Source organism: Hermetia illucens, chromosome 1 (assembly GCF_905115235.1).
Source record: "Hermetia illucens chromosome 1, iHerIll2.2.curated.20191125, whole genome shotgun sequence".
NCBI lineage: Eukaryota > Metazoa > Arthropoda > Insecta > Diptera > Stratiomyidae > Hermetia > Hermetia illucens.
In genome coordinates, this window is record NC_051849.1 from 127,994,781 (window position 1) to 128,138,959 (window position 144,179).

Sequence of the window (144,179 nt, forward strand, 5' to 3'; positions counted from 1 at the left end):
TGCAAAACTGCGTAATTCTCGAACGAACTCAAGGTCATAGGAGCATTATAATGATTTTTTCAGATTTTTCCGATGGGTAGTTTTTGAGAATCTTATCCCAAAAAAATTATTCTGCCTCTTTTACATGGGCCTACGGCAGACTAACAGGCAGGCAAACTGGTTATACGTGCAATTCAAAAACGTGCGGCGAAAACTGCAAGTGACTGTCACGGAAACCAAAACTTAATATTCCAAGCCAACCTTACTACTTGAAGTTCATATAAAATGGCAGTGTGGATAACATGGGGTATGTTTTTACTGTATGTTTTAAAGAAGGGGTATCCCCTCAGAGATTCTTATTCCAATGTCAGGCAAGCCACTGGGATACCCTTCCTCATCTGTATATCTGGTTAACAAAGTTAGCTTATTTGAGCGAATTATTATCGGTAAACGTTCTAATAGACTACTCTCAATCGCAGAAAAGAAAGAAGGCTTTTCTGAAAAGTAGTTCATCCTCCACTTCTACAAGGATTGCTGTCATATAAGGCAATTCTACCTGTCACGGCAACTGAAGTGGAGCAATCAACTGAATGAAATCGGGGAAAGCAATAGGACCTGGCAGGAACACTGTTTTAGCATCCCGTTACAATATGGGAAAAGAATGGTAGTCTAGCAAAATCCGGCTGCTGTCCTATACCATACAAATTTTTGGACCCAATCTTGACAACAGTAACGGCAAAATCGTTGAAATAATCGTGAATCAAGCCGGGTTTTTCAAGAAGTGCCGAACTACTGACGCAATACACATGGAGAAACACCATGAGAAGCATCACCATCTTCGCATTATATTTCTAGATCTCGAGGAGACGTTTGACCGCATGCCATACGAACTCATCTAGTATCTTCTACAACAACACCTGGTGTGGTCGTGCGCTAGTTTAAATTGCTCCACTACAAAGTTAGGTTCAAAGAATGGCGGGTATATTAAAGCCGTTACGCTTTTTGGTCGAAGTTCATGAAGGAAACTCATCCTTGTTATGGACACTGTCACATGGGAAATCTAATATCCAGCGCCCAATACACAGCTTTAGGCAGATGATGTTTTCCTAGCGTCTAATAGCAAAAAAGATCTTGAACAATTTGTCCAAAAATGGAATAATCGCCTCATACAACACGGTCTCAGACTGAATCTAAATAAAATTGAATTTTTGCCCACCATTCCACATAAATGAATGTGTCCTTTCCAATGCGTGGATCCGTACGGGATCCTAAGAAATAAACAAACAGAAGGATTGGAGCGAACTCATCGACATATCACCACGCGGGTTGAACCTAGAACTTAATTTAAAAAAAATAAGGGCTCAATCACGTGAGTAACAGATGGTCCTGCCACCCGTAGCAGTCGATTACCTGGCGACCCAATTAAAACAAATGATGCAGTAGCATATGTAGAAATTAGAATGCAATTAACGGCATTCCCTCTTTCTTAATAATAATACCCAGTTCAGGGTCAGAAAGTATTGCATCAGCATTATTAACAGGGGCAAAGAAAGAGAAAATAGCAGGTAAGAATTGTTGTTAAGCTAAACTAGATTTATTATGTACATTTAACTAATAAATCTTAAATTCCAACAAAAGTTGAGGTGTTCTTTCCTTTTCTTCCATCCGCGAACAAATATATTATTTGCGCATGGAATCTTAAAACTCCGGACCCAAGTGCCGCGATCGAAAGGGAGTATCCATGAAGAATTCCATCTTCGATCAATGTTCCTCCTGCCTCAGATGAGAGCGTGATCCAGGAGATTCCAACTTTCTCTTGGTATCCTGAGGCCATTCTAGTGGAGGATGTTTGCCTGCCCCCTTTATTGAAGTAGTTTCCAGGGGCCAAAAAAAAAAGAAGGCCAAGAAAGAAAAAAAGCAACAACTGACTCCGTCGCCAGAGACACGTCTGTCCAAAAACAAGGCGGCTGCCAACCAAAACCCAGGAGCAGAAAAGATGAGGAAGCGAAGAAGGACTAGACCGTCGGCTCTGCTTATTAAGCCGACGGAAAGCAAAACATTTGCGGAAGTCCTTAGTGAAATCCACTACAGGATGAAACCCGAAGACAACGGAGTAGAGGTGTTTTCCATACGGAAAATGGGGAGTGGCGGAGTACGTGCTGCGAGGCGGTCAAGGAGCTATTGGGGGAGAAGGTTGCTGTTTCCAGCCTAGAGCCCATGTGCTCTCTAGAAATATGGGATTTTGCCTGCTTCACAGAAAAGCTCGAAGTAGAGGAGGCGCTAATGCGTGAATGTCCAGAGATAACCAATGCCGATGTAGGTATCACCTCTGTAAATGCTCGAAGCCAAAAGCTCGCCGCGGTGGAAGTCCCCGAGCAATATGTGAGGAAACTCCTTAGCAGCGGAAGAAGCAATATAAGATGGGTAGTAGTAAGCATCCGCAGCTTGCAAGGAACAGGACAGGAGGACAGCATGTCGGGGATGGGGCCAAGTGGGTTCTCTGCAGGGATCGTGGCGCATCTGATGAGAGCGTCGCACACGCTGGGGGCTCGGGACGATATCCGATCTTTAAGGCGTAATTGGAGAGGGCTAGGGTGCGGACGGCATGATTCGCATTTTGCAAATTAACATGCACCGGAGTGCAACCGCTCACCAGTTGCTAGCACAGTTCGCTGCGGAAGTAAACGCTGATCTAGTCCAGCAAGCAATACCGAAATAAGGACCCGTCCTGATGGCATCTTGACTTATCGGGCGCCGCTGCCATCTGGGTTCGGGACAACGTGCGACTTCGTGTTCTTGCCGAAGGCCGGGGAACGGGTTTGCCTGGATCCGGTGTTTAGGGATAACGTTTTTTAACGTTTACCTGACGCCGAACGAGAGGATGTTGCACTTTCGGCGCCGGCTTAAAGCTCTGGAGGACGCCGTTTCGAGCACGGAGGGACGAATCCTGGTAGGCGATCATTTTAATGCTAGGGCTATTGAATGGGGCATGCCTCAGTCAGACTCCAGAGGGAAACGGGTTCTGGAAATGACGGCAAGAACCGGGATTTAAACACCGGATCCACGCCAACGTTTCGGCGCCCATTCTGTGAAGGAAGCATTCTTGACATCACTTTTACGTCGAAATCTCTGGCATCATCGGTGGAAGAGTGGCGAGTCCCAGAAGACTTCTCGGCAAGTAATTACCAGTACTTGACGCGACTTGCCGGCGAGCACCAAAGCGATGCTCCCCCTGCCTATGGAATGTCGCGAGGGTGAAAATAACTCCTCCTGAAGTATATCTCGGGAAATCGCCAACAATGGCGAATAGGCGTAGTTGACGTCGTAAATGGCAACCATATATATAGACAAAACCTAAGAATCCCCATGCAGCACAATCGGACCGAATGACGATCTAAGTATAGACTGAATCCAAATACCCGCACCAGAGCGATCATGGGTTTCAACGCAAAATGTGTGGGACCATGCCAAAAGTGTTGCTGCATCTTCAATGGCGGGGCGATCTAATTGGATCAGGAACTTGAATGAAACAAATTGCTCCATTCAAGACCATAACGGTACACTACAATATACTGTAAGAGGGTTACGATCAAATAGAATTTGTGATGGTCAAAATATCATCCTCAGTGGTCGGAGACAACCAAGAGGGATGAACTAACTTAAAAACCAAAAGAGATGGCGAAATCGACCAGTAAGTTCAGCCCGTAAACAGCCCTCTTAAGGCTCCAACTCTAAGATACACACATGTACATGCATATCAAATACATAAATACTGCGTTCATTCTGCCTATTACCGCTTGACGATAAATATATATATACGTGCGCATCTAAATTGATCTAACGCAATCTTGACGCATTTCCAATTTAATCCGTGCGCAAAAGCACACGTAACTTAAAAACCGCTGGTAACAAGCTACATACATGTTTATTCTATAGGTTACTACCGGCAAGCTTTATTAGCATATACATATACATACATATGTCTACCTCGAGTAATTGACCCTGATATGATAAAAAAGCCAAAAACGGAAAGCATGCCCCCATCTACCCCGCCATTCGTATTAGTTCACTTTATATGATGATGACGCTATACACGCCTTAGAGTGCAAAAAATGTGCCTGAAATGCGAAACTTCGACCTCTACAGCTTTCTTACTAATAGTTAGATTGCCTTTCAGAATTGTGCCCTACGTCATCGCCTATACTGAAACCAAATTTTGTACTTTCAGGATGAACTTAAGGGGAATTTTCCGGTAAATATCTAAGGCATGGTAGTATACTATTATTGGCCTTAAATTGTGCAGATATCGGAACGAGATTTTGATTAAAGCCTAAATTTCATATAGATACATCACTCTAATTTTTCCAGATTTTTTGCTTGGATAAATTTTGCGAACGAGAAGTTTTTCACTTTATGGTGCACATATTTCGAATCTTCACTTCAATATGTTTCACCCAGTATCAGAAGTAACATCGGCTTCGAAAAGTACTAATCAAGCCTCTTCATTTGATAGCCCATATAAATTATACAACCCCCTTTCACATGTATGGGGACCTCCCGTTTAAACTCAACGTCAAATGATAATTAGTTCGGTTTCCGAGTAAATCGGGTATGACAGACTGACGGACAGGCGGACAGACAGATATAAAATTGATTTTAAGGGTATCATCCCGTGTATCAGATCCGAGGAATCGATTTGTTTTTGCATCAATAGTATCTAGATATAACGTAGAATATATGGGCAAAGTGATATTTGGAGTCGTTCGGAAATTATAGTGTTAAATACGTCACATGCCAGATTTAGATCCATCGCCGTAATAAAGTGCGTATTTATCGGTCAGCATGACGTTCGAATGACTTCGCTAAAAGAACAAAAATTGAAGCCATGCTGGACATGTGTTTCTTGAAGAAACCTAAGGTTTATGGATTAGGTATAATAGATTAATGATCAGTTAAAATTTTGTGGATAAAAATCACATTCTACTTCTCAAATGCGTTTTTCTCGAAACTGCATATTGAAAATCGGCTGAGTTTGTGAGAGTTTGTGTTATTGTGAATGTGTGTTATTGGAAAACAAGTCGGAATAACGGAAGCTCGCGCTTCGGATATAAAGGTTTTATGTTCACTTTTTATGAGAAACTTCTACGCACACTTTTCCATCCGTATATAAAAATCCAACATATTTCTTCATATGTTTCCAAACTACGAGATATACGTACATATTACAGACATAGATGTTATTCTCACCCTAAACAAATAAACTGCCTATAATGGAATACTATACTATATATATACATGAACTGCTCGTCATCCAACATAGCAGATTTTAGACAGACTGTACTAGTTATCTTCGTTCTCCGAAAGTTTCTCTTCGAGCTTTTCCAATAAATGCTCTATTGGATTAAGGTCCGGTGATTGTGGGGGATCTAGTTTTTTTGGGGTATGATAGCAGCCATTCTTTAACTATTTTTGCTATATGCTTGGGATCATTATCCTGCTGGAAAGTCCAGAACCGGCATAATCCCATTTTCTCTACACTCCCGGGTAAATTTTCTTTTGAAACGTTGGTGGCGCATCCTGTTGTGTTCATTCTGCTTTCAATAAACATTAATTTGCCGAATCTACTGGCTGCCATTCACCCCCACACTATCGCTGAACCTCCACCGTGCTTCAGTGTAGGTCCTATGTTTTTGTTGTGTAAAGCAAGAACGCAATTTTCTCGAACATAGTTATCATCATGATTGATACCAAATTTGGTTCAAAGGTGGGAACTGTGAACGCCCACGCATACAGGGAGTTACATCCTTTTACGTCGAATTTAAGGTGGGGCCCATACATGCAAAAGGGAGGTGTACATTTTTTATCACCAAATATAGTCATGTGGAATATCAAATGAAAGGTCTTAATAAGTACTTTCCGTGGACGGTCTTCGTTTTGATATTTGTTGGAAAGATGGGGAGTGCGGCGGTCGAAAATGATTATTACTTCAACGGAACCATTCTCAGAAACTACCCAACCGAAATATCTGAAAAAAATCAGGAGGCTGTCACCAAGGCTCCGAAATACCCTGCATACCGATATCTGTTCTAATAAAGTTAACAATAGTATGTTAGTACCAGTTTTAGAAATTGATTGGAAACCCCCCTTAAGTTCATCCTAGTACCTAGGCTATAATATAGAGCATGATCCTACCAAGTTCGGTGGAAATCGCACTATTACTAACAAAGTTATAAGAGGTCAAAGTTGTCGCTTCTTCGACTATGAATGTCAATATCACCCGAAAGTGGATACTCTCACATAGTTCGCTTAGGCGTTTTTTCCACATTTAATTTACACTTTTTCACCAAATTTTGATCAATGATCATAATGGAAAATATTTTTCTTCTAAACGACCATCATTCAGTCTCTGTAATAAGTGCACATTTTATTTTGACGCCATGAATATGCAGATTTTGTTCCTTCTTAATATTTAAAGGCATAAATATTGTTTTACAAAAATTGATAATATTTCCAGAAATGCTTGTGTAAAGTTTTGAAATGAAACAAGCAAATGTTGAAAGTGTACACTTTATTTTGATGTTCACAGTATATAAATCAATCGTACTCATATTTCCTTTTTACTTCGTACACAGAAGCAGAGATATGTACATATCAAGAAGACTATACAATGCCTAGGCAAGCGTTGGAATTTTGCGAGCAAAAAATATAGCGTCCGGTGGGCCATGCTTTTCAGTCAGGATCCCAGTTGTATTTTGTGAATAATTATTTACATTGGTTTCCATTTGTGTGATGGTGTTAGTGCATCTGGGCGCGTTTGATATACAGGGTGCGGCAGCATAACTTCCTTTTTTCAAAACTCGATAAAAACTATTGTATGCATCGGAAAATATTTATTTATTTTTTATAATGTAGATACATGTCTAAAGTTTTTATTTACATTATTTTGAAGATCAAATCTGTTAGGTGACGTCCCCCATTGTCCATACATTGCGTCAACAGATTTCTGGCGTTTGTCATAACTCTTGTTAGCATAGCAGGTGTTATGTTGGCAATTTCTTCTTGGATGTTGGTCTTCAAATCTTGTAGGGTTCTTGGACAGTTCACATAAACACGGGATTTCAAAAAACCCCTTAGAAAAAAAATCACAAGGGGACAGATCTGGAGAGCGTGCCGGCCATTCCAAATCGCCTCTAATTGAGATAAGGCGCTTACCGGTCCGAATTCACTGTCACTGTAACCTCATTTTCCTCAAAAAACCAGGGACCAATAATTCCAGCTGAGGAAATTGCTCACCACACTGTGACTTTGGGTGAATGCAAAGGCTTTTGATGCAATTCTTGAGGGTTGTTGTCAGCCCAGTGGCGCATGTTTTGTTTGTTAACCGACCCACACAAATGGAAATGGGCTTCATCGCTAAAAAAACAATAGCACCCTCGGGAACGACATCAAGAAGAAGCTCACACGCGTTCATCCGAGAATTGAAGTCACGTTCTGAAAGTTCCTACACTATCGCCATCCTATAGGGATGAAAATGAAGATCATCACGAAGAATTTTTCTCACAGAACGATCGGATAGTCCAAGGGCATATGCGTGTTTGTGCGCAGAACGCCGTGGCGATCGCAACATTGACGCTCACTGCTTCAATGTTCTCAGGTGATCTAACGGGCCGAGGGACTCCAGTTCTTCCTTTTGTCGCACTTGCAGTTTGCCTGAAAGTAGTGACCCATGTAACAATTGATTTGCGGTCTGGGACGGGAGCCAACGGGGCTAAATTAAAGCGATTCCGAAATGCACGCTGTGTTGCAATAACCGAACATCCGCTTGAAAAGTAAACCTCAACGGCAAAGGCACGCTCGTCACTATTCCAACGCATGATGGCGACTGAACCATCTCCGGACAAAACTTTACAGTATCCCCTCTTGAACGAGACCACTAGCGCTCCGCTATGACATCAACTAACTGAGTGGTGCGCATTTTAAAAAAGGAAGTTATGCTGCCGCACCCTGTATAAATTTTTCAGCTTGGTGTCGAAATTAATCGGCGGCAACCCGAATAATATTGCAATCACTCTTTATCAATTGAGATTTCTAGTTACAGGGTCGGAGAGCTGCTTTCCTTCGTGAATGCTACGGGCTGGCTCTGAGGATCCGAGCCAGCTGGACTCCGCTTCCCTGTTCCTATAACAACAGTCACGGTCTTAGGAGTTTGTGGCATCAAAACGGCGCACCAAAGCGCTAATTGGGCTCCTCGGAGCGGCCACTGATACCTACCTACCTACCTTATCAATTTCTTATTGTATTTATGTATGTTCGTGTTTGTTGTTTATAGCTGGTTGCTTAGTTACAGGGATTGGCACACACAGAAGTGCTATAGCAACACGAAACACAATACATTAACATTTGCGCAGAATGCACTACGATCTTGACTCGGCCTCAAACCGGATGATTAATTTTGTATCCTACTTTTTTTGTAAAACAAAACCTTATTACAAGTGGTTTAGACTGACAGACATGTCTGTCCGTCACACGCATGTTTCTCGGAGACTGTAGCAGCGATTGACACCAAATTTGATGTAAAGGTGGGAACTGTGAACGATCACGCATACAAGTTACATCCTGTTACGTCGAATTTAAGGGGAGATCCCCATACATGCAAAGGGGAGTGTAAAGTTTTTTGTCATCAAATATAGTCCTCTGGGATATCAAACGAAAGGCCTCCATTAGCACTTTCCGAAGGTGGTCTTAGTTTTGTTGGAAAGGTGGGGAGTTCGAGGGGTGGAAAGTGATCATTTATTTTCCGGGGCCATTCCCAGAAACTGTCCAATCGAAAAATCTGGAAAAAATCAAGAGGCTGCGATCATATGATGGCTAGGCTCCGAAATACCTTCCATAAAGTTAATAATAGTTAATAACTACAATTTTCAGTAATTGGTTGCAGAACCCCTGTTAATTTCATCCTAGCACCACGAGGCGATAATATAACAGCTTGGTCCTACTATGTTGTCAAATTTGTCACTTCTTTGGAAATTCAAGTTTTTGAATGTCAATATCACCCGAAAGTGGATATTCTCACATAATATATGCATATATTACGTGTTATGTACTAATGGGACACATTCACACTCAAATGTGGTTATAAAGGAAACACGCAAAACCTTTTATACCTGAAGCGTCCAGCTTGCAGCAGTGTAGGGTTTTCACCCACTAAACCAACCTCAAATTCTCCCTCCATATCCACGCGCAACCACCGTTTAACCTCCCTCTTTATTTCGCGGAGGTCGGACAGTGGAACATAATATGCTCCGGGTCCTCGGGTGTAGGGGCACATTCGTCTGGAGACTCACACAATCCGAAGCGATGCAAGCACTTCTTGTATCCATCGTGTCTCATGGTCTTGGTGGTTAAAGGGTAGTATAGGTCCCAGGGCGAAACGTGGATTGGTACCCACGATGGAGCATAAAACCTGGGAAATGCCTGCTGAATCAACACCAACAGCTCTACTACCAAACCCTGTCTCCACCTCCACGTGGTGACCGCTGGGAGCTCTTTCTTAACGAAAAGCTGCAGACGGAGGAGGATGAAAGCGAGCCTCCCACGCCTAAAAACGGGACAAATTGTACCAACTGGTCCTCCAGGTTGGGGATTGGGTAGGGCTGACAACCCTACACGGGAAACAACTTGCTACGAAGCCACAACAGAAGCCTCGGACAGGACGGACTTTAAAACGACGGACCCGACAACGACAACGGATCAACGATTTGCGAATTTTCTCATGGAACGTGCGCTCCCTGTACAGAGATGAAGCTGATAAGCAGCTAGCCGATACCCTGTCCCAATATAGGGCTGATATAACAGCGTTGCAAGAGATGCGATGGACAGGGACCGGTTTCCTGGAGAAGAGCCACTACACCATATATTATAGCGGTCATCCAGTAAACCATGTGCTCGGAAGTCAGCCAAAAAATTTAACCAGCTGTCATCGGCTCTGAAAACATAAGCGAACGGCTATGCACGCTGCGCTTGTGAGGCAAGTTTAGAAATATAAGCCTCATAAACGTTCACGCCCCTACAGAGGAGACTGCAGAGTCGGAGAAGGATACCTTCTACGAAGCAGTAGAACGAACCCTCGAAGCCTGCACAGATATAATATCAAAATCATACTTGGGAATTTTAACAGCCAAGTAGGGGAGGAGCCCGTATTCAGGCGATACGTCGGCTCCCATAGCTTACACGAAAAAACAAATGATAACGGACTGCGGACTATTCAATTAGCAGGGTCACACGAAATGGTTGTTGGAAGTACCTGGTTTGCGCGGAAAGTGGTCCACAAACATACGTGGACCTCTCCAGATGGGGCCACTTTCAACCAAATTGACCACGTGTTGATCGAACGCCGCCACCTCTCAGCCTTAATGAATGTCAGAACATATAGGGGGGCCAATATCGACTCGGATCACTATCTCGTTGGCATGGTGCTCCGAGCTCAAATAACAATACCACCTAGAATCCCCTCTGACAATCAGGTGAGAGTGAACACTGAAGTCATCCGCAACACAACCCTCCGCGACACCTATAAAAGGGGAAATGGATGTCGCAATAACCGCAGTCAACAGAGGTCCTGGAGATGAAGCATCAACAAATGATCTTCACAATCACCTGAAGAACGTTATGATGGATACGGCCACAAACATACTTGGCCCCAGTCACAAAAGGAGTCGGAACGACTGGTTTGACGATGAATGTAAGCTAGCAATGGAACGGAAGAATACCGCATACCGAGTAATGTTGCATTCTCAAAGAACGCGGGCACGCGCAGAGACTTATCACGAACTCCGTGGAGCGGAGAAGCGACTTCACAGACGGAAAAAGGAAGCCTGGGAGAACCAACAAGTCTGTGAACTAGAAAAGTACAGGGAGCAACCGCACGAGGCACAGAAGGCGGAAGTTTTACCAACAAGTCAGCAGGATGAAGCCTTATACAACTCAATGCTCATCCTGCCGAGACAAAGAGGGAAATCTGATTTCCGACAGAATGGGCATATTGGAGCGATGGGTTGAGTACTTTGATGAGCTACCGAACAACCAGAACATCGGTGAGTTGGAGGTCCCGCCAACTGAAGACGACGGACAAATACTGCCACCACCAAGTTTAGGAGAAACAGTCCGTGCAATTCATCGGCTAAAAAATTATAAGTCGCCAGGAGCCGATGGAATTACAGCCGAAGTGGTTAAATATGGAGGCGACCAGTTACACCAAGTGGTTCATCAACTTGTGCTCAAGGTATGGGATAGCGAATCAATGCCTGACGATTGGCAACGAGGCATTATCTGTCTCATACATAAAAAGGGAGATATCACACAGTGCAGCAGTTATAGAGGTATCACGTTGCTGACTACCATCTATAAGATATTCTCCACTATCTTGCTAGGCCGGATTGCCCCATACGCCCACAACATCATTGGCCCATACCAAAGAGGCTGCACTCCAGGCAAATCAGCAACAGATCAGATTTTCTCTCTGCGGCAAGCGGTGGAAAAACTGTTGTATGGACAACAGTTGCACCATCTGTTCATCGACTTTAAAGCCGGCTATGATAGGATAGGCAGAGTAAAACTGTACACGGCCATGAGAGAATTCGGTATCCCGACGAAATTGATAAGACTGACTAGGCTGACCCTGATCAATGTGCGAGGCCAGATAAAAGCAGCAGGATCACTCTCAAGACCATTCGACATCAACAACGGTCTACGACAAGGGGATGCGCTATCATGCGTCCTCTTTAACCTGGCCCTCGAGAAAGTGATCCGTGATGCTGAGGTGAATGCAAGAGGTATGATCCTCTTCAAGTCCACCCAACTACTGGCCTATGCTGACGATATCGACATCATGGGAAGAACCACCCAAAACGTACAAAGTGCCTTTATCCAGATCGAGCAGGCGGCGCGAGATCTTGGACTACACACCAATGAAGGCAAGACAAAATATGTGGTGGCAACGTCAGCACCGAAGACGAATCAACCGACAACATCAAACCGCACTGGTCAAACACGAAGAAGAATAAGGATAGGAGAATACAACTTTAAGACCGTTGACAATTTCTCCTATCTAGGGTCGAAAATCGTAACCGATAACAGCTACGATGATGAAATCCGCGCACGGTTGTCAGCCAACAGAGCCTATTTCAGCTTGCAAAGACTGTTCCGCTCGAAACGTCTCACCATAGGGTCAAAGCTCTTACTGTACAAGACTATGATCTTGCCAGTCTTCATGTATTCCTTGGAAACTTGGGTTTTTAGCAAGAAAAATTGCGAACTCTTGACCGCGTTCGAGAGAAGAATCCTCCGAAGAATTTTTGGCCCCCTACATGAGGGTGGACGATTCCGTAGCCTACACAATGACGAAATCTATGAGCGATACCATGACCGTCCGGTTGTGGATAAAATCCGGCTCAATAGGTTACGGTGGGCGGGTCACTTAATCCGTATGGATGAAGATGATCCCACCCGGAAAGTCTATAAGGGCAATATCTATGGTAGGAAAAGAAGACAAGGCAGACTCTGCCTAAGATGGAGCGATGGCGTAGGTCAGGTAGGCCAGACAGCTGTTAAGGATATCGAATTGGTGGACCTCGGCGCAAAACCGGGATGTCTGGAGTTGCTTATTAAGGTAGGCCTAGACCGGATACCGGTTGTTGCGCCGTTGATGATGATCCTGTCTCGTAAGGAACTGCGTTAAGTGGTAATTCAGTTCTCCATATTTGCGCTCGGTCCATCTCTCAATACACGGAATCAGTGTACGGGTGCAGTGGCCTTTTTCGAAATTATCCCACCGTTAGTGTCATCTCCTGTACAGCTGCTTCCTTGCGGCCTTTCGGAAGCCCGCAGCCACTTCGATCGGATTCACCCTCCTTCTTCGGTAGAGACAGTGTGTTAGCAAGCCCAGACAGAAGCCGCGTATTGCAGGATGGATTTCGCCACCCCTGCGATAAGCAGCCGGCGACTAAATGTTATCCCTCAAATATTAGGCATCATCATTGGTAGAGATGAGCCAGCCTTTGCTACCTTTTCGAGAGCATAGTCCAGGTGCCTTTTGGAGCTCATCCTGGCATTGATTGTTATCCCCAGGTATCTAACGATCGATTATGAAACGACATCATGATTACCAACCAGCATTTTGACAGTGTTGTTTTTCCCGCGATTGGTAAGGACCTTCTCCATCTCTTTTCCGCCGGATCCAATTTCGCCAACTTTGAACCATACGTTGATTGCATGAATAGTTTAACTTGCGTATAGTTCCACGTTCTGGTGGTGTTTCGCAACTACTACCACTGCCAGGTCGTCTGCAAAACCAATCAATGTCGCCTCCTTTGACACGCGAAGGCCGAGCACTGCGTTAAACATTATATTCTACAGCAGGGGTCCCCCAGTATGGAGTCGTGGGGAACACCCGCTTTCACAACATATTCCTCCGGCCCTTCCCCTCCTTCGCGGCTCGTATCAAAAAAGTCTGTCCGAAAGGTAACTCTCGGTTTACCGAGCTAAGTAACCAGGGACATACAGTTTATCCAGGGTGCCCTTAATTCAACCACCGTTGGCCGTGTTAAAGGCATTCCTGACATCCAGCGTCACCACTGTGCAGCACTTACCAGCTCCAGGTCTATGACCATTGCAATGGCATCGACCGTCGACCGCGCTCTGGAAAACCTATACTTCCGTTCCAATAGACCACCCGCCAGCTCGACGAACGGAAGCAGCCTGTTGTATAGCACCCTCTCCAACATCTTCCCTATAGGGTCTAAAAGGTAGATACGGCAGACGATCTGAATAGGGTGCACCAGGTGGTTTGCGATTATTTTGAACAAGGGTCGCGAGAACGTCCCTTGGGGTGATTTTTGTCCACGAATCTTGTTCATTAAAACCTTGTAAGCAGCGCGCCACTGTTTTGTATTTGCCGAAATTCAGAACTGCTTCCAGAAATTCCGCCTACTTTCCCGTATAGCCTTCTTAAGGCTACTTCCAAACTCGCGGTATTCCTTCTTCAACTGCCGATGCTCTGGCTTCCCTCTGGTCCTTTGGCCAAGCCTCCTCACTCGCGACAGGATGCTCTCAACAGCGTGATTTGTTGGTTCCACCAGTAGTTTGGTTTCCTACTGTCATAGAACCTGCGTCAAGGCATTGTAGAGTCGCATGCCTCAGTTATCCGTTGACATAACTGGCTCACTTTTTCCAACGCCGTTCCCTTCGCATCGTAACCTTCTTCTAAAGCCACCAGGAATGTCTTGGTTTTTCCGCTTCTGTTGCTCAGTCGACCTTCGTCTCCTCCGTTCCTGATGCTCACTGTGGGTGTTCACTCACCCGCCACACCATCCCTCTCGCCAATGAAGTACTGAGGTAAACCAGATCGACGGTTGAGCCTAATGTTTTCTTTTGGGGTAGGGTAGATGAATGCATTTACGCACACAGTGTTAGACTCCAGGTTCGGTACGTTGTCGGAATACCAACCAAACATCTCCCCATCGTCAGAGAGCTAGCCTGGAACCGTTTGTCACATCACTTCGGGCTAGCCCCCGGACTCTCCAGCTTTGCGGAGTCTTCCAATCAGGGAATTCTTTTCACCAACGGGAGGGGAGAGGAGGTGGGAACTGTCAGTTCAAGGAACCCCCTGCCATCCGGCTCCTCCACCGGTCGAGCTTTATCTTCTCAGCAAGGGAAGGGCCCGAACGTAATGGGCAACACGGCTCGACCTGTCAGCACTCCTCAACCTCTCTTCGACAATATTGTCTGGAGAGAGATCCCCTGTCTTTAAATGGAGCTGCTGACGAACCCCATCCCACCTTCCGCAGGAAAAAAAATGGGGTGGGCGTCGTTCACAACTTGCAAAACACAGATTGCAAAACACACACTCCGGAGATCGCGCCTTTCCAATCTTATGCAGGTACGACTGAATACTTCCATGCCCACTTTAAAATTGGGTAAAGATATAGTAGTGTCCGGATAGCTGAGTGGTTAGAGCACAAGGCTGTCGTGCGGAAGGTCGCGGTTCAAATCTCACTGGTGACAGTGGAATTTGTATCGTGATTGGACGTCGGATACCAGTCGACTCAGCTGTGAATGAGTACCTGAGTCAAATCAGGGTAATAATCTCGGGCGAGCGCAATGCTGACCACATTGCCTCCTACAGTATACTGTAGTGTACCGTTACGGTCTTGAATGAAGTGCTCTAACACACTTCAAGGCCTAGATCCAATATGGATTGTTGCGCCAACGATTATTATTATTAAAGATATAGTCAGTCCCACCATGCTTCCGATTCCGCCACGCACCTAAGTTGCCGATGAGCCGGGCAGTCCATCTGCCTCTAGTTTTATTTTGCCAAGAGAGCTGCCACATCACCTAGAGTGCGTTACCGGAACACCTCCCTTGCCTCATCCCCCTTCCGCTAGTATATGGATTGACGCTTTTTAGCAAGAAGGGTAACGGGTATCACTATCGCAATCACCATCATGGCCGGTTCAGAGACTTGCGGTACGCAAACGCCACCCGCAAAGCTCCCGGTCTCCTGTACCTGCGCGAGACGTTTACGAAATACCTCCCTGTTAAGTGCGTCAGCCCATACCTCTGCGACGTAGAGTAGGACGGACTGCGTTGACCTCATCAGGAGACGTCGCCTGCTAGGCGTAGAACCGCCAACGTTTGCCATTAGCCTACTTAACGCCGAAACTCCAGCTGCAACCTTGTTCGCTGCTGCTTTGATTTGCTCAAAAAAGCTCATCTTTGAGTCAAGAGCCAAACTGAGGTATTTTGTTGCTGGGTTTAACTCGATTATTGACTCGCCGAAAGATATGGGACGCAGGATCGGAATTCTTTCTTTAGTCACCATGACTACTTCGATTTTTTCCAGTGCATGGTTGAAACCATGAGTGGTCATCCATCCGCTTACCCCTCGCATCAATATGCCGAGTCTGCTTTGCGCCTGTTCGACAGCGCGTCCAACAACAAGTGCCGCGACATCATCTGCATAGCCGACCAGGTGCGACTCTTCTGGCATATCGAGTTTAAGTAGACTATCATAGGTAGCCTTCCAAAGCTCCGGCACTAGGATGGATCCTGGCGCTACCCCCGACGTGACCTTCCTTGACTCTCTAGTGTTTCACAGAGCAGGGAAGGGTTCCTCAGATAGTCCCTTAATATCTAGTGTGCCCAGATTGTTTTTCCTTCTTCCGGAATTAAAGGCTTTTCTGACATCAGGCGTTCCGAGGAGCACCCTTTGAGTTCGGCGGCTATGTGCATCTGCTCGTCGAACGGCGTCCACGACTTGCATGACAGCATCAACTGTGGATCTCCCTGCTCTAAAACCAAACTGCCAGGGAGATAAATCTCCGGCAGCGCGTATGACTTCAGCGAGTCTACTTCTGATGAGCTGATCGAGCACTTTCCCAGCAATGTTAAGCATACATAGTGGGCGGTATGACGACGGCAACTCGGGGTCGCCTTTCCCTTTATGGATCAGTGCAAGCCTCGCCACTTTCCAACGAATAGGGAAAGTGCGCTCTTTCAGGCAAGTGTTGAATGCGCCGAGCAGTAGGTCTGGCTGGTGTTGCAATACCAGTTTGTATACCGCTGCTGGAATACCATCTGGTGCTGGCCCCTTCTTACGTTTCGTGGAGAGCACTGCCTGTTCTAACTCTTGTATAGAGAAAAGTGGACAGTTCTAGGCGGTTTCCCCGCAGACGTCTTTTTGGCTGATTTGTACTCTGTCATTATGGTACACGCCTCCTCCCGATCGCTCCGCAGGCTGTCGTTACTAGGTTCATAACTGAATTTACGAGAGTGTCAACTGCACCGCCACTGCCCCTAAGGGTACCCTCCAGCGCGGCCCCACCTGTTCCAACAGTTTCGACAAACCTCCCGGTGTTGACTTTCGCGATGTTCCATGCACAGAAAGATCGCACGGGTGGCGTTCACCGAGAGCTTGTGTCTACTTCTTCCAGAACTCGCCACCCGTCCACCAGCAACACTAGTGATTCCGACGGGAAGGTTATGTCTGGAGTGCTTCCCTCGCAGCCAGGGCGTCGGAACGTTGCGATGGATCTAGTGTTTAGAACTAGCAGTCCTGTTCTCACCGCCTGATATGTCAGTGTGCCATGAAACTAGGTCCTTGTTTTGGTACTGTTCACTGATCAGTACTACATCAGCCTTGGTCTCCGCAACGAACTGCGCTAGCAACTCGTGAGCGGTTGCACTCCGGTGCATTATAATTTGTAGGATGCGAATCATGTTGACCGCGTCGTAGCTCTTTCCAATTCTGCTCTGAAAACTGGACACCGCCTCGCGCCAGCAGGGTGTGCAATGTTCTCATCAGTCGTGCCACGGTCCCTACATAGGACGCAGTTTTCCTTTTCATTGCAGGTGTTCGCTTTATGGCCTGCCTGACCGTATTTACGGCACGTTACCCTTCTGTCAGGTCCCCGACCGTTTGCAGATGTATGCCCATAATCTGTAACATTGCCTTCCAGAGCCTCCAAGTCTGGGAGTTCCTTCCTTCCTTACAATGGGAGGGGAGTGGCGAAAGGGAACTGTCAACTGGAGGAACCTCCTGCCGCCCGGCCTCTCCGCTGGTCGACCTCAACCTTCTCTGCAATGAGAAGGAACACGGCTCCATCTGCTAGCGCTTCTCACCATCTCCTCGAAAATGTTGTCTGGGGAGAGATTCCCTGTGTTTAAACAGAGCTGCTGACGAATCCCACCTCACCTTCGATAAGAAAAAAAGGTGTGCTGGGTGTCGTCTACAACTCCATTGCCAAACACGCAATCCGAAGATCGTGCCTTTCCTTTTTGCAGGTAATACTGAAAACCTCCTTGTCCACTTAAAAACTGGGTAAGGAATAGTCAGTCTCACGACGGTTCCGATTCAGCCGCGCACCTAACTTGCAAATGAGTTGTGCAGTCCATCTGCCTTTAACATTATTTTACCAAGATAGTTGCCACTCATCTAGGGTGCGTTGCCGTTCTTGACGAGCAACCACCTCCCTTGCGCTTGTATACGGCTTGAGGTTCCTTAGTAAGAAGGGCAACGGTATCACTCCCACGATCGCCATCACGGCCGGTTCAGAGACAGCGCAGTATGCAGACGATACGCGCAAAGCCCCCGTCTGTAAACTTGCGCGAGACGCTCACGATTGACTTTCTGGCCAAGAGCGCCCTCCCATACCTCCGCGACGTATATTAGGACAGACTGCGTTGAACTCGTCAGGAGACTCCGCCTGCTAGACGTAGGACCCTCAATATTTGCCATCAGCCTACTTAACGTCAAAACTCCAGCTGCAGCCTTGTTCGCTGCTGCTTTGATTTGTTCAAAAAAGCTCATCTTTGAGACAAAATCAGCCCAAGGTACTTTACCGCTGGTTTTGACTCGATTATTGCCGAACGATATGGGACGCAGGGTCGGAATTCGCTTTCCATCTTACGGAATTAAAGGCGTTTTTGATGTTAAGCGTTACGAGGAATACCATCCGCCGAGTTTGGCGGCTATGTGCCTCCATTTGACGAGTCTACTTCTGATGAGCTTTTCGAGCACTTTTCCAGCTATGTCAAGCATGCAAAATGGGCAGTATGAAGACGGACATTCAGGGTCGTGCAGATCTGGCCGATGTTGGAATACCAGTTTGTTTACCTCTGCTGGAATACCATCGGGTCCTGGCGCCTGCTTGCTTTTCATAGAGAGGACTGTCTGTTCCCACTCTTTCATATCCGCGCTGACGCCATAATATCGTACAGTGTGCGCAGGGAATAGTGCCTGTACAATGCGGTCCATCTGCTCGGCCTTCAATGAACAGGGTTTCCGCAGAGCCCCGATTTGTCGGATAACCAGATTGTAACCAAGTCTCCACGAGCTTTACTCCTGTTTATTGAGCTGCGGAGTCTCTTTTTGGCTGACTTGTGCTCTGTCATTATAGTACATGCCTCTCCGATCCGGTGTTTAAAACTACCAGCCCTGTTCTCGCCGCCATTTCCAGAATTCGTTCCCTCTGGAGTCTGTGTGAGGCATGCCCCATTCAGGTGCCCTAGCATTGAAGCGTCCACGACCAGGATCCACCCTCTTTGTCCAAGATAGCTTCCTCCACAGCATCAAACTTGCGCCAAAAATTCGGCATCGTCTCATTCGGCGTAAGATAGGCTCTAAAAAACGTTATCCCTAAACCCCGAATCCAAAGAAAGCCATCCCCTCGTCCTTGGGTAAGAACCCTAAGGTGCCCAACCCAAATGGCAGCGATACCTGATATGTCAGCATGCCATGAAGCTGGGTCCTTGTTGCAGTACTGCTCACTGATGAGTACTAAATCAACTGTAAACTGCCATAATAGCCCGTGAGTGGTTGTATTCCGGTGTATATCGATTTGTAGGATGCGAATCATGTCGACCGCGTCCTAGCTCTTTCCAATTCTGCCCTGAAGACTGGACACCGCCCCGAGCCAACAGTGTGCGCAACGTTCTCATCAAACTCGCCACGGTCCCTGCATAGGAAGCAGCTTTCTTTTTCGTTGCAGGCGTTCGCTGTATGGCCTGCCTGACCGCATTTGCAACATGTTGTCCTCCTGTCAGGTCCCTGACAGGTTGCATACGTGTGTCCATAATCCAATGCGCTGTCTGCGATCCGTTCGGTGCTCGCAGTGTTCTCATCGGGAGGCGCAGTTGTTTCTGCTTCCCGCGAATTTTCTACTCTCCATGTCCGCCTATAATACGAAATTCTGTCCAGGAGTTCCTCCAGCTCCGTTAACCCGTTTTTCACCCCTTTGCTGAAGTTTTTTCGGAGGAACGTCGAGGATCGCATGCGTTTCTCAACTGTAAAGTATTTCTTTAATAAACCTTTCATCTTCAGCTTTCGCCAGAGTAGTTGACAGTACTCCCAATCCCAATCCTACCCGAAACCATCAGGTTAGATTCACCAGTTTCCGCCGTGCCTCTTTCCACAACTATAACACAGCGTGGTACAGTCTGGGTTGCCGTCTTCGTTCTAGGTGCCGCATCACTTTGCAAGTCTTCTTCTCTGTTTTCGCATCTCGATGTCTCGTTGGGTATTTCACCCCTTGCTGCATCCTGCATCCATGCGCTAGGACGAGCGACGCATTTCTGTGCTGCCTATAAACGCAACCAGCTCACTCTCCATTTCCACTATATCCTCGTTTGTTTTGTTTTTGTTCGCCATTTAAGTTGAACACTGAACAATAACTAACTGTAAAGAAGTGACCAACTGAACAACTTAGCACTGAAAAATCTAAAGACCAACTGGCCGAATTACAACTATATGGATTAAGGACCAAAAGTCCTGTCTGGGACTCTTGATATACTCTTGCTGGATTCTGTTTTTTAATTTCTTATCAGTTTATTCTCACGATCGGAAGATCTTAATTGAATTTGAGCGGATGCGATTTAGATAATGAAATGTAAACAAATGCAGATGCGAATTAAGCTTTGGTTGCAATTTATAATAAGGTTTTTAATTAAAAATATGAAATTGATACAATGTTGCAAGTTATTAGGAAATAGTTTGTTCTTGGAATAAAGGGGTGATGTTGGTATCCATGGATAGGTGAGGAGTGGTTGAAGTATGAGGGTGGCTGATGCGTAACTTGCGGGTGGAGCCGTAAAACTGCGCCGTTTATAATGGTTTATCGGGTTTGAAGCATCCTGAGTTCAAATAAAGAATGTTTCTGTCTCGTAAAATAGTAGTTAAGCACGTTGGATGCTTCGATATCAATGTTTGTGTTTTTAGCTAATTTATTTACCCTACATATTGACCCGGAATGTGGAAGTATGAAATGACGGAGAATCACATTATTTCAAGGGGAGAAATGTCAAGAAGGACAATGAAGTATTGTTCCGTTTCTTGCTGGATAAATAACCCCACAAAAATGCCGCTTAAAAGCCGAAATCCGGTTTCTTTGCCTGCAGGAGGTCCATTTCCACTGAAACTCAAATCTTAATGAACGATATGTGATTGTGTTTGAATTTTGTGTCACTGTTATTTGTTTTTCATGTTTCAGCAGAAGACCTGCAGCTGCCAAATTGCAAAATTTTTGACAAGCATTTTATGGGTGAAAAACGAGCCTAAATAAATAATATCGCAAAACATTCAACCGGCTCAAGGTTCGAATCCCGCTCAGTGCGAATTCATCTTTTTTTGGCGAAATGCGTATCTTCCAAAATGGTACGATTTACCCCACACACAACCATGCAAACATTGTTCTTGCGCATTAACTGCACTCTCCCCACTGCATTGTCTCCACAGCTTTTACGCTTGGACCTGTAAATCAATTATATTGTAATATGTTGAAGATTTGCATTAATTTAATTTGTAAAATAAACCATATGCTTCCTCGTAGTTAAGATTCAAACTACTCACCCGGAGACGTTGCATGAAGTGCCTGCCAATCACCGCATTTTCTTTCCCGCTTTGTAAGAATTCCTTTATGCATTTCCATTTTTAAACCAACACAACTAACAAAAGAACCCTCCGAATCGATTACTTTCTTTAATTGTGAAACGATCATTTCGGTGCAAAAAACATAGATTTGTTTTCTAATGCGGAGAGATTTGTGGAGTTTATACCCATAGAACGCAAGTAAACCAAGACAATGTTCATTTACAGCCTATCATTTGGAACGATTAACTATGGCAACTAAAGCAACGGTGCTTGAAAGTGGGGGCCCAAAAAGATCTAGTAAGGTGGATTCAAGCAGAGCCTACACAAAGGGTCATCTAATCAGCCGGGCAACAACAAGTTTTTTATATGTTCTATGTGAATGGGTCTTTCTTTCCAGATATCGATCTTTTGTTGGATTGAAGCGACCCCATTCCCATTCGACATGGGATCCCATTCTCTGCTTTTCAAGTTCCGTACTATCTGCCACGACGCTAGCCTGATGTAATTGGCTACACTATCCCTTCAAATCGCGTAGGCATGTTGTCAATTTTGATCCCATTGTGGCTATATCTTTCATTCAGTGTATTTTCCCCGAACAATTGTTTTCATGCAGGCATTTCATAGAGCCAAATGGCGAAATCGATCACGACTAGCCGACCCCGGGACAAAGGCTGAAGAGAAAAAGAAGTATTGTTTTATGCAGCATTTCTCAAAATACAACGACATGCCGATATCCCAAGTGATCTGGATGATGATGTCCAGCAAGGAGCGAATATTTGTACGTATATTATATGCATTTGCCAAGCATTGCAGGACTGCTGACGTGATACACGCTGCACGATTACTTATGTAAAAACACTGTGAGAAGCATAATAAACACCACTTAGACTACAATTAATTTTATTTATGTGTAAATACACGCATTCCGGGAGGGACTTGTTCCCGTCTTCGATCAACTGCTGCTGACTTCTCAGGCCGTGAACAGTGTCACTCTCTCTGCGTTGACCCGATGCGACACCAACGCATCTAGTATCTATTACAGCAACAAAGCAATTCGTGCGTTGGTCTACGCGATCCGAAGAGAAAAATTCTAAGTGTGGCACTCCGTACCTCTGTCGATATTCATCAAGCAAGGGCTCTTCTATGCTCTTCTTTTTTGTTATGGACATTGTCATTGCGACATCCAGCGTCCTATACACTATTCTATGCATTCGTGTTCCACAATGTCAATGATCTCGAGCAGCTAGTCCTAAAGATCGCGAGAACTGAGCGTTGAAGTATCCCCCCTCAATGTTATCAGCCAACAGTGGACTACATTATAAAAGTGCTTCACGCATTAGTCCAACTTGCATGAGGTGCTACTTCACAGGTGGTGCTTTTTATGATCTCCACGCATCAACCAACGTTTCAAACCGTTGTCTCTAGGGTCCAGAGTGCTGACCGACTGCCAAAGACAATGAACGATGCCTCATCGCGATAAAGACGAAGATGTTTCATTGGGTTAGTGGATTAACATGCTGTGATTACATCCGATAGATATGGGCTTGCACCGTTGCTGGAAAAATTGCGAGAGGCGCCTTCGATGACACGATCATGTAATTTGGATTGATGACAACTTATTAGCTGAAACTGACCTGAACATCCACCCGGATCAAGCTCACAACCGAGAGTAGTGGCGAATTCGATCAAGACGAACTGATCCCACTACTAAACGGAACAAAGACTGATGAAGTAGTAATCGAGTTTTTTCATTTCACTTTTCCTAATTGTGCTGTTGGGCTGGGATTGAAATGTTGTGACCAATACCGTCTAACAGTTTTACCCCAATAGCATTTCATCCAGGGTCAGGTTAATTGCTTTCAATAATAATCATGGTTTACTTATTTCGCTCCTCGGGTTATCAGTTTGATTAATCAGTGCCTAAAGTAAGTAGAAAATATTTTAGACCGAGTATTTCCAAGTAACAAATATTTCATTGTGGTAATTACCATCAATGATTTCTCATCATTTGTATAATTATTTTTTCGGCAAAAACAATTTCCATCGTGGCGTTCTATTTATAATTCCATGCTAAACTGTCTTGCGGTGTCTACGTGCTCCAATTGGCATGTGTTCCCACAGAATGCACTCATTTATAGTCGAATTAACGCCGTTACGGTGAATGTGAAAATGATCCACAAGTAAAGTCGGTAAAACCGACAGGAAATTACATTTCAGTCGCGTCGAGTTCATGCGTGCACACTTATGTAGATTTTGGGGGTGAAGGGGTCAGGAAATGGTATGCATAACTCGTACTACAAACATCCATATATATGTACAGTATGCAAAATTCGTATTCGTACACCCATTTTTTTACCTATTATTTGTTATTTTTAAGTCAAATATAACATTAAGAGATAAATAAATTGTATATTATTATAGCAAATGAAGAGGTTAATTCATGTACATAATAACAAGTATAAAATATATTTTAAACTTAATAATAAAAACAGTAATTCATATAAAACTCAAAACAAAATTCGTATTCGTACACCTACAGACTTCAAAAATGTGCTAGAAATATAGTTTTAGTACTTCGTGGGAAATCCTTTTTGTTTTATTATTGCTCTAGGCCTATTTGGCATTGATTGAACTAATTTTTGGGTTAAGTTCGGTGAAATATTTTGCCATTCGGTCTGCAAGGCAGTTTTCAGGTCTTCTTTATTCCTAATACTGTAATTTTTTAGATTCTTCTTGAAAATAGACCATAAATTTTCTATTGGGTTAACGTCAGGACTCTGTGGAGGCGTGTTTAAACACTTTCGACAATTGTAGAGTAGCCAAAGCCGCGTGTGAAGTGCCGTATGCTTCGGATCATTGTCCTGTTGAAATATATACTTACTACGAATTCCTAAAGTTTGTGCACTCTGATGTAAATTAGTTTTAAGAATTTGCACATATTGCTTCGCGTTCATTATTCCATCAATAAAATGCAAGTTTCCAACACCAGAAGCTGCAAAACATCCCCAAATCATCAACGAACCACCTCCATGCTTAAATGTAGGAAGCATGTTTTTTGGATATAGCCTCGTATTTTTTTCTCGCCATATACGAACCCGTCCGTCCGACAACTTTAGATTAATTTTGCACTCGTCTGAAAAAATTACTCGTTTCCAATAACGAAAATCCTTGTGTAGATATCTTTTTGCAAAGTTTAACCGTTTTCTTCTATTGACATTATTGATAAATGGCTTAGAAGCGGGAGTCCGGCTCTGTATACCGAATCTACGCAAATAATTCCGAACACTTTGGGGTGTAATTTTAATTTGGAACTGGTTTTGCAAAAGTCCTGCTAATTTCACTGCACTTATCGTGTTATCCTGTCGAACAACACGCCGAACAAAGGATTGGTGTTTCCTTGACAAAATTAATCTGTTTCCATTTCTTTTTTTCTTCTCGATTCTACCAGACGAATTGTAAATCTTTACTACAGATTGAATTGTCTGAATTTGTCTCAAGGATTTACCATCCTTGTATAGCTGTATCACTATCTTACGATCACTGTTCGAAAATTCACTACCTTTTCGACTCATTTGGAAACTTTGTTAAAGAATTAACTCTTTATTTGTAATTCCCAAAAACCTTTAGCTCGAACTGTCAACCACACTTTTTCAAGAATTTACCGTTAGAATTTTACAGTGCAAAATGATTAATATCGTACAGGGATTGAGTTCAAGCCGCTAGTCGGGGTGTACGAATACGAATTTTGCTTCGATTGAATTTGGAAATTGTTCTCTTGAACAAACGGATGTAAATAAAATTTAAGATTAATGTTCTATAACAACTACATACATATTTATGTAAAAAATTGTTATATAAGATTGAACGAATTTTCTATCATTTCTCAGAAATAACCCAAAAACCCGCAAAATATAGGGTGTACGAATACGAATTTTGCATACTGTATGTGCAGCCACGCAATCGAAACCACAGCAAATACCGTGACCCCACCGCCAGTCGAAAAATGAATTCAGTGCCCTGCGTATATCCTTTATGGCTACGTTCACAGATGTTATTCATTCAGTTCTCATAGGATATAAAGCGAACAATTATTCCACATTGTTCGGGCAGGAAAAGTGAATTTTCTTCAGCTTTATTCGACTCTCATAATAACCTAAATTATGTGTAAAACTTACATACTTACCTACTCCAAAACAAAACGAGTAATGAAGAACGGGAGCCTTTAAGTCCGATATCAGTTAACGGTATTAAATCAAAATTTACAAATTTACAAATTCTTTTATATATATACTTATGGATGTGTATGTACCAAACCTTACGTCATTCTACTTGTATAATAAATAATCCTTAGACCGAAAAGTAATGCACTTTCAATATATTCCAGGACGACTAACTTCCCTCCGGGTAGGCATTACATTTTTCCAAACCTTGTGTGAAGTAAAGCAGCATTCCTAAGTGCATTTGAACCTTGCTTCCCCGTTCCCCGGGTGAATACCAATTTCTACATACATATATATCTACGTTAAGGCATTACGGACTGACATAAGTGCTAACTTTGAGTATGTAATATCAAAATATCTTTTTCCCCGAAAAATTCGCATTGGCTGCCGGTGTTTCTCCTTATTGTAGGGTTTCTTTCGTGGGTTCACTGTAGAAGCTGTTTGGGTCGATATAAGCCATGAGGGGAGCCGTAATTAATTTTACCTTGATACATCTTAACATAACTCCATAAACACAGCACGAACATAAAAATGCTGATGATAAATTTCCTCGGGAAAAAGGTTGATAGAAAACATCATTCTCACCTACAGAGGGGACGTACAGACAACATCCATTTGAAGAGCCTGTCTGGCTTTCCGTTCTTAAATTCTGTTTTGCTGGACTAGAAGAAAAGGAGGTTCTGCTAAGGATAGGGCTATCGGCAATTTCTCACAAAGGAGTTTTAGAAACTCTGATCATTATTTGAAGTAAAATTCACCTGTCTCGCCCTTCTACTATTTAAGCGACGTATCTAATCATTTGGCTCTGTATGCAAGCACAAAGGAATTTGAATTTGTTCGGGACCAATTGTGGCAATTATTTTCAATTTCCAGTTGCCGATATTGAGTCACGATTTTCTCTAGGTATCGGAAATTCGATAGCAATGGTTACATCCTTCCATTCCGCAAGAATACTCGTATATTACAGAAGAGGGGTTGAGTTCCAAATGTAACCAAAAATGAGAAAAGGGAGACGCTACGTGCACGCTGTAAATGAGTTAATCATTTTGGCATCAGCAAACGACACGTGCTTTGAACCCTCAGGCAAATTCAGTTGCATCTTTGGAAAGTGAATGTTCAATCAACTGAAACAATCTGTTAAGTTGAAAAAGCGAAAACAGCCACAATAAACGCAGATGTCTACCCAAAGTAAAAATGAAAATCTTCCTGATGAAAAATGTTGACATTACTGAAGATGTTCGGATCGATTGGTAAATTCTTCCATAAACTATTGAACGTTTGCTTGGTTCTAACTATAATGGAGTGGAGTGGAGTAAGAAGACTAAAAGGATTGAAATTTATAGCACCAGGTTTGAGAATTTTACTTGGAGTTTTTAATGAAACGTTCTGATCTGGTTTGCTGCATATAAGGTGACAAACAGATTGTCGAAGTGTGAACACAACGATACCACCGGCCCTCAAAATATCCCAAATTGTTTTGCTATTTCGGGTGTAGGTGGGGGTTCAGTTCAAGTTTTCCATGAAACACGTGATATAAAGCCCAGGAGGCGTAACAAAAACAGTAACATTTTACTGTTTGGGTCTCTGAAAATTTTATTATTTTTTCAACCTTTACCTGGTGTCGATATTTATAACTATGTAATTGGTGTCGTGAGTCCAAAATGACCTCAATTGGAAAAAGCAATTAATATTAGGTATAAAAATTATGGGAAAAATCTGCATATTTTGAAAAAATAACTCTTTTCAAGGTTTAAGTTCATCCCACAAAAATTTGGCATCAGCATAGGCAATCAAATGCGTCCGGATAGCTAAGGGGTTAGAGCACAAGGCTGTCGTACGGAAGGTTGCGGTTCAAATCTCGCTGGTGGCAGTGAAATTTGAATTGTGATTTGACGTTCGATACAGTCGACTCAGCTGTGAAAGTTATCATCATCATCATCAACGGCGCAATAACCGGTATCCGGTCTAGACCTGCCTTAGTAAGGAACTCCAGACATCCCGGTTTTGCGCCTGGGTCCACCAATACGATATCGCTAAAAGCTATCTGACGTTATGACCTGCGCCATCGTTTCATCTGAGGCAGGGTCAGTCACGTCTTCTTTTCCTACCATAGGTATTGCTCTTATAGATTTTCCGGGCGGGATCATCCTCATTCATTCGGATAAGGTAACTCGCCCACCGCAACCCATTCAGCCGGATTTTATCTACAAGGGATAGATCGCGAGAACACTTCGAGCAGATTTCAACTGAAGAATTTTCTCATCCTCCATTTCCACAATCGTTCCCGACATTTGGAGCAGTTCCACCTGTCAGCGCAACTCAGTTAATCGGTTGGGGAGTTCCGTCCCCACGTACTCGAGGAGGGCGATCAGACCCGAGTCTGCAAGGGACTCATCTGAAGTGGCTCTGCCACGAAGCCTCACCGGAGGTTATCTGGTACCATGGGAACAGGGATGGCCCTCTGAGAGCATATGCTCCAGGAGAATTCCTGGAGGATGTATTCTCGGCCCGGTTATTTACGGTTGACTCCCTAGTGGGAGTTTCATTGTGGTTGTGGTTATGCCTACATCGCGGGCAGAGCTCCTCGGAGCTCGAGCGTGAAGCTGCGCTGTACAACTCGGGTGCCGTACTCCTTAGCTGCGGCAGAGGTGTTAGATAGGCCTCGCATCCACTGTTATAAATGCTGAGCCTGCACTCAGTATAAACCAGGACCGCTGTGCTTGCATGGCGAAGTTCTGATTGTGGTCCCAAAATCAATCCGTGTCCGAAGAGGACCGTGGGATTGTACCTTCACGGCAGGTACTCATGTTAAACGCCCAGGACTTTCATGACAGCGCAACTGAAGTCGAGGAGGCAACAAAATTAATGAAATCGGGAAAAACCTGACCTGACGACATCGCATCTGAACGTTGGAAAGCGAAGAGCTGGGACACAACACTGTGGCTCAGTGGATTCTTTAATCGGATTATTCAGGAAGGAAGAACACCATCTGACTGGCAAGAAAGTACCACTGTTCCAATATGGAAAAAGAAAGGTCGATGAGGCAATAAAACGAATGAATGATTGAAATTGGGGAAAGCCGCAGGACCTGACGCCATCGCATCTGAGCTCTGCAAAGCGAGGAGCTGGAACCCAACACTGTGGCTCAGTGAATTCGTTAATTGGGTTATTGGGGAAGCTAGAACACCATCTGACTGGCAAGAAAGTATTACAGTTATAATATGGAAAAAGAAAGGTAGTCCAGCAGAATGTTCAAATTACCGTCCGATCCGGTTACTTTCCCATACCATGAACATTTTTAAATGCATTCTTGATAACCGTATTCGCGAAATTGTTGAAATAACCGTGAATCAAGCAGGATTGGTCAAAAACTGCGGAACTACTGACGCAATACACGTTGCGCGGTCACTCATGGAGAAACACTGTGAGAAGCAGCGGCCTCTTTACATTCCATTTCTGGATCTAGAGAAAGCGTTTGACCACACGAACTCATCTGGTAATCTTCACGGCAACACTTATTGCTTTACCACGTTAAGAAAAGTAAAGCCCGAAGTGTAGCAGGGGTATCAAAACCGCTTCGTGTCTCTGTTGGTGTTCATCAAGGAAGCGCCCTCTCACCACTCCTCGTCGTTCTTGTTATGGACACCGTCACACGGAACATCCAACGTCCAGCGTCCTATACACTGCTTTATGCAGATGATGTTTTCCTAGTATCTAGAAGTAAAAATCATCTCAAACAACTTGTCCAAAAATGGAATGATCGCCTCGTCCAACACGGTTTCAGATTGAATCTGAATAGAACTGAATTTTTGACGACCGATCCTCATGAAGCAGGCATAATCATTGTCAGCGGCAGTGACCTGGCCAGAACTGAGCGATTTAAATACCTCGGATCAATGCTATCAGCGAATGGAGAACTGCGTTATGAAATTGCTTCACGCATTAACGCAACCTGGATGAAGTGGCATTCCACATGTTCCACATGTTCTTTGTGATCGTCGTATCAGCGAACGTCTAAAATCGAAAATTTACCGCAATATCGCGTGTCTACCCCTCTCTATAGTTCTGAGTGTTGGCCAAATATAAAAGAGAATGAACGGCGTCTTGCGGTAATGGAGATGAAGGTGTTGTATTGCACTTGTGGCGCGACACGTTTTGATCACATCCGAAATGAGGATATCCGGGATCCATATGGGGTTGAACCGATCGTGGGAAAACTGCCAGTGAGGCGTTTTCAATGGTGTGGTCACGTAATTCGCGCTAACGAGAATTAATTTGCCAATATTGGTCTGAACATTGAAGTTAATGGTAAACGACTAAAAGGCCGTCCGAAACAATGCCGGCTTGATACGCTGGATGAGGATTTAAAAGCCTGGCGATTACATCCAGATCAGAAGAATTTAACCTACAACAGATACAAAAAGGGATGGAGAGAAGTAGATTCTTCATGAATGGAATTTTAATATTTCACTCGAATGTGAATTATTCCCGTTAATTATGACGTCAGCCATCCAAATAAGATGGATGGCTTTGGAAGCAGTAAATTCGCGTGAAATTGCTAACTTTGAACTGATATTACTTCGGCGTTAATAGCCAGATTGCCATAAAATTTGCCATATGGATGCAAAATATGGTCCTTTATGCTGCTCTACTACAATAAATATAGGGGGGTTTTTCAGTAAATTTATAAAAGTTGGTAATACACTATTAGTAAGTTTATTTGAACAGACATCGGAATGGGGCATATTTGGAGGCCGAGATTTCAACTAAACACACTTTCCTGATTTTTTTTCGGATTTTTGGGTTAGTTAGTTTCCGATAATGAGTTCTCTCCCACTTTAGGTGCGTTCATTTTGACTCCTTACTCAAGCACTTTGCAATTCACGCCAAAACTAATATCAGTTTCGGAAAGTACTCATGCCTTTCATTTGATATCCTACATAACTATATCCTGTGACTTTTTTTTAAATCTCCCTTTTCATGTATGCGGAGCCCCCTTTAAACTCCACCTAAATTTATGTCACTCTCTGTATGCATGGGAATTCATAGTTCCCATCTGTCCACCAAATTCCGTTCTGATCAGTATAGCTGTTTTGGAGAAAAGTGGGTGTGACCGACAGACAGACTGACAGTAAATTGATTTTAATAAGGTTTTCCTTTACACAAAACCTTAAAAAGAAATATATTCTAATGTGTTGTTTTTTAATTTGTTACAAAATGCCACCTTAGGCATAGAACAATCATTTGCCTCCGAGTAGGACAATAACTCCAAGTACACTTCCTTCCTTGTGAGTAGAGCTTGGTTATGCTATCGTAAGCAGCCTTGAAGTCCAACAGTTTTTCCATCGCTTGCCAGAGAGACAAAATCTGATTTGCTTGGAGTGAAGCCTCTTTGGTTTAGGTCAATGTTGTTCTGGGCATACGGGGCTATCCGATCTAGCAAGGTAACGGAGGATCCTATAGATGGTACCCAGCAACGTGATCCTCTATAACTATTGTATCACGTGATAACTCCTTTTTATGTATGTGACAGATAATGCCGTTGCCAATCGTCAGGCAGTGATTCGCTGTCCCACCTCCTGAGTTTAAGTTGATGAACCGCTTGATGTAGTCGGTCGCCTCCATATTTAACCATCTGCTCTATCTGCTCTTTGCAACTTATGATTTCCAAGCCGATGAATGCGCGGACTGCTTCTTCTATAGTTGGTGGTGGCAGTATTCGTCCGTCGTCTTCAGTTGGCGGGACCTTGAAATCGTAGATATTCTGGTCGTTGACCAGTTCATCAAAATACTCAACCCATCGCTCCAATATGCGCATTCTGTCGGAAATCAGATTTCCCTTCTTTTCTTGGGAGGATGAACATCGGGGTATATAACGCTTCATACTTCTTGCTAGTTGGTAAAACTTCCGAGGCTGACTCGGTTGCTCCCTGTACTTTTCGAGTTCATAGACCTGTTGGTTCTTGCAGGCTTCCTTTTTCCATCTGTGAAGTCGCTTTCCCGCCTGAAGGAGTTCATAATAAGTCTCGCAGGCTTCCTTTTTCCGTCTGTGAAGTCGCTTCTCCACTCGGTGGAGTTTGTGATAAGCCTCCGGCGTGCCCGCGCGTTATTTCAGAATGCAACAGTACTCAGTATGCAGCATTCTTCCGTTCCGTTGCTAGCTTACCCTCAACGTCAAACCATTCTGAATTTTTTGCGACCGGGGCCAAGTATGTTTGTAGCCATATAAATGATAACGTCCTTCAGGTTGTAGTGAAGATTATTTGCCGAAGTTTCATCTCTAAGACCCCTGTTGACTGCGGTTATTGCCCATTTCCCCCTTGTAGGTGTTACGGAAGGCATCATTGGTATCCTTATGTAAGCTCTGGGAATTAACGCAACGCAATATGCCTGAATATGGACTCCGTCCCTACTTGGCTGTTAAAATTTTCAAGTATAATTTTGATATGATGCCTGGGACAGTCCTTTTTTGGGGGGTAGGATAGGTGAATACATTTACGCACAGAGTTTGGACTCCCGGTTTGGTACGTTGTTGGACTACCAACTAAACATCTCCCCATCGTCAAAGAGCTAGCCTGGAAACAGTCATATTACTTCGGGGCAGTTCCCGAACTCTCCCGGCTTCGGAGTCTTCAAATCAGGGAATCCTTTTCGCCAACGGGAGGAGTGAGGAGAATGGGAACTGTCACTTCAAAGAACCCCCTGCCATCCGGCTCCTCCACCGGTCGAGCTCTATCTTCTTAGCAACGAGTAGGACCCCCGCCAGCAGGGTGCGCAACGTTCTCATAAGTCAGACCGCGGTCCCTGCATAGCTTTCCTTTTCATTGCAGGTGTTTGCTGTGTGGCCTGCCTGACCACAGTTACGACATGTTGCCATGCTATCAGGTCCCCGACAGGTTGCAGATGTGTGCCCATAATCGAAACCTTTGTAACATTTGTTTGGGGCGGCTCGGATTCGTATCCCGCTGTTTAGAAGCTTCCTCGAGTATTGCTCCGCAACTTCCACTACAACGAGTTTTTGACCTCGGGAGATCGCAACCAATCCGGGCATCGGTTACTTCCGGACATTCGCGTTTGATGGCCTCTTCTACCTTGTTCTTTTCTGTGAGGCAGTCAAGGTCTCGGATTTCCAGGGAACACGTGGGTTCCAGGTTAGAAACAAAAACTTTTTCTCCCAGAAGTCCCTTGACTGCTTCACAGAGCGTAACTTTATTTATTGTCGTCAGGCCTAGTTCGACTAGGATTCCACCACCCTTCGTTTTACGAATGGAAGACACTTCTACTCCGTTATCTTCGGGTTTGATTTTGTAACGGATTTCATTGAGGACTTGCGTAAAAGTTTTGCCTTCCATTGCCTTAATAAGTACAGCTGGCGGTCTAATCCTCCTTCGTCTCGCCACTCCGTTTTTCGTGTCCACCTTAATTTCAGGCAGACGCAACGTATTGTTGTCCCTTGTTCCTCCTCGCCTTCTTCTTTGAACCCTTGAGAGTACCTGAGTGAAGTCTTCTTCAGATGTCCCTTCTTTCTTGCGTGTTTTCCCAGTTCGCTCTGCGATGGGCTATCTGCGAACCGTTTGGTCCTCGTAGTGTTCTCGTGGGGAGGCGCGGTTGTTTCTGCATCCCACGGATTTTCTTTTACTCTCCATGTCCGCCTATAATATGAAATCCTGTCCAGGAGCTCCTCCAGTTCCATTAGTATGTTTTTCACCTGTTTGCTAACGCATCTCTCCTCTTCAGCTTTCGTCAGAGTAGTCGTCAGCTATCCCGCTCGGTTTATATTTGAAACCATTTGGTGAATTTCGGCAGTTTCCATTATGCCTCATTCCGCAATTATAGCACTGCGTGTCTGCGTTCTTGTCTCCGTTGCAGGTGCCGCATTATTTTGCGAGTCCTTCTCTTCGTCGGCGTGTCCCGATGTGTCGTCGGGTATTCTAGCCCTTGTTGCCACCTTCGCTGGGCGCTGAGACGAGCGGCGCATTTTCGTGCTGCGTATAAACGCAGCCAGCTCATTCTCCATTTCCACTATCTCTTCGTTTGTTTTGTTTTTGTTCGCCATTTAAGGGGGTCACCCAGTGTCTCGGATCCGCGGAATCGATTTTTTGTTGGCGTCAATTGTATCTAGATGCAGTGCAGAATATATGGGTAAAGTGTTTTTTTATATTCGAGTCACGTGCCAGATTTATGTCGATCGCCGTAATAAAGCTCGTATTTATTGGTCCGAATGACGTTCGAACGACTTTGCTAAAAGGGCAAGAATTGAAACCAAGGGTGTACATGTGTTTCTTGAAGAAACCTAAAGGTTATGGATTAGGTATAGCAGATTAATGGTCAGATACGATTTTATCGCTACAAATCACATTCTACTTTTAAATGCGTTTTTCTCGAAACTGCATGTTGAAAATCGGCTGCCCAATATCTATCCAACGAAATTCTTTGAAATTTTTATGACCTAGTCAGGACAAACTTCTCTTCTCGCAAACTAGGATAATTGCGATTCATTCGGTAGTTTTTTTTTATTCATTGAAAAAGCCGTGAAAAAACACAATAATTCACAAAAAAAGTTTAATACGGCACCAAAAATTAAGCTTTTAATATTTTTTAATAACCCTAGTTAGCGGACTATAGTTAAGTCTGCACATTAAAATGCCGTTTACTTTTTTTTCTTTAAGTCGATCACAGCGCCCTCTAGGGTGGCAGCAGTAAATCACCTTTTTTTGGAGATGGATATATAAATTGCTTTCAATAACGAACTATGCGGTCGGGCTGCAAAAATTATTGGGCATGCCCATGATATTAGTAAACATATGGCGGAAAATTCGTATTTGTATCTTTATCCAGTTCTTCACAAAAAATTTAAAAAAAAGCCAAAAAAAAACGGCATTTACACGGGATGATCCCCTTAAGTTGTTTACCAGTCCATCGTGTGCAAGGGGGCGGACCACAATAGTCAAGAACGGGTATAGCCTCGGGGACAAAGCCCCAACCCCAGTTCCCTGAGCATTAACCAATGATTAGCTGATCCCGGGACTCACGGACAGATCAGCACTCGCTCGGGACACCGCGGTCTACTAATATCCGAAGGGGCTGGCTCCTGGCGCTACTAGGCTCACATCACCCCATCGACGACAACAAGGAGTTGGACGGCTCCGGGGCTCCCAGTGTGTCTCGGCGTGTATCGGTCATTAGCAGTTCGCTCTTCACCGAGAAACTCTCTCGAGGCTACTACCCAGACGCAGGTATTATGCCAGCTAGGGGATCAGAACTACTTGCTCGGGCATCTCGAGGACGTCACTCCCCGTATCATAAGCTACCCGTTAAGGATCGTTTACGCCCCTTAGTAAGGTTTCGTTCCACCGTTAGCTTACCCTCATCGTCAAACCGTTTTTGTGACCGGGGCCAAATAGGTGTGTGTCCGTTTTCATTGATAACATCGTTCAGGTTGTATGAAAGATCATTTGTCGAAGCTTCATCTTCAGGGTCCCTGTTGACTGCGGTTATCGCTGAATCCATTTGCCCTTTTAGGTGTTACAAAAGGCATCATTGGTATCCTTACGTGAGATGGGAACCAACGCAACGCATTACGCCTGAATAGGGGCTCCGTTCCAACTTCATCATCATCATCATCAACGGCGCAACAACCGGTATCCGGTCTAGGCCTGCCTTAATAAGGAACTCCAGACATCTCGTTTTTGCGCCGAGGTCCACCAATTCGATATCCCTAAAAGTTGTATGGCGTCCTGACCTACGCCATCGCTCCATCTTAGGCAGGGTCTGCCTCGTCTTCTTTTTCTACCATAGATATTGCCCTTATTGACTTTCCGGGTGGGATCATCCTCATCCATACGGATTAAGTGACCCGCCCACCGTAACCTATTGAGCCGGACGGTCATGGTATCGCTCATAGATTTCGTCATTGTGTAGGCTACGGAATCGTCCATCCTCATCTAGGGGGCCAAAAATTCTTCGGAGGATTCGAACGCGGCCAAGAGTTCGCAATTTTTCTTGCTAAGAACCCAAGTTTCCGAGGAACACATAGTTTTGTACAGTAAGAGCTTTAATCCTATGGTGAGACATTTCGAGCGGAACAGTCTTTGTAAGCTGAAATAGGCTCTGTTGGCTGACAACAACCGTGCGCGGATTTCATCATCGTAGCTACTATCGGTTGTGATTTTCGACCCTAGATAGGAGAAATTGTCAACGGTCTCAAAGTTGTATTCTCCTATCCTTATTCTTCTTCGTGTTTGACCAGTGCGGTTTGATGTTGTTGGTTGATATATTTTGTCTTGCCCTCATTGATGTGCAGCCCAAGATCTCGCCCCGCCTGCTTGATCTGGATGAAGGCAGTTAGGCCAGTAGTTGGGTGGACTTGAAGAAGATCGTATCTCTTGCATTGACCTCAGCATCACGGATCACTTTCTCGAGGACCAGGTTAAAGAGGACGCATGATAGGGCATCCCCTTGTCGTAGACCGTTGTTGATGTCGAATGGTCTTGAGAGTGATCCTGCTGCTTTTATCTGGCCTTGCACATTGGTCAGGATCAGCCTAGTCAGTCTTATTAATTTCGTCGGGATACCGAATTCTCTCATGGCCGTGTACAGTTTTACCCTGGCTATGCTATCATAGGCAGCTTTAAAGTCGATGAACAGATGGTGCAACTGTTATTCATATTCCAACAGTTTTTCCATCGCTTGCCGCAGAGAGAAACTTGGCTGTTAAAATCTCCAAGTATAATTTTGATATCATGCTTAAGACAGCCTTCGAGAGTTCCACTGTTTCGTAGAAGGGGCGTGAAAGTTAATGAGGCTTATATTTGTAAGTTTACCTCACAAGCAAAGTGCATAGCCTTTCACTTATGTTTTGAATGCTGAGAACGGCAAGTTTCATTTTTTGGCTAACTAAGAAACCTACTCCGAGCGCATGGTTTATTATATAGCAACTATAATATATTTTGTAGTGGCGCTTCTCCATGCAACCATCCTTATGCAGTGCATCTCTTTTAACGCGGTTACATCAGCGGGGTCAGCGTATCGGCTGGTTTCTGAGCAGGATTCAATCTATACATGGAGCGCACGTTCCACGAGAAAATGCGCCAATCGTTTGTCCGTTTTCGTTGCCGGATTCGTCGTTGTAACATGTATCCAGTCCGAGACTCCTTTTTTGGCTTCGTAATATGTTGTTGTTTTCCATGCAGGGTTATCGGTCCTGCCCAACCCCTATCCTGGAAGACAAGTTAGTAGAATTTTTCCCGTTTTCAGGGGCGGGAGACTCGCCTTCAACCTTCTCCGCCAGCAGCTCTTCGTTAAGAAAGAACTCCCAGCGATCACCACGTGAAGGTGGGGATGGGGTCTGGTAGTAGAATTGTTGGCGTTGGTTCAGCAGGCGTTTCCAAGGTTTTATTCTCCACCGTGAATACGAATCCACGTTTCGTCCTGGGACTTATACTACCTTTTGACTAACAGATCTTAACCGCTTTGATTTTAAATGACATATACAATATGCTTTCCATTCGACGAATTCAGCCGTGCAAAGTGGATAATCCACATGAAAGTACATGTACGTCAATATCTCTTTTAATGTTCAAATTGTTAAATTCTCTCGGAGTATCCCTGCAAATGTAGCAAACGTAGCATAGTTTGTGTAGCGACATCACACGTTTTACGTGATTATAAACATCATTGTATGCTTTAAGAAAGTATTTTGTAAAGTTCTGTTGACATTTGACACATACGCTGTTTCTTCTTGGGTTATATCCATAGTTTCTTTTCAGAAACCTGATTCGAATAGGTCGACAATATCGTAGTGATGATGGGGTTGAATTTTCCCGTAGCATTTTTCGTTTTTTTGAAAGTTTTGTGGACCTTGGCTATACTACCAAATATGTTGCTCGGGCACCTCGAGGACGTCACTCCCCGTATCTGGAGAGTCTTCAGAAGCAAGCGATCGGGGTAGGTGACCGATGACCTGGAGGCAATCAAACGTTGGCGTTGTCACATTAACTATCGATTTGGCAACATACCTGTGCACATGTACGGGGCAAAGTCGAGGAAAGACATCTCGGATGATACACCGGGTGGAAAACATACCGAGGTCCCCAAAGAAATTTCGGAAGCCATAGAGGCGGAGAGGACTGGATTAGTCAGAGAAGTTCTGCCCAATGAAGAGCAAACGCTAGACGACCTAGACCTAGATTTCCGGCGGCGCAGAGTGGAATGCGACGCGCAAGAAAGCCTCAAGTCGGAGGAAGATGGTGATACCCCGACAGTGGCGAAGATCTCCGAACAATAACGGAACCAATGGCCAGCGCTAAGATAGCCCAGATAAACCTCCACCATGTAAAAGCTGCTTCTGCGGTAATTGAGAGCAAGTTCCAAGAACATTGGAAAAGCGTTGGGTCAGGAGCCCTGGGTGTAGCGGGGGTAAATTCACGGTCTGCAAGGAGGTAGTTTGAAACTCTTCTTGTGAAAAACCAAGAGTCTGCATAATTCTTAAATATAAATGTCTTTCACAGTTACTGATCGGGAATCTTGTGGCTATCCATGTCTCACTGGGAGCCGGAGGGAGCACTCGAGAGGCATTCGCCGCATTAGGCTACTTCCTAGGAGACGACATCCGGATTCCACCGGAGCTAGTCTCCAAACTGGTGAAGTACTGTGAGAAGAGGACGTTAGCACTTCTCCTCGGCTGCGATGTCAACATCCATCCATCCATCCATCCAAGTCTGGGAAGCAGCGACACCAATCGAAGTGGTGAGTACCTTCTTGAATTTACTTTTAGCAACCTGATCTCAGCATTTTATTTTTGTTTCACTGAGGATAGTACGTACGTACGTACGTTACCTCAAACCCTTCTCCTTTATTTGGACTTGGAACCAGCATATTATCTTAATAACAATGCGGAATTTGGTAATGTAATAGAATGATTTATGGTGTAGGATGTGTTTCTCCAATTGGTAACGAGTGTAGTAATTGGTAATTCTCTGATGAAAAGTAACAATTTGATGTACTATAACTTTTTTTGACATTTGGGTTGGATAGGTTCTGAGAATCAGACTTGTTTCATTTTTTGGGCTACATATTTTGGGTACTCACCCCACTGAGCTTCACACAATGTCAGAAAAAAGATCATGTTCAAAGTACTGATTGAGCCCTTTCATTTAATACCGCACACGTCCATAATCTGTGCAAAAAAATTTGCACCCCTTTCACTTTTGCGTGATATTGACATTCAAAGTCAGGAATTTGCACGGAAACCAGAAATTTGACCTATTATAACTTTATTAATAATAGTGCGATTTCCACCAAACTAGAAGTAGAGTTATGCTCTTTGTTATAGCATACACTGTTCCGATTTTGTGATTCTAGGATGAGCTTACTGGGGGGTTTCGCAGTTAATTACTAAAAATTATGGTAATATACTATTATTAACGTTATTTAAATAGATATCTGTCTAGAGGGTATTTTGGAGCCTAAGCAGCATATAGTGACATCCTCTTGACTTTTTTCAGATTTTTCGGTTGGGTAGTTTCTGAGAATGGGTCCGTTAAAGAAATTATCACTTTCGACACCTTGCATTCCCCAGCTTTCCAGCAAATGTCAAAACTAAGACTGTCTTCGGAAAGTATTAACCGAGACTTTTCGTTTGATACCCCATACGACTATATTTAGTGGAAAAAATATACACACGCCCTCCCCCTTTAATAAATGACGTAACTCCCTGTATGTATGAGCGTTCACAGTTCTCACATTTCTACCAAATTTGGTGGCAATTGCTATAACCGTTTCCGACGAAAATACGTGTGACAGATAGACAGGCAGACAGACTGAGAGACGGACAGACAATAAACCAAGACAGACGGACAGAGAGACAGACAGACAGTAGACCAATTTTAACAACACCAATCAATATGTTACTTGATTGCTGAGAAATCATAATTTTAAAAGCACTCTACAAATTGCGCTCTGAGTGTGAAGAGTGCTTTTTAAATAAAACTCATATGAAAGGAAGTGATAATTAATATTGTTTCGTTTGAAGGGTTCTTACTACTAAACAAAAGCTTTACGCAAACCACATACAGTAGAATCCCGATAATTCGTATGGTCAAGGTACTGATGATTTGGTAGGAAATACCAGGAGTGCAAAAAAAGAATATTAATTCTAGGGACCGACAAATTTGTACGAGTTACCCGGAAATACGAATTATTGATGTATGAATTATCCATTGTATAAGCATTTCTGTGGCTACATATGTTGTAGATTAAAATTTATCTCTATCATGAATCCTTTACAGAATATGCTTAGTGAAGGAAATGTTAGTTTTGATCTCTCTGAAAATTGCAAAATGGACCTCATCTATGAAATCATTTTCATATGGCATACTTACCCATGAGAGTGGCGGAATAGCTGGATTTACGAACTCTAGCCTGGAAGGGTCACCAGCAACTTAATAATTCAATTTTACGTTTTCCGCTTCTTTACACTGTTTAGTTCCAATTTGTTATGTTTGCCAGTTTTAATAGAATTTTTAATACGCTTTTTGATTGATACACTGAAACCTTCAGGACGTATGTGCATGTATCATCCAATTTCTGCATGAGTGGCTGTCCAGCGACGGTGATTTAATCATGTTAGCTGATATTACAAAGTTAATCGATACGAGTGTATTGACAAGATTTTTTCAATTCGTAGAAGCTTGTAGAACTATTAGCAGGAGTTCCATCAAGAATTTATGAGAACATTTTTGCTAGTCCCCATGCTTTTTGTAGGGGTTCGCATGTACCCTTAATCGTAAACGGATACATCTTACCGGAGAAATATTTCCGAATATTCTTTTACCACCCTACGTCAGTCCTTTGCAAATTATTAATTATTTTCTCACCTTGTGATTTGTGTTAATAACTGATGTGGTGGTCAAAGGTAGTATAGGTCCTAGGGCGAAACGTGGATTGGTACCCTCGATGGAGCATAAAATGCCTGCTGAACCAACACCAACAGCTCTACTACCAAACCCTATCTCTACCTCCTCGTGGTGACCGCTGGCAGCTCTTTCTTAACGAAAACCTGCAGACGGAGAAGGATGAAGGTGAGTCTTCCGCGCCTGAAAACGGGACAAATTGTACCAACTGGTCCTGCAGGTTGGGGGTTGGGTAGGGCTGACAACCCTACACGGAAAACAACTTGTTACGAAGCCACAACAGGAGCCTCGGACTGGACAGATTATACAACGAAGGACCCGGCAACGACACCGGAATAACGATTTGGGCATTTTCTCATGGAACGTGCGCTCCCTGTACAGAGATGAAGCTGATAAGCAGCTAGCCGATACCCTGTCCCAATATAGGGCTGATGTGACAGCGTTACAGGAGATGCGTTGGACAGGGACCGGTTTCCTTGAGAAGAACCGCTATACCATATATTATAGCGGTCATCCAGTAAACCATGTGCTCGGAATAGGTTTAGGTTTTTAGGTAAACCAGCTGATAACAGTTTTGAAAACATAAGCGAACGGCTATGCACTCTGCGCTTGCGAGGCAAGTTTAGAAATATAAGCCTCATAAACGTTCATGCCCCTACAGAGGAGACTGCAGAGTCGGAGAAGGATACCTTCTACGAAGCAGTAGAACGAACCCTCGAAGCCTGCCCAGATATGATATCAAAATCATACTTGGGAATTTTGACAGCCAAGTAGGGAAGGAGCCCGTATTCAGGCGATACGTTGGCTTGCTCCCACAGCTTACACGAAAATACAAATGATAACGGACTGCGGATTATTCAATTAGCAGGGTAACACGAAATGGTTGTTGGAAGTACCTGGTTTGCGCGCACAGCGGTCCACAAACATACATGGGCCTCTCCAGATGGGGCCACTTTTAACCAAATTGACCACAGGTTGATCGAACGCCGCCACCTCACAACCTTGATGAATGTCAGAACATATAGGGGGGCCAATATAGACTCGGATCACTATCTCGTTGGCGTGGTGCTCCTAACAACACCACCCAGAAACCCCTCTGACAATCAGGAGGGAGTTAACACTGAAGCCATCTATAACACAGCCCTCCGCGACACCTATAAAAGGGAAATGGATGTCGTAATAACCGCAGTCAACAGAGGACCTAGAGATGAAGCATCAACCAATGATCTTCACGACCATCTGAAGAACATTATCATGGATGCGGCCACAAAGATACGTGGCCTCAGCCGCAAAAGGATTCGGAACGGCTGGTTTGACGATGAATGTAAGCTAGCAACGGAACGGAAGAATGCCGCATACCGAGTAATGTTGCATTCTCAAAGGACGCGGGCACGCGCAGAGACTCATCACGAACTCGGTCGAGCGGAGAAGCGACTTCACGGACGAAAAAGGAAGCTTGGGAGAACCAATAAGTCTGTGAACTAGAAAAGTACAGGGAGCAATCGCACCAGGCACGGAAGTTTTACTGACAAGTTAGCAGGATGAAGCCTTATACATCTCGAGGAGTATAGGAGAAACAGTCCGTGTAATTCATCGACAAAAAATTGATAAGTCGCCAGGAGCCGATGGAATTACAGCCGAATTGGTTAAATATGGAGGCGACCAGTTATGTATGGGACAGCGAATCAATGCCTGGCGATTGGTAACGAGGCGTTATCTGTCTCATACATAAAAAGGGAGATGTCACGCAGTGCAGCAATTATAGAGGTATCACGTTGCTGAGTACCATCTAAAAGATATTCTCCGCTATCTTGCTAGGCCGGATAGCTCCATGCGCCCAGAACATCATTGGCCCATACCAAAGAGGCTTCACTCCAGGCAAATCAGCAACAGATTAGATTTTCTCTGTGCGGCAAGCGATGGAAAAACTGTTGGAATATGGACAGCAGTTGCACCATCTATTCATCGACTTTGAAGCCGCCTATGATAGTATAGCCAGGGTAACACTGTACACGACCATGAGAGAATTCGGTATCCCGACGAAATTAATAAGACTGACTAGGCTGACCCTGACCAATGTGGGAGGCCAGATAAAAGCAGCAGGGTCACTCTCAAGACCATTCGACACCAACAACGGTCTACGACAAGGGGATGCCCTATCATGCATCCTCTTTAACCTGCCTCTCGAGGAAGTGATCCGTGATGCTGAGGTAAACGCGAAAGGTACGATCCTCTTTAGGTCCACCCAACTACTGGCCTATGCTGACGGTATCGACATTGTGGGAAGAACGGATCGAGACGTACAAACTGCCTTCATCCAGATTAAGCAGGCGGGGCGAGATCTTGGGCTGCACATCAATGAAGGCAAGACAAAATATATGGTCGCAACGTCAGCACCGAAAACCAACCAACCAGCAACATCAAACCGCACTGGTGGAATGCGAAGAATAAAGATAGGAGACTATAACTTTGGGACGGTTGATATTTTCTCCTATCTAGGGTCGAAAATCACAACCGATAACAACTACGACGATGAAATTCGCGCGCGGTTGTTGGCAGCCAACAGAACCTATTTCCACTTACAAAAACTGTTCCGCTCGAATCGTCTCACCATAGGGTCAAAGCTCTTACTGTACAAAAGTATGATCTTGCCAGTCCTCATATATTCTTCGGAAATTTGGGTTCTTAGCAAGAAGAATTTCGAACTCTTGGCCGCGTTCGAGAGAAGAATCCTGCGAAGGATTTTGGGGCGCCTACATGAGGATGGACGATTCCGTAGCCTACACAATGACGAAATCTATGAGCGATACCATGACTGTCCGGTTGTGGATAAAATCCGGCTCAATAGGTTGCGGTGGGCGGGTCACTTAATCCGTATGGATGAGGATGATTCCACCCGGAAAGTCTATAAGGGCAATATCTATGGTAGAAAAAGAAGATGAGGCAGACCCTGCCTAAGATGGAGCAATGGCGTAGGTCAGGACGCCAGACAGCTTTTAGGGATATCGAATTGGTGGACCTCGGCGCAAAACCGGGATGTCTGGAGTTCCTTATTAAGACAGGCCTAGACCGGATACCGGTTGTTGCGCCGTTGATAATTGTGATGAACTGATGTACTCATTCACTGCGTACCCACGATTAGCGCGACTTTTCACCGTTGTATATCATACAATGTTGAAGGCGCTCACAGACGTTGAGTGACTAACGAATACTTGTTTCGTTCCTTCGTGATTAGTCTGATCCCCAAATCAAATCACAAAACCGTACATTCAAATCTTAGGAAAGATCATAAGTCCAATGCGAAAAAGCTCTAGAATTCAAAATGAAGCAGGTCTCCTTCTCACAGTCAATCTACGTCGAAACCTAGAAAAATGATGATAAAGAATAATATAAAGTCTAGGCCTCAAAGTATATCCCATCTCAATATTTTTTCAAGTAAAGCTATAAATTCACAAGAAAATCCACCTAAGCAAATCGTAGAAGTACCAAATTTGGATTGGATTGAGTATAAGCATTATTCTGGAAACTTTGGCGGAAATCTTACTCTTGCTAAAAAGTCAGGGTTGGTAAGACAGGGAAGTCTCGGATATCGTATAAAGGAGCCTTAGAAAGCCAAAGGTTTTTAAAAAACGGTAATCGAGTATAGAAGTCATGGTTTCGACGAAAACATACACGTAGCAATATATGTGGATGGACATGGGACGATTAACCTAAGTATGGACTGAATGCAACATCCAAAAGCCCGCATCACATCGATGATCCGATTCAACGCAGAGTGTGTGCGATCATTCGAAAGTATATCACTTTATCCCGATTATCGCAAACACTTTAAACGGTGGTCCTACACTTACAGAGACATATTGCTGTTAATCGAAAACAGTGTGTATTTGGAGTAGAGCCCACCAGGCCAGACTTTAACAGGACAGGACCCTATGGGCTATAGCATAAGTTGCAAGGATGATCGTTTTTTGCATCTCCATGTATAGCCAGGTCGTTAGCTCGAGCGTTTTCAGCACGTTATGTAAATTTTGCGGGAATAATCCCATCGTTGAAATAACAACTTGACTGTTTCTATTTTTCGTAGTCTCTATGTGAAATCGTCCGCTAATGGGCCGAAGCAGAACTAGATCGCGCCTATTGTGTCTAACACTGTGGCGTTGTGTCAGTGGCAATAATGTCATCCCACGGTAGTTTAACCAGAACGTTTTCCAAGATTCTCTGCGGAGTATACTTATAAGAAAGATGGTACTTTGCCGCCAAGTTACACTTCAATGCACGGTTTTGATGGAGAACCTTGCAGACGGAGTGATAACAACTGGTTTCTCCCTCCCTTCATTACACATATGAATTAGATCATATGAATGGTTTCACCTGGTTTTTCATGTTTACAATCTATTATAAAAACTGGATGACCCGTGATTGGGTTTCTGGAACACATTCGTCAATATAGCCGTTATTGAGTTTAATGGGAACTAGGCGGCTGATAATGCTCAGTAAGCTTTTCGGATATTGCAATGCAAATGCTAATTATGAAGTAATTTCGCAGCAGTTAATATTGATGTATCTGCTTATTCAATTATGAAGGAAATCACTCAAACATAATCGGTGGTGTATATTCGTGATCGACATACAATTTGCTACAAAGTAGGCTAATAAAATATACATATTTTTCATCTAGATTGGTCGTTTGCCCCACTGTGCGACGTACAGAGAGTTAGCCTACTTTAATCTAATTTTGGAGAAAACTTCGAAAAATTTAAAAACAATAAATTAAATGTTGTTTACAGGAATCGTGCAACGTTTGGAAGTTTTCCACGACGAGCAGTAGAATACCACCGGGAAGCATCATACATTTTTTTTCATGAACTTCATAACATATCATTCAATAATTCAATTTTCATTCAATTTTTCATTGCGTCCAACGTTCCTTCCTCGATACCTTTTCTGTAAAACAATTTGTCCTTGTTCTCAAAATAGGCCTCAGTTTCGGCAATCGCTTCTTCGTCTCCTTGGACCATCTTTTTGAGGTCTGCAAAAAAGCCAGTAGTCACTGGGGGCCAAATCTGCATTTTCACCAACGCTTTCATCGATTTGTGACACGGCGTATTGTTCTAGTGAAACGACAGTTTTTCCTTTTGCATGTTAGAGTATTTGTAAGGTTTTGGTGAAACAAAACCTTATTAAAATCGATTGAATGTTCCAATTTACTCGGAAACGGCTGAACCGATTGGCACGAAATTTGTTGAGAACATATGGTCTGCGTATTCCTTTACATGCACTGATTGACGTAATTTCGTGTTAATTGTGGAGGGGGTTTCCGCATTCATGCGAAAGGGGGGTGTAAATTGTTTTCACAAAATATGGTCATGTGGAGTATAGAATGAAAGGGCTCGAATAGTACTTTCTGAAAATGATTTTATTTCTGATGTTGAGTGAAACATAGGTGGAATAGCCCTCAAAATGTGTGCCGGAACACGTGAAACAGATTTCGTTCTCGAAACCTACCCCACCGAAAATCTGAAAAAAATCACAATTATTCATCTATATGAAGTCTAGGTCACAAAATAATCCCCAAATCATTCCGATATCTACACAAATAAAATCAATAATAGTATAGTATTTAGTATATTGTCAGGTATTAGATATTTATTTAGATATTAGATACGAAATTTGGCATTAGTACAGGCGATGATATAGTACATGATTTTGAAAACTATTATTAACAAAGTTATAGAAGATAAACATTTTGCATTACAGGTTACTGCACTCTAAGAGCTGTATGACGTCAGCATCATATAAATTGAACTTATATGAACGGCGGGCTCCATGGGGACGTTTCAGATTTCCTGTTTGGGTATTTTGCCAATTACTCGAGGGAGACATGTGTGTGTACATGTATGTGTATTAAAGCTTCCTGGTAACCAATATAATGCTTTTGTGCACGGAGTAAATTGAAACTGCGTGAATGTGCGTTAGGTCAATTTATCAATGCTGTAATAGACAATGTTTGTTTATTTAGGATGAACGCAGCATTTATGACATTTATATATACGTACGCAACGGTATCTTGGATTTTCGCAAAATATGCCAAAATATTTTGTATTCTCAGCTATGTACTAATGGAAAACCATACATAGAGAGTTTCTCACATAGGATAAACATAAAACTGAAGCACCAAGCTTCCCCTATAAGGACTTGTTTCTTTATTTCTTTCTTCAATCTATCCAATAATGTCATGTAATATTCGGCATTGATCGTTTTACCTTTATCAAGACAGATCATGAACAAAATACCCAAAGTACAAATGCCATAACCTTGCCTTGCCACTTCTGTTCGCTTTGGACCGTTTTCACCGACTGCTGACGACCTTTTCGATTCAGATGTGTAGTGGTGAATCCATGTTTCATCCATTGTCACATGCCGACGTAAAAAGCGCTTTTTATTTCGCTTGAATAGCTGTGCGGTGTGAGATGCAACTTGCGCATTTTGTGTAAAACAAAATCGGTTTACTATTTGTCTGTCTGTATCAATATCTGTTCAAATAAAGTTAATAATAGTATATTACCACAATTTTTAATAATTTGGTCAAAGTTGCTACTTCTTTGCTAATTCAAGACTTTGAATGTCAGTATTACCCGGAAGTGGATATTCTCATAAAATATATGCACATATTACGTACTAGGTACTAATGAGACAAATATCCACTAAAATGTTTTTATAGAAGACATACACAAAACTCTTCATACTTGAAGTGTTCAGCTTCCAGTTTCCCGATCTGTCTTTCCTTCATTTAACGCATAGTCCCGAATACTTTTTCAGTGTGTAATGACGACGCTTATTCTGTATTTTGGTTTTTAAGGTTTCGTATGAAACAACACCTTTTTAAAATCGATTCAATGTCTGTTTGTCCGTCTGTTCGTCTTTTTTTGTGAAAAGGACGAAATTTTTAAGGAACACTAGTATCTGAAATGTTTACCCCCTAAAAGCACCCCTGACTCCCCCCAGCCCAGTGGAATCAGCTCAGCTCACTCTGGCCTGGTCACTTTTCTTCTATAAGCGACGTACGTGACCGTGCTTTTCTCTTCTCCTCTGCCTTTCACAGTTTGTTCTGGTTAGATGAGATCATGGAGATGATCGCATCCTAATCCTCTTGAAGTGCTACCATTCTCGGCACCAGATTTTCTGGTACCAGCTCTTCTCCTAGAATCTCCTCTCGATTCCTTCTTTCTTCCACAAATCTTGGTCAGTGAAAAAATGCATGTTCTCTGTCCTCTGGGACTCCATCGCAGTTTGGACAGTCGACTCCAGTTTAAACCTGTGCAGGTATTGACGATATCCTCCTTGCTCTTGAGAAATTGGGTGAGGCTATAATTAATCTCACCGTATCGTCTCTCCAGCCGCTCCTTGATAGCAGGGATGAGCCTGTGGCGCGGCAGGGTTAACAGCATTCGAAATTTGTTTCGAATGTTGTTAATTCGATTGACAGTTGCCACCACCGGTGTTCTCCGTGGCGGGGTAGGCCTTGATTTGTCGAGAAAAATTATTGAAGTTAAAAAGTGGATTTTGACATAGGACTTTTCAATGAAGCAGAACTAATTATAAAAAGTTGTACAATTTTTAAACTGAGAGAGCCTCGCTAACTATTCCTTAACTTTATATTAATAAAATTATTTAAACTCTGATTTCGACGTTTACTTAAAAAGGTCCAGACTCCGTTCGTAAGCAGTTCCAAGCGATATTCATATCCAATATTTAGAAGAAAATTACAATTATCCGTACCAAGACTAAAGTGGTGACCCCGATATTGGATGCGGCAGGAGAAACTGGAGACGGAGCAGCCACCAACGTGTGAATTTTTGGCGTTCATTGCTGCCAATTTTTATCCGTGTTCCTGTGCCGTGTTTCCGAACGACCCGTGTTTTCCAAAAAAGGTAGAGTGGGGCAGCGCAGCCAAGGCTTGAGCGACATAGTCGCAGCGCCACTTTCGAGCTGTTTTTTGTGTGCCGCTCATTGCAAAGACGGCATATGGTATCTAAACCGTGCCCCAGAAGGAACCAGACGCACCATCGCGAGCGCGGCTTCGATTAAGCGATCGCAAGGAATTCTGCTGAGGACGCCCCGTATCACTGGAAGAGCTGAAATCATTGATCAGACCGTTGAAACGTCAGCTTGTAAGAAGAAGAAGCTGACTTCGACGACGTCGCTGCAGGGAGCCGGAGCCGCCGTCAAGAATTAATCGCAAGTTGCGACGGATTCAGCTGCAAAGACGACTACTGCTGCGGATAAACAGTATCAAGAACAGCAACAGCATCAACAATTCTCATCGGAGGGGTTGAGTGCAAGCGCTCCATCGTTCCCGACCCGCAGCCGCACAGCGGAAGAGCGGAAATCGCGTACTTACGACGATTGCACCCAGCCAGAGCCATGCAGCCGAATTCGAGTTCGAGGCCCAGCCCAGCAGAAAGAACCTGAGTGCGGGTGCTCTATCGATCCCGACGCGAACAATAATTATAGAATTTAGGTTAATTATAAAATTTAATAACTGTTAAAATTAATAGTCATTATAAAACCGCTGCAAGAGACGGCATTTCCGCTCTTTTGGTGGGTTCTTTATTTTGGTCTGCGCATCAAGCGTCCGCTTCGGGCTGGTGTCTCTTTTTCGGTCGTGTGGGCGTTTGTGGGTGCGGTCTGCCGTAGTCAGAGTAGGGCCTTTTAGAATTCGGTCTTCGACAAAATTCGGATAGTAAACTCAGCACGTGTCCGGTAAGGACAACGTAGTTGCTGACGCTTTTTCACGTATCTCCGAGGTAAATATCCCCGCCTCACTTGACTTCTCGGCTATCGCCAAGGCGCAGGAAGATGACAAAGTACTTCAGAGCCTCAAATTCAACCCCAAATACAAATTTCGGGAGTTGCCCATCTTCGGCTCGAACCTCTCTCTCTGCTGTGAATACTCGGAAAAGGGACCCGGCCATACATTCCTGCCACCTTTCGCAAGGAAGTGTTCCACGCAATTCACGACTTAGCGCATCCGGGCATCAGGACAACAGATTGGCTAGCCACCGAAAAGTACTTTTGGCCCTGCATGAATAAAGACGTAAATTCCTGGGACAGGGAATGCATCGCACGCCAGAAGTGTAAAGGCACCAGGCATGTAAGGAAGGAAGTAGGCTCATTTCCCCGCCCTACCAAACGGTTCCATACTTTAGGCCTCGACAGCGTAGGCCCTTTGCGAGACTCGCGCGGTTTCAGGTATTGCCTCACAATCATCGATAGGTTTACACGGTGGTCTGAGGCAATACCTCTGAAGGACATAACGGCGCAATCTTGTGCTGAAGCCCTCTGTCGAGAGCCAGCGGACTACGGCATACCACCCGCAATCCAATGGGATGCTAGAGCGTTGGCTGGGCTCAGGTCTTGCCTCACGTCCTACTTGGCCTCCCAATAACCCGCCGAGAAGAATTTGCTGCCAGCCTCGCGAAGTTGGTATACGGGGAGAACAGATCGGGTCTCACAGATTCGGGATTGCTGCGCCTGCTGAAAGACAACCTTCACCGCATGAAAACCACACCTCCCACCCTATACACATCCGCACCTGCGTACGCTCCCAAGGAACTGGACACGTGCACGCACGTCCTGATCAGGACGGATGCTGTCCGGAAGCCGCTGCAGCCTCCATACGAAGGCCCGTATCGTATTCTCGAGCGGGGAGAGTATTTCTTCCAGCTCGAGATCGGGGGACACAAAAAGGCTGTCTCCATATCCCGCCCCAAATCAACGTCGCGTTCGCTTCGCAGAATAATGGTGAACGCAGTTCCGGGTTCAGTCGCTGAAAGCCCTAGGTTTCATCTGGGGGCGGAGTGATGTGGTACGACAGCATTCGAAATGCATTTCGAATGTTGTTAATTCGATTGACAGTTGCCACCACTGGTGTTCTCCGTGGCGGAGTAGGCCTTAATTTGTCGAGAAAAATAACTGAAGTTAAAAAGTGGATTTTGACCTAAAATTTTTCAATGGAGCAGAACTAGTTATAAATATATAAGTTGTAAACTTTTTCGACTGAGAAAGCCTCGCTAATTATTCCTTAACTTTGAGAGAGCCTCGTTAATTATTCCTTAACTTTATATTGATTTCTACCTTTACTTTAAAATGTCAACACTTCGAATCGAAAGCAGTTGCTAGCGATATTCATATCCAATATCTAGAAGAAAATTACAATCATCCGTACGAAGACTAAAAACCTGTGAGTCCACCGACCCTTTCCCGAGCGTCCCCACCACTATTACCATCTATTTACGAATCTCTCCTTCTCAGCGTTCTTCGTCTACGATAAGGGAGAGAGACTGGTTCCGCATTGTATATGTTCGCTGTCTCAACTGCCAAGGTGTCAATCGACATCATTATTTAGCTGACTCTACTCTCTGGCCCAGTAATTGTGCAATGCAAATACGCGCGTTGAAATCAAAACACACTCAAACAAGGCAAAGGTTTCTCTGTATTTCGGGCGATTGTAATTAAATTTACCATCGAGCTTACTCTTTATAATATATATTTGAAATACAAATTTTACTTTAAGATGATATGTTTGGTTACAAGTCAACTGTACAAATGAAAATGAAACGTAAAATGAATGTGACCGACTTAGTCAGCGGTTGGCAACTTAATCATCAAAACGTTAGAGGCAGAAGAAGAAGTCTCGCTTCATCTGTTTCTTTTCTGCCCCCAACTCATGGCACACTTTTCCCGCCGATCCCCCACTCCCGTGGCGTGTTCCGCAAAGTGGACAGATCCGCGCCATCTATTCGTTCGCATTCGCAACATTCGAAATAAATTTCGAATGCCGCGAATCCTGCCGCGCCACATCACTCCGCCCACAGATGAAACCTAGGGGTTTCGGCGACTGATCCCGGAACTTCGTTCGCCGTCAATCCACAAAACGGATACGACGCCGTTTCGGGGCGGACACGGGTTTCAGCCTGGACAGAGAGACCGCCTTTTTGTGACCACCGATCTCGAGCTGGAAGAAATGCTCTCCCCTCTCGAGAACGCGGTACGGGCCCTCATATGGAGGCTGCAGCGGCTTCCGGACGGCATCCGTCCTGATCAGCACGTGGGTGCATGTGTCCAGTTCCTTGGGCGAACAAGCAGGTATGGACGAGTGTCGAGTCGGTGGTGGCGCTTTGATGCGTCGGAGATTGTCCCTCAGCAGACGCACCAACCCCGACTCCGTGAGACCCGATCTCTTGTCGAAGACCGGATCGCTTGGGAGTCTTGGGTTCTCCCCGTATATCAGCTCCGCGGGGCTGGCAGCAAATTCCTCTCGGCGGGTTGTACGAAGGCCGAGTAGGACGAGAGGCAAGACTTGAGTCCAGGACGGGTCGTCGCGTGCCATAATGGCGGCTTTCAGCGTCCGGTGCCAACGTTCTAGCATTCCATTGGACTGCGGGTGGTATGCAGTAGTCCGCTGGCGTTTAAAACCCAGGAGTTTGCCTAACTCGGAGAAAAGGGTGGACTCAAATTGCATTCCCTGGTCAGTGATGATCACTGCAGGGACGCCAAAGCGAGGTATCCACTCTCGGCAGAGGGCTTCGGCACAAGATTGCGCCGTAATGTCCTTCAGAGGTATTGCCTCAGGCCACCGCGTGAACCTGTCGATGATTGTGAGGCAATACTTGTAACCGTGCGAGTCTCGCAAAGGCCCTATTATGTCGAGGTGTATGGTGTGGAAACGCTTGGTAGTGCGGGGGAATGAGCCCACTTCTTTCCTTACATGCCTGGAAACTTTACACTTCTGGCATGCGATGCACTCTCTGGCCCAGGAATTGATATCCTTATTCATGGAGGGCCAGAAGTATTTTCCGGTGACTAACCGGTTTGTTGTCCTGATGCCGGGATGCGCCAAGTCGTGAACTGCATGGAACACTTCCTTGCGAAATGTGGCCGGAATGTATGGCCGAGGTCCCTTTTCCGAGTCTTCGCAGCAGAGCGAGAGGTTTGAGCCGAAGATGGGCAACTCCCGAAATTTGTATTTGGGGTTGGACTTGAGGCTCTGAAGTGCTGCGTCATCCACCTGCGCCTTGGCAATAGCCGGGAAATCGAGTGAGGCGGGGATGTTAACTTCGGAGACACGAGACAAAGCGTCAGCAACTATGTTGTCCTTGCCGGACACGTGCTGGATGTCTGACGTAAACTGGCTTATAAAGCTCAGATGACGAAGCTGACGAGGGGACGCTTTGTCGGGCTTCTGTTTCAAAGCATACGTGAGAGGCTTATGGTCCGTGAACACTGTGAACGGCCTGCCTTCTAGGGAGAAACGGAAGTATTTAATGGACAGGTATGCGGCGAGCAGTTCGCGATCGTAGGTGCTGTAGTTCCGTTGAGCGGGATTCAACTGCTTCGAGAAGAAGCTCAACGGCTGCCAAACTTGGTCCACCTTTTGGTGAAGGGCAGCACCTACTGCGATGTCAGATGCATCAACAAAAACGGCTAGGGGTGCATCTTGCAGAGGGAATGCCAAGAGTGTAGCGTCGGCCAATTGTTGACGGGATTTGTCAAACACGCGGATAGCCTCTTCAGACCACACGATCTCTCGTGTGTCCTTAGTTTTGGGGCCAGACAAGTACGCGTTCAAAATGGACTGGAGATGGGCGGCCTTGGGCAGGAAACGACGGTAGAAGTTCAGCATGCCCAAGAACCTCCTCAACTCCCTCACTGTCTTTGGACGCGGGAAGCTTGTTATCGCTTGCACCTTGTCTGGGTCGGGCTGTATTCCTTCAGGGGAAATGAAATGGCCGAGGAATCTCACTTGTTTTTGGAGAAATTTGCATTTCTCAACGTTTAGGACTAAACCGGCCTCAAGGAGACGTTGAAAAATGCACTCGAGATGGGCTAAGTGCTCAGACTCAGTGGAAGAAGCGACCAAAACATCATCCAAATATACGAAACAGAACTCGAGGTTTCGCAGGACCGAGTGAATGAACCTTTGAAAGGTTTGCGCCGCATTGCACAATCCGAAAGTCATTCGGGTGAACTCGAAGAGTCCAAAGGGTGTGCATATTGCCGTCTTTGGAATATCTTCAGGAGCTACTGGAATTTGGTGATAAGCCTTGGTTAAGTCCAAGGTCGAAAAGATGCGGCAATTCGCGAGGTGATGCGCAAAGTCGTGGATGAGTGGAATTGGATATCGGTCAGGAACAGTCTGTGCATTTAGCCTTCTATAATCCCCACATGGACGCCATTCGCCGTTTGGCTTAGGGAACATATGCAGTGGGGAAGACCAACAGCTGTTTGAGGGCCTGCAGATACCCTGTTGAACGAGTTGTTCAAACTCTTTCCGTGCAATAGCCAGTTTCTGAGATGGTAGAGGACGCACCTTTGAGAAAATCGGGGAACCAGTAGTATTTATGTGGTGCTGCACATCGTGCTTTACTGGTTTCGAGAGACTACACTCGGTAGTTATCTGGCTGAACTTTTGGAGGAGTGTCCGAACACGAGAGTCGGAGATGTCTTCCAAAAGAACGGAAAGGTTATTGTCAGCGTGAGATACCATTTGGCCCGACGAATTTAGTTTGGTTGTGGGGTCTATAAGGGACTTATTTTGCAAGTCCACCAGCAACCCATAGTGACACAAGAAGTCTGCGCCTAATATGGGGAAGCTGACATCCGCCAGGATGAAACGCCACGGAAACGTCCTACGCAAGCCAAGACTCACGTCCACTTGCCTGTACCCGTAAGTATTGATGCGGGAGGAATTTGCTGCCGCCAGTTTGAGGGGTTGTGGAAATAGTCGATGATGCTGGGGTACGGGAAGCACCGAAACCTCCGCACCCGTGTCGACGAGGTAGTTGCGCCTGCTGAGGGGGTCGAAAATAGTTAGGCGACGTGGCGCTGCGTTCTGGGTGGCCGTCGCCAAGACCCCCCGCGGACCTAGTTTTTTGCGGTAGGAGCGAATTTGCAAGGTAGCGTACATCTTGTCGCTTTATCTCCGAAGTTACGATGATACCAGCAAATACCTTGGTCCGCAGGCTGTCTTGACGACCTGCTACCCGAACGCCCTTTTCGTGTGGCAGATCGTGAGCGAGCTCGCGACCTGGCACTCGAACGCTGAGCGTCCAACGTCGCCCGCATCTCGGCCACGCTGGCAGTTAAGGCCGCGATCTCGCGCCGTAAGTCGCTGACCTCATCCGACGGTGGTTGCACGGCCGCAATGGTTGGGCGAACGTACACCTCCTGTACCTGGTCGGCCGTCGCTGCCAGTTCCTCCAAGGAACCGGAGACGCAGGCTAGGATCGCCTGGGTGCCCTCCGGGAGCCGGCGCAGCCAGAGCGACTTAATCAGATCGTCGCCGATCTTGCTCCCACCCAATTGCCTCATTTCACGAAGCAATTGGCTGGGAGTTCGATCACCCAACGTTAAACCCGCCAGCAAGTGATCTAATTTTGCCGACTCGCTTGCCGACAGGCGCCTGATCAACTCGCTCTTGAGCTGAGAGTACGATGCCGACTTCACTACGTCGGACACCACAAGTATGGACTCTTCGTCCAGGCCGACCACCGCGTGGTTGAAACGGGTCGCGTCCGATGTGATGCCGGACATTTGGAACTGTGCCTCCAAATGTACGAACCACAGCTCGGGGTTCCGCCGCCAAAACGGAGGAACGCGTACGGCGAGGGCGGTCACCTGTGGGTCCGATGGGCCTGCCGCGTCTTTATTGTCAAACGACATTTTTCTTACCGAGAAGTATGAGATTGAGATGCAAACGCGGTGAGTTTATACTGAAACGCGGTGAACTTTACACCGACACGGCAGGCGGCTCCCACAAATGCACGCCCGAAACGAGAAAAACAACAACCGGAGCGGACGCTCTCCAGCGCAGACCAAAAACACCAAGGAAATGTAGAACCCTCGATGCGAAACACTTCAATGCCGTCTCTTGCGGCGATTTTACTTTTATTATACTATATGTAAACAAAATAACTCAAAGAGAGAAAAAAAAAATGATAATGCAAATAATGACAATAAATACTTCAACTTGAAATTTCCCTCTAAACGTGCGATGGAATCTTGACGGCGGCTCCGGTTACCTGCGGCGACGTCGTCCAAGTGAGCTGGTTGTCGTTGTGATTGCTGATGTTGCGACTGCTGCTGCCGTTGTTGTAAATTCTGTTGGAATTGCGTTTGAGTTCTGCTGGTGCTGTTGCTGCAACTGCCACTGTTCAATTCGTTGCTGTAGATTTTACCACTGCTGTGCCGGGTTCTGTTGTTACTGTTGCAAATGACGTTGAATTGCTTGCTACTTTGGCGTTAGCTTTTCTTCGCTCGGCTCTAACTGGACGCGTTGGTTGCCGTGTTTCCTCTCGGGGTCACCACTTTAGATGGCTCTACTAGTGCCAGTAATTGTGCAATGCAGATACGCGCGTTGAAATCAAAACACACTCAAACAAGGCAAAGGTTTCTCTGTATTTCGGGCGATTGTAATTAAATTTACCATCGAGCTTACTCTTTATAATATATATTTGAAATACAAATTTTACTTTAAGATGATATGTTTGGTTACAAGTCAACTGTACAAATGAAAATGAAACGTAAAATGAATGTGACCGACTTAGTCAGCGGTTGGCAACTTAATCATCAAAACGTTAGAGGCAGAAGAAGAAGTCTCGCTTCATCTGTTTCTTTTCTGCCCCCAACTCATGGCACACTTTTCTCGCCGGTCCCCCACTCCCGTGGCGTGTTCCGCAAAGTGGACAGATCCGCGCCATCTATTCGTTCGCATTCGCAACATTCGAAATAAATTTCGAATGCCGCGAATCCTGCCGCGCCACAATTACCGGGATGACGAATGGTGCATCATCTGAGATAGAACTGAGAGACCCAGACCCTCAGTGCTGTCCTTCTGCAGACTGTACTCAGTTTGTTAGCGTTAACTAACAGCCAAAACGCCTCCCTCCAGACCTCGAGATACATCGTGGCCCTCCTATGTTCGGCATCATCCTTGCCATATTTCCAATGGATGATTAGCTGCAAACGTACTGCAGGTGTTGCCTATAACTGAGCTTCCTATCTATCACCACTCCCAAATATTTTATCGTCGGCCTGGAAGTGATTATATGGTTATCGATTCTAATTAAAGCGTTATTTCTCTTCCGTCGCTTAGTGATGAGGACCGCTTCCGTTTTTTTCCACCGCAAGTGTCAGAGCAGAGCATTCTAGCCAACCCTCGATAGCACTGATTACCTCGGTTGGGTACAACTCAGCATCTTCGAGATGGTTTGCGACAACTACGTCGTCAGCGTAACCCACCACCGTGGCTTCCTCGGAAAGGGGAAGGTTAGAAACATCGTTTTATATAATGAGCCGCTCTCCTGTCTTGGTGGCCTTCACCATTCCACTTGTAGTTTCGTCTTCTATTGGGGAATGAGCACCTCCTAGATATAGACGTGCCACATGCTTTGGCGATGAATTGAGCCACATGGACGGCTCTTTCTATAGAGGCACTTGCCTTATTAGGTTGGACTAACCATACTTCTATCAAGAACTGCTCATCCAAAGCTTTCGCAGACTAGCCTGACATCTTTCTTGGTTTCGGGTATGATGGTTTTTTGCCCTGTGGCTCCTCAAATACTTCATTGATGCAGCGTTCGTTGACGCATCAGGTCACACCACGCGCAAGCGCAGGGCTGACAAAGGTCTACAACCGAGAACCCCCTTTCTGAAAAGTGTTTACAGCACCTTCGTTAGCCAAATTTGTTTCCATCTGCGCAAAAGCTTCTAATAAACAGCATATTGACTGCATATTTATTTCTCCGCTATCCCACTCAAGCGCTCAAGAATTGAAATCACCAGCAATTACCTTCAGACTTCGTCCCCTTGCGTCGAGACCGAGATTATCAAGCAGACTGTGTCAAGCTTGGTGGGATCTAGCAGCTGCGAATTCAGACAGTATCAAGCTTGGTGGAGCGTAGCAGCTGTCTATATACAGTCCTTATTTTTATTTTAATAAACCTCATTATCTTATTGCAGTGAGCGCCTTCCTAAATTCCGGACATTTACTACTTCCGACAATATGGCAGTTGCCTGTCCGTCTTTCACTTCGCACAATAGGCATTTGGAGTGCCTGTTGCTCCCCCTGCAATATGGTCTTTCTTCCCACACCTTCTGCATCCATAAGATAGTTCAATGCCGCTGGTGCATGCCTTCACGAAGTGTCTAAACATGATGTATTTAAAGCACCTCTTCAGTGAAGGTTTCCGGCCGCGAACAACTTCTGCGCTGCCTCCGCTGGTACCCGTTTTGTGGCCTTTTGAGTACCGGCATAGGCTTTTCGTAAACCCACAATAGACTCCTCCGCAAATTCATCCAACTTGAATTGCCCCTTCTAAGCCAGTCAAATTTCTCCTTTCGATGTCACTTCATCGATATCCTTACATTGTATGTATATCTCATGTTTTTGGGCACCCATTGCGGCATTCTCTCCAAGTGAGTTTGTAAGTTGAATGCGAAAGTCATCAGTTTTGCCCATGCTGGATTTTTTTCAGCTCGAACAAGAGATCCCAGTTCTGGGTTCTTCGGATTCTGTTAACGTTTCCGGCATCAGTTTTGACCTTTCTGAGTATCTCCGCGTAGGACAAATTGCCCTTACTGGAAATAACAATCGCTTCTGGACCAATTTGCACTTTTGCTTTTCGTTGTTTTGCTGGTAACTTCAGTTCATCCATTGTTTTCGTTCGCTTTGGCTTTCCAACACAAGCCGATCTTCCTACACTCACTGTATGCTTTCCCTCTTCTGAACTATTAGTCCAGGTCTGCAGAATTACTGGTCCGCATTTTTTTCAATTAGGCGCCTGCTGACTATTTAGAGAATCCCTCTCTCTTTCGTGATCTCTTTTATTTCGCCTTAATTCGATGGTAGTATGGTTAGGTGTCACTTGGGTCAATTGTGACACTGTTGGGACAGCAGGGTTTGGGGTATCCTTACTATTTTTCTCCTAAACTTGGGGAGCTCAACTATCTCTACCCCAAGCTGGATTGGGACTCCGCTCTCTATTTTACTCCTTTTATAGGCTCCTTCACTTTTGGCGTTTATTGACCTGGATTGTATCTTCTTCTTTATCATCTTTGACATTGGTGGAGATCTCAGAGTTGACGAGCTTTTTTTGACTAGGTTTTTCACCTCCTGCTGTCGCGCCTCTTCAACATATGCAGTGGGTGTTATCATCGCCATTGACGTCCAACGATCTGCCTTCAGTCCATCTCTGTTTGGTGTTGTTTCCGATGGTCTCGGTAAGGTGGTACTTTGACAGAAGCGGAGTTGGGGGTAAGTTTCCTCCTTCTCTCGTCTTCCTTGGTAGTTTATGTTCTGGGTATCCTTCCCATAGCCCATCCACAGTCAGAAAAGAAAAGCGTTTTAACACATATTTGCACATTAATGGGTATGCCCCTATCCACCGCAGGGGGTGGCGCCTGATGGGAGATCTAGCAACTCCTCACAGGCTTCCGTTCGTCTATCCGTCTTTTTTGTTTTTGTTTTTTTTTTTAAGGAGGTGCAAATCTTCAGAAGACTGTGTTTGGGCACGCCAATGTGTGGGGTTTTTACCCGCTAAAACCACCCCGAATCCCCTCCCTATAATTTTAGGCATTATATCAAAATTTTCTGGTGATAGCACTTAACCTAGAGTTTCTCCTAGGTTTCTCCTTTCTTCTACGAACCTAGGATTTTGGAAGAATTCATACGCTGGGTCCTCTGGGGCAATTAGGTGCGGTATCCAATTTACACCTGTATAAGTATTGATTGTATCCTTCATGGCCGGTAAGAAACTAGGTGATATTAGAATTGATCTCCCCTTGCTTTCTCTCCAGCCACTCCTCGGTGGAAAGGATCAACCTGTAAGTCCAACGACCCTTTTCTGACTGGTCCCATCGCTGTTGCCACCGGCTTATTGATCTTCCCTTTTCGGCTTTTTTTACTTGCGATAAGGGAAAGATGGACCTGGTGTTGTTGCAAATGTTGGTTACCAGGATGTCAATCGGCATCATTCTCGAGATGACAAACGCTGCATCATCTGGCACCGTCCTGGAGGCAGAACACATCCTTAAGACTGTTCTTCTGTAAACCGTACTTAGTTTATGTGCATTGCCTAAAACATGTAGCGCTTTTCCCCAAATTGGGACTGCGTACAGCATGATAGAACTCACCACCCTGACTATGAGCAACCTGCAAGTATGCCGCGGTTCTTCTATGTTCGGTATAATTTTGCAAGAGCCATACTCGTAGCGGATGCTTTTTGCAAGTATGCTCTATGTGCTTCTTAAAATTGAGTTTTTCGTCTATCATCACCTCCAAGTATTTGATGGCTTCATCACTTCCAATGATGCGATTACCAATTCTAATAAGGCGTAATTTCTTTGACGGCGTTTAATGATGAGGACCGCTTCCATCTTATCCTCCGCATGTGTCAGTCCAGCACTCTCTAACCAAGCCTTAAAAACACCGCTGGTTTCGCTTGGGTACAACTCAGCATGTTCGAGATGCTTTGCGACCACAGCCAGTGCTATGTCATTGGCGTAATTCACCACCGTGGCCTCCTCCGAAACCGGAAGGTTAAGTACATCATTATACATGATGTTCCACAGTAGCGGGCCCAGTATAGAGCCCTGTGGGATACCCGCGGAGAAAATCCAATCCTTGTTTCCATCATCAGTATTAAACCAGAGTGCCGGCTCTTGCAAGTACCCATCGATAATTGCGGCGAGGTAGGAGGAAACACTAATCGTCGCCAATGACTTTCGTATAAGGTTCCAAGTGGCCGAGTTGAATGCATTCCTATCATCCACGATCACCACCACACAATATTTGCTGGTACAACCCCTTCCGTGAATTGCATTTTCGGCCAAGCCAGTAACCACTTTGTTAGCATCAATGGTTGATCTGGCTTTAAGAATCCATGCTGCCGATCTGAAACGCCTCCTTGCCTCTCGATAACTGGGGGTAAGCAGCAAATTTGACGGAATTATTCGATATGCCATCCAGACCCGGGGCTTTTCTGTCGCCTATTCTGCAGATTTCAAGCAACTCGTCTTTGGCGACTGGTGGAATCGACGTGACATGCAGGGGGCGCTAGAAGGTTTCAGTACCCTCTCTTTTTGGGAAAATAAGCCCTGGATTATTTTCAATAAGAGCATGAATCGTGCTGTCATGATTTTGGAGGCGCTACACCACGGATTTATGTCCGTTTCCAAATCGAGCTCCTTAAAACATTCCCTCTTACTCCACTGGATGGCGAGCTTGAGATACCTATTGCCTTCGTCTTGCTCGGTGGCAAATCGAGCGAAGGCTGGCAAGTTCACTATTCCACCGAAAATTGAGTCTTTTAGTGGCGAATTTGTGGTCGTCGAGAGATGCTTTGTGTGGCATGCAGAACTCTATCCGTGGAGGTGCCTGCTTTCTTGGCAGGTCTAACCACACCTCCATGAATGTTTGTTCATCCATCGCTTTTGCAGACCATCCTAGTGTTCTTTTTAATTTCGTCTTCCGGGGCGCGGGTCTCCTGCCCTGTGGCTCCTTTGTTAGTTGATAGGTGATTGCCTGGTGGTCACTGTATGTGAAGTTCTCGCTAATATTCCAGAACAAATCACGTGTCAGCGCGGGGGTGATAAAAGTCACTGACCCATGCTATAAAATATGGCTTGATGACCGCACGCCCATATCGCCGCTCCACCAGACGAATCTGTGACGCATACACTACCGTCACAGTTTCTGCACGGTTCACTAATGATAGTAATCCCCAACGTGGATTCGTAAGTGGTCTGCGCAAGTAAATCTTGTGCGACCCTGCAATGGTTGAGGTTTATTTGTATTAACCTCAATTTTTCTCTGCAGTTAACATCTTCCCCATTGGAATTCATGCCTTCGTGAACTGTCAAAACATTAAGCATGTGAACTCTGATGTCTTTTAGGCTCACGATAGATTCTTCCCTGAATTCCTCCAACTTGAAAGCTCAAACATGAAATCGCCATTCTGGATCCTCCAGATTTTGCTAATATTTTCGCCTAGGTCTTTTAAGTCGGAGTTAGATCTCCGCATGCTGGAGATTATATTTGCTTCCGGGTGAATTAGCATCTTTGATTTCATGTTCCTTTCTTTGTTTACGACATTCCTTCAGTTTTGCTGCTTCTAGCCGGTATTCCCATTTTGGACACATGTTTTCCCGCTTCCGAACTTTTAGTTCCGTGTATTGGACTGGTCAAGACGGTTTTCCCGTTTTAGCACCTGTTGATTCGCCAACTTTGGTCGAAGGTCAGTGACCTTGCGCTTTGGTGTCACTTGGTCACTGGCGACACTGTTGGGGCAGTGACTTTCGGCTTTTCTTAAGGGTTTCTTTCTTCTTCCTGTGGCCAAACCACCTTGTGCTTGTCCTTGATGAATTCAAACAGCTCAGCTATTTTAGTCCCCGGAAACCGCGGGACCCAGAGTTCCGAGTCCCTGTACCGTAGTTTTACTCTCCTAAATTCGTTCGTGTTAGTTTTATCTTCAGGGTATCTTTCCTTCAGCCGTTTCGAGAGAAGTGCGTGAACACAGATTTACACATTGATAGATATGCCCCTATACATCTGTTGGGGTCACGCCTGATGGGAGATCTGACACTTCCTCCGCCTGTCCGTCTATTTGTCTATTTACTCGAAAACCCCTGAACACATTTTCACCGAATTTAGTGGAAACATGTGTTCTATGTCTCCCTTTATACGCCGCGAGTGTGGCCATTTCGTGTTTAGTTTGAAGGGGGTTCCCCATACATGCGAAGGGGAGTGTAAATTTGTTTTTCACAGAATATGGTCATCTGGGGTACCAGATGAAAGGGCTCGAGCAGTGCTTTTCGAAACATGATCTTATTTCTGATATTGGATGAAACACAGGGGAGCGAGGACTCAAAAAGTTTGCCCCAAAAAAGTGGAACAGGCAGTTGAACGGACCCTCCAAGCCTATCCCAAGTATGATATCAAAATCATACTTGGAGATTTCAACCGTGAATTAAGGACGGAGACCGTATTCAGGCGATACGTCGGCTCCCATAGCTTACATAGGAATACCAATGATAACGGCCTGCTGATTATTCAGTAAGCAGTATCGCACGAAATGGTTGTTGGAAATACCTGGTTTGCACGGAAAGCGGTCCACAAACATACATGGGCCCCTCCAGACGGGACCACTTTCAACCAAATTGACCACATGCTGATCGAATACCGCCACCTCTCAGCCTTGATGAATGTCAGAACATATAGGGTTGCCAATGTAGACTCGGATCACTATCTCGTTGGCATGGTGCTCCGAGCTCGAATAACGACACCACCTACAATCCCCTTTGACAATCAGGTGAGTGTTAACAGTGAAGCCATCCACAACACAGCCCTCCGCGACACCTATAAGAGGGAAATGGATGCCGCAATAACCGCAGTCAACAGAGGACCTGGAGATGACGCATCAAGAAATGATCTTCACAACCACCTGAAGAACGTTATGATGGATACGGCCACAAACATACTTGGCCCCAGTCGCAAAAGGAGTTGGAACGACTGGTTTGACGATGAATGTAAGCTAGCCACGGAACGGAAGAATGCCGCATACCGAGTAATGTTGCATTCTGAAAGAACGTGGGCACGCGCAGAGACTTATCACGAACTCCGTCGAGTGGAGAAGCGACTTCACAGACGGAAAAAGGAAGCTTGAGAGAACCACCAGTTCTGTGGAGAAAAGTACAGGGAGCAACCGCACCAGGCAGGGAAGTTTTACCAACAAGTCAGCAGGAAGAAGCATTATACACCTCGGAGCTCATCCTGCCGAGAAAAAAAAGAAAATCTGATTTCCGACAGAATGGGCATATTGGAGCGATGGGTTGAGTAATTTGAGGATCTAGTGAACAACCACGACATCGGCGAGATGAAAGTCTCGCCAACTGAAAACGACGGACAGAGACTAGAGTATAGGAGAAACAGCCCGTGCAATTCATCGGCTTAAAAATAACAAGTCGCCAGGAGCCGGTGGAATTACAGCCGAATTGCTTAAATGTTGAGAGAACTAGTTACATCAAGTGGTCCATCAACTTGTGATCAAGAAATGGGACAGGGAATCAATGACTGACGATTAGCAACGAGGCATTATCTGTCTCATACATAAAAAGGGAGATATCACACAGTGCAGCAATTATAGAGGTATCACGTTGCTGAGTACCATCTATAAGATATTCTCCGCTATCTTGCTAGGCCGGATAGCCCCATACGCCCGCAATATTGTTGGCCCATACCAAAGAGGCTTTACCCCAAGCAAAAAATCTTGGAGTATGAACATCAGTTGCACCATCTACTCATCGACTTTAAACCCGCCTATGATAGCGTAGCCAGTGTAAAACTATACACGGCCATGACATTGATAAGATTGACTAGGCCGACCCTTGCCAATGTGTAAGGCCAGATAAAAGCAGCAGAATGACTCTCAAGACCATTCAACATCAACAATGGTCTAAGACAAGGAGACGCCCTATCATGCGTCCTCTTTTATCTCCTCTTTGAGTCCACCCAACTACTGGCCTATGCTGACGATGTCGACATCATGGGAAGAACCACCCGAGACGTACAAACTGCCTTCATCTAGGTCGAGCAGGCGGCGCGAGATCTTGGGCTGCACATCACTGAAGGCAAAGCAAAATATATGGTGGCAACGTCAGCACCGAAAACCAACCAACCAACACGGTTGTTGGCAGCCAACGGAGCCTACTTCAACTTACAAAAACTGTTCCGCTCGAAACGTCTCACCGCCGGATCAAAGCTTTAACTGTGCAAGACCATGATCTTGCCAGTCCTCATGTATTCCTCGGGTTCTTAGCAAGAAGAATTGCGAACTCTTGGCCGCATTCGAGAGAAGAATCCTCCGAAGAATTTTTGGCCACCCGCATGAGGATAGGCGATTCCGTAGCCTACATAACGACGAAATCTATGAGCGATACCATGACCGTCTGGTTGTGGATAAAATCCGGTTCAATAGGTTACGGTGGGGGGGGCACTTAATCCGTATGGACGAGGATGATCTACCCCGGAAAGTCTATAAGGGCAATATTTATGGTAGAAAAAGAAGACGAGGCAGACCCTGCCTGAGATGGAGCGATGACGTAGGTTAGGACGCCAAACAACTTTTAGGGATATCGAATTGGTGGACCTCGGCGAAAAACCGAGATGTTTGGAGTTCCTTATTAAGACAGGCCTAGACCGGATACCGGTTGCTGTGCCGTTGATGATGATGATGATTTCGGAACCTAGGCGCCATATAGTTGCAGCCTCTAGATTTTTTTTAGATTTTTCGGTTGAGTAGTTTCTGAGAATGAGTCCGTTATATAAACGATCACTTTCAACCCTCCGCACTTTCCACCTTGCAACAAATGTCAAACTATGATCAACTTCGGAAAGTACCTATGGAGGCCTTTCATTTGATATTCCGAATGACTATATTTGGTGAAAAAAAAATTTACATCCCCCTTTTGCATGTATGCCCCCCTCCCTCCTCTTAAATTCGGCATAAACGGATTTAACGCACTGTATGCGTATGTGTTCACAGTTCCCACCTTTCCACCAAATTTGGTACCAATTGCTATAACCGTCTCCTAGAAGATGCGTGTGACAGACAGATAGACAGACAGGCAGACGGAAAGACGGACAGACAGACAGTAAACAGATTTTAATAAAGTTTTGTTTTGCACAAAACCTTAAAAAAACACTTGGATGCTGGGCGTTTCGGGTATAAAAGTTTTGTGTTTATCTACACGGAAACTTCATTTGCACATAAATACAGTAATTGACGCTGATATGCAAATAACTAAAAAAAGTCAAAAGACGAAAACTAAAGTATTTCCACGGACTCCACCGCTTATATAAGTTCACTTTATATGATGATGATGTCATCCATGCTCTGGAGTGTGATTAATTTATCTGAAATGTGAAGCTCTTTCTGTTACTTTCTTAATAACAGTTGGTTTGCATTCAAACTCTTCAGAATATATGTGCTACTGTCGACTTGATTGGAGCAGACACCGTCAAGATTTCACCTAATTGAATTTTTCAAATTTTTTCACTCATGCGGTCCCTGGGAATTTGTTGCTCAGTTACCAGTTATAATATAAATACAAATAGGCATTAATTCAAAATTATATGCCCTATGGGCTGAGTAGTCCACTGTTACTGACCCAAGATAATTCAAAACATTTCCTATCAGCAGGAAGTGATGAATTGGAACGATAAAAGCTAGATAACTTTCCCTTTCTTATAGGAATGGTATATGAAAGTTAACGTCATTGGTGGAAGAGTGGCATCAGTCATAAATGGTTTGGGACTATTTAGGGTGAACACTTTACCCATAAATTTTTGCAACAATCAAAAAAAATCTTGTTGACTTTATTCGGGGATGAAGTGACATGGAAGCGACGAATCCCTTTTCCAAAATAGTAGTAAATTCGAACGTATTTTACCAAAACACCCACATCCTATGGCAGGAGAACATGCCATTATAACCGGCAATAGGTTAGTTAGATGATGGCTTAGAAATATATGCCTGCTCTTGTGTAGAATCGGATTGCCGATGGGTTCAAATCAAGATAGAGCACATACGTTTTAAATACATATATTCGGAGGGTGCTGAGGCGAAACATAGCAGATGGATGTTCTTACGAAATTCTCATCTGCCTCGGGGCAAATGGAGACAGTATGTTCACGAATAGGAGTTCTAAGGCAAAGATAACGTCTTTCTGTTCAAGATGTAAATTTGGGAGGATGCATTGAAAATTCATTTATCCAAATTCACCGCTAAAATCTGAAATAAAGTCAGGCCCGTCGCTTTGGTTTGGTATCATTTCATCCTTGGATGTAATTCGCAACTATGCAAAATTGTTTTCTATTTTCCAACTTTTTTCGGATACGTATTACTTTAAAGACAATTTTTTGCTTCCTTAAATGTGGGAGATCCACTGCAAAGGTTATAAATTGAAAGCTATAAAAGGGTCGGAAGGAGTAGCCCGAAGTAATCTTTCCATAGAGGGAATGTGAAGCAGATTCCAAAGGCTTGAATTTGTTAGGAGGTACGCAACAGTAAATATTGTCTCATGGTAAATTCCTAAGGAAGTTACCAGGAGTTGACTGAATATAGTCAAATATTGCTAATATTTCAGCTGTGATTTTTGCCAAGAGCTATGAATCTCCATACTGATACCGATGTAAGCAAATTTACATATTTGATATGTACATTAAAGTAGCGGAAAGTATTTCCAACCAAGACATCACTCTTGCTACCTCTGGGACATGAGTGCTACCATTTATTTAAGCTAACTTTCTATCGCATGTTATATATATAACGAAATTTCCAGTTATAATTGATAGCCAAGATACCTCTTTTTTAAGGATTTGTTTGTAAAACAAAACCTTATTACAATCGGTTCAATGTCTGTCTGCCTGTCTGCCCGCCTGTTTGTATTTTTTTTAAGGAGGTGGAAATCTCCAATAGACACTGGTCTGGACACACCAGCGTGTGAGATTTTTACCCACTAAAACCACCCCTGACTCCCTCCTTGCCTCGCGAAACCAGCATAAGGTATTACATCACGGGGCGGAGTCAGCTCATGCTAACTTAGTCACCTTTATCCTGTACGCGGCGCACGTGACCGCGCTTTTCTCCTCTCCTCTGCCTTTCGCAGTTTTAGATGCGATCATGGTGTTGACCGCATCCCAATTTTCTTGATGAGCTATCATTTTCGGCACCAGATTTTCCGGTACAAGTACCTCTCCTAGAGCCTCTTCTAAATTCCTCCATTCTTCCACAAATCTCGGACAGTGGAAGAATACGTGTTCTGGGTCCTCTGGGACTCCATCGCAATTTGGACAGTCGCATGAGTTTATAATAGTATGTATAATAGTATATCACCATATTTTTGAGAAAATTGAGTAAAACCCCTCTTAAGTTTATCCCAAAGTTATAAAAGTTGGTAATATTATAAAATATGATATGAGGCATATTATCCCCAAGTTTGATCAAAATCATACTGTTCGTAACAAAGTTAGAGTAGCTCAATGTTGTAAATTTACAACCCGAAGTACTAAATCTGGCATGCTAAATGCATATACATAACGGGCTACGTACAAATGGGATAGTTATACACTCAAATATAGCTTCCGGTTTCCCGACTTGTTTTTAATATGATTTTATTTAATTGTCTCAATTCAGAAACATACATATATGTGTATTCCACCAGTGGTCTGTAAACATTCAATTTACATGCTCATATGTACGTACCGTGTGGCAATCTGCAAAATTTGGTTCTGTGTAACAATTAAAAACTCAATTTTAGACAGAAATGAGGAATTCATTTTTAAATTTTTAGTCATAAGTTGCACGAAAAGCAGCTAATAAAGAATTGGTCAAAAGTTTTGAGAGATAACTAACAACCATGTAGCCGACGCAGTTCAAATCTCATTGATGACCGCGGGATTTGTATCGTGATTTGACGCCGGATACCAGTCAACTCAGCTGTGAATGAGTACCTGAGTCAAACCAGGGTAATAATCTCGGACGAGCGCAGTGCTGACCATATTGCCCCCTATAGGTTACTGTAATCCTGTACCACTACGGTCTTGAATGAAGTGTTCTAACACAGTTCAGAAGGACAGACCTGCTGCTCTTGATTTCTTTTAGCTTGTAAATTTTGGAGAAAAGGGCTGTCGTTTGGTGATTTTCCCAAGCTGAATTGCCACACGGTCAATATTGCCACGTTTAGCAGCCCAGTATTTCGGGACTTCAGTTGGCAGACAATTCTTAAACGGCAACCTTTTCCCAGACCCAGAAACCAAGAGCAGCTACCCTTCCTTTTCTAGGCGAAACCATGCCACCCAAAAAATATAGGAAATTCGAACAACAGCAATGGCATCAACACTGCCCAAAAAATCTGCAAAAGAGAAAAACAGCCGGCGCAGAACTCCCGCTTACCCGAAATCGTGCCACTGATTACTTGTAGAGTTTCAGAAACATCGTGTTTTTATTTCTGCTGTTTTCAATTGTCAGTCAATTATTGCTATTAACAACTAATTTAATTACCATATTAGTCAAATAATGAGGTAACTATTGTATTAAATTAGTTAATTGCTGCACAACCCTAGTTGTCAACATGAATGTACTCTCTATAAAATGTAGCAGGCCGTTGCCCATATTGCTCCAAAGAACCTGTTATAGGGAGTCATGTGGTAACCATTAGGTGCGCTTATTAAAGGTCACCATCCACGATCTGCCTGTCAATTACGCCTGAAATAAGGCAAACCGGTCCTTGTGTGTGTTGATGCTCTCTGTCGGCGGTCGGCGCACGTAGGCGGTTTAGGCTGTGAGCGAAAATTTTATGGGCATCATCATCATTATAAACCCTCATACGCAAATATATCTCAAATTTGCATCTCAACGTCTTCGACACACAATATGATTACATCTTTCGATCAAGTACACCCTGTACGAGGTGACGCTACTATTAACAAAACGCTACAGATTTAGACTGGGGAGGCGAAAAACACTTCCTCCAATCCAGGGTGTCATGCGAACCATGCCCATTGGTTAGTTTGCAGTCGGGGTAGCTGACTGTACTTGAACGGAGCCTCACTGATACCTTGTTGCCTCAATGAGTAAGTTTGACCTTACCGTGCTACGGGGGCCTATGGCACCGCCGACCTCCTAACCCCCCTGCTCATGGAGATCAAATGAGAGATGTTGCAACAATAAAGGAAATAAAAAAACTACAATCAAACAAGCGAGACCTCGTAGGTGGAGGCACATCTCCGAAATATTGAGAGCAAGGTAATTACACTCAAGAAAGGAGAAGTTGGGACGCCAAGCAGTGAATCCAAGGTCAATATTGGTACACTGCGAGGACAACAACCAACAAAGATCACTGCTCAAAAAGCAGGGACAAGCAAAAAACACATCTGAGATAAATATATCAGACGTCAGGAAGGAGACAGGTCTCAGTGGCGTAGATGCTAAATGGTACCTGCGTTATCTGAAGGATGGCTTGAAACCAGAAGAGGCCCTTTTGAAGAACCTAAGAAGAAGATCTAAGCCATCTCTATCGGAGCCAAGAAAACGGGGAGCAGGGGAGGTTAGCCCGAATAAAGGGAATGCTCCCAAAAAATCCAAACCTGAACCCAAGAGAGAAGAAAACCCGGCCAGGTCAGGGGTGAAGGTAGGAATCAGGAAGCCCGCCATTAGCTATGCTATTGCGGTCAAGGGCATTCGACTGGCCATATTGCCAACAATGTCTCCCGAGCAAATAATCACTCGCGAATAGTAGGAAATTATCGAAAGCCTTGTTGTGAGGGGGGTGGAGTGGACTGCGAAACTTGTGTTCACCGGAATACGCGCGATGGAAGACACTGTAGAGTGGCTTAGGACCATAGTTCCCAAATTGGCAGGCTGAAAACGAGCAGAACTGTCAACATGTGGTGGGAGTGATATACTAGGAGCACACATGGTGATAGTTTTTCTCTCGAGAGCCGCAACAATAGAGACGGACGATCTCATCGACTTCCTAATCGCTCAGAATGAGGATCTTCATACGCGATTATAGAGAACCTTCAGAAGCAAGGTAGAGGGTAGTCTTCTCACGATCGGGGTAGATGACCGATCCCTGGAGGCAATCAAATGTCGGAGTTGCCATATCAACTATCGATTTGGCAGCACACCTGTTCACATATACGTGGAAAAGCCGAGCAAAGACACCTCGCAGGAGACCCCGGGTGGAAAGCATACCGAGTTCCCCGAAAAACTCTCGAAAGCGATAGAGGCGAAAAGGACTGGAAGTAGACCCGCTGTCCAGTAAAGGGCAGAAACTGGACGACCTAAACGTAGGGCTTCTAGAGGTTGGAGTGGACAGCCACGCGCAGGATAGCGCCATGTCGAAGGAGGATGGTGATACTCCGACAATGGCGAAGAGTTCCAAACAACAACGGAACCAATGGCCAGCACTAAGATAGTCCAGATAAACCTCCACCATGCGAAAGCTGCATCTGTTGTAATTGCAGGAGCAAGTTCCAAGGAGAACATTGAAATAGTGCTGGCTTAGGAGCCCTGGGTGTAGTGGGCGTAGATTCGCCGTCTGCAAGGAGGAAGCATGCAAGTAATTTGGGAGTCCTCCTATAAAAAACCAGGAGCTTACATAATTCTTAAGCGTAATTTAATATATTATATATTTGTCCTTCAAAGTTTCTGACCGGGAACCTTGTGGCTATCCACGTCTCACTGGAAGCCGGAGGGAGCCCTCGAGAGGCAGTCGTCGCATCGGGCTACTTCTTAGCAGACGATATCTGGATTCCACCGGAGCTAGTTGCTAAACTTGTAAATTACTGTGAGAAAAGGGCGTTATCACTTCTTCTCGGCTGCGATACCAACGCCCATCACGAAGTGTGAGGAAGCAACGGCACCAATCGAAGAGGTTTATTTATTTATTATTTATTCTTAGCAGTAAGTTAGAAATATATAACATAGGGAACACTCCAACATTCGTGACTAGCACTAGACATGAGGTACTAGACATAACTCAAGGAATTACTCTAATGAACAGGCTGGTCATGAATTGGAGGGTGTCGGGTGAGCCCTCTATGTCTGATCGAAGAATAATGCATCTGAGGAACAACATGACTCACCTTCAAGCGTGCGGTGACATTAGGAGCGAACTGAAACTAGAAAACCTCAACACAGTCATCAGGTACAAGATGCCCTGAACCGCAAGGGAATGGGAAACACATTACATTTTGGATGGGCAAAATGCTGGAGAGTAGGCAAATGGTCTATTGTGTGGAATACTACTTAAGGTTGTCCACAGGGCGGTTTACTATCGCCACTTATGAGGAGTATGGTAATGGACGAACTCCTGGACGTGGTAACGTTTAGGGGCAAATATGAGGATACCCTCAGTTATAGAATCCAAACTGGATTATGGGTTACTACTACTTGGTGCAGGAAGGTGGGGCTGCGAATCAATCCAACCGAAACCACCATAGTACCATTGACTAGGAAACGTAAGATTGATCACCTGAGAACTATAAAGTTACATGACGTGGAGGTGAAAAGAGAAACAGAAGTCAAATATTTGGGAATTACGCTAGACCAAAAATTACTCTGGAAGACGCATGTGGACGGAATCACTTGTCAAAAAGCTACAAGATCTCAGATGACTTGTATGTCCACAGCAGGAAAAAAGTGGGGATGCAGTCGGAGGATACTACTTTGGATATACACTGCAATACTAAGGCCAATGATTACCTATGGGATGGTAATCTGGGCATAAAGAACTGAACCCAGCACTCAAGTCTCAGTGGGCAATGAGGACATGCCCAACGGCATCCCTAGAGATCCTTCCGGGGTTAACCCCTCTCCATTAGCTCATAGAGATGCAGGCGAGGGAAATCTTCAAGATGGCCGGGAGTATCAGTGATGCGGGGAGCTAGCTGAATCCAAAGAAGATTGATATACTTTCTAGGCGGTGTCTCGAATTATTGATAGCAAGGGATAACATGACAAGGAGGTTTCACTTCGGTAAGAAGTTTGAAACACGTTGGAGTAACAAAGCAAACTGTGGGAGCGTGGCTGTGACATACGGCTTAAACAAGCAACTGATTACTTGGTACGCTGGCGGCACTCACAGCGGAGGGAGCGGGTGTCGGTGTCTTTGATCCAAGAAAAATGTACTTCATTTGCATATTCCAGGCGAAAAAAAAAATTAATTAAAACGCGATTTATTAATTTAATAATCATAATTTATTTGCTGCACCAGCTTAAAAACTGACTAGAAAAAATTAGCTTACCTCTTTTATAGCTTAACCTATGATTTGCCAATAATGCTAACATAACAAATTTAGTGAATGGAAGATAACTTTTGGAAATAAGAAAAGCAAGAATTTACATACTAAGCAATTAAAGCAAATTCAACAAGACTGCTTTCAATATGAGGCAATAACCGCGAAAATCATATTGAAATAGAAATTGGGTCAACAGGTGAATAGCATTTGGATATGATAAAGGCAAAAAAGAAAGAAGCGGAGCAAGGAGAGTGTGATAACTTCTATGCACACTGCCTGTAGGTTCTGTGCGGAGTGTGATGAAACCTCAATGCATGCTCTGGGACAGTGTCCGGTACTTGTGCAAAGTGAAAGATTTGGAAGTAGGGAATATACTAAAATTCCTAATAGTTTTAGACTTGCTTGAGATACTATAACAATAATGATAATAATCGTTAGCGCAACAATCCACATTGAATCAGAGCCTTGAAATGTGTTAGAGCACTTCATTCAAGACCGTAACGGTACACTACAGTATACTGTAGGAGGCAATGTGTGTCAGCATTGGGCTTACCCTGATTATTACCCTGATTTGACTTAGGTACTCATTCACAGCTGAGTCGAGTGGTGTCCAAAATCCAGTCACGATAACAAATCCCTCTGCCGCTACGACAACCCAGCGCTCTAACCACTTGAGTTATCCGGACACTATAATAATAGGTACCAGTAAAAGGGGCACAGTAGTTCTTTAAGGACGCGGTGCGACTTCCCTTAACGGAATAATAAAATGGATCAAGCATGAGAATGAGAAGATGCAGATGCCTCAGGAGAATCTTATAACCTTATGTACAAGTTGAGAAACCGGACGCTGGACGCTTCAGGTGTTAAAGGTTTTGTATATTCCTTTTATAAATACACTTAAGCGGACATTTGCCACATTAGTACCTAGTGCGTAATATATGCATATATTACGTAAGGATATCCACTTTCGCGTGATACTGACATTCACAGTATTGAATTTGCACAGAAGCGATAGTGTGATTTCTACAAAATGGCACGATCGTGCTCTATGTTATAGTCTATATCTCTGCACAATTTCGTGATTCTGCATCCAATTACTGAAAATTATAGTAATACACTATTATAAACTTTGTTTGAACAGATAGAGGTATGGAAGGTATTTCCGAGCCTAGCCACCATATCGTCGCAGCTTCTTGATTCTTTTTCAAATTTTTGGATTTTCGACTTCTCGCACTCCCCACCTTTCCAGCAAATGTCAGAACTAACTTCGGAAAGTACCAAACCAGACTTTTCATTTGATACCCAACATGAATATATTTAGTGAAAAAAATGTACACCCCTCTTTTGCATATATTGGAACCTCACCCCTTAAATTCGACGTATAATAATGTAACTGACTGTATCCGTGAGCGTTCAGAGTACCCTCCTTTCCACCAAATTTGATGCCAATAGCTATAACTATTTCCGAGAAAAATGTGTGTGATAGACAGACAAACAGACAGACAGACAGACAGAGAAACAGCCCATGAGCAGTTGCCAGATCTTTCTCATCAGGCGCGACCCCAGCTGACGGAAAGGGGCATATCTATTGATATGTAAATATGCGTTCGTGCACTGCTAGTGTTTGCTCATCTTTGTTGCGTGGACTAAAATGGTTATGAGAAGGACACTTAGAACATAAAATCACCATGGAAGATGAGAGAAGGAGGTAGCTTGCGGTGCATGGGCTCGGAAGTGAGCAAGCGGGCTCGCGATCGTCGACTTCGACGTCGCAGTGTCTCGGTGGTGGACAATTTGACCACTGTGGCATACAAGTGATTTGAATATGGGGAAAGAGGTGTTCAAGCGAAGTACCACATTATTGAAAACACCGGTAACAAGACCGAACAGAGATGAACTGAAGGCAGATCGTTGGACGACAAAAACCGCGACAACACCCACCGCATATGTTCAAAAGGCGCGACAACAGGAGGTACTCCAGGACCAAACGAGAGATCCATTCAAAGAAACTGGTCAACTAGATAAGAGACAGTAAATGATAAGGTTCAGACAAGGTCTATAAAAGCCAAAAGTGAAGGAGCGTATAAAAGGAGTAACCCCGGCGGGTATCATAGAGAGCAGAGTTCCCATCGGAAAGAATTAGCCTTCACCCACTTGAAGCAAAAATATTTGAGCTGTCCGAGTTTATCAAGGACACACACAACGTGCAGCAGCAGCAGGCGGACAGACAATTCTGAAAACCCGCACTAATAGTTTAGAAGGAGGAAAGCATACAACGGATATAGGAAAATCGGCCAGCGTTGCGAAACCCAGGACAAACAAAAACGATGCATGCACTAAAGTTACCAGCAAAAAAGCGAAAAGAGAAGTAAAAGTGCGAACTCGTCCAGAAGCAATTGTTATCTCCAGTAACTGGAATTTCCCGCTCGGATACCACCTTCTCGTGGTGGGGGAGCCTATGGTAGTTTATTACTACACAAAGGGTGGACAAAAAACAAAAGATTGTAACCTTCAAAGTGATAAGAAGTAACAGACTGCAAATACACCCGCGATTTTGAGAAATCAGGTTGTGGCCGAGGTGCGGGTTTGGAGGACTCACCTAATTCATGTTCCCCCACGGAGAAATCTGTGGAATACAAGTTCAGTGAAAACCTACACCCGGTATCTACGACAATTGCCTTTATGAGAGTCACTGGAAATCTGACTACGGGCGGTGGGTCGGTAATGCCGTTGCCTAACTCTTCTAAAATACGGGAGAGGAAGACTCGACAGAAGGAAAATTTTGTCGGAAAGGAGAAGGGACTACAGGCTTGCCTGTCAGAAACTTCTCCTCCACCTGTACCCGGAAAAATGAAAAAAGGGGAAGCTGGTAATGCGTACGCAACTGGTCTAACGACGGTATGTGTAAACAGATCCATGCAGCCCGGACTCCGTGAACTTGGGAGGCCTCGTAGCCGACGACAATGGAAGACAATACGAAAGAAGGCGAAGTTCCTTGGGAACGAGGATATGAACGCTGCTACACCACCAAGTGTGGCGGACGCAAGAAAGCAGAACTCTCGGCGAAAGGTGAGGACAAGCTGGTAACCCCGGTGAGATCCACACTGAACGCAACAGACCGTTCAGTTAGCGACGGTTTTCATATTAGACTGCACTTATGGCTACAAACATAAGCATTAATCAAATCAACCTGCAGCATGCCAAAGCCTCTTCCTATTTACTGGCGGGAAGGCTGGCCTGTCCTTATATATTTCTGGTTCAAAAGCCATGGGTTCGTTTTAACAGGATCTGTGGTATTGGATAAGTCAAGGGGACTAGGATCTTCGCCGATGAAAGATCCTTGACACATGCGGGCGTGCGTTCTAATGTCAAAATTGTTAGAGGCAACCATGTTGAGACAATTCTGTTCCCAGGGCCTTGTTGCTGTCGACTTCCAATACCAGGTTAATGGTAAGAGGAGAAACGTCACAGTTGCCTCTCTTACCCAATGATTCTCTGTGTCTTCTGCCAATGCAAAAACTAAGGGGTTTGGTAGCGTATGCACAATCAATTGGCTCAACTTATTTGTCGGAGCAAAATCAAATGCAATCCTTGAGGAGAGAAGCTGTTTACTTTCATCACTTCAGCTGGTCTAATAATCGCGAACTTAGGGTGCGCCCCTACGTCCGTGAGGCCAAGAAGAAGTGAGGTAATTGACCTAACAACCTGCATTTCAAAGTTGTTGGAGTTGATTAGAAACTGGCGAGCCCTAGATAAAGTCTCAATCTCAGATCATCGTTGCATAGAATTTAGTCTGACTGTTGCAGTCGATCAGCCTGTAATATAAAGACGGAATCATAGGAAAATGGATTGGACAAAGTCCAATGAACTTCTCGGCGTCAAAGTGGAGTTCCCTAGGAGACTATGGGCGATAGAAGATCAATTGGAAACTCCGAATCCCACACTTTTAGAGCGCTCTGAAGACGCTTGCCCAATTTCCAGAAGTTAACGTGGTAAAGCAGTTCCTTGGTGGAACTGAGAATTGCAAAGACTCCGGAGATCAACCCGACAACTTCTAAATCATTCAAAAGTAATAAGGGAAAAGGCTGTTTAAATTTCCGGACCTCTTAGCGCATACTGTGAGGAACTGGAAGGTGAAAGGGAGACTTCCAGGCTTTTCAGAGTCCTTAATCAGGATAAGTCGGTCAAGTTGGACTCTTTTAGAAAACCGGGCGGCACTTTCACGAACTCCAGAGTTGACAAGGTGGAAGTACACCACCCGGGAGAAAAGGTCTCAGAAGTAGGAAGAAGTGAATTGGCGATTTCTGCCAACCCTTCAACACGTAGGCGTTGCAAGGGGAATTAGGATACTGCGAAAGCAGTTGTTACCAATGTAAAGGCGAGAGATGCTATACTATCATTCGAGCACTTCAAAGCACTTGGCATAGATGGCACCTAGCGATGCTAAAGGAGGGTATAGAGCATTTAGAGCAACTTCTAAGAAATATTTTTCGAAAATGTCTTGCTTTGGGCTACGGGCCTTCACGGGTCAGGTGGTTAAGGTGGACTTCATACCTAAGCCTGTGAAAGATGACAATACAAATCCAAAGAAGAAAAAATGTCTGGAGAGACTGGTTGGGCGTCACATTGGCGGGAAAGCGGTAAGGACGCACCCCCTAAATGGAAACCAACATACTTACCAACGTGGAAAGTCCTGTGAGCCTACTTTTCATTCTTTCGTTTCAAGGATCGAGGATGCAACTTTGAAGAGTGACTACGCGATGGGGGTGTTCATGGACATTGCGTTCTTCAAAAAGCTCTGTGATGCCACTAGAGTGCACGGTGTTGACGAAACTCTAATAAAGTGGATCTACGCTACGCAGAGATTGTTGTGTGTTGAAGTGAGTGTTGATCGCTACCTAACAACGAAAGTGACGAAAGGCTGCCCTCAAGGAGGTGTGCTATCGCCACTTCTGTGGAGTATGCTCATCAACTCACTACTATGCGAACTGCAAAATCTGCCAATACACGTTCAAGCATATGTCGATGACGTGGTCGTCTTGGTTGTTGGTCCAGATCTCGGAATGGTGTGTAGAAATACACAACGCGCCGTTGATTTGATTGACAATTGGTGTCTCAGGCATAAACTTTCAGTAAATTCAAATGAAACCACAAGGGTGTTATTTATAAAAAGGAGGAAACTGAATGGGCTTTGCTTTCCAGAGATGAGGAGAACAACCCTTCAACTCTCCGAAGAAGTGAAATATCTGGGAGTCATTCTAGACAAGAAGCTTCTTTCGAGAAAACATATAGAGTTAAAGATGAAACGAGCTCTCACAGCTTATAGGCTGTTATGCGGACCTTTGGCTCGACATGGGGACTTAGGCCTCAGGTAGTAATGTTGTAGGTATGTTGCTATCATTAGGCCGATATTCGATTATGCATCCGTAGTGTGGTGGGTTAAACAGAAGAGTTTTCGCTGTAAACTAGCCACATTGCAAAGACATATGTGTCTGCGTATCACCGGTGCCATGAGCACGACATCCGGCAGAGCTCTGAATGCAGTACTCATTACAGTCCTTGGATTTGTTTATTCAGAGCACTGTAATGAGAACACTTCATAGACTAATTCTATTAGATCTATGGGAAAGGAATTGACGTGGGGGGATAGAGCTTTGGAAGAGTCATTTGGAAAACTGAATCTTGCGACTGCGTATTGTGGGTATTCCAACTGGCCATAATTCACTGGCATGTGTCCAGAATAGGAATTATCCAAGTGGAATCCACTTCCACACTTTCATAAACTCACTTGGGGAGAATGCCGCAGTGCGTTCCCAAAAACGGCAAAGTGACATCGAAAAGAGAAATTTGTACTGCTCTGAAGGAGCAATTCAAGTTGAAAGAACATACCGAGGAGTCCGTTCTGAACTTACGAAAAGCCTGTGGTCGCACTCAAACGGCCACAATACGAGTACCAGCGGAGGCAGCGCAGATGGTGTTAGCTGCCGGAAAAGTTCGGATTGGATGGGTTGTCTACGTTTAAGAGAACAAACTTCACTAAAGAGGTGCTTCAAATGCTTCATGTTTGGGCACTTCACGACGGCATACACCAGCATTGATCGATCCGATCGACGTAGAAGGTGTGGGGAGAAGGGACATATTGCCAGGGAGTGCATTAGGGAACCCAAATGCCTATTGTGCGAAGTAAGATAGTGGCAGGATAATCGGCATATTGCCGGAAGTGGTAAATGCCTGGAATCTAGGAAGCCGCTCACCGCAATGAGAAAATGAGGTTTATTTAAATAAACCTCAATCATTGCAAAGTCGTTCGGGATCTACTTGAGCAAACCACGTTTGATGTTGAGATGGACACCGCCATCATAAGTGAATCGTATAGAAACCGTTGCGGTGGATCACAGATTCGACTGGTAGAGTGGCGATATGGGCTTGCAGTCGGCAGGCGATACAACGTACTGCAAGTCAGGCAGCCTGTGGGTTTGTGTATACCTATACAGCTGATATGCTCCCGTGGTTGATCATCTTGTTTTCGACGCAAGGCGATGAAGTCCAAAGGTGATTGCTGGTGATTTCAACGCTTGGCCATAATTTTGGCTAGCGACGTTGCTGTAAACATTTTTCAGAAAGGGGGGCAGGCTCGGTTGTAGACCTGTTTGTCCTGGTGCTTCAGTGAACGCTACACCCACAGCGATCACCAGCCAATTTTCTTTGAGGTATGCTTCGAGTCACAGGGCATAGACCCATTATGCTCGAAACCGAGAAAGATTTCAGGCTAGTCTGCAAAAGCTCTGGATGAGCAGACCTTCATAGAGGTGTGGTTAGATCAACCTGACAAAACAGATGCCTCTATGGAAAGAGCCGTCCATGTGGCCCAATGCATCAATGCATAGTCAATGGTACTATTCCCCGCAGAAGACAGAACTACTCCAGTAATGGCGAAATGGTCAGCCTTCGATCGGTCGGCCAACGAGCCAAAGGAGCGATTCAGTGAGCTGTAAGTAGAAACGATCAGGGGTAAAAAGAGTGTGCGTATAAGGTAGCCCGCAAAACCCTCGAGCTCGCCATCCAGCGAAGCAAGAGAAAATGTTTAAGGAGCTCCGCTCAGAATTGGACGTAAGCCGGTGGGAGAGTGCTTATAGAATCGTGACGGGACGATTCAGAGGCCGTTCACCTCTGCAGATCACGTGTCCTACCCGCTTGCTTAAAATAATCCAGGGGTTATTCTCCCAGCAAGAGGCGGCTACGAACATATTTCAGCCACCTCTGAATGTGACGGCAATTCCGCCAGAGACGAGCTGCAGGAAATCTGCGGTAGAATATGAGACAATAAAGCCCAGGGCCTGGACGGAGTACCGAATAAGGCCCTTAAGCTTGCCGTGAAATCCAGACCGGAGATGGCCGCTGAGTTGCTCGAAGTGTGCATGTCCGATGGGATATTTCCAGCGGCATGAGAGAGACAGAACTTGGTTCTTCTGGCAGCCAGGTAAACCTCCAGGGGAACCAATTTCAAATCACACCCATGTGTCTTTTGGACACTGTGAGGAAAATGTTGGAGCGGGTGAAAGCCAAAGCGAGCTTTCAGATCGTCAGTTTGTTTTCTTTAGCTTTTGTCCCGTTCACAGGCATGGTCGGCTCGTCGTGATCGGTTTCGCCATTTGGCTCTATCAAATGCCTGATTTGGATGCAATCTCGAGGTTTGTAAATCTCCATCCAGCGTATCAAACCAATCTTTTCAAGTGAATTTCCGTTAGCGCGAATTGCGTGACCATACCATCGAAGACGCTCTTCTCGAAATTTTTCCACGATCGGTGCAACCCCAAATGGATCGCGGATATCCTCATTTCGGATGTGATCAAATCACGCCACGCCACAAGTCCAACGCAACATCTTGTAATGATATTTATGAAGATAGGAGACCAAGTCGATCTCTTGAGTGGCCGATAACGACCTAGAGGGCAGAGCTATCCCAAAAAAACTAAACAATTTGGCAACATTTGACCGTGAAGGTCCGCCCACGAAGATTGCAGCTCTATCAAAGCTCTCGGTCGACACGTTCTTGCACGCCTCTGTGCTAGCCAGGCTCGGGAATGTGGGGGGGGTCCTTTGATCCCTCACGCTTCATTACTAAAAATAACGTGTCTTTACCGGTGCGTGGGTCCGGAGACAAACGGCTCCACGCGCGCGGTCGAGCCGTTTTTTTTTATTTTCCAATTTAGCTCGCGTTCTGGTTTTATTCGATAGGCCGTCGCGAATTCCTACATAAGATCGATTTTAAAATCCGGTGCGGACCCACGCACCGGTAAAGACACGTTATTTTTAGTAATGAAGCGTGAGGGATCAAAGCGCTCAAAGGACCCCCCCCACATTCCCGAGCCTGGCTAGCACAGAGGCGTGCAAGAACGTGTCGACCGAGAGCTTTGATAGAGCTGCAATCTTCGTGGGCGGACCTTCACGGTCAAATTTTGCCAAATTGTTTAGTTTTTTTGGGATAACTCTGCCCTCTAGGTCGTTATCGGCCACTCAAGGGATCGACTGGATCTCTTATCTCCATAACTATCATTACAAATGGCGCCCAACGTGGGGCCCAACATTTCCTGGATTCAGGCATAATTTATTATTTACAGGTTTCCTGAATCATGTGGAAGATAGCCTATTCCGGCTCACAACTTCGTTTGGTGGTGTCGGATAGAGAATCAATAGATTCTCAATATTGTTCCCGGCTAGGCTCCACGTACACTTGTCTTCAGATTTCTAGTTTTAGGTTTCACGCCTTTTTCCCCGGAAGCAAGTGTTCCTAAGCCTCAATTTCCTTTCCCACCTTGTAACGTAGAGTTTCCTGCCCTATCCTTGGTAGAATACCAAAAGAGCTAGTCGTTTGTTGTGTTTGTCTTGAGACTTAACGTCTCGTAGGTGATTGCCTCCCAGAAGCCTCTGGATCTACGGGCCTTTGCGGCTATAAGCTGAAAGGTATTGCCGTCCGAGCTTCTGAGGAGTGTCCTTCCCTACCTTTATGTGAAACGGCTATCTCTTCGATTCAGATTTGAAGAAAATTAAATATTCTTTCTTCTTTGTAGGGATGAAGTGACGGGTGAGATGGATCCTTGATGGAATACGGAGGTAGTCGGCTATATGCTGTGCCGTTCCGTCCTCAATGATTCATCTTCACTTTGTTCTCTGATTCCAGACGAGGAAGATTGAATTCTCGCGTTCCCTTTTTGCTTGTTCTTTTATTTAATGTTCTGCGACGGGGAGCAACTCGATTGTTGTCTCTTCATGGAAAACACTGTGTGTGGAAGTTCTGCACACAGTTGAGAAAATTTATGAGGTTGGGATGGCATGTTAGTCATCCGAGAATTCTGCGGAATTCGTACAAAAGGGACATCCTCTAAAAGAATAACTGGCCGGAGGATGTCGAGGAAGGGTGGGAACCTCACCGGCCGCGCCTCGTTCAAGATCTGAGGCGGAAGGGACGGCAATCGGGAAGGTGATCCGTCGTAGATTTTCCAATACTTGATCGCGGCACTCGGGTCCGGAGACAAACGGCTCCACGCGCGCGGTCGAGCCGTTTATTTTTATTTTCCAATTTAGCTCGCGTTCTGGTTTTATTCGATAGGCCGTCGCGAATTCCTAAGTAAAATTCGATTTTAAAATCCGGTGCGGACCCACGCACCGGTAAAGACACGTTGTTTTTAGTAATGAAGCGTGAGGGATCAAAGCGCTCAAAGGACCCCCCCACATTCCCGAGCCTGGCTAGCACAGAGGCGTGCAAGAACGTGTCGACCGAGAGCTTTGATAGAGCTGCAATCTTCGTGGGCGGACCTTCACGGTCAAATTTTGCCAAATTGTTTAGTTTTTTTGGGATAGCTCTGCCCTCTAGGTCGTTATCGGCCACTCAAGGGATCGACTTGATCTCATATCTCCTTAAAAATCATTACAATCTTCGTTTCCATTACCGCAAGATGCCCTTCAATGGCTTGTATAGTTGGCAAACACTTAGAACCATAAAGAGCGACAGGACGGACGGCATTGCGATAAATTTTAGATTTGAGACGTTCCAGTTGTGGAATGCCACTTCATCCAGGTTGCATTAATGCGTGAAGCAATTTCATAACGCTGTTCTCCATTGGTATTTAAATTGCTCACTTCTGGGCAGGTCACTGCCGCTGACAATGATTGTGTCTGTTTCATGAAGATCGGTCGTCAAAAATTGGGTTTTATTCAGATTCAATCTAAGACCATGTTGCATGAGGCGATCATTCCATTTTCGGACAAACTGCTGGAGATAACTTTTGCTTTTTGATACTAGGAAAACATCCTGTGTGACGGTGTCCATAAAAAGAACGAACAGGAGTGGTGAGAGGGCGCTGCCACATGCAGTGCTTTTGATACACCCGCTACACTTCGAAGTTTACTCGGATCGTGGTAGAGCCATTGAACCCAGCGCACAAGTTCTTCTGGCACTAAGTGCTGTCGTAGCGCAAACCAGATGAGTTCGTGTAGCACACGGTCAAACGCTTTCTCTAGATCCAGAAATGGAATGTAAAAAGAGAGATGCTTCTGATGGTGTTTCTCCTTGAGTAATCGTGCAGCGTGTATTGCATCAGTATTTCCGCAATTTTTGACAAATCCGGCTTGATTCACGGTTACTTCAACGATTTCGCGAATACGGTTGTCAAGAATGCGTTCAAAAATCTTCCCGGTATGGGAAAATAACCGGATCGGACGGTAATTTGAACATTCCGCTGGACTACCTTTCTTTTTCCATATTGGAACAGTAGTACTTTCTTGCCAGTCAGATGGCGTTCCCGATTAAGATTCAGAATTCACTGAGCCACAGTGTTGGGTCCCAGCTCTTCGCTTTCCAGAGCTCGGATTCGATGTTGTTATGTCCTGTGGCTTTCCCCGATTTCATCCGTTTTATTGCCTCCTCGACTTCAGTTGAGCTGACAGTCAGTCCTAGGGGTTTTACGTGAGCATCTGTCTGGACGACTTAATCCCACGGTCTTCTTAAGACACGGATTGATTTTGTGACCACAATCAGAGCAAGTAAGCTACGACAATACCAGTCTGTGTGCATGTGCATGGCTTAACATTCATACTGGTGGATGCAAGACCTACCTAAACCTCTACCGAACTAATGAATACGGCACCCGTGTTGAAACGCAACACCATCCCGAGGCTCGAAGGCCTCTTCTCACTTGAGCATAACCCCAACCTCCATAAAGCTCCCACTAGGGGGCCAACCGCAAACAACCAAGCTCTACTCACATACAACAGGATTTCTCCCGAAGTATGTGAGTCCAGGGGCTATCCCGGTTCCCATGGTACCAGTATACCCTTGGTGAGATTTCGTGACCAATTGCCACTTCAGATGAGTCCCCGTGCAGACTTGGGTCTGATCGCCCTGATTAGGCCTTTGGAGAATTCGGCTGCTGCATCACGGCCGGCCAGCCAATGCGATACAGCGTCTCCCAGTGCCACCACTGTGGAGGTTCTCCTCCAATTGGTTTTAGTTCAGCCGACAGGGTTCCGTTTCCTCACCGCCACCTCTGAGCACCAGTTGCGGTGACATGAAAGTCCTGGGGGTTTAACGTGAGTACCTGCCGTGAAGGCATAATCCCACGGTCCTCTTCGGACACGGATTGATTTTGGGACCACAATCAGAGCCCCGCCATGCAAGCACAGCGGTACTGGTTTATACTGAGTGCAGGCTCAGCATTCATACCAGTGGATGCAAGGCCCATCTAACACCTCTGCCGCAACTAAGGAGTACGGCACCCGAGTTGTACAGCGCAACTCCACGCTCGAGCTCCGAGGAGCTCTGCCCGCGATGTAGGCATAACCACAACCACCATGAAACTCCCACAAGGGGGCCAACTGCAAATAACCGGGCTGAGAACACATCCTCCAGGAATTCTCCCGGAGCATATGCTCTCAGAGGGCCATCCCGGTTCCCATGGTACCAGATAACCTCTGGTGAGGCTTCGTGGCAGAGCCACTTCAGATGAGTCCCTTGCAGACTCGGGTCTGATTGCCCTCCTCGAGTACGTGGGGACGGAACTCCCTAACGGGTTAACTGGAATCAGACCGAGGCAGTTGCGTTGACAAGCGGAGCTGCTCCAAATGTCGGCAATGATTGTGGAAGTGGAAGATGAACAAATTCTTCAGTTGAAATCTGCTCGACGTATTCTCGCCATATATCCGTTGCGGCTCGACGGCCGATAAGCAAAATATCGCTCTTGTCATTAACGCAGCAGAAGTGTTCGATATCCTGTGCGCGTTCGTTTCCGCTTTTGGCAAGTCGATACAGATGCTTTGCTTCCCGGTTGGCATTCTTATAAATTTACCAATTAGCAAGCATTTTATCGTAGAGAAACTTATGGTAGAAGCGCTTCTTTTCACGGACCTTCATTTCAACATCGCCATTCCAAAGCCAAGTGCCTCGGATGACGTACCTCTTACCTGGCTTGGTGACCCAGAGTGTTGCACAGGCAGCTTTATGGATCGTGTCTTTCATTTGGCTCCATGATTCTTCCACATTCGTAATAGTTGGTAATCGTGTAAGTGAGATCATTCCTTCTTTCTTCTGACGAAATCGCCACCGTTTAATGCGCGTCGGTCAAGTGCGTTCCTCACGCTGCTTTATTAATTTGCAGGACGGCAATCAACGGCCGATGTTGAGGTGCGATGGGCTCATAGGGAACAGCTTTACCGTGGTGAAATGTCGGTCAAGTTAATATATCAGGGTTAATATCAGCTGATATAATGTGCGCTTCATCAAGCGCTCATCAAATCGTTCGACTTCTTTAATGGCATCACGGAAACCTTCTGAGATGGCAATGCCAATACCATATTGAGTGTATGGGCTACCAAAATAGGGAAGTTTATAACCACTTTTACCGCACCCGCGTTCTATGTCGGAGCTTTTGGCATCAAACCATCGGGTTCCTTGCAGAGCGCAGATATCAATGCGCCTTTTCCGAAGTGCTCTTTTGAGTTCCTCGGTCATTCCAGTTAGGGTGCCAACATTTAGCATGCAGGCACGTATTTGTTTTATTCGGACTAGCTTACTTACGTCCATTTCTTGACCGGACCGGGGCCCGTCTTGCCGTGTCGGCTGAGGTGGATTATCTAGCATTTCTCTGGGGTTTATGACTCAATCCAATCATTTTGTTTGTAACGTATGCATTTTCTTGGTCGGCCTGTTGCGGATCTACTACCAAGAAAGATAGGATTAGCATAGTGGAATAGCTCCAACTATACTCTATTTATCTCTTTCCCTGATCTCAACATTTTATTTATGTTTTACTGAGGATAGTACAGAGAACGTTGCCTCAACCCTCCTCCTTTACCTGGGCTTGGGACCAGCATTCTATGTTAACAGCCAGATCAATCATTGATGCCATCAAATTGGTTACTGGTTTGGTCGAAGATGGAATTCACGGAAAGGGCAGTACCATCAAATGTTGCGTGCTGGTAACCGTAGGAAAATGCATTCCATTCGGCCAATTGGAATACAATATGCAAATCTCTAGCGAAGGTTGGTATTCCGCCAATCTCGCTGCTATCGTAGATAGTTATTTACTTCGTGTTGTGCCCACTACTTTGTGTACAACTATGTACCTAATCTTCCCCTTTCGGAGGAAGGTGGTAGGTTACGTTGATGACATAGCACTGGTTATTGTCGCAGAGCATCTCGAAGATGCTGAGTTATAGTCAGGCGAGGTAATCAATGCTGTTAAGAGTTGGCTAGGGACCTCTGGTCCAACACTTGCGGAGGAAAAAACAGAAGCAGCCCTCTTCACTAAGCGACGAAAAAAAAATTACGCTTGTAATTCTGATTAGAATCAGAAATCATATCATCACTACCCAGCCAACCATCAAATACTTGGGAGTGGTGATAGACAGTAGGTTCAATTATGGGCAACATGTTCAGTATATTTGCGACAAATCATCCACTGCAAGTATGGCCTTGGCAAGGTTGATGCCGAACGTGGAAGGGCCACGATATACCTCCAGGTTTTTTATAGCCAGGGTAGTGACCTCAATCATTCCCCATGCGACCGCAGTTTGGAGGGAGGCGATTGACATCTTGGCAGATGAGATGGCGTACACATATAATTACAAGCCAATCTCTTATTCATTCAGACGGAAACCCTGAGAGGAAAAGATCCGTAAATAGATGGCAAGGGGGGTGGGAACGCTCTGGAAAGGGTCGATGGTCGATGGTCGGCCACAGGTTCATCGTTGCCATCAAGGAGTGGTTGGAGAGACGACACGGTGAGATTAATTCAATTCAACCTGCACGGTTTTTTGTAAACACCCTTCTATATATGTATGTTTATGCCTATAAAGTGCAAAGTGCAAACGGTACGGATACAGGTGACCCGAAATGGAGATGAAGTCGATTGCTTTAAATTTGGGAGCGTATACATGCAGTATCCAGATAGCCGAGCAATTAGTGCGCAAGGCTGTCGTACAAAGGGCCGCGGTTGGTGGCAGTGGAATTTGTATCGTGATTTGAGGTTGGATACCAGTCGACTGAGCTGTGAATGAGTGCTTGAGTCAAATCAGGGTAATAATCTTGGGCGGGCGAAATGTTGACCACATTGCCTCCTACAGGGATATCCTGTAGTGTACCGTTACGGTCTTGAATGAAGTGCTCTAACACACTGCCCCTTCCCTTCAACTAAACTGAAAATCGACCCATTAACTGCACTTCCACCTACTATTGTGAATAATGAGATTGCAATCATAATTACAAGTTGCTAGAACATTATGCAGAAAACAGTGCCCACCCCTTTCCTGTAAAAAGGCCAAGATCAATCCCTATCTAGAAATTTAACGCCCTTTTATATGATCACATATTGTATTCCCTCCCGGAATCATACTATTATTATCAAAGTTAGAATAGCTAAAAGCTGCCTCTTTTCTCTCAAATTTTTTACTCCAAAGGGTAGTATAGGTCCCAGGGCGAAACGTGGATTGGTACACACGATGGATCATAAAACCTGGGAAATGCCTGCTGAACCAACACCAACAGCTCTACTACCAAACCCTATCTCCACCTCCACGTGGTGACCGCTGGGACAGGTTGAGCCTTTTTGCGTTCACTGCCAGAAGTACGGACATACCTCGGGACAATGCTCCCGACAGAAATCTCCCCAGTTTTCCCAGCAGGGTCGACGTAGCGTAAACTTTGTAGGATTACAGGATGATGAGGGGGCGCAACATATTAGCGAGCAGGGGTTGCCACAGTATCGCAACTTTTGCGCTACGCGGGATCACGACCCTTCGAATTGCTTGCGCAGAACCAATCAAAAAACGAGTAGAAACCGTTCTTGGGGTAGATGAGACGAAGAGTGAGGTACAGGAAGGGGAATTTTCAGAAGTTGAAGTGTTATGTGATGGAATGATTGAAATCCCCGTTGATATAGGAATTAGAACAAAACTATTATTACTTGTAGACACAGGGGCGGCGTATAACTTAATAAAAAATTCAGTAGTGAGGAAAGGAGTAGGTTTAGATATAACCGAACAAATTAGGATTAGTGGACTGTTTGGGGAAGAAAGGAAAACACTTGGCAGATGTAAGGGTCGGATGAAACTGGGTTCGGAATGGCACAATTGTGATTTTAATGTGGTTTAGAACCAGGAGTCCCTCCTATATGATGGCATTTTGGGGAGGGACTTCTTGCACGGGCGCGCCATCATTGATTGTATTTCAGGAATTTTAGCGGTATCCAGGAAGGCTTACGGACAGGTTAATACGCATCGTGGAGTACGTGATTCTTCTCAGAGGACGGAGAAAGATACTGAGGAAACCGACGAGGGCGAACTGGAGGGGAGAGTATTTCGGTCATTGTTGGATGAAGAGTGTGAAAGGAATTTTGCGTCGGTACAAAGTGGCGAAATAAGGAATGAGGACGTTCAAGTAGGCTCGAAGCAGCTGCACAGTAGGAGTGTGGAAGCTGTGACGGAGGATACAGGAATAACAATGGAAGAGCTGCAGAGGGCGGAAAAAAGCAGCAGCAGCGTAGCGTCAGAGCTTGAAAACTGGGAAGGTTCCACACGAGAAGAAGCAGAGCTAGAAAATATTAGGGTACGTCCTAGGGAGGAAAGGATCGTTGAGTTACCCGTAGAGTTTGAAGAGACCCGAATTTGTCTTCGTCAGGAAGTAGTGCCGGGTGTATTTGTAAGTAATGCCGTAGTGAAACCTCGAAATGGGAAGGTTTTCATTGGGCTCATCAACATGAATGAGAAGGAAGTGAAGCTTAGGAATCTTAGGCCTGAGTTCGGGTATTTGTCTGACTATAAACTCTGGCGGTCGGAGGAAGAACCGAGCCGACATCTGAACACCGATAGACTTAAGCAGTTAAAGGAGATACTGGAGTTATCGGACAATCTTAATCAGGAAGAGACGGATAGCATTACTCAGTTGTGCCTGGAGTATGGAGATATATTCCTACTCCCTGGGGACAAGTTGTCATACACGGAAGTAAAGATTTTTCGATACCCCTGTTGCCGGGCGCGGTGCCTGCAAGTAAACCACAGTATCGGATACCGCAGGCTCATCGGGATGAATGTAATCGGCAGATAAATAAACTTTTTTTAAAGGACGATATAATTGAGCCAAGTGATAGTCCGTACAACTCCCCATTCATTCTGGTACCGAAGAAGCAGCTAAAGGGCGGGGAAAAAACTTCGCCTATGTGTAGATTTCCGTGACCTTAACACTAAAGTGGTACCTATGTCATATTCATTGCCACGGATTGAGGATATCTTGGATGAACTTGGGAACTCAAGATACTTCTCTACACTCGATTTGGCGCAAGGGTACCACCAAGTGCTTATCGATGAGGAGGATAGCAGTTTAAGGTGGTACCTTTTGGTATTAAAACTACTCCCGCATTTTTCCAGTCTTTGCTGAACCAGGTTTTGTCAGGCTTACAGGGTATAAAATGCTTTGTATATCTGGATGATGTAGTCGTGTTTGCCGAAAACCTGGACGAGCACAACCGAAAATTGAGAGAGATATTCCAACGATTCCGTGAAGCCAGGCTGAGGCTTTAGCCAGCGAAGTGTCAGTTCCTGTGAAAGGAGATAACTTACTTCGGGCACGTTTGCTCAGAAGATGGAATTAGACCCTATCCCAAACTAACAGAGAAAGTCAGGGATTTCCCGCGGCCAAAAACCCCCAAGCAGATAAAATCCTTCCCTGGGTTGGCCAATTACTACAGAAGATTTGTACCTGGTTTTGCGAATATTGCCGCGCCTATTAATCGCCTGGTGAGGAAAAATGTGAAATTTGAATGGGATGAAGGGTGCGAGAGGGCTTTTGAGAGATTGAAGAAAGAACTAGTCTCGATAAGGAATTTACATTGGTGACAGATGCTAGTGGAGAAGCTCTGGGTGCGGTATTGGAACAGGAGAGACAGCCAGTGGGGTATGCGAGCCGTATGCTGAACCCAGCGGAGAGGAATTACTCAACTTCTGAGCGAGAACCTTGGGCACTGACATGGGCGACAAAAAATTATCATTGTTACCTCCTGGGGAGGCCATTTAAATTGTTCACGGATCACAAGCCGTTGAAGGGAATGCTAAAGGCTAGAGACACCACTAGCCGGATGCTTCGGCTTCAACAGAAGTGTGACGGATCAAGGAGCAAATTTCACAGGTGAGGTTTTCAAGTCTTTATGTAAACTTTTGAATGCGAAGAAGTTGCAAACGACGGCATATCATCCGCAGTCAAATGCTGTAGAAAGGCAACATTCGACCTTGAGGAACTATTTGAGAGGTTTCGTGGATGATGCACCTGGAGATTGGGACGAATACCTCAGGACGGCGGCTCACGCCTACAATAACACGCCCCACTCTGGAACGGGGCTGTGTCCGATGGAAACTCTTTTCGGGTTTGTGTCAGATATACCGAGTAGTCTAAAAAGAACCCCTGAGCCGGTTTACAATGACCAACTGTACCATAAGCAGCTGCGTAGGAAACTGCAAGTTGCTTTCAAGCATGCGAAAGAAAATTTGATGAACGCTAAGGAGGTATCTAAGAAGGGGTACGACAGGAAGATGAATTCTATTCAGGTACACATTGGTGATAGTGTCCTTCTGAAAGATACGCGAAGATCTAGTAAACTGGATTCTATCTTCCGAGGCCCGTACAAAGTTGTCAATGTCCATTCTCCTGAAAATATATCCATTCTAGTGAATGGGAAGTTGCGAAGAGTTCACGTGAACAGAGTTAGAATTTTTAATGCCTAGAAGGTCGAATGAGTAATGTTGTTTTCTTGACTAGGTGAACGGACGGTTTTCTCAACTAGGCAAGCAAGCGGACTGACAACGGGTGCTGTAATTGCGGTGAATAAGTATAATCGTTTCCCATTTGTATAAATCCCTCTTTAGGCGATTGAATTGAGTTTCTTTCTCTCTTTGCAGGCATCAGCTGCTGCTACTCCCACCATTAGTGTAAGATTTGCAGTAGTTAGTAGTAGATAAGTAGGGAAAAGAAAAACAAAAAATATTGTATAATAGTTAGTGGTAGATGGTAGTGGGGAAGAATATGAAATTTGTAAAATTAGAAATAACAACTGTTAGAAATAAGGCGACATGCACATTTCTGCTAGTTTCGTCGTGGTGGACATTGGTTTGCGGCGGTTTGTTACAGGTGAAGCAGGTCGAGCCTACAGGAGGGAGCCCTGTTTGAGGAGATAGGGCGTTTGCATTTTTTCGCGTCCCGATGGTCTATCTTGACGAAAATCCAACTAGCAGATACGAGCGAATCGTGGAAAATGGTGGCAGACATCTCTAAGAATGCAGACAGGCTATGTGCACAGCTGAACGGAATTGACGCGAGGTGTGGAGTTCTGGCAGCAACCATACATCGCTGGCTGGATGAAGGGGAAAGCGAAAGGAGACAGCTTCTCCACGTGGTAACAGAAACCCCTCGGCGTGGAAGGCGATCTTTCTTTGATGGTATTGGGAGGCTTAGCAAGACTCTCTTTGGTACTATGGATTCCACAGATGAGAAGCGAATTAATGACGGGCTAGCGGAGTTGGATGCCAAGGAGAATCGGACTTTCCATTTACTGGAAGAACAAGTGAGCGTGATGAAGTCCAATTACGAATTATATAACGAGACGAGGGGGCAGGAAGCAAAAGAACGAAAGCGAATCGAATTGCTCTATGCATCTTCAGCAGCAGCTTTGAATTCGACAGCGAGTGCGATGAACTTCGAGGAGCGACGGAGTGATGTAATCGAGCTCTCTGGACCGTCAACGAACTCTAAGAGGGATCATTGAGAGCGTGAAATATGGAAGGCTACACCCAGGTCTACTTCATAATCAAGACCTCCTAGCACTCTTGAAACAGCTACCAAATCGGGATCCTCTAAATGTGGAGACTTTGAGTCTGGATCATCAATTGCTGGATCAATTGATGAAGGTTCAAATGGTGCAAAGTGGTCACGAGCTGCTGTTCCGACTTGATGTGCCATTGCTAGAGAAGCGATTGTTTCAACTTTTCCGAACGTATGCTATTCCGGCGGCCCTGGATGGAGGGTTTCATTACTACCATTTGGAAGCCGACTATTTGGCGGTTAGTAGTGCCGCCAAACATTTCGCCCTAATGAGTGAAAAGGGAATTAGCGAATGTACCCCGATGTTGTTGGCAGCTGATGAGACACGCTTTGCATGTGAAATGAACGTCCCTATCATTGTGTCGGCTAAAAGGATGTGTGTGACCAGCATTTTTGCCAAAATTGGTAATAAGGGCTGCCGTGACAGTTGGGCTAGCCCTTGGGATGGAATAATTAAAATGAATACACGTAATTACTGGCTCTTTATCCTGAGGAAAGTAGTGTCAGTTACGCTCCTCTGCTCAGATGGGCAAGGAGAGGATAGCACCCTCAGCGGAATGGGAGTGTTGGTACTTGGACGGGTTTCGCTTGACGTCGCAAGATGTGGTAAAGAAAGAGGTCTTCATTCAGATGGGTCAATGCTGTGACGTGGTTCAACCGTTGCCGGTAGAGATTCGTGAGCTCCTGCGATTTAACGAAACAAGGCCCTTGCACGTACTGAGCGCTGAAGGATTAGGTGAGCGGTGGCGCAGCGAAGGTCGGGCGGTGGAGGAGCTAGCAAGACGAGTTAAGGAGGAGGAATTCGTTCGACAACATCAGGCAGCGGGAAGACTGCATATGTACACATCAGCAGGTACACTAGGCATTATGTTCGTTATTATCATTGCAGTGGCGCTGATGGCATATGTGAGGTGGAGGAGGACAGCAGGACGAAATCAATCGATTAAGTCAAATGCAGAAAAAATGACGTCTTCGGTCGACAGGCAGCAAGCAGATATATTAAGAAAAGGAACACTTTTATCGAGCAGCAACCTGTCAAGGAGCCGTCCAGTGAAAGTTCCGATTCCACCACCTTTGCCGTTGGACACACGCACAGACACCATACAACATGAGAGATTAGCATCATCGAGCCAGGTTTTGTCAGGGAAAAATAGTGCCAAATGTCAGCAACATCAATCTCGACTAGAAATAGCTTCACCCAGCGATATTGGACATTGTCCACAGAAATCATCGGCATGTCGATCATTGTTTAAGTTAAGTTAAGTGAATTGTAATTATATTAATAGGAAAACTATTTATTTCATATATATTGTTTGGGGTAAAAGGCATTGTAACGATAATATATAATAATATATTGTATAATGATAATATATAGTAATTGCTAATTAAGTTAGTAGTATCATTTAGCAGGCCAAGATTAACTCGGAGCAATTGTAAGGTCGCTCTCAGGGATAGCTCCATCTAAGGTGGGAGGGATGAGATGACTCATTGGGCGCGACCTAGAAAGTGCAAGCTTTGTATTACAATATGCGGAACATACTTGTCGATCAGTATTGTGTTGTATGATAAAATGCTGAGTGTTTGCATAACAGCACTGACCTCTTAATCATGTTTTGAGGTAATCGTGGGTCGGCAAATGGGAATAAGAAAGTGGGTTAAGGTAAGTCTAGAATAAGCATAAGGAAAGATAAGCGCCAGTCGATTTGTAAAAGCGAACCCGAAAAGTAGGGAAAGTTTAAGTAGTGTAGAGTAACGAAGACGTAAGTGTAAGTGTAATTTAAGTATAATAACTAATAAAAGTTGATTAGAAGCGGAACTAAAGAGTTTGAGTGTAAAAGAACAAGTGAACAGTGAAAGTGGAGGTCACGGCAGAAGGATCAAGGTGAGTCTTCCGCGACTAAAAACGGGACAAATTGTACCAACTGGTCCTACAGGTTGGAGGTTGGGTAGGGCTGACAACTCTACATGGAAAACAACTTGTTACGAAGCCACAACAGGAGCCTCAGACAGGACGGACTTTAAAACGACGGACCCGACAACGACAACGGATCAACGATTTGCGCATTTTCTCATGGAACGTGCGCTCCCTGTACAGAGATGAAGCTGATGAGCAGCTAGCCGATACCCTGTCCCAATATAAGGCTGATATAACAGCGTTACAAGAGATGCGATGGACAGGGACCGGTTTCCTGGAGAAGAGCCACTACACCATATATTATAGCGGTCATCCAGTAAACCATGTGCTCGGAGTAGGTTTCTTAGTCAGCCAAAAAACTAAACCAGCTGTTATCGGCTTTGAAAACATAAGCGAACGGCTATGTACTCTGCGCTTGCGAGGCAAGTTTAGAAATATAAGCCTCATTAACGTTCACGCCCCTACAGAGGAGACTGCAGATCCGGAGAAGGATACCTTCTACGAGGCAGTAGAACGAACCCTCGAAGCCTGTCCCAGATATGATATCAAAATCATACTTGGGGATTTTAACAGCCAAGTAGGGAAGAAGCCCGTATTCAGGCGATACGTTGGCTCCCACAGCTTACACGAAAAAACAAATGATAACGGACTGCGGATTATTCAATCAGCAGGGTCACACGAAATGGTTGTTGGAAGTACCTGGTTTGCGCGGAAAGCGGTCCACAAACATACGTGGGCCTCTCCAGGCGGGGCCACTTTCAACCAAATTGACCACGTGTTGATTGAACGCCGCCACCTCTCAACCTTGATGAATGTCAGAACATACATCTCGTTGGCATGGTGCTCCGAGCTCGAATAACAATACCATCTAGAATCCCCTCTGACAATCAGGAGGGAGTGAACACTGAAGCCATCCACAACACAACCCTCCGCGACACCTACAAGAGCGAAATGGATGCCGCAATAACCGCAGTCAACAGAGGACCTGGAGATGACGCATCAAGAAATGATCTTCACAACCACCTGAAGAACGTTATGATGGATACGGCCACAAACATACTTGGCCCCAGTCGCAAAAGGAGTTGGAACGACTGGTTTGACGATGAATGTAAGCTAGCCACGGAACGGAAGAATGCCGCATACCGAGTAATGTTGCATTCTGAAAGAACGTGGGCACGCGCAGAGACTTATCACGAACTCCGTCGAGTGGAGAAGCGACTTCACAGACGGAAAAAGGAAGCTTGAGAGAACCACCAGTTCTGTGGAGAAAAGTACAGGGAGCAACCGCACCAGGCAGGGAAGTTTTACCAACAAGTCAGCAGGAAGAAGCATTATACACCTCGGAGCTCATCCTGCCGAGACAAAGAGGGAAATCTGATTTCCGACAGAATGAGCACATTGGAGCGATGGGTTGAGTTCTTTGATGAGCTACTGAACAACCAGAACATCGGTGAGTTGGAGGTCCCGCCAACTCAAGACTGCCACCACCAAGTTTAGGAGAAACAGTCCCCATCGGCTAAAAAATTATAAGTCGCCAGGAGCCGATGGAATTACAGCCGAATTGGTTAAATATGGAGGCGACCTTCAAATATGGAGGGTGGTTCATCAACTTGTGCTCAAGGCATGGGACAGTGAATCAATGCCTGACGATCGGCAACGAGGCATTATCTGTCTCATATATGAAAAGGGAGATATCACACAGTGCAGCAATTATAGAAGTATCATGTTGCTGAGTACCATGTATAAGATATTCTCCACTATCTTCCTAGGCCGGATAGCCCCATACGCCCACAACATCATTGACCCATACCAAAGAGGCTTGACTCCAGGCAAATCAGCAACAGATCAGATTTTCTCTCTGTGGCAAGCGATGGAAAAACTGTTGGAATATAGACAACAGTTGCACCATCTGTTCATCGATTTCAAAGCCGCCTATGATAGCATAGGCAGAGTAAAACTGTACACGGCCATGAGAGAATTCGGTATACCGTCGAAGTTAATAAGACTAACTAAGCTGACCCTGACCAATGTGCGAGGCCAGATAAAAGCAGCAGGATCACTCTCAAGACCATTCGACATCAACAACGGTCTACGACAAGGGAATGCGCTATCATGCATCCTCTTTAACCTGGCCCTCGAGAAAGTGATCCGTGATGCTGAGGTAAATGCAAGAGGTACGATCCTCTTCAAGTCCACCCAACTACTGGCCTATACTGACGATATCGACATCATGGGAAGAACCACCCGAGACTTACAAACTGCCTTCATCCAGATCGGGCAGGCGGCGCGAGATCTTGGGCTGCACATCAATGAAGGCAAGACAAAATATATGGTGGCAACGTCAGCACCGAAGACGAATCAACCGACAACATCAAACCGCACTGGTCAAACACAAACACGAAGAAGAATAAGGATAGGAGAATACAAATTTAAGATCGTTGACAATTTCTCCTATCTAGGGTCGAAAATCACAACCGATAACAACTACTATGATGAAATCCACGCACGGTGGTTGTCAGCCAGCATAGCCTATTTCAGCTTACAAAGACTGTTCCGCTCGAAACGTCTCATCATAGGGTCAAAGCTCTTACTGTACAAGACTATGATCTTGCCAGTCCTCATGTATTCTTCGGAAACTTGGGTTCTTAGCAAGAAAAATTGCGAACTCTTGGCCGCGTTCGAGGGAAGAATCCTCCGAAAAATGTTTGGCCCCCTACATGAGGATGGACGATTCCGAAGCCTACACAATGACGAAATCTGTGAGCGATACCATGACCGTCCGGTGGATAAAATCCGGCTCAACAGGTTACGGTGGGCGGGTCACTTAATCCGTATGAATGAGGATGATCTCACCCGGAAAGTCTATAAGAGCAATATCTATGGTAGAAAAAGAAGACGAGGCAGACCCCGCCTAAGATGGAGCGATGGCGTAGGTCAGGACGCCAGACAGCTTTTAGGGATATCGAATTGGTGGACCTCGGCGCAAAACCGGGATGTTTGGAGTTCCTTATTAAGGCGGGCCTAGACCGGATACCGGTTGTTGCGCCGTTGATGATGATGAAGAGATAAAATGTTAGCACCACATCGAATTGAATATTGGGGACGTTCAACGTCTGGACTATGTTTACACTAGGAGTTATGTATAAATGAAACCATCGTGTACCCGAATATTATTATATGAAAGATCAAAGAAACTTTCCAAACTTGAAGCGCCGAGCTTCCAGTTTCCCGACATACTCCTCCTCATTTTGAGTGGCATAAATTTCTAATGTTGCCTGTTTCTACTTGCATTCGTTTGGCATCTTCTGTAATTTGTGAAAATCGTCAATTCGTTTGCATGAGTTAAGATTTGGTCAGAATAGTCGTATATACGTTTTTGTAGTTCATATATGCATGTACGTGTGTACATATATATGGTTGCCATTCACCAATTTGTGGAATCCTCATTTATATTTATACAAATTGATCGACGCCTTCGATGCTCTGCCCATTAATGCATATAGGGAGAGTGCGATGGTTTCTTTGGTGTCTATCTTCAGTCCGACCTTATTTGACTCCCGGTGAGACAGAGCAGATGTCATCAGCAGAGTCAAGGTGATTGAGGAGAGATGTCATCGGACAAGGTAGTAAGAAGAATGATACTGACAACCGACCACTCCTGCGTCGAGCACCCCAGAGCTCTGAATTCCTCGCACTGTTCCAAAATGATCCGTATGGTGCTGATGTGTCCAATGGCGGGAGATCCAGATGGGAAACCAGCCTGCTTCCGGTCAATCAATCTTTCGAGATGTACTTTGATACATTCGAGAATTATTAGAGCTACTAGCTTTGCGACGGCAGGGAGCACGCAGATATTCCAATTGTCACATTCAGAACGGGAACCTTTCTTTGCAATCTTAACCCTTTTTTTCATACTCTGGGAAAGGTCTCAGATTCCCAAGATTTCCGTGCAAGTGGAGAACCAGATCTGCAGACACTGTATGTCCAGCGATGAATAATTCTGCGAGGAGATCATCAAGCCAAGCAACCAAGCATTGACAGCCAGGAAAATTTATCTTTTTTCGGGGGAGCAGTTCTTATTCGTGTGTGACGGTTACTAGCCAATGCGAGACACGGTTAATAACTGTGGTGAAGTGTTCTTTTCACCTCCTCAGTTGCTCGTCACCGTTGATGAGGAGCTTCGAAGACTAGAGCGCTTACGAAAAAGCAGCATGGAGCGAACAATTCTCACCGTAAGAGTAAGCCGAGAGAGAGTAGCCGTTCACCCGCCCCACAATGTAATGTCCCCAGATAGTTCGTGGGGTATAGCGGGTGAGGAGAGGCGGTTTTAGTGGGTCAAAGTCCCACACTGTGGCTTTTGATGCTTTCCACCTCAATAAAAAACAAAAAAAAACAGACGGACAGACAGATGGACAGACGGACAAACCGTAAACCGATTTTAATAGGGTTTTGTTTTCAACAAAACCTTAAAAAATTGGAGGGGCAAAGATAAAGTTGTTTTCAGCGCCGCCGCCGTCAGCGATGTGTAAACGAAAAATGAATTTATGGGTAATATTCCATTATTCGCCAGCAGGGGCCCGTTCGTAAAGCGAACCAGATGTTTGCATTGCCAGTCACTGCTAAAGCTAGTGAATTCCCCACAAAATATAATTTCCCCTTAATTGCAAAGTTAGAAGGGTAGAAATTCCTCCGGCGGACTCATGACCTTATTTATACTGTGCGCCAACCGACTGTGTACCCTGGTAAATTTCTTATACCAGAAATTCTGCACCCGATCCAGACCTGACCTCCAGTTCTTCGAGTTGTTTATGGCTCGTCGAACTTCCTCTTCGGTAACATCCCCAAAATTCATGCCAGACGTATTGGCATGGCGGGTGCCTTCGGCGGTGAACCACTTAGCATTATCAGCATGCTCGGCGGATAACCCCCAAAGTCCACCCCAATACTTTTTCGCTTCCATCACTGAAAGCTGCACTGTCTGGACGCTCTGTTGGGATTCGTTGAGAGATCTCAAAAAGCTCCGCTGGTTCCTCGCGTATATTGCATTGTGGACACACCTGGAATGACTTTCGCCATACCGTCGTAACCGACTGCATATGACAGAAAGTTTCTGCTTGATTGTGTCTATAATTTCAACTACGGGTGTCTCACTGGGGATAGCATAGTTCCGTTAAACCCCCTGCACTTTATTCTTCACCTGTCTGCTGACATTGCCAGTGCTGATCTGAATCAGTCTAGCAATGTCCTGCCTTAGTGAGTTCCGCCGACGTTCCAGACGAATTTTCCATGGTGGATCTCTTCGGTCACTCAAACCAATAACACGAAAGCGAATCTTCTGACCGTGCAATCTGATAGCCACAACTGCACCACAATACACGAGTGATTGTAATTGCAGCAACGACATATCAGCCGAGATGCAATCTCATCATTTATTTGAGATAGAATTCACGCAGTTGCTGGAGATGCATAGAGCCTGGGAATATCTCGTCCATGCAAAGGAGCCATATCCGAGAATTCGTCCCGAACCTGAACGGAAACCCCTTCTGGACGGTGGAGAAGAATGCTTAGGCGAGTACTGAAACTGTTACCTGCAGTGCAACGTGGTGTTGTTGATGCCGCCGCCTCTGCCCCATCCACTCTTGGTCACCAGTTTCCCGATGACCTCAAGTCGAACACGCTCCCTGATGGTGGGCGGGATTGTCCCGCTACAAGTAATAAAGGGGTACTGGTCTGCGAGTCGCTGCACAGTCACGTGCGCGAATTGCGGGAAACGCTCGACGAATCTCTGGTGCAACAAGGAGCGGTAAGATGTTGTATCCACCCCGCCATTATTTCGTAGTAGGAGCGGATGATGAAGAGGTTCATTTCTTCAGTCCACTTCATTCGCTGCCTACGCAAACCTGCTGAAGTTTTCGCCACAGATTGTAGCAGAACAACTGTAGTAGGTGGAGCTATGCTGCTGGTTATCATGGCGCCCCACAACTAGCGGTTTCGACGCCTTGCTGTCCATTACGAGAGCCCGACCCAGTCACCAAGTCAGACGACTTCCGTCGGTTATCCATACCGGACCTCGAAATTCTTCTTCTTCTCATTTTTGATGGTACATTTTATCCCTAGCTGCCAGGTGTTGGGATAGCTTCCCCAGTGAGTAAACTGCAAGACTGAAAAGTTCTTGAACTTTCCTCACCTACCCCCCGAGACGCTCCTCCTTTCACAACCAGGCTTGGAACCGGCTACGGCGGAGTTCATTCTTATTATTTGATTTATTATTTATTTTCTTTTCAGTATTTAATGTTAATGTTTGTTGTGTTTAATTTTTTATTATTTTTGAACAAAGTAGCACTTGGACTCTCTTCTTGCCGGCGGACGAGAACAGAGAGACTTTTCATATTTTCTTTTGATAGTTAATTTTTTCGACAAACGTCATACCTGACAGGCGTTATCAGGCCGTCTATCGATTTTTCTGCAGCCATTAATACATCGACAAAAGCGAATTCACAATGGTGCCCCAGGTTCGCTGCACCGCCACATCAATCCACCCTAAGCTGAAACCTCGCGATTTCACCAATGGGAGTCACTGGGCGAAGTTGGCGCTTCGCGGGCGATTTTCGGAGCGGTCGCCGGTCCGACGAAAGCCTTCAGCCCCGACAGGGAGACCCACTTGGGCCCGTCTCGTAAGTCGAGCTTGAATGAGAGTTCGTTTCGATCAACCAATCTAAAGGGACCTTCGTGGTTTCAGCGGCCTCCGAGGGAATCGGTTTCTACATTCCTGAACGATTTTTGAAGTGATCAAAGTACTACTCAACGCCCTCAATGCAGCTTGACTATCGCTACAGATTGCGCCTGCCCTTCAACTGCTCATCAATCATCCAGGCTGCAGCCTTTAGGATCGCATGCACTTCAGCCTGAAAGACCGTTGTGTATTGCCCCAAAGGAAAAGCCCACTTATCGTTTTTATTCGAGAGGTAGACTCCTACTCCAGAACCATTTTCTATTTTTGAGCGATCGGTGTAGAAGACATCAGTATATCCTGACATGCATTCTTCTGGCTCGTCCTAGTTTCCTCCCCGTTTCAAGACAGCATCATATCTTCTACCAAACAGATGTATGGGGATCTGAGAATCAGAAGGTATTGCGAAAACTAGATTAAGTTCTCCCAATAACTCTTCCAATACTCTGTGATCCCCACGTCCATTGTTTTCCCATAGATCTAATCGAATTATTCTATGAGCTGCTCTCTTTGCAGTGCCCTGAAGAAATAAATCCAAGGGCTGCAAATTGAGTAATGCATTCAGAGCTGTGCCGGATGTCGTGCTCAAGACACCGGTGATACACAGACACATAGTTCTTTGCAGTGTGGCTAGTTTACAGCGAAAACTCTTCTGTTTAACCCACCACACTACGGATGCATAATCGAATATCGGCCTAATGATAGCAACATACCTACAACATTACTACCTGAGGCCTAAGTCCCCATGTCGAGCCAAAGGTCCGCATAACAGCCTATAATCTGTGAGAGCTCGTTTCATCTTTAACTCTATATGTTTTCTCGAAAGAAGCTTCTTGTCTAGAATGACTCCCAGATATTTCACTTCTTCGGAGAGTTGAAGGGTTGTTCTCCTCATCTCTGGAAAGCAAAGCCCATTCAGTTTCCTCCTTTTTATAAATAACACCCTTGTGGTTTCATTTGAATTTACTGAAAGTTTATGCCTGAGACACCAATTGTCAATCAAATCAACGGCGCGTTGTGTATTTCTACACACCATTCCGAGATCTGGACCAACAACCAAGACGACCACGTCATCCACATATGCTTGAACGTGTATTGGCAGATTTTGCAGTTCGCATAGTAGTGAGTTGATGAGCATACTCCACAGAAGTGGCGATAGCACACCTCCTTGAGGGCAGCCTTTCGTCACTTTCGTTGTTAGGTAGCGATCAACACTCACTTCAACACACAACAATCTCTGCGTAGCGTAGATCCACTTTATTAGAGCTTCGTCAACACCGTGCACTCTGGCGGCATCACAGAGCTTTTTGAAGAACGCAATGTCCATGAACACCACCATCGGGTACTCACTCTTCGGGGTTGCATCCTCGATCCTTGAAACGAAAGAATGAAAAGTAGGCTCACAGGACTTTCCACGTTGGTAAGTATGTTGGTTTCCATTTAGGGGGTGCGTCCTTACCGCTTTCTAGCCAATGTGACGCCCAACCAGTCTCTCCAGACATTTCTTCTTCTTTGGATTTGTATTGTCATCTTTCACAGGCTTAGGAATGAAGTCCACCTTAACCACCTGACCCGTGAAGGCCCGTAGCCCAAAGCAAGACATTTTCGAAAAATATTTCTTTGAAGTTGCTCTAAATGCACTATGCTCTCCTTTAGCATCGCTGGGTAGATGCCTTTCATGCCAGGTGCTTTGAAGTGTTCGAATGATAGTATAGCAGCTTTCGCTTTTCATTGGTAACAATTGCTCTCGCAGTGTCCTAATTCCCCTTGCAACACCTTCGTGTTGAAAGGTTTGCAGAAACCGCCAATTCTCATCTTCTCACCTTTGAGACCTGTTCTCCCGGGTGATGTACTTCCAAGAGAGTCTGTATAGACTCAACTCTGTAGTTCGTGACAGTACCATCTGGTTTTCTAAAAGAGTTCAACTTGGCCGACTCACCCCTTGACTGATTCAATACCACAGATCCTGTTAAAACGAGCCGATCGCTGTTGAACAAAAAAATATAAGGGCAGTCCTGCAACTTTGCCAGCTTTGCCGCCAGTAGATAGGAAGAAGCTTTGGTATGCTGCAGGTTGTATGTATGTTATGTTTGTAGCCATAAGTGCAGTCTAATATGAAAGCCGCCGCTAACTGAAAAGTCTGCTGTGTGTTCACGGAGTCTGGGCAGCGTGGGTCTATTTTCACATACCGTCGTTAGACCAGTTGCATCCACATTACCAGCTTCCCTTTCTTTCGTTTTTCCGGGTACAGGCGGGAGAGAAGGTTCTGACAAGCAAGCCTGTATTCCCTTCTCCTTTGCGGCTGAAGTTTCCTTCTGTCGAGCCTTGCTCTCCCTTACTTTGGAAGAGTTTGGTAACAGTGTCGTCGACCGACCGGCCGTAGTCAAATTGCCAGTGCTTCTCATGAAGGGAGTTGCTGTATTATCCTTTTTGGCTGTCCGCCGCGTAGACACCGGTTGCAGGTTTTCCACTGAAGTGTTGACTATACAGAGAAGGTGAAATTGCTTAGGCAAGCCTTGTAGTTTTGCGGTAGAGAAAATATCGCGGCCTGTGGGCGGGGTTTTTCAGACAAGATCGTAGTTGTGTTCTACGCATTATCATATCAATTAAATCCCATTTGTTTGGTAGTTTTAGTCCATCTGGTCGGGTTTGATGTTGAAATTTTCCAGCTTGCTACCAAAACCAATCGTATAAGGCGGCGATCCGAGTAATATTGCAATGACATTTTATAAGTCTCTTATTGTATTTATGTATGTATGTATTGGTTGTTTGTAGCTGGATGCCTAGTTACAGGGATTCGTACACACAGAAGTGCTATTAGGACACGACACATAATAAACTGACAGTTGCGCAGAAAGCACTACGTTCTTGACTCGGCCTCAAACAGGATGATTCATTTGTGTCCTGCTTTTTTGACAAGTTTCACCTCCTGTGTATAGTCGCCTTCGTTGGAGCTTGAGAATCCACTCAAAGCCTTCCCTGCTTGTCGTAAGAGGCGACAAAAAGGGATAGAAATTTGTGCGCAACCTGCAAATTTTGAAACTTTATTATTACCGAAACGTCAACAGCGCCTCGAATGGGGGCTGACCTCACGGCAACGACCTTTGGATATCGAAAACGGACTATGATCGATTTCGGGAATATTTGCACGCTCCTCGACAACTATAGCGGGGGCCTTCAGAATGCTCGTTTTCTCCAACTTGAGAGGGAATTCTAGCGATATAAGCTGGATATTCTGGGCCTTAGTGAAGTAAGATGGTGAGACTCTGGAGAGTACTCCTCTCCCTTTTGCGATACTAGTGGCAATGTGCTTTTTACTTTGGAAAGCCAAATGGTAGCAAACGCGAATCTGATGTCGGATATCCATACCGGACCTCGAAATTCTTCTTCTTCTCATTTTTGATGGTACATTTTATCCCTAGCTGCCAGGTGTTGGGATAGCTTCCCCAGTGAGTAAACTGCAAGACTGAAAAGTTCTTGAACTTTCCTCACCTACCCCCCGAGACGCTCCTCCTTTCACAACCAGGCTTGGAACCGGCTACGGCGGAGTTCATTCTTATTATTTGATTTATTATTTATTTTCTTTTCAGTATTTAATGTTAATGTTTGTTGTGTTTAATTTTTTATTATTTTTGAACAAAGTAGCACTTGGACTCTCTTCTTGCCGGCGGACGAGAACAGAGAGACTTTTCATATTTTCTTTTGATAGTTAATTTTTTCGACAAACGTCATACCTGACAGGCGTTATCAGGCCGTCTATCGATTTTTCTGCAGCCATTAATACATCGACAAAAGCGAATTCACAATGGTGCCCCAGGTTCGCTGCACCGCCACATCAATCCACCCTAAGCTGAAACCTCGCGATTTCACCAATGGGAGTCACTGGGCGAAGTTGGCGCTTCGCGGGCGATTTTCGGAGCGGTCGCCGGTCCGACGAAAGCCTTCAGCCCCGACAGGGAGACCCACTTGGGCCCGTCTCGTAAGTCGAGCTTGAATGAGAGTTCGTTTCGATCAACCAATCTAAAGGGACCTTCGTGGTTTCAGCGGCCTCCGAGGGAATCGGTTTCTACATTCCTGAACGATTTTTGAAGTGATCAAAGTACTACTCAACGCCCTCAATGCAGCTTGACTATCGCTACAGATTGCGCCTGCCCTTCAACTGCTCATCAATCATCCAGGCTGCAGCCTTTAGGATCGCATGCACTTCAGCCTGAAAGACCGTTGTGTATTGCCCCAAAGGAAAAGCCCACTTATCGTTTTTATTCGAGAGGTAGACTCCTACTCCAGAACCATTTTCTATTTTTGAGCGATCGGTGTAGAAGACATCAGTATATCCTGACATGCATTCTTCTGGCTCGTCCTAGTTTCCTCCCCGTTTCAAGACAGCATCATATCTTCTACCAAACAGATGTATGGGGATCTGAGAATCAGAAGGTATTGCGAAAACTAGATTAAGTTCTCCCAATAACTCTTCCAATACTCTGTGATCCCCACGTCCATTGTTTTCCCATAGATCTAATCGAATTATTCTATGAGCTGCTCTCTTTGCAGTGCCCTGAAGAAATAAATCCAAGGGCTGCAAATTGAGTAATGCATTCAGAGCTGTGCCGGATGTCGTGCTCAAGACACCGGTGATACACAGACACATAGTTCTTTGCAGTGTGGCTAGTTTACAGCGAAAACTCTTCTGTTTAACCCACCACACTACGGATGCATAATCGAATATCGGCCTAATGATAGCAACATACCTACAACATTACTACCTGAGGCCTAAGTCCCCATGTCGAGCCAAAGGTCCGCATAACAGCCTATAATCTGTGAGAGCTCGTTTCATCTTTAACTCTATATGTTTTCTCGAAAGAAGCTTCTTGTCTAGAATGACTCCCAGATATTTCACTTCTTCGGAGAGTTGAAGGGTTGTTCTCCTCATCTCTGGAAAGCAAAGCCCATTCAGTTTCCTCCTTTTTATAAATAACACCCTTGTGGTTTCATTTGAATTTACTGAAAGTTTATGCCTGAGACACCAATTGTCAATCAAATCAACGGCGCGTTGTGTATTTCTACACACCATTCCGAGATCTGGACCAACAACCAAGACGACCACGTCATCCACATATGCTTGAACGTGTATTGGCAGATTTTGCAGTTCGCATAGTAGTGAGTTGATGAGCATACTCCACAGAAGTGGCGATAGCACACCTCCTTGAGGGCAGCCTTTCGTCACTTTCGTTGTTAGGTAGCGATCAACACTCACTTCAACACACAACAATCTCTGCGTAGCGTAGATCCACTTTATTAGAGCTTCGTCAACACCGTGCACTCTGGCGGCATCACAGAGCTTTTTGAAGAACGCAATGTCCATGAACACCACCATCGGGTACTCACTCTTCGGGGTTGCATCCTCGATCCTTGAAACGAAAGAATGAAAAGTAGGCTCACAGGACTTTCCACGTTGGTAAGTATGTTGGTTTCCATTTAGGGGGTGCGTCCTTACCGCTTTCTAGCCAATGTGACGCCCAACCAGTCTCTCCAGACATTTCTTCTTCTTTGGATTTGTATTGTCATCTTTCACAGGCTTAGGAATGAAGTCCACCTTAACCACCTGACCCGTGAAGGCCCGTAGCCCAAAGCAAGACATTTTCGAAAAATATTTCTTTGAAGTTGCTCTAAATGCACTATGCTCTCCTTTAGCATCGCTGGGTAGATGCCTTTCATGCCAGGTGCTTTGAAGTGTTCGAATGATAGTATAGCAGCTTTCGCTTTTCATTGGTAACAATTGCTCTCGCAGTGTCCTAATTCCCCTTGCAACACCTTCGTGTTGAAAGGTTTGCAGAAACCGCCAATTCTCATCTTCTCACCTTTGAGACCTGTTCTCCCGGGTGATGTACTTCCAAGAGAGTCTGTATAGACTCAACTCTGTAGTTCGTGACAGTACCATCTGGTTTTCTAAAAGAGTTCAACTTGGCCGACTCACCCCTTGACTGATTCAATACCACAGATCCTGTTAAAACGAGCCGATCGCTGTTGAACAAAAAAATATAAGGGCAGTCCTGCAACTTTGCCAGCTTTGCCGCCAGTAGATAGGAAGAAGCTTTGGTATGCTGCAGGTTGTATGTATGTTATGTTTGTAGCCATAAGTGCAGTCTAATATGAAAGCCGCCGCTAACTGAAAAGTCTGCTGTGTGTTCACGGAGTCTGGGCAGCGTGGGTCTATTTTCACATACCGTCGTTAGACCAGTTGCATCCACATTACCAGCTTCCCTTTCTTTCGTTTTTCCGGGTACAGGCGGGAGAGAAGGTTCTGACAAGCAAGCCTGTATTCCCTTCTCCTTTGCGGCTGAAGTTTCCTTCTGTCGAGCCTTGCTCTCCCTTACTTTGGAAGAGTTTGGTAACAGTGTCGTCGACCGACCGGCCGTAGTCAAATTGCCAGTGCTTCTCATGAAGGGAGTTGCTGTATTATCCTTTTTGGCTGTCCGCCGCGTAGACACCGGTTGCAGGTTTTCCACTGAAGTGTTGACTATACAGAGAAGGTGAAATTGCTTAGGCAAGCCTTGTAGTTTTGCGGTAGAGAAAATATCGCGGCCTGTGGGCGGGGTTTTTCAGACAAGATCGTAGTTGTGTTCTACGCATTATCATATCAATTAAATCCCATTTGTTTGGTAGTTTTAGTCCATCTGGTCGGGTTTGATGTTGAAATTTTCCAGCTTGCTACCAAAACCAATCGTATAAGGCGGCGATCCGAGTAATATTGCAATGACATTTTATAAGTCTCTTATTGTATTTATGTATGTATGTATTGGTTGTTTGTAGCTGGATGCCTAGTTACAGGGATTCGTACACACAGAAGTGCTATTAGGACACGACACATAATAAACTGACAGTTGCGCAGAAAGCACTACGTTCTTGACTCGGCCTCAAACAGGATGATTCATTTGTGTCCTGCTTTTTTGACAAGTTTCACCTCCTGTGTATAGTCGCCTTCGTTGGAGCTTGAGAATCCACTCAAAGCCTTCCCTGCTTGTCGTAAGAGGCGACAAAAAGGGATAGAAATTTGTGCGCAACCTGCAAATTTTGAAACTTTATTATTACCGAAACGTCAACAGCGCCTCGAATGGGGGCTGACCTCACGGCAACGACCTTTGGATATCGAAAACGGACTATGATCGATTTCGGGAATATTTGCACGCTCCTCGACAACTATAGCGGGGGCCTTCAGAATGCTCGTTTTCTCCAACTTGAGAGGGAATTCTAGCGATATAAGCTGGATATTCTGGGCCTTAGTGAAGTAAGATGGTGAGACTCTGGAGAGTACTCCTCTCCCTTTTGCGATACTAGTGGCAATGTGCTTTTTACTTTGGAAAGCCAAATGGTAGCAAACGCGAATCTGATGTCGGGCTGCTTCTGACAGCCACCGCAAGACACTCTTGACCTGCGAGCCGATTTCTGACTGACTTCTAACTGCAAGATTCCGGTCCAGGAGCGCCACAATTCTACAATTCTATTCACCAACGGAGACCTCCGATCTAGTGGACTGTTTTTACGAGCAATTAAACATAGTTCAGAGAACGACTCCTAAAGGTGACATTGTGATCGTGATGGATGATATGAATGCGAAGGTGGGATCTGACAACACCTTGCTCGGATATGTAATGACGAAACACTGGCTTGGCGATAGTAATGGTGGGAGGTTTGTGGATTTCTGCAACTTCTACCATTTCCTTATTGGTGGGACATTATTCCAGCACAAAACTTGCCATAAGGTCAGTTGGGTTTCAACTGACCGACGCCGTATGATCAATCAGATGGACCACTTCACGATTAGCAGCAAATTTAGGAGCTGTCTCCTGGATGTGCGTAACAAGAGAGGTACTGACATCGGCTTCGAAAGGGATCACCATCTGACCATCGCTTACCTTCGCTTCTCACAGGATCGGGGAGCTGCGACTCCCTAAGTTCAACGCAGTCCGCTTGTAAGACTCAATTGTCGCTCGTTAGTGGGCGAGCTATTTTACTGATTGGATGGCAGATATGCTGAGTAACCCACCTGAGATTATCGATGATATGCTCTTTACACGGATGCTCCCGAAGAGGCATCATAATATCTGGCTGACTGCGGAATCGTGAGGATGGAAGGGGTTGAAGGCGAGTGATGGCTTGCGTGACGAAATCCGAAGAAGTTTAACGTAGTGAACGATATGACAAGAGAGAATTTGCTATTGCGTTGGTCACCCCTTCAGGGGCCGTTAGCGAATTTTAGCGGGTCGCTTACGACAGGGGGTGCGACGTCCCCGAGGTGCCCGAGTAAGTAGTTCTGCCCCCTAGCTGGCAGCATACCTGCGTCCTAGGTAGTAGCTCCGAGAAAACTGCTCGGTGAAGAGCGAACTGCTAATGACCGGTACACGTCGGGACACACTGGGAGTCTCCGGAGCCGTCGACAACTCTCTCTCGGCGTCGACGGGCTGATGTGAGCGTAGCTCTGCCAAGGTGGTAGTTGCGAAGTGTATCAGAAGCCAGCCCCTTCGGGACCCTGGTCACGAAGTGTGCATTGAACCGGTGTTAGTAGACCGCGTTGCCCCGAGCGAGCGCTGATACGTCCGTGAATTCCGGGATCAGCTAAGCGTAGGTCAGGCCTCCGGGAACTGGGGTAGGGGCTGTGTCCCCGAGAGTACACCCGTTCCTGACTATTGCGGCCTGCTCCCTTGCACACGATGCGCTGGTTAGTTTTCCATGCGGAATATTCATAAACTTCTTAAAAAAATCGACGAAACAACAGGGAAGGAGGAAGAGCTGAGTGCGTTTGGGCGGAGCATAAAAATGCGTCGTTCACCGCAGCGATCAGCGAAAGAGACAACGAGGGCTGACATACCCGATGTGATACCGGGACGCCCAAATAAAGAGGAAGCCTCATCAATCGAGCGTGCGGAGATGGGAACTCCAATACCTTGCAGTGCCCCTGTTCTGGAAGTAAGCTCAGTCAGAATCGGTAGTCCTGGGCAGATGGATTCGGACACAAACCGAGTGGAAGTGCAGTCGATCGTCCTCGCTAGAGCCAAAGAGGAAAGGCTCATCAGGAAGTGCGCAGCAGTAGTGAAATGTATGCGGTTGGCAACGTTCCTCCAGAGGCACGTCAGCAAAGGCGTCAAAAACGGGCTGATGGAACCGGACGAACTACTGGATCGCATCTCCTTCTATAGACGAACGTGAAGATGATTGTAGAGCAGAAGCAGTCGCATTCCCTGCTGAGAATGCTGCTTGCGTCAAACGGACCGCATATAGCCCTCTGCAAAGCGAACTGGGGGAAAAGCGGAAAGAGGACGACGTGCCTGAAGGAGACTTTATCGAAGTAGTTTCCAGGCCCAAAAAAAGAAGGCGAAAAAGGAAAGACAGAAACAGCTGACTCCGCCGCCAGAGGCTCGTCTGCCCAAAAACAAAGAGGCTGCCAACCAAAAGCCAGGAGCAGAAAAAACGGGGAAGCGAAGAAGGACTACACCATCGGCTCTACTCATTAAGCCGACGGAAGGCAAGTCATTTGCGGAAGTCCTTAGTGAAATCCGCTACAGGATGAAACGCGAAGAGAACGGAGCAGAGGTGTCTTCCATACGGAAAACGAGGAGTGGTGGAGCTCTTGTCGAACTGGGCCCAAAGACGACCAACAAGAGCACGTTCTGGGAAGCAGTTAAGGGGCAATTTGGGGAGAAGGCTCTGGTTTCAAGCGGCGTGTGAAGCTTCCATGCCCCGGAGAGGCCCCAGCCGCGAAAAGCCTTCTATGTACTAGTGGACGGCAGAAATTGCCGACCTACGGAGAGAGTGTCATAAGTTCCGCCGTTTTTCACAATATTTGCACGCCAACGAGGAGGCATGTGCCATAAAGGCACAATATAGATCAGCAAAAGGGAGACTCCGCAGCGCTATAAATAAAAGCAAAGCTCACGGCTGGCAGAACGAGGTGAATGAGGACCCGTGGGGACTTGGCAATAAGCTTGCCACCCGGAAAATCGGGGCTCTGCGGAAGCCCTGCATACTGAGCACCGACCAGATGGACCGCATTGTGCGGGCATTGTTCCCCAGACACCCTGTACGGGTTGATGTATATAGCGCGGAAAGCGTCGTGGATTGCCCCTTTTCACAATGAGAGAGCTCGAAGAAGCGGTTCGAGGTCGTAGATGCGGTTAATCGAGCCGAGGCACACAGTCGCCGGTCTCGACGGATAGTGCTCCTCATAACGTTTGATGTTATAAATGCTTTCAATTCCGTAAGATAGACAGATATGCTAGGCACACTAGAGAACTTTTTCACGTGCCAAGCTGTCTCTTGCGGATATTGTGGGATTATCTGAAAGACCGCTCCCTGCTCTATGAGACGCGAGAGGACCAAAGGAGAATGGAAATCACGTCGGCGTGGCGGCACAACAGCGTCGCCAGGTCGACTCGCTGCGCGCTTATTTTTACACCAAAGGGCAGGCGAGTCCCTTATATGCAGCTGTCTGCAATACAGATTGTGGGCTGACTCCACTTAACTTGAAGGATCGATCTTTCAATCCTCTGAGTGGAGTGAAGTCGGACCAAGAGCGGTTCGAATGGAAGTCGAAGGCAATGCATGGTTAATACGTCTTTGGCAGCCATTTTTCGATTTGCACTTCTCGAACAGATGGCTATGTGCTGCTGAGTTCTTTGCTGAGACGGAGGGATTCATGTGTGCCATTCAGGACGGCGTGGTCGCCCACCCGAGCTTACGAAAAGCTCATAATGGAAGAACGGGTGAAGAACGACCAGTGTGTTGTTCGAGGTTAGAGATTTTAGACCCTATCATCTCTAGCTACACTGTAATGTTACCAATGCAATATACGCACAGGCACACTGCTTTATGTAAGGTGATTCTCCAAACCATTGCATACAAGCATGGGCTGATCACGGGAACATATCCGGAAATGAAATATGAGCCCCTGGCTTCGGAAATCAAAGAAATTTGGCGTATCGAGCGAGTGGTTGTAGTTCCCACAATATTATCAGCTACAGGGTATTATACCAAATTCCTCATGGCTTGCCTTGATTCCCGGGGACTCTCACATAGTTTGGCTCAAACCATGCAGAAGTACACCATTCTGCATACGTGCTCGATATTGCGGGGAGTTCTCGACGGATTCTCCCACTAAACTACAACCGGCCACCACCTTCAGCGCCCCTTTATCTTTTAAGTAAGTAGGATCGTCCGAGCCCAAATGCTTCGCACTTAGTGCTAGTATTAGGTAAAATCCAGCATCTGCCGAGATTGTGATAACTCGGAAAAAATAATATAAAATAAAATACGAAAAATAAGAAAATAACAGAAAGAGGAAAATAACAAAATAAGTAAAATATCGATCAGCTAATACGTAGATCAAGAGATGAATCGACTTTCAATAGCAATTTATTAAGGACCAATATGATTTTATTAATACTTCATTCTTTACAAAAAAAAGAGACGGTGCTTATTGGAATTTTTTTTTTGGCATTTTTGCCACACTTCCTCTGGTCAATACTTTCAATTTGTCCTTAAGCCCGCAAACTTTATGTCTTTCGGGAACATTTTCCCGGAAACACGACTATCAGTTTCGAAACTACCAGCTTCGAGTGTGTTCACTTTAAAAAGTTCGATGCTCTTCATTTTTTTCCAATAATACACTTTGATAGGATAGAACAATAATATGTTGTAAATGATGCTGCTACCCAAATACGAACGATTATTAATAAGCGGAATCCGGAAGCGAAATTCACTGAGCACCTCCAAACATTAAGATACTGAGAACATACTATCCTATCTTTCGTGGTGAACAGGCATGATCGCAGATCGACGTTCGTGCGGAGAAACTTCAACATAATTTCACACTTCCGCAACCACAGTTTGCATATGCTCAAATTCAATATTTCGTCATATATATGAAGAACGCAGGCGAAATAAGAACCCAGGCGGGGGAAACCCGCATCCACCCATCAGCTAGTCGCGGCCGCCGCTGCACAACAAATCCGAAAATCTCATTCACATTACCTTTTAAGATTGCCTCTTCCTTCCGCTTTCCTGATTTATCGTCATCGCCATCAGTATCCGACCTTGTTCAAAACCTCCATGCTACTCTACTACATCATCATCATCAACGGCGCAACAACTTAATAAGGAACTCAAGACATCCCGGTTTTGCTCCGAGGTTCACCAATTCCATATCCCTTAAAGCTGCATGGCGTCCTAACCTACGTCATCGCTCCATCTCAGGCAGGGCCTGCCTCGTCTTCTTTTTCTACCATAGATATTGCCCTTATAGACTTTCCGAGCTGAATCATCCTCATCCATACAGATTAAGTGACCCGCCCACCGTAACCTCATAGATTTCGTCGTTATGTAGGCTGCGGAATCGTCCATCCTCATGTAGGGGGCCAAAAATTCTTCGGAGGATTCTTCTCTCGAACGCGGACATCAATTCTTGCTAAGAACCCAAGTCTCCGAGGAATACATGAGGACTGGCAAGGTCATAGTCTTGTATAGTAAGAGGTTTGACCCTATGGTGAGACGTTTCGAGCGGAACAGTCTTTGTAAGCTGAAATAGGCTCTGTTGGCTGACAACAACCGTGCGCGGATTTCATCATCGTAGCTATTATCGGTTGTGATTTTCGACCCTAGATAGGAGAAATTGTCAACGGTCTCAAAGTTGTATTCTCCTATCTTTATTCTTCCTGTTTGACCAGTGCGGTTTGATGTTGTTAGCTGGTTCGTTTTCGGTGCTGACGTTGCCCCCATAAATTCTGTCTTGCCTTCATTGATGTGCAGCCCAAGATTTCCCGCCGCCTGCTCGATCTGGATGAAGGCAGTTACTCTACTACATGCTTTCCCAAAAGACGAAAAACGTTCTCTTTCCTTTTCCGCACTTACTGGCTTCGCTTTCTCCGATGGCGGTTTCTTGCCTTCCGCGCGGAACGGCGGTCGCTGCTGCTAGAAGCGCTTATTTGTTTTTCACCATAATTAGTACCCTTGCAAGTGATTCAAAAAGCACCTACATACTTTAGTCGCTAGAAAATTGTTTCCGGGTAATTTGAATCCAAGACCTACCCGCGGATCGCAAGCAAAACAAACCACTTTTTTCAAAACACCATATAAAATTATAAGATAATAATAACATGCATTATCTACATCCAAAGATTTTCTTTTAAACTTTAAAAATTTTCTTTTAAACTTTAAATTTATCCAACGGTATCACTATTCTTTTTTCCTGAAAGCATTAAACTCAAGTAACGTATCCAACTAATCAGCTGTCTCTCTTATCAGCCGGTCCCTGGTCTCACTAATTTTGTGCATAAATAACATTTTCATTTGGCTCAACCTATATAAACTAGTCAAGTTTGAATGTCAGGTCGATCTTCCTTTTCGACCAGGGTTGCAATGTTCGGACATTGTTATTACAATATACAGGGTGCGGCAGCATAACTTCCTTTCCTCAAAACTCAATAAAAACTATTGTATGCCTCGGGAAATATTTATTTACTTTTTATAATGTAGGTACAGTTTTTATTTACTTTGTTTTGAAGATCAAATCTGTTAAGTGACGTCCCCCATTCTCCATACATTGCGTAAACCGATTTCTGGCGTTTGTCATGACTCTTGTTAGCATAGCAGGTGTTATGTTGGCAATTTCTTGGATGTTGGTCTTCAAATCTTGTAGGGTTCTTGGACGGTTCACATAAACACGGGATTTCAAAAAACCCCATAGAAAAAAATCACAAGTGGACAGATCGGGAAAGCGTGCCGGCCATTCTAAATCGCCTCTAATTGAGATAAGGCGCTCTGGAAAGTGTTCCCTCAAAACAGCCATCGATGCTCTTGAAGTGTGTGCTGTTGCACCGTCTTGTTGGAACCAAGTGTCCCATAAATCCAAATTTTCTAGCCGTGGGAGAAAAAAATTCTGTAGCATGTTTACATACCGGTCCGAATTTACTGTCACTGTAACCTCATTTTCCTCAAAAAACCAGGGACCAATAATTCCAGCTGAGGAAATTGCACACCACACTGTGACTTTGGGTGAATGAAAGGCATGATGCAATTCTCGAGGGTTGGTGTCAGCCCAGTAGCGCACAAATGAAAATGGGCTTCATCGCTAAAAAAAACAATAGCACCCTCGGGAACGACATCAAGAAGAAACTCACACGCTTTCATCCGAGAATTGAAGTCATGTTCTGAAAGTTCCTGCACTATCGCCATTTTATAGGGATGAAAACGAAGATCATCACGAAGAATTCTTCTCACAGAACGATCGGATAGTCCAAGGGCAGATGCGTATTTGCGCGCAGAACGCCGTGGCGATCGCAACATTGACGCTCTCACTGCTTCAATGTTCTCAGGTGATCTAACGGGCCGAGGGACTCCAGTTCTTCCTTTTGTCGCACTTGCAGTTTGTCTGAATGTAGTGACCCATGTAACAATTGATTTGCGGTCTGGGACAGGATCCAACGGGGCTAAATTAAAGCGATTCCGAAATGCACGCTGTGTTGCAATAACCAAACATCCGCTTGAAAAGTAAACCTCAACGGCAAAGGCACGCTCCTCACTATTCCAACACATGATGGCGACTGAACCGTGTCGGGACAAAACTTTACAGTATCCCCTCTTGAACGAGACCACTAGCGCTCCGCTATGACATCAACTAACTGAGTGGCGCGCATTTTAAAAAAGGAAGTTATGCTGCCGCACGGTGTATAATGATTGACAATTCGTATATAAATATAAATGCGTTTTAGAAATTTTTGGGAAAGGTAATATGATTAATTTTTGAAATCGTAAATGGTTTATGTATACGAATATCGGAGAGGGAAAAAGGAAATTGGGAGAAGTTCATTGGGAAAGGGAAGGGGGGTTAAAATAGAAAAAAAATAATAATAATAATAGTAGTCGGTCCCAATCCAAGTTGCGAAAGGAGATAGAAATAGATCAGTCTGAAGGGCTGTACACCATCGCAGCTTCTCAGGGAGTAGGTAAGGAAAGTGCAGGAACTTTCAGTCTTGCAGATTACTCACTGAGGAAGCTATCACCACACCTGGCAGTTAGGTATAAAATGCAAATCGAAAAATGAGGAGAGGGAGAAATTTGATGTCCGGTACGGATAACCGGCGAGAGTCGTCTGACTTGGCGACTGGGTCGGGCCATAGTTAGATACTAGACAGCTACCTCACTCCCCCTTGCCTCTCAAGGGGGGAAATCAGTGCGAGTACACACGATTTCAAATTGTTTTGCCCTTGAGCATGAGCGAGATGTACCGAAAACCCGATCAGCTGTGTTTGACATACCGCCCGGATTTGCCAATGTATTGGTGAGATTGGCAAGTTTTTGCTTATGTATAAGTGAATATGTGAAACAACTTTTTGCTATATGGGTGAGCACGCCGTAGTACCGGAATAGCAAAAGCTCACCGATCTCTCTCTTACCAATACAATTTGACGAAGATTATGCCTTTTCCTTGTTTAGCGTCTCTGATGTGTACAGATAAGCTTCCGCAAGCACATTTGCAAGTGGGGTCATTTTTGTAAGGCTACTGCCTATAGTAGATCTACTGTGGGTCGGGCGTCAAAACCGTTCGTCGTGGGGCAGTTCGACGTCTAGCCGCCACGACGACGAGCATTGCTCCGCTTGTCGCAGCTGTTTCGCTACAATCTGTGGCGACCACTTCAGCTGATTCTGAAAATGAACCTCTTTATCATCCGCTTCTACTACAAAATAACGAGGGAACAGGTACAACCTCTTACCGCATCTTGTTGAACTTCTCTCTTATTGTTCGTCGAAGGTTTCCCGCAAATCGCGCACGTGATTGTGCAGCGGGTCGCAGACCACTACCGTTTTTTTTACACGCAGCGTTGCGTCGGCGGAAGCAAAAATTCAGTTGGGCACAGCCGTGTTCCACTCCGGTGTGTCGTCCCTTTTCTCCGTTCTCCCGGAATCACCAAGTTTGGGGTGCCTTCCTTTTGGCGACTCAATCCGGCTGCGTGGTTTCGCCGATTGGAGGGGCACAATTTGCGCTGGTGGGCGTTATGGTGGATGACACATGATTCAACCACGCACTTGTCAGTCTCGACGAGGAGACCTTAGGACATGTGACGGACGTGCTAGAGGTGTGCTCGTACGTCCGCTGGAACGAGCAGCTGATTTAGCGCCTTTAGGTGAGTGAAGAAGCAAAGCTGTATCACTTGCTGAATGAGACGATGGTAGGCGATCGTACCCCTAGCCAGCTGCTACGAAAAATGAAGCAGCTGGATGGCGTGGACTCGGGATCGCTGGAGATGTTGTCCGCCACGGCCGAAAAAGTGTATGAAATGTACACGCGCCCCGTGATCGTGGAAGTTTGCCGAGTTGTGTCTCGCGACGAACTGAAGTCGATGGTAATGACATTGCCCGACGCGGTCACCAAACTCACTGAGACGGTAGGTACTTTGCTTTCGGAAGGTAGATCACGATCACAATCACGGTCGAGATCCGCTTCCCGAAGGGGGCGTTCGGGTAGTCATCCGCCGGAACCCTGATCGGCATCGACGGTTTGTTAGTACCATCGGAAATACAAAGCTCAAGCGGCTAAATGTGTAATAATACCGGATGCACGTTTAGCGCAGTAAAAAACTAGGCTTGCTGGTTGCCTCGGTCACCACGCCGCCTTACAATCTTCGGAACCCTAAGCAAACGTTGCTTCCTGGTCGACACGGACGCTGAGATGACGGTTCTTACTGTATTCCGTCTAAACATCCCCGTTGGTATTCTGATCGGATGATATTCATTCGTGCGTTGTGGTTGCCCCGAATTTTCAATGGCCTTCTTCAACAGGATAAGAATCACTAGAAAATGCTGCTCTCATTCTAATATTGTGTCTTTTATTTTCTAATCTGCTAAAAGAGATCCGCTCTGAATATTTCCAATGCGATTACGATTGAAGGGAGCGCAAAATATAACTACCAAATGGCAAAATATGGAGCATATAAAGCCGATAGCTTTTTGGGATGACATTTGGTGATCGATTGACTGATTCCATAGTTCTGTGAGTTATATAATATTGGTATCGTAAGTAAAATATGCCTTTCTAAGCTATTTTAATTAATTAATTAATTTCCTCTATTCAATCTGGCACTATATATTATCCATATTCAAAAGGAACTGCTATTTATAAGAAACATTAGGCAGGTATTCGTTACATTGTTCTTCTGTTATATGCATGTACAAAATTAAGTCACCAAATTAATGATGCATGAAATTTTTTCCATTGACTAAAGTCCCTTCCGGTTTTCTTTTAATGTCTCATTAGTAACTTTTTCAACTTCACGGCCTCCGCATTACTGCAATAGTTAATTTTCCATGGCAAGATGGTTCCATTGTTCGCTCCAATGAGCACGTTATTATTAACACAAAAGTCTCATCGACACTAATTACGGCTGGCAATTGGGGCATTGTCACTATTTAAGAGCGAACCAAATGGTTGGGTCTAGAACTTCCCAGTGAATGGATCTAATTGCAGTTGATAATCGAAACAAAGGAAACGTTTTCATGGGCGAATCGTGACCGATTGTCACGGTCGGACCTTGGGCACAGTTTTTGATTTCAGGGCGTGAAAATCTTTATCTTTTATTAAAGGAAACTCCTTTCCTAAAAACATATAATATGAACTCTGCTCCGCTTAATCTTTCTCCTCTTTTGCTGGAAAGTCACGTCGTTATAATGCTGCCAAGACTTCAAATTTTCGCTATATGCATGCTGGCATACATATACTATGGAAACTCGAAAGCGACTCACTTTTCTATAGTAAATTACTAACTAACATGTTGGATCTTTTTCATGCCCGATATGAACGATATATCTATTGAATTTGTATCGCTGAAAATTGATTCAGCCTACAACATATTTAAGGTGTACATATATATGGATGAAGCTTAATCTGAATGTAAGGCGAGTAACAATAATGTTAATAAACATGTATAGATAATTTCGATTTCGTATCCGGATGGCTCAATGATTAGAGTGCTACGCTGTTACAGCGGAAGGTCACTATTGGCAGAAGGGTTTGTCTGATTACTAGATGTTCCATACCAGTCGAATCAGTTGCGAATGAGCATCTAAGTGAAGTTTGGATGATAACACCGGCTGAGCACGACATTGACCAAATTTCTTTATAGTGTACTGTTACGGTCTTAAAATGATTTGCTGATCTACTTCACCATTTGTTGTACAATATAGAATTTGACAGCCTTGTATTCTTTTTAGTATGGGATAAAAATTATTTTGAACGTTTAAATCAAATTTATTTTAAGAACTGCATCTGCTTCTTGCGCCTTTGTCCCGTTCTTGATCGGTTACACCGCTTTGCTCGGTTAAGTGTCTGATCTAGATAGGGTCGCGAGGCTTCCAAATCACCATCTAGCGTTTCAAGCCACCATTATTTCGCCCGGAATACTAAATTGTTAGTTAGCTAATTATTCGAGTAATAATTGATTCAGTTATTAATTGCAATGATAAATCAACAATTGATTAGTCGTTATCATGAGTGAGCAATTAATTTTTTCCAATTTTCATTCATTATTCAAACGTTGCAACTAACAATTAAGAATAAAATGAATAGTTGATCGCTTACAATTACGACGGGGTTGGTTCTATCAAATGTCTGATCTGTATGCAATTTCGAGGCATTTAAATCGCCACGCAGCGTGTCACACCTTCGTTGTTTTGGCCGGCCTTTTGGTCGCTTATCATCAACTTTGATGTTCAGAACCATCTTGGAGAGTGAATTCTCGTTAGCGCGAACATATTTAAATCGCACAGTTCTGGGCAGGTCACTGCCACTAACAGTAATATTGACTGTATTATTGAAGTGGGTCGTCAAAGATTCTGTTTTATTCAAATTCAATCTGAGACCATGTTGCATGAGGCAATCATTCCATTGCTTTGCTGTAAAATGTTAGGAGAACATCATCCGCATAAAGCAGTGTATAGGACGCTGGATGTTGGATGTCCCGTATGGCAGTATCCATAACAAGAACAAAGAGGAGCGATAAGGGGGCGCCTTTTTGATCAACACCGACAGAGATACGAAGCGGCTTTGATACACCCGTCACATTTCGAACTGTACTATGACAGTGGTAGAGCAGTATATTCCAGCGCTCTAGCTCTTCTGGCACTAAGTGTTATCGTAGACCATACCAGATACCAGAAATCCAATGTAGAGAGGGCAATACTTCTCATAGTGATGATTAATCTCGCAGCGTGTATCGTACCAGTAGTTCCGCAATTCGGGGAAAGCCCGACTTGTTTCAAGACTATTTCAATGCTGTCCCGAATATGTTTGTCAAGAATTGTTAAAATTACCGGCCTATAACTTGAATTTCCGGCCAGTCTACCTTTCCTTTTCGATATTGGAGTTGTTGTGCTTCTTACTGGTCAGATGGTATTCTACCTTCCTCACTAACCCGACTGAAGGACTCAGTGGATCTGAGAGGTTGAGAGCTGTGATACGATATTCCCTGATCCTGTTGCTTCCTCAGATTGCATTCCTCTTATTGCTGTAATTGCTCCAAATGTCGGCAGTGCTTGTAAAAGCGGAGGATGAACAAATTCTTCACCTATTAATTCACGGTTGGCCAGTGTATTCCTCACGTTGTTTTATCGATGGCTGGATTCGCATGTTTAGAGTCTAATAGGGAACTCCACTGTAGTCAGTGACGGTAATAAAATATCTGTGACTTATGATTATATAGCCGATCTGCGTTTTATTGTTCTCACTGTAAAATGTAGCAAGGGTAAAACAATTGTTTTATAAACCATAAATTTACCAATACTAGGTCGTGAGTGAGTATACGGTCTTTCCGCGCTGCAAACATTTTTCCTTCATGACACCTGCTGCCGTATATGTTTTCGCCCACATGACCATCGAAATCATCGGCAGGTTACCTTACAGGCCTTTGTGGCAAGCAATTGCCAGAAGGCATCTTTCTCGGCATTGGGCCGACATTTTTGTGGCGCGTATACGGAAGCGAAGTGAATTGTGTGATAAGCTGATATAATAGTGAGCTTCATCAACCGTTAGGCTTCTTAAATAACATCACACAAACTCTCCGAGACATATTGCCAGCTGACATCGCATTGAGTGTGTGGGCTATCAAAACAGAGGAGTTTATTGCCAGTTTTATCGCGTTGCAGCTGTTGGCACCGCACCATGCAGTTTCTTGTAGAGCGCTGATATCAAAACGCCTTTTCCGAAGGGGTCTTTCGAGTTCCTCTATCATTGCAGTTAGGGTACCAAAATTCGCACAAACATCAGGAGAGATACCAATCAGGCGTGGCATCTTCCAAGGCGATTCTCTAAGCTCAGTGCGATTTTGTTTGACTTTAAATCCGTTATCCCATCTTCTGCATGAAAGCAAACACGGATCCCAAGTCAAACATGCTATATTATCGAAATGTACATTAAGTCATTTAATGTATATTGACGACATCAAATTGAATGCCAAAGACGAAAACCAACTTCACTCCTTGCTGGACATCAGCATTCCGTTCAGTGGGGATATCGGCATGGAGTTGGGTTTGGAGAAATGTCGCATAAAAATAATTGTTCGGAGAAAACACACCGACAACGAGGGATACAGCCATAATAATATCGAAATTGACGGTATGGATTCGACGATGTCTATAAATACCTCGGCATGTTGCAAGCAACAGCACCGGCTGTAGCAATGATGAAACCTAAGTTGCTGGCGGAATTGGAATGGCGTGTGACTGTTCGGGAAAAATAAAATCATGGCAATTAAAAACTTCGCAATGCCCGTCATTCTATATACTTTTGGTGTAATACAGTGGAGTAATACATATATAGAATCTGTCAATAGACGGATAAGGGTAGTTCTTGCAAACAACAACATGTACAATAGAGCTGCCGAAAAATTGACGTTCACTCTCCCACGTCACCAGGGAGGAAGGGGGGTACTTGATTTAAAAACATTACACTACATCTTCGAGAGTTTTACTTTGAGAAACAAACCTCTAACCAATTATACCAGGCTACCGTCATCGCAGCTACTAAATTATCTCCTTTGAACTTGAAAAGCAGAGAATAGGATGCCATGTCGAATGTTACTTCAGTTGAACAGAAGATCGACATGTAAAAAGGGAAACCCATCCACGAAGTTCATATAAAAAATCTGTTGTTGCTAGGCATTGTGGCATTGACAGCGAAGCCTCCAACAAATTGTTGGCTAATAGTATCCTTTCCTAACGTCGATTCCTAACATCCTTCACGACTCCTCAATCACCAACTCCAGTTGTAGGTTATGCAGCTGCGAAAAGGAGACCATACAGCACGTAACATCTGCGTGCAGGATGTTGAGCGGTACCGAGTACACCAAACATCATAGCTTCGTCTGCAAGATTCCCAATCAAAACCATGCGTTGAAGTATAACTTAGTGGCAAGCTACCATCCTTATTACAAGTGTACTCCGCAGAGAATCTGGGAAAATGATTGGGCCAAACTACTGTGTGATCATACTATTGCCTAATATTAATCACAACAGACCCGATCTAATTCTACTTCTCAAGGAAGAAAGAGAGTGCTTCATAATCGATGTAGCCGTACCGCAGGACCGGAAAAACAGCACCAAAAATTCGGAACTACCGCCCCTTGGTGAAGATCGAAGACGAGATTAGTTCCGATAAATTTACATAAAGCGCTCTGCGGTTTCAGTCACTGAAGTGTTTGCGACAATCAGGTTGTAACAATACATTTTTGCGTGGTAGTACACACTTTGCTGATTTGTACTCCATCATTATGTTACATGCCTCCTCCCGGTCGCCTAGACCTTGTGTTAAGCGGCGGAGCCTGTAACACTCCTTCCGGAGCTCTACGATTTCTACTGTCCACCAATATATCGCAGGTTTGTCGCGCCTCGATGTCTTGCTGGGCATGGAGGCTCCGCAGACCGTCGTTATAAGGTTTATAACTGGATTTACGACAGTGTCAGCTGCGGCGCCACCGTTCCCTAGACTACCCTCCAGCGTGGCCCCATCTGTTCCCAGAGTTTCGACAACTTCCCGGTGTTCACTTTCGCGACGTTCCATGTACACTTGCTGAGAAGCCTACCAGAACTCGCCACCCGTCCACCAGCGACACCGGTGATTCCGACACGAAGGTTACGTCTGCAATGCTTCCTGCGCAGCCGGGGCGCCGGGACGTTGGGGCGGATCCGGTGTTTAGAACTACCAGTCCTGTTCTCGGCGCCATTTAAAGAATTCGTTTCCCTCTGGAGTCTGTGTGAGGCATGCCCCATTCAAGTGCCCTAGCATTGAAGTCACCCCCGACCAGGATCCGCCCATCCGTGCTTAAGATAGCGTCTTCCAAAGCATCAAGCCTCCGACGAAAGTCCGGCATCGTCTCATTCGGCGTAAGATAGACACTAAAAAACGTTATCCCTGAACACCGAATCCAGACAAAGCCGTCCCCTCGGCCTTGGGCAAGAACCCTAAGGAGGGTGCCGTCCCGAACCCAGATGACAGCGGTACCTGATATGTCTGGGTGCCATGAAAGTGGGTCCTTGTTTTGGTACTGCTCACTGATGAGTACTAAATCAGCTTTGGTCTCCGCAGCGAACTGCGCTAGCAACTCGGGAGCGGTTGCACTCCGGTGCATATTGATTTGTAGGATGCGAATCATGTTGACCGTGTCCTAGCTTTTTCCAGTTCCGCTCTGAAAACTGGACACCGGCCCAATCCGCAGTGTGCGCAGTGCTCTCATCAGTCGCACCAAGGTCCCTGCATAGGACGCAGCTTTCCTTTTCATTGCAGGTGTTCGCTTTGTGGGTTGCCTGACCGCATTTACGGCATGTTGCCCTTCTGTCAGGTCCCCGACAGTTTGCAGGTGTGTGCCCATAATCCAAACATCTGTAATATTTTGTTGGGGCGGCCCGGATTCGTATCCTACACACTACCCAACCAATTCTTATTTTCCCGCTGTTAAGAAGCTTCCCTGCGGATTGCTCGGCAACTTCCATCACAGCGAGTTTTTGGCCTCGGGAGCTCGCGGTGGTGATACCAATGCAGACATTGGTTACCTCCGGGCATTCGCGTTTGATGGCCTTTTCTACCTCGTTCTTTTCATCAGTCAAGGTTTCGGATTTCCAAAGAACACGTGGGTTCCAGGCTCGAAACCAAACCTTTTTCTCCCAGAAGCCCCTTGACTGCTTCACAAAACGTGACTTTATTTATAGTCTTCGGGCCTAGTTCGACTAAGACTCCACCACCCTTCGTTTTACAAATGGAAGACACTTCCGCTCCGTTGTCTTCGGGTTTAATTTTGTAACGGATTTCGCCGAGGACTTCCGCAAAAGTCTTGCCTTCCGTCGGCTTAACAAGTCTAGTCCCTCTTCGTCTCGCCAACTTTTCTTTTGGTGCTTCGTCCTTCGTGTCCGCCTTAGTTTTAGGCAAAGGTTTTTCTCATGGCGCGACGTGTTGTTGTCTTTCGTTCCTCTTCGCCTTCTTCTTTTCAGCCCTGGAGAGTACCTTCTTCCTTTCGTTTTTTACCAAGTTCGCTCAGCAATGGGCTGTCAGCGATCCGTTTGATACTCGTGGTGTTCTCCTCGGGAAGCGCGGTTGTTTCTGCTTCCTGCGGATTTTGTCTTACTTTCCATGTTCGCCTATAGCATGAAATGCTGTCCAGGAGCTCCTCCAGTTTTATTAGCCCGTTTTTCACCCCATTACCGACGTTTCTCTGGAAGAACGTCGTAGATCGCATGTTCTTCACAACTGCCATTCATTTCTTAATAAGCCTTTCCTCTTCAGCTTGCGTCAGAGTAGTCGACAGTCTTCCCACTCGGCTTATATTGGAAACCACTTGATTAGGCAGGTATGGTCTGGGTTCCTGTCTGCGGTGCAGGTGCCGCATCACTTTGCGAGTCTTTCTCTCCGTCTGTCTCGTCGGGTATTTCAGCCTTTGTTGCGTCCTTCGCTGGCCGCTGGGGCTCACTTTCCATTTCCACTATCTCCTCGTTTTGTTTGTTTTTATTCTCCATTCGAGTTGTTTACCAGCGCATCGTGTGCAAGGGAGCGGGCCGCAATAGTCAGGAACGAGTGTACCTTCGGGGACACAGCTTCTACCCCAGTTCCCTGAGGCCTGACCTACGTTTAGCTGATCCCGGAATTCACGGACGGATCAGCGCTCGCTCGGGGCAACGTGGTCTACTAACACCGGCTCAATGCACACTACCTAACCAGGGTCCCGAAGGGGCTGGCTCCTACACGCCACAACTACCACCTTGGCCGAGCTAGGCTCACATCACCCTATCGATGTCGACAAGGAGTTGTCGACTGCTCCGAGGACTCCCGGCGTGTATCGGTCATTAGCAGTTCGCTAGGACGCAAGTATGATGCCAGCTAGGGGTCAGAACTACTTGCTCGGGCACCTCGGGGACGCTACTCCCCGTGTCGTAAACGACCCGTGAAGGATCGTTGACGATCCCTGAGGGGATGTTGCCTTCAGCCCATCCTTAGGTTGGTTGTCCCACGTCCATTTAGACCGGAAGAGGGTGCGTCGGCTTTTTGAACCATATACCTGTGTGGAGTTGTCAAACCTCCCATCAGGCGCGTCCCTCCGTGCAAAAATAGGAGAACGCTCGACGGATGTCTCATGGGCATGCACATGCATGCATTTTAATGTGCGTGTATGGGATTTCTTATTCGCAGGCCAGGTAGATGGGAATAGAAATGCCCACCCGTGGGTAAAAATTGACTATAGGAGGAATACCCAGAAATAAAACGACACATGGATGAGACGAATTGAGGGAAGGTTACAGTGCAGGGCTTCGGAAACCCAGTACCGGCGATCTTTGGGAGTGGGCAAAAATATGTCATGTGTATGAATTATAACGAACACAAATCCGCCTTGTAGAATTCTTAGGACTAAGCCGGCAGAGGCTAAACTAAAATTTTTGCTTAGGAATCGAGGGTGGACTACAACCGTGAAAGCATGTCGCTTTCCAACTGGTCCGGTAATTAAGTGTAATCCGGTAATCCATTAAGTCGATGGCAGACATAGGAATCCCTCGATTCCTAAACAAAAATTTTAGTTTAGCCTCGGCCGGCTTAGGCATACAAATTTTTTGTGTTCGTTATATGTATATATATATATATATATGTATGAAACACATGTTTTTGAATGAATAACAGGGAGCAAATACCACTTTGTAAACACTTCCACCACGCTGCTCCCAGGGCAGAGGTGAGGCAGCGCCCCATTCATGTGAATAGATTGTGCAAAATTTTTTTTCAATTAGACACTTTCGAAACTATATATACATACTTGACATCGGGAACATTTTGATTCACTTTTTAATCATTTATAAATCAACATCAATTACTCCAATAAGACATATGTATGTATTTATATGTATATGTAAAAGAAGCTTTGGCGTGGTGCCTAATTCAGATAGATATATTTCTTCATTGAAAAGCGGTATTCAAAATATGTGCTTTATATGTACATATGAATACTTTTGTGCAGGAACTAAATCGGAAATATGTTTACCATCAATTTATATACATGCATATACAGAGTGAGGCAGCATAACTTCCTTTTCTAAAATGCGCGCCACTCAGTTAGTTGATGTCATGGCGGAGCGTTAGTGGTCTCGTTCAAGAGGGGATACTGTAAAGTTTTGTCCCGACACGGTTCAGTCGCCATCATGTGTTTGAATAGTGAGGAGCGTGCCTTTGCCGTTGAGATTCACTTTTCAAGCGGATGTTGGTTATTGCAACACAGCGTGCATTTCGGAATCGTTTTAATTTAGCCCCGTTGGCTCCCGTCCCACACCGCAAATCAATTCTTACATGGGTCACTACATTCAGACAAGCTGCAAGTGCGACAAAAGGAAGAACTGGAGTCCCTCGGCCCGTTAGATCACCTGAGAACATTGAAGCAGTGAGAGCGTCAATGTTGCGATCGCCACGGCGTTCTGCGCACAAACACGCATGTGCCCTTGGACTATCCGATCGTTCTGTGAGAAGAATTCTTCGTGATGATCTTCATTTTCATACCTATAAGATGGCGATAGTGCAGGAACTTCCAGAACGTTACTTCAATTCTCGGATGAACGCGTGTGAGCTTCTTCTTGATGTCGTTCCCGAGGGTGCTATTGTTTTTTTTAGCGATGGAGCCCATTTTCATTTGTGTGGGTCGGTTAACAAACAAAACATGCGCTACTGGGCTGACATCAACCCTCGAGAATTGCATCATGCCTTTGCATTCACCCAAAGTCACAGTGTGGTGTGCAATTTCCTCAGCTGGAATTATTGGTCCCTGGTTTTTTGAGGAAAATGAGGTTACAGTGACAGTAAATTCGGACCGGTATGTAAACATGCTACAGAATTTTTTTTCCCACGGTTAGAAAATTTGGATTTGGGGGACACTTGGTTCCAACAAGACGGTGCAACAGCACACACTTCAAGAGCATCGATGGCTGTTTTGAGGGAACACTTTCCAGAGCCCCTTATCTCAATTAGAGGCGATTTGGAATGGCCGGCACGCTCTCCCGATCTGTCCCCTTGTGATTGTTTTCTATGGGGTTTTTTGAAATCCCGTGTTTATTTGAACCGTCCAAGAACCCTACAAGATTTGAAGACCAACATCCAAGAAGAATTGCCAACATAACACCTGCTATGCTAACAAGAGTCATGACAAACGCCAGAAATCGGTTTACGCAATGTATGGAGAATGGGGGACGTCACCTAACAGATTTGATCTTCAAAACAAGGTAAATAAAAACTTTAGACATGTACCTACATTATAAAAAATAAATAAATATTTTCCGATGCATACAATAGTTTTTATTGAGTTTTGAAAAAAGGAAGTTATGCTGCCGCACCCTGTATAAGTGTAGTATCCGGTAATAGGCAATGTTTGTTTATTTAGGGTGAACATATTATCTATATGTAATATGTACGTATTTCTTGCAGTTTGAAAACAAGTCGGAATAACGGAAGCTCGCGTTTCGGGTATAAAGGTTTTTTGTTCATCTTATCTAAGAAACTTCAACGCATATTTTTCTATCCGCATATAGCTGCAAATCCAATACACTCCTTCATATTTTTCTAAACTACAAGACATACGTACATACTACAGCCATCGATATTATCCTCACCCTAAACAAATAAACTACCTATTTCCGAATACTATACATATATATGCACGTATCCATATTTCCGATTTACTTGGTGCACAAAAGCATACATATGTACATGTATAGTACGTATATTAAATACAGCTGGTTTAATGTACACATATCTCTATCTGAATTAGACACTACCCGCAATTTTCATTAGCACGTATATACTAATTACCTACATACACACATGTCTGTTTGGAGTATATGCAAATGACTAAAAACTAAAACAAAATAATTTATTGCCACCCATTCATATAAACTTACTTCGTTGCGATATTGATCAATTGATATGTGATGATGACATCACACACCTTGAAGAATGCACGAAATTCACAAAAAATGGCGAAGTTTCACCCCCTATAACTTTGTTAATAACAGTCAGATTTTCTTCAAACGTGGCCAAGTTGTGCATTATATTATCCCTTATATCTATGAGGAATTCTGTACTTCTTGGATGGCCATGATGGGCGTTGCGGTGGGTAAATTTTTTAAATATGTATGTGTGTATGTGATGGTATGCTTTTTTGCACGAAATAAATCGGAAATATGGGTACGATAAACTTATATACGTGCATATAAATGTACAGTATTCGGAAATGTTTGTTTAGGTTGAGGATAATATCTATGGTTGGAAAAGAAGGAAGAAGGAATATGTTGGATATATACGGATAGAAAAATGTGCGCAGAAGTTTCTTACATAAGATGAACATAAAACCTTTATGCCCGAAGCACGAGCTTCCGGTATTCCGACTTGTATAGCTTTTTGAGAAAGCTCTTCCTTTTTGATCGTCTCCGGCCACTCAGGATGGTAGTTAGTTCCTTTTTACGAGTAACAATGCAAATTCTATTGGATTAGTATTTCCAAGTCCGAACACAAATTTTATGTATTTGAAATTCACCTGGATATGCGAATATTAGCACCTTAATGGTCTGATCATACATTACGTAAATATTGTGGGTCCAACTCCACTGGATATATCTAACAAAAAAATTTCAATGCATTGCAGGTATAGACAATTCAAGTCGGGATACCGGAAGCTGGACGCTTCAGATATAAACGGTTTGTGTTTACCTTGTGTCAGAAATTTTCTATTCCCGTTTTCCCATTCGTATAGACCTCAACTTGAAATATTCCTTGATTTAGATATGCATATTTAAATCCAATTCTGCCGTTCATATTAGTTCACTTTAACATATATGATGATGATGTCATACACGTCACAGAGTCCACAGAGTCCGATGAATTCACGTAAAATACACAAATGTGATCTTCTACAACTTTGTTAATAGTAGTTATTGTAAAAAAAAACTACATAGTCTCACCAAATTTCGTGACAATAGTCTCAGCTGTTTCCAAATAAATCGGGTGTGACAGGCAGATAGGCAGACAGACAGACAAGGAATCGATTCTAATAAGGCTTTGTTTTACACAAAATCATGAAAAGTTTGTACATATAAACTCGAAAGATATTTTCAAGTATGAAGAATTGTTTTGTGAAGAGAAAGCACTTGAAAGCAAAGACATATTCTTCTTTTTCTGTGCCTGTATCAGGTAAATTATGTGCCTGTATCAGACATCAGGCAGGCAAATGTCTGTTTCAAATAAACGCCTGTTTCAGAGAAAGTCTACTTCTGTGTCAGACAAATGTCTGAGTCTGTCTCTGTCATCAAACAGTCTGTATCAGACAACAGGTAGACAGATTTCAGCTTTGTTTCTTAGTTACAAGCAACCGACCAAATATTCCATTTTGGGTCATCTACGTAAAGCGAAGGGTTGCTTTGCAATTCGTACATATGTACATATATATGTACATATCTAAAAGCCTGTTGGCTGCAAGCTGAAATTGCGATTTGAGATGCGCAAAAATATACATATGTGTCCATTTCAATACAAACAAAAATTCGAATTCGCACTTGAAAATAAAGATTATTCGTACTCGTAAATACGTATACTTTTGTATTCATTTTCGGACGTGTAAAAATCTCCGTATTCGTATTCGCTTGTGTAAATACCAAAATACTCACTTTTTCGAAAACGGATATATCCATAAATCATCGTATTCACAAAAGGTTTTCTTACTAAGAAACAGCCCGGACAAAACGACATACAGTGGAATTATTTTTTTAGTAGAAACAACATCCAAGTGGGTGATTTAATCAGCAAATCTACTAACTTGACAATTACATTCATACAAATTGGAGACTGGTTGAATTCTTGAGAACGTAGCAAGATAGATAAATAACGTTCGCTATTGGTTGGACTAGACGAACACCTGTACTTGTGGTTCTTTGCTACTTAGCTGGTGGACCTTAATTTGCACACTTAATTTGCAAATGCAAGTGGTGCAATACATGGGAAGGGTGACAGTTGCATATTAAAATATCTCAGATTTTACAAAATGTCTGCTGTGTCAAAATCTAAGTGGAAATTTTGGTTTTGTTTAAGGATTGGACGGAACCGAAGCCTCAACCAAACCTACTTTAATTCTATTGGAAAGGACTGTTGACGTTAACTATTCGTAACTTAAACCTTGTCGGGGATATGACTTCTCCCCCACTGTTCCACAGTCTCATTTTCCGCTACAAAATTTTCATTTTTCCGACACAGTCGTGAAGCTCATTCGAGAGAATATGTAAATGTAATCCGCATTCAACAGGCTTTTGGATGGATGGAAACTGAGAGCGCAAAAAGGTCTTATTCTCTTCATTTTTGAAAAGCAGGATCCAGGATATGGGAGCAGGGTGGTCTTCATTCAACAGTACCGCACTTTTCATGCTATTGGGAATTTCTCCGCGAGCATATGCAAAAGTTCAGGCTAGCCATGGGAAAATCATAATGAAAAAAACGCCAGACGAATTTTAATTAAAAAGTCCATTAGCCCTAAGGCAAATAGCGCCAATTTTCCATTTTGATGTTCTCCTCAAAAGGGAACTTCGAAAGTGTGTGTTGAATTTTAAGCCCACTCCTTAGAGGCAAAGTCCTTAGTGTATTGTCTTCCTGTTAAAGTCGGATGGCGTGGAATCAGTGTCATCCTGTTTTGAATTCAGCGCGTTTGTCTGCACCAACTTAGATTAATTATCACTGGAGGCGATAATAATTCAAGAAGACGGAAATGTTGATTACATTGAATTATGGTTAGATATACGACATGGGCATGCATGTTCTGTCATAAATATTCAGCAATACTGGCAGGTCGCTTCAAGCTTGCTGTGGTAACTTGGCGTAGAAATTGAAAAAGATGTGATGGGACCCAACACTGTGACTCACATGGGATGGAAAAACTCGTCGAGGAGGGAGGTTGGTTGTTGGCGAAACTTAAGTCTTCAAACCCATCTGCATTCTACGATACTACAAATTACTAATTATTGAGAAACAAATCTATCATAAAAAGTGATTAATTGTCTATCTGCCTGTCCATCTGATTGTTTGCCCGTCTGTGTGTTATACCTAAAGTGTGGTGTAATTTTTTTTCCACAATAGCATCATGTGTGGTTTCAAATAAGAACCCTGTACCATTCTCCATACTGACTGAATTTTTGACATTAGTTGACAGGTAGTGGAGGTAGGCAATTGGATTATTGGGCCAAAGATTATTAAACAATCATAGTTCATGTATTAAGCAATATCAGTCAATATCAATCTGTGCTGGAGGCGAGGGAAAAAGTGTTTAAATATGGTCATGTACCCAGAGTAAAACTGTCCCCCTCAGGCACCACCTTGTCGTGGTGGGGCAGGCTGTAGTAGATTACTACAACACTAAGGGTGACCAAAATATGAATATGGAAACGAAGGATATAAACTCTCTAATTGGTAAGAAGTCACAGACTTCGAATCCACCCGTCATGTCGCGGCCGAGACGCCTCACCACATTCATACCCCGCTATAGATAAATCTGTAGAGGCATGCTTTCTGACTCAGTGGAAAACTTGCATTTATTGCCTACTGCGAAGTTAGCCAGAAAGGAAAGTACGGTAACTCTCAACTTGGGAGAAACTGGAAATCCAACTACGCCCGGCCCGTCCGCGGTACTGCAACCCAAATATACCCGCAAACGGAACTTCGGCCGCCAAGGAGCGGAACTACAGGCTGAATCCTGCCTGTCAGAACCTTCTCCTTCACCCTTACCGAAGAACGGCAAGCTGGGGACGTGGACTCTACTGGTTTAATGCCGGTATGTGGAAATGGATCCAAGCGGCCCGGACACAGTGAACCTGGAAAGGCTCCAAGTCGACCTCAGAAGGGAGCACTGCGAAGGAAGATAAAGCACCTTGGGAATGAGGACATGAACATGGACATTAGGTGCGGTAACGTCCAGAGAAATCGGACGCAAGGAAGCGGAATCTCCGGCGGAAGGACGCACCAGACTCTTCCATAATGCGCGCAAGACACGTAAGACCAGCACATCTGCTGTGGCCAATGCTTTCTTGTGTTCCGCACCAGCGCTTACATCCACGCGTCTCGCGGGAATTAGGACCGGTCAGCCTAGAAGTGTTAAAATCAGCGAGAGAGATCTCAATAAAGCTGGTCCCTCCCATTGGAATACGGACACAAAGACGGGAAGGAAGCGGACGTATGTGCAAGCTGGAACGAAGCCACGATTTAACAATCAAGGTTTTCGCGATGGGCTTTTCCATTTCGAGTGCACTGACGAGGCTGCCTTAAAGTGGCTCCAGCAGGAAATCCCGGCTTTGCGTTCCAGCGGTCGGCCCAGGTTCACTATTTTGAACACTGAGCTACGCAGGACAGAACCGTCGGATGTTGGTTACCGGGCCCTTGAAGGCAGGCAGAGGACATCATCCGCATACTAGGTGAAAAGAACCCGGGCATGGACTTCGGACACTGGAGGGTAAATGCCTGGAAGGATAAATCTACAAACCTGGTATTCGAACTGGACCAAAAGAGTGTGAATGTGCTCAGCGGAAGTCACCATCTGCATACAGCGGCGGAACCCCCGTATGGGGGCTCGAACTGGTCAAGGGACTACAAAGTGAATCCTACCTGCTAGTAACTTCTCCTATACCTTCCAAAGAACAGGCGGAAGAAAGGAAAGCCAGAGACCTGAACGGAACTGACTTGATGGCAGTTCCAGTTATCGAATCTGTGCAAACCGGACACCTCAAACTAATCAAAGTGCTAAGTCGAAAACAGACGAATGCGGGATGAGATGAGATTTTTCATGGATGAGGACATAGGAACTGGGCACCTTCAAGTGCGGCTTTTCTCAGAGAAATCAAACACGGGGCGATCGAGTCTCTAGCAGTACAGTGTGGGGGAACCCCGTCACACGCGAGCTGCCGCATACGCTTTTATCTATTTTCCATAACACAGACTAGACTAATTTTATGTCGAAAACCATAAAGATTGGTCAAATTAACCTGCAGCATGCCAAAGCTCTCTCCTACCTGGTGGCAGCGAGAATGACAAAGCTACAGGATTTCCCCTACCTTTTTCTGGTGCAAGAGACGTGGGTTTGATTTAACAGATTCAGGGGCATTGGATCAGTAAAAGAAGCTAAGATCTTCTACGATGCAAGATCCATAAGACCGTCCTGAATAGGTTGCGATGCGAATGCTCAACGTATTTGTTGGGGCCGTAGCAAGTGCAATCCAAGAGGAAAGAAGCTATTTGATTTCATTACTTCAACTATTCTTATGACTGCAAACGTAGGGTACGTTCGTGGGACCGAAAAGAAGCGAAGTAATTAATCTCTACCTTAAAAGTGTTAGAGTTGATTACACACTGGCGAGCGCTAGACGAAGTCTCACTGTCAGATCACCGATATCTAGAATTCAATCTGATTGTTGCGGGCGAATAGTCTGCAGTACAAAGACGGAACCCTAGGAAAACGGATTAGACAAAGTTCAGTGAACTTCTTGGCAATAAAGTACGCTAGGCGACTAAGGACTCCTTTGACGCTGGAAGATGAATTGACAACTCCGAACTGCACACTTTTAGAGTGCTATGAAGAGGCTTGTTTTATTTCCCGAGGTTAAAGCGGTAAAACGGTTCCTTGGTGGAACCGGGAACTGCAAAAACTCAGGAAACCAACCAGACCACTTCTCAACCGTGCTTGCACAAGCAATAAGAAAGAGGACGGGCTCAATTTCAAGAACTCACAGCCTGAATATAAGAGGCTCGTTGGGTGTTCGAAACGAGGCTACTTTAGGGCGTACTGTGAGGAACTGGAAGGCGAAAGAGAGATTTCAAGACTGTGCAGAGTCCTCAAAAGGGATGAGTCGGCCAAGTTGGACTCCCTCAGAAAACCCGACGGGTCTTTCACGAGCTTCAGACTGGATTCACTACAGACCCTCCTGGAAGTACACCACCCGGGAGAACGGGCGAAAGAAGTGGCAGAGGAAAAATTGACGGTTCTTGCAACCCCTTCAACACGCAAGTGCTGCAAGAGAAACTGGAACACTGCGAAAGCGGTTGTTACCCACGAAAAGGTGAGAGCTGTAATACTGTCCTTTGAACATTTCAAAGCATCTGGCATGGATGGCATCTATCCGGTAATGCCAAAGGAGGGTGTGGAGCACTTAGAGCAACCTCTAAGAAATATTTTTCGAGGATGTCTTCCTCTAGAGTACGTACTTTCCTCTTGGCAAAAGGTCAAGGTAGTCTTCATACCGAAACCTGGGAAAGATGACTATTCTAATCCACTTCAGACAGATCAGCTTGACTTAATTCTTGCTGAAAGGTTTGGAGAGACTGGTGGAGTGTCACATTCGTGGAAATGCACTTAGGTCACACCCACTTAGTGAAAACCAACATGCTTACCAACGTGGAAAGTCCTGTGAGTCTGCTCTTCATTCTTTGGTCACAAAGATAGAGGATGTAACTGTGAGTGGTGAGTACGCGATGGGGGTGTTCGTGGACATTGAAAGAGCTTTTGACTGTGCGCCTTTTCAAAAACTTTGTGATGCCGCCAGAGCACATGGTGTTGATGATGCTTTAACTAGGTGGATCCATCCTATGCTAACGGAGAGATTGCTGTGCGCTGAGGTGGGTGTCGATCGCTATTTGATTGCAGAAGCAAAGAAGGGCTGCCCCCAAGGAGGTGTACTTTCGCCACTTCTGTGGAGTATGCTGATCGACTCACTGCTATGCGAACTCCAAAATTTGCCAATACACGCTCAAGCTTATGCTGATGACGTGGCTAGGAATATACAACGTACCGTTGATTCGATAGACAGCTGGTGCCTCACACATGGTCTATCAGTTAATCCAAATAAAACCACAATGGTATTATTTACAAAAAGGAGAAAAATGGATCAACTTTGTCTGCCTGAGATGAGGGGTGACACCCTTTCAACTCTCCAAAGCAGTGAAATATCTGGGCGTTACTCTAGATAAAAACTTCTTTGGAAGAAACATGTAGAGGTAAAGATGGAACGAGCTCTCACAACTTATAGGCTGTGCAGACGTTCCTTTGCCTCGATATTGGAACGCAGGCCTTATGTGATAATGTGGATATACAGGGTGCGGCAGCATAACTTCCTTTTTTCAAAACTCAATAAAAACTATTGTATGCATCGGAAAATATTTATTTATTTTTTATAATGTAGGTACATGTTTTTATTTACTTTGTTTTGAAGATCAAATCTGTTAGGTGACGTCCCCCATTCTCCATACATTGCGTAAACCGATTTCTGGCGTTTGTCATGACTCTTGTTAGCATAGCAGGTGTTATGTTGGATGTTGGATGTTGGATGTTGGTCTTCAAATCTTGTAGGCTTCTTGGACGGTTCACATAAACACGGGATTTCAAAAAACCCCATAGAAAACAATCACAAGGGGACAGATCGGGAGAGCGTGCCGGCCATTCCAAATCGCCTCTAATTGAGATAAGGGGCTCTGGAAAGTGTTCCCTCAAAACAGCCATCGATGCTCTTGAAGTGTGTGCTGTTGCACCGTCTTGTTGGAGCCAAGTGTCCCCCCAAATCTAAATTTTCTAGCCGCGGGAAAAAAAATTGTGTAGCATGTTTACATATCGGTCCGAATTCACTGTCACTGTAACCTCATTTTCCTCAAAAAACCAGGGACCAATAATTCCAGCTGAGGAAATTGCACACCACACTGTGACTTTGGGTGAATGCAAAGGCTTTTGATGCAATTCTCGAGGGTTGATGTCAGCCCAGTAGCGCATGTTTTGTTTGTTAACCGACCCTCACAAACGAAAATGGGCTTCATCGCTAAAAAAAACAATAGCACCCTCGGGAACGACATCAAGAAGAAGCTCACACGCGTTCATCCGAGAATTGAAGTAACGTTCTGAAAGTTCCTGCATTATCGCCATCTTATAGGGATGAAAATGAAGATCATCACGGAGAATTCTTCTCACAGAACGATCGGATAGTCCAAGGGCAGATGCGTATTTGCGCGCAGAATGCCGTGGCGAAATTTATCAGGGATCAGACCCTTTCTCAGATAGAGCGATGGCGTAGGTCAGACAACTAGATAGCTTTCACGGATAGGAATAGGATAAAAATGGAGGTCCGTGAAAAGGCCTCTATCATAAGTTGTGCGACGATAAAACACTGCCTAATTTACAAGAATGGCAACCGGAAGGCAAAGAAGGCGATCGCTATTACCTGCGCGGTCCGTTATAAAGACCTTTACGATAAACTAGACACTAGGAATGGCAGCATAAATATATATCGGCTTGTCAAAAGCAGACATCAAGGCACACAGGATATTGAAAAGTTTTGTTACGTTAATAACAAGAACGATATTTGCTTACCGATCGCCGAGTCGTAATGAATAGAATACCTCGAACAATTCCACCTGTCAGCGCCACGCTGGGACCCAACACTGTGGGTCAGTGAGGCCTTCAATCGAGTTATTGAGGAGAGTAGAACACCATTTAATTTGCAAAAATGTGTATCGATTTTAGAAAGAGATTTATAAATATAGAAAGGGAATAGTAGTCCAGCAGGAAAACCGCTTGGTTTCTCACCACTTCTCTTTGTTTTTGTTATGGACACTATCACACAAGACATACAACATCCAGCGACCTATAAACTGTTTTACGTAGATGACGTCTCATAGCAAAACTGATCTCGAGCGGCTTAATCAATAATGTTTACCCTACGCAGCATTATCTCAAACTGAATCAGAATAAAACAGATGGATTCTAATGAAGAAGGCACTATTACTGGCAGCAGCAGTAACCTGCCCAGAACTGAGCGTTGTGAATATCTCGCATCGATGCTATTAGCCAATGGTGAACTGCTTTATGGAATCGCTTCATGTAATCACGCATCCTTAATGAAGTGTATCCGGATAACTGAGTGGTTAGAGGACAAGGCTATCGTACGGAAGGTTCAAATCTCACGGGTGGCAGTGGAATTTGTATCGCGATTTAACGTCGGATACCAGTCGACTCAGCTGTGAATGAGTATCTGAATCAAATGAGAGTAATAATCTCGGGCGAGCGCAATGCTGACCACATTGGCTCCTAGAGTATACTGTAATGTACCGTTTCGGTCATGAATGAAGTGCTCTAACATACTTCATGGCCCTGATCCAATATGGATTGTTGCGCCAACGATTATTGTCATTATTAATGAACTGGCGTCCCACAGCTGGTGTTATTTGTGTTCAATGTATCACCGAATGTCTCAAATCCAAAGTTAGCCGCAATTTAACCATAGTGCTTTTCAGATGGAGACACTGCGGACATTTGAGAGGAGATGTTTGCGGGCTTGCTCCGGGCCAAAAACGACAGCTATGTCAAATTATGAGCACTACACAACCAATGACGTAATGCATGAAGCTGCTGCTATGAACTTAATTTGGAACAATATTTTGCGAACTGCACCGAATGGAGAACACCGTCTTTGCCTTTCTACCCGGACGTTGGCTATTGTGATAAGCCTCTCACATCAGACGTCCATTCTTCCTGAAACGTCCGTATATCTATGCAGGAAGCTTTATACTATACATATTATATTTATATAACGTACCAGATTAATCCGGACCTGAGTGCAATGCAGAGGTGCATGCGACCAGGCGCTTGTTATGGGTTGCAGATAATAATATGGCCCACCGAATCAGCTGCAAATATCGCAGGTAATTCTCGTAAATAAGTAGCCGCGGAGAAGCAGAACGTTTTCATTTGCGTTCGTTTGCCCTAACCTATTCTTCCCTCGCAGGGGGAGTACACCTTAAAAAATCTGTAATCTGGGGTGAAGAAATCGACGCGCCTATCGAATGAATTGCAGAGACGTTACACTCTATTTCAACAGCTCCCCTCCAAATACCTTCCCTTCCATGGGGCATTACAGAATTGGGGCTCTGTTGCAGGGTTGACTGCTTCCCCAAGAAACAAAATTGGGGACATTCACTTCATTTTACGCAGTTGGCTTGGCGCACAGTCACCTAACATTAGCTCTGTCAATGAGTGGTTTAGTGTCCCCCTCGGACACAACCTTGTCGTGTTGCAGAAGCCTGTGGTAGTTTATTACTACCCCAAGGGTGGACACAAACACATGAAGATGGAAACAAAGATTGGAACTCACCAAGTGGTAAGAAATCACAGACTTCCACTCCACCCGCGACTTCGAAAAATCAGGCCGTGGCGAGACACAGATTCTAGAGACCAGACCAGATTTATATTCCCCACGGAGAAATCTGTGGAAGACAGACTGACACTGTTGCCTAACTTTTAAAAAAAAACGGGAGAGGAAGGCTCGGCAGAAAGAAACTCCAGCCGCGAAGGAGGAGGGACTATAGGCTTCCCTCTCAGAACCTTTTCCTTTGCCTTTTGCAGGAAAAGCGGGAGAAAGGTAAGCTGGTGATTTAGATGCAACTGGTCTAATGTGTGTAAACAGATCCATGCAGCCCGGACTCCGTGAACCTGGGAATGTTCGGAGCGGACGACAATGGAAGACAAAACGAAAGAAGGCGAAGTTTCTTGGGACTGAGGACATGGACGTTGCTACACTACCAAGTGTGGCGATGTCGGCAGAAATCGGATGCAAAAAAGCGGAACTTTCGGCGGAATGTGAGGATCAGCTGGTAACCCCGGTGGGATCCACACTGAACGTAGCAGACTTTTCAGTTAGTGGCGGTTTTCGTATTGGACTACCCTGATGTCTACAAATAAAAGAATTAGTCAAATTAACCTGCAGCACGCCAAAACTTTTTCCTATCTACTGGCGGCAAGGCTCGCAAAGTTGCAGAACTATTCTTGTATATTTTTGGTTCGAGAGCCATGGGTTCGTTTTAACTAAATCTATGGTACTAGACCGACACTTTGGGTTCCAGGCCATGCTGGGTTGGAAGGCAACAAGGCAGCGGACGAACTAGCCAAGAAGGGAGCAGGGATGCCTTTACACGGGCCAGAACCCTTCTGTGGAATCGGAAACGGTTTCATGGCTATGAATCTAAGAAATGAAGAGAAACGGTTGAGGGAACTATATTGGGCGGGCCTACGAGGAATGGAGCCGTCCAGGGTGCTTATTGGGGGATACGATCCCATGTGCACAAAGGATTGCTTAAACCTCACCAAAAAGAACCTCCGAATCATAGTGGGAATTCTCACGGGTCATTGTCGGCTGAAATATCACCTAGAGAAGCTAAGGATATCTACGGACACTGCCTGCAGGTTTTGTGAGGAGGACGACGAAACTTCTATACACGTCCTGGCACAGTGTCCGGCACTTGTGCAAGGTAGGTCGAGACATCTGGGAGAACACTTAATACCTGATGCAAGCTGAAAGATCTGGAAGTAGGGAACATACTAAAGTTCCTAACGGTTACAGGCCTGCTTGAGATACTATGATCAACAGGTACACTATAACCAGTAAAAGGGACACAATAGTTCTTCAAGGTGCGACTTTCCCTTAACAGAATAATAATAATGGTATTAGACCAGTCAAGGGGACTAGGATCTTCTTCGATGGAAGATCATCCAGACCGAGGGTCTGCGTTCCGGAACCCAAATTATTAGAGGAAGCTTTTGAGAAGATCTTGAGTTTTCAGTAAGTCTTCATGTAACTGGCTCGAGGAAATCTTGAGCTATCCACACGATTTCAATATAGCTCGCTTCAGGAAATCTTGAGCTTTCTGCAAGAGTTAAATGCAACTCGCTTCGTCTTCATGTAACTTTATTTTATTTAAAAAATGTAAGTAAATTTGTTATACGAGATGAACTAAACTTTCCTTCAACTCTTTCACTTAAAAAAACTGACATTATACTAAATTCATTTTTTAAAATAAAACAAATAAAACAAATAAATAAATTTACGAATGTTGTTAACCCCACTGCGCCACATCACTCCGCCCTCAGATGAAACCTAGGGATTTCAGCGACTGATTTCGGAACTGCGTTCCCCATCATACGGCGAAGCGAATGCGACGTTGATTTGGGGCGCAAACGGGCTTCAACCTGGATAAGGAAACAGCCTTTTTCTGTCCCCCGATCTCGAGCTAGGAGAAATGCTCTCCACGCTCGAGAACACGGTACGGGTCTTTGTATGGAGGCTGCAGCGGATTCCGGACAGTATCCGTCTTGACCAAGACGTGCGTACACGTGTCCAGCTCCTTGGGCGCGCAGGCAGGTGCGGACGAGTGTCGTGTGGGAGGTGTGGCTTCATGTGGCGAAGGTTGTCTTTCAGCAGGCGCAGCAATCCCGAATCTGTGAGACCCGATCTCTTGTCGAAGACCAGATCATGCTCCGCGGGGCTGGCAGCAAATCCCTCTCGGCGGGTTGTTCGTAGAACGAGAGGTAAGACCTGAGTCCAGGACGCATCGTCGCAAGCCATAATGGCGGCTTTCAGCGTCCGGTGCCAACGTTCTAGCATCCGTTTGGATTACGGGTGGTAAGTGGTAGTTCGCTGGCGTTTAAATCACATCAGTTTGCCTAACTCCGAGAAAACGGTGGACTCAAATTGCATTCCCTGGTTAGTGATGATCACTGCAGGGACGCCAAAGCGAGGTATCCGCTCTCGACAGAGGGCTTCGGCGCATGATTGCGCCGTAATGTCTTTCAGAGGTATTGCCTCAGGCCACCGCGTAAACGTGTCGATGTTTGTATGGCAATACCTGTAACCGTGCGAGTCTCGCAAAGGTCCTACGATGTCGAGGTGTATGGTGCAGAATCGCTTGGTAGTGCGGGAAGATGAGCCCACTTCTTTTCTTACATGCCTGGTGACCGTACACTTTTGGCATGCGATGCACTCTCTGCCTTCGCCAGGACCCCCCGCGGCCCTAGTTTTCAGAGGTAGGCGCAAATTTACACGGGATCGTACATTTGGTGGCTTTTTCGTCGAATCTGCGATAGTACCAACAAATACTTCGGCCCGTAGAAGAAGACCACAAACGAACTCGCGACCTGACCCCCGAATGCTGACCGTCCAACGTCACCCTCATTTCAGCCATACTGGCCACTAGGGTGGGTATTTCACGCTTCAGCTCGCCAACTTCGTCAGAAGGCTGCTAAACGCCCACTATTGTTGGATGCGGGTGCACCACGTGCACCTTATCGGCCGCAGCGGCCGGTGCCTCCAAAGAACCGGAGACGCACGCGAGAACCGCCTGGGTGCCCTCTGGGAGTCGTCGAAGCCAGAGTGATTTTTATAAGTCGTCGTCGAACTTGCTCCCACCCAACTGCCTCATTTCGCGAAGCAATTGCAACTGCCAGCAAGTGATCAGCTGACTCACCTACCGACAGGCGTTTGATTAATTCCATCTTCAATAGTGTGTAGGAGGCCATCCTACCAAGAGGATGGACTCCTCATCCAGACCTACAATCGCGTGGTTAAATTTGGTTGTGTACGCCATTATTCCGGACATGTGGAACTGCGCCTCCAAATGGACGAACCACAGTTCCCGATTCAGTCGCCAAAGAGGGGGGGCGCGGACATCGACGGCGGTCACCTGAGGGTCCGATGGGCCTGCCGCGTCTTGATTGTCGAACGACATAGCTAAAGCTAAGTTAACGACGCGAGTGGTGTCGAAGACGCGGCTGTACCGAATTCTAACAAGGCCCTCCTTAACAAATCCGTAATCCGGGGTGAAGGGATCGACGCGCCTATCGGATGAATTGCAGTGACGTTACACTGTATTTCAGCCGCTCCCCTCCAAATACCTTCTCTACCTTTGGAGGTAACCATGGGACATTGCAACACTGGAGCTCTGTTGCAGGGTTGACTGCCTCCCCAATACTCGTGGGAGCAAAATTGGGGAAAATAATTCGATTTTTTTTATGGGACCCCAGGAACACGAAGACAGTACCCAACACGGTTAAGGGTCGTTCAACAGCATCAGAGCGGCTCTTCGCCCTTGGATGTTTTGGCGGTTATGCCGTCAACCACCAGGGACGGGAGACTTAGGCGTCGTATGGTTTGGATGAACCAACTTAACGAATTTATCGTCCGCGCCTATTACCCTGTCACGGATTTGGAACGGAATCCATCAGGGTATAGACATCGACTCCATAACGCGTTCATAACCCGATTTCCGGAGCTAAGTCATGTTCCTGAACAGAACGTCGTTAATCAGTACCGGGTGATCGTGAATAACAACCGAGTTGCCTTACCAACTAGGTAACAAATCTTGCAAGAGGTTTCACTTGAGTTCGGGCTGGAGTCATCAAATTACCAGACTAGTCAAAGGAGTAACACAAGTACTACACCTGTAAGGCACTCCATGAATCCAGTAGTCAGGAGAAGCTTAGTAACTGGGGATGTCGACCCAATTTATAATGAGGCTTTGACCGCATTCCAGGTCGTATTCACAGAGTATGCTGAGATTCTCCTAGACGCTAGGCCAAAGATCCCAAAACTTACTTCGGCAACTGCTAACATCATTGCTGCCGTTGAGAGAATTTTGGCTGATCGTTTGGCTAGCGAGATTACTGCTACAGAGGTTCACAGCCTGATCTACGTTGCAGCTGCCACGGTTATTTGTCTCCATAATCAACATCTTAGAGCGAATAACAAAGGTATGCGCAGAAGGACTTCACCGTTCTGGGTGTTTCGACTCAACACAAGAGTCGAAAAGTTGAGAAAGGAGATTGGTCGTGTGACGTAAGCACTCCTTGGAAATTCATCACCAAGAGTGCACAGATGCGTTGCGAACATAATTGGAAACTACCATCTGTCCAATGATATGCCAATCGATGAAATCCTCGAGGTGCTGAAGCAGAAACTTGCGGTATGCTCCAATCGCATCCGTAGCTATCAGAAAAGCTTTTAGCGAAGGACAGATAACACCTTGTTCTTCCAGAACCAACGGGGATTCTACAAAAATCTCACCAACTCGGGTAGGGAAAGCAACCTCGATCTGGATCAAACAGAAGACTTCTGGAGAAGTGTTCGGAGCGAACACAGCCGTTGCAATTTAGAAGCAGCGTGGCTCCCACACCTTATGCGTTCATGCGAGGCCCCCCCCGAAATGACCATGCCTGACGGAACTGAAGTCGACGTTGAAGCAGCCCTTGACAAGACAAGTAACTGGAAGGCGCCAGGAGTTGACAAGATTCACATCTTCTGGCTAAAGCGGTTCAAGAGCACTCACAGGATATTGGCAAATCAGTTTAATCAGATGATTGCCGGTCCTGATTTAGTTCCACCATTTTTCACCAAGGGGATAACTTTCCTCATCCCCAAGGAACAGGGTGCCTCTTGCCCTTCAAAATGTCGACCAATTACTTGTCTTCCTACCATCTACAAGGCCTTCACTTCAGTTCTGTGCGCGAACATTTCAAAGCATCTTGATGTTCATAAATTGATAGCTGAGGAGCAAAAAGGATGCGCAAAAGGCTCCCGAGGCTGCAAAGAACAGCCTACAATCGATACGGTAGCTGTAAAGCAGGCTGTCCTTCAGAAACGAAATATCTCGACAGCCTACATCGATTATAAATCAGCCTTTGACTCCATATCACATTTGTGGTTACTACAAGTGTTACGCTCGTATAAAATCAACCCGAATGTCGTTCTTCTTCTAAGAACAGTAATGAAGAATTGGAGCACGAAGCTATCGGTATCCTCACAAACATCAGGAGAGATACCAATCAGGCGTGGCATTTTTCAAGGCGACTGTCTAAGCCCACTGTGGTTTTGTTTGGCTTTGAATCCGCTATCCCATCTTTTGCATGAAAGCAAGTGCGGATTCCAAGTCAAGCATGGCATATTGTCGAAATGTACATTAAGCCATTTAATGTACATTGACAACATCAAATTGTATGCCAAAGACGAGAACCAACTTTACTCCTTGCTGGACATCACCATCCAATTCAGCAAGGATATCGGCATACAGTTGGATTTGGAAAAATGTCGTATAAAAACAATAGTTCGGGGAAAACACACCGACAACGAAGGATACAGCCAAAATAACATCCGAATTGAGGGTATGGATTCGGACGACGTCTACAAATACCTCGGCATATTGCAAGCAACAACACCTGCTGTGGCAATAATCAAATCTAAGTTGCTGGGGGAATTTGAACGGCGTCTTGATCTTGTCCTTAAAACTGAGCTGTACGGGGAAAATAAAATCATGGCAGTCAACACCTTCGCCATTCCCGTCCTTCTATACACTTTCGGTGTGATAAAGTGGAGTAATACGGATTTAGAATCTG